Source organism: Megascapheus bottae, chromosome 17 (assembly GCF_031878675.1).
Source record: "Megascapheus bottae isolate mThoBot1 chromosome 17, mThoBot2.hap1, whole genome shotgun sequence".
In the NCBI taxonomy this organism is placed as follows: domain Eukaryota; kingdom Metazoa; phylum Chordata; class Mammalia; order Rodentia; family Geomyidae; genus Megascapheus; species Megascapheus bottae.
The window spans coordinates 24,744,029-24,883,641 of NC_143525.1; the positions used below are offsets into that span (position 1 = coordinate 24,744,029).

The window sequence follows — 139,613 nt, forward strand, 5'->3', positions numbered from 1 at the left end:
GGGCTCAGCTACAGCACTTAGGCTTCGAGTTCAAGCCCCAGGACCAACATACTCTGTCTCAGGAAGTGAGGCTGAATTCACACCCCATTAACTGTAAAGAAAGGTAGTGCATTTTAAGACAAATAAATGGAGTCATGCTCCCAACAGGCCACTATAAATCAATTCTGAATACAAGAAACAGCCATCTGGAAACAATCTCAACTCTAAGTTTTGCTAATATCTAAGTGACAAGCTACATTTCTGGACTTGGCCTCATCTGCAATATGAAAGCAAAAATGAGATAACCTGTGAATACAAAGCTATTATCCCCAAGCCAGAAGTGGTGGTACATGCACATATTACCTACTTGGGAGGCTAGCACAAAGCCTCAAGTTCTGAGGAGTGCTGGCTCATACTGTTAAGAAAAAAAAAAAAAAAGCAGCTCTGGGACAACACCCAGGTCCCAAGTTCAATCCCCTTGCCTAAAAGAACGCCAGAACTGAAGGTTTGGCTTAAGTGGTACAGTACTAGCTGTGAGTGAAAAGTGATGAGTTTAAAGCTCCAACTCCAGTACCAAACAGTAATTAAATAGAACTGTTACTTTTCTCCATGTATCTACATAAAACTGTAGTGCCATACATAACCAATGTTTTGACTGCATATACATAGGTATTTTCTGTTTCTGTCTCCCCAAAACTGCCAATTATGAACAAAACCTTTACTAGGTTAGGGTGTACTTCAGATAAAATGAAGCTCAAATAGTGATTTATCAGCAGAGAAAATAACATCACAACCTACCACATCGTGTGCCTGTATTACCCGATTAGGGAAATGGTTCTAGAAAAGTAGCTGGGAGTACATTCCCATCATGATTCATTTTTTGTTTATAAAGTTGCAGAGTTTGAACAGGCCCCTCCCTACAGCCTTGAAGCTAGACATTTGACTTTTCTGTTCTTTACTTCATTACTTCCATGGAATAGTACTTCAGCAGGCACATTCATTTGTTTCATCTTATTCTTTGGAATAAAGAAAACAGCTCATTTTAAACAAGAAGTTTATTTAAACAACAAGACGCTTGACTTGAAGGGAAAACTATCTAGGATTTTTTTTTTTTTAAGAGTAATTTACCCCTACTTAAAGACAGATTTGCCCTACATGTAACAGCTACGTACAAAAAAGTTATAAAATTGTCCTTGGTTTTACAATGATAAATGAAAACATTAAAATTCTCCAATCAAACAAGGTATGCAAGGATTTTTGTTGTTTTTTTTTCTTTTTTTGTTAAAACAGTGAGAGCAAAATAACTTACTGAAATATAAAGATAAAAGCTGAATGAGCATGCCACTAATGGAGAAGGGGGATATTTTCACAGAACCAGTATTTTTCCCCATCCCATCTCCATTTGATGTCAATCAAATATACCATTGGCCATTTAGTTAAAAAAAAAAAAAGGAAAAAAGAAAAGCAATATGCTTGTGCACATACACCAGTTACTTTATGTACAATAAAGGAATGGGGAAGGGGAAAATGAAAGAATAGAGAAAACTATACTGTAGTAGTCAGGATGTGGTGGAACCAAATTGCAGTTTTCTAATTAAGAATGTATTCTTGGTCTATAAGAACAAAGTTCTGGAGCAAAGTAGCAGGTTCCCTTTTTTAGTAGACACCTCCTGTCTGCTGCTGGAACACATCAATTGTATCTTCATCCTCCATTTCCAACTAGCATAAAAAAGAAAGAACAAAAGATTTAGAATTAAGATCACTGAGTTCTTTTTTTATGTGTACACGTGGGGCATGGGGCTTGAGCTCTAGGCCTGGGTGTTATCCCTGAGCTCTTCAGCTCAAGGCTACCACCTTACCCCTGAGCCACAGTCCCACTTCCTGTTTCCTAGTGATTAACTGGAGATTAGGAGTCTCACAGTCTTTAGTGCTGGGGCTGGCTTTGAATTGTGATTCTCAGATCTCAGCCTCCCGAGTAGCTAGAATTACAGATGTGAGCCACTACTACACCTGGTGATCACTGAGTTCTTTAAATCTATACAAAAATTCGACTCTATTCGAGTTCATTAATGATGTCACAGTTTACCCAGGATAGTCACCTGTAATCACAGCACCAGGGAGAAAGATAGGAAGATATGATTATAAAGTCCAGTTTCTCGCTAAGAAAAGGGGATGGGGAGGAAGGAAAGCTATACCAGTGGGTCTGTAATATTTTCTAAGGAGGCTGAGATCTTGAGGATCTAGCCAGTGACAACAAAATCTGAAGACTCTATACCCAATTAACAAGTAGTAATGCCTGACTAAAAATGTGGCTCAAGTGGTAAAATACTAGTCATGAATAAAAAAGCTGAAGGAGCTCACAAGGCCTTGAGTTCAACTCTAGTATAAATATAGAGACAAAAACTAATGTACTACTCAGGAGGCTGAGATCTGAGGATTGGGGTTCCAAGCCAGCCAGGGTACTAAAGTTCGAGATTCTTGTCTCCCATTAACCACTAGAAAACTGAAAAGTGGTGCTGTGGTTCAAGGGGTAAGGCAGGTCCTACCCCTTGAGCTGAAGAGCTCAGGGACAGTGCCTAGGCCAAGACCCAGAATCACTACTACCACCAGAACAAAAACTAATGTAGAAGCTACAAAATAGGCTGAAATCTGAGGACCATGATTCAACAGCAACCAAGGTAAGGAAAGTTCGTGGGATTCTGTTGTTTTTCTTTCTCTTTTTGCCGGGGCCATGATCCTAGGATGATGACTGACTTGAGTAAAGAGAGCTGTATCAAGTGGTAGAGTGCTGTATAACCTTGGGCAAAAAAACTCAGGGACAGCACCCAGGTTCCAAGTTCAAGCCCTAGGACCAAACAACTCCCTCCCTCCTTTCCTCCAAGATGCATATGAACCCGCTATTCAGGAAATCAGGAGAATCCAAGTTGCACCAGGCCCTGAATTTGAACCCTAATAATTGCAGGGGAAAAAAAAAATCCACCAATATCCTTACAAAGGTGATTGTTCAAGCCCCAGGACTGGCAAACATGAAAATAAATACTTTTGCCCGGCACTGGTGGCTCACACCTTTAATTCAAGCTACTCACGAGTCTCGAGATCTAAGGACTGTAGTTCAAAGCCAGCCTAAGCATGTAAGTCCATGGGACTCTTATCTCTAATTAATCACTGGAAAACTAGAAATAGCACTATGGCTGAAGTGGTAGAGTGCTAGCCTTGAGGTGAAGAGTTCAGGGACATCACCCAGGCCCAAGCCCAGAGTTCAAGACCCAAGAGGCAAAAAAAAAAAAAACACCACAGTGGTTCAGGCCCATAATCCTACCTACTCAGAAGGCTGAGATGTGGAGATAAGTTTGAAACTAGCATAAGCAGTAGTAAAGTCCATAAGACTAAGAAAAAAAAAAAAAAAGATAGGCTGAGAGCATAGCCTATGGTAGTGTGCTTGCCTAGCACGCAAGAAATACTAGGTTTGACTCCTCAGAAAACACTGGAAGTGGCACTGTGACTCATATGGCAGAGCACTAGCCTTGAGCAAAAGTGTCCAAGGACAGTGCCCAGGCCCTGAGTTCAAGTTCTAGGACTGGCACAAAAACAAAAAAACTCTATTAACTCTTTATTTAATACATATTAAGAGGATAGTCTTTTGTTGTCGTCAGTCAAGTCAGTTGTAGGACTCTGAACCTGGATGTTGTCAGAGCTCTTCAGCTCAAAGCTAGGACCCTACCCCTTGAGCCACAGTGCCACTTCCTGCTTTCTGGTAATTAATTGGAGACAAGACTCTCAGACTTTTTAGTGCCTGGACAGACTTTGAACCATGATCCTCCAATCTCAGCACCAGCCCCGAGTAGCTAGGATTACAGTAGCAATTACAGTTGTGAGCCACAGTGAGTGCTCGGTGAGAGGATATTCTAAAAATCAATCATCAGAGTGGGGAGAGGGAAATGAGGACAAAAACATGAGAAAAGGTAGCAATGTTTGTGAAAAAATGCACCTTCTATCTGGCGAATATATTTAACCCTTCTATTAGTTACAATAAAAAATATATTAAAAAAAATCAATCTCAGTAGCCTAAAATAAAATTAATTTTAACATTAACTTCAGTTTGAATATTTTACAGTCTCAAGGCCAATTCTGAACAAATACTGTAGGACTTAACCTTTGCATACTGAAACAGTTTTACAGTGAAATGTTTATGTCTTATTTAAACAGACAAATTTCCCCCCAGTTATCAGGAGAATTTAGCACCTCCTGGTGGCTACAAAATAAACCTGCTGCATGGAGACTGTCATCAATGGAAATTCCTTCAAAGTATAGTGCCCAGGCAGGAAATTCAAGTCCCACAACTGACCCCATCCCTCCAAAAAAAAAAAAAAAAAAATTCCAGACACAAAAAACTCAGGACCCTTAAGACTGCTAGGCTACATAGTTCTGTCACATGAGTTTGAGCCAAGATGCCAAACCTGAACATCACCTATCCACGCCCCTTTTTTGGTAGGTAGTAGGGCTTACACTCAGGGCCTAGGTGCTATCCCTAAGCTCCTTTTGGTCAAGGCTAGCACTCTACCACTTTAGTCACAGTACCATGTCTCACCTTTTCAGTTTATGTGGTACTGAGGCTTAAGGCATACTTGGCAAGCACGCCAATCTCAACCATGTTTTTTTTTTTTTTTTTTTGCCAGTCCTGGGCTTGAGCTCAGGGCCTGAGCACTGTCCTTGGATTTTTCTCAAGGCTAGAACTCTACCACTTGAGCCTCAGCACCACTTCTGGCTTTTTCTAAGTATGTGGTACCAAGGAATCGAACCTGGGTCTTCGTGTGTGCTAGGCAAGCACTCTACGACTAGGCCAAACTCCCAGCCCTCAACCATGCATTTTTTTATAGTAAGGTTTTGAAATTTTGCCTATTGTCAAAATTTTTATCAATCTCAAACTATAAGCTCTAAGATGGCTAACAGTTGATGTAAGCAAACTCACTCCAGCATGACAAACTGAAATAAGACCCATCAGCCAGTTACCCTTGGAGAACACTAGCACAATCAAGGGCTGTATAGCATGAGAAACAAGAAGAAACTATAAGGTTTTATTTTTTTTTAATCAAATACTACTCATGATATCAAAGGGGGGAAATTATTAAGTAGACTATTCTATTTACTGATTAAACTATTTGGCATTTCCTATATTTACTGACTCCTTCCATTTTGTTCTCCTCTGACCATGCTTCACACAACTTCATTTCTGTAAGAACTATATGCCAACATCTAAAATTTCACAAACAAACTCAGTTGAAAAAAAGACAAAAACACAATTTCCTAATTAGTATAGTTTTTACCTGTGCAGGTGTATCTGTTTCATTGATTGGCTGCCCATCAAATCGGAATCTGATCTGCCTCATTGACAAACCCTAAAATAGTTTAAAAACAAAAAGCATTATCAAGAAATAAGAATTCCATTTAAATAAAGTGTGTACTTTTTACCCAATGAATATACTGAGATAATAAAAAACAGTCATCAATATGTTAACACTGCAATGTGTATAATCTGAGGACTTCTCTGAAATACAAAGTTTGAGCATTAAATTGGCTGGAATAATGATAGCTTTACCTAACATTCAGGGCCTTAGTTTGGTTCCCCAGGATTATACCAATGAAATAGGGCTGGGAGTCTGGGCTAGTGGTAGGGTGCTTGCCAAGCATCCAGGTTCCATTCCTTGGTACCACATAAGCCCAAGGACAATGTTTAGGCCCCGAGTTCAACCCCGGGACTGGCAAAGAAAAATGTGAAATAAATTTTTCCAGTCCTCATCACTATGCTATTTCATCTCCTACAATGTCAAACTTTTTTTTTTCCCCCACCCTGGAGCTGTCAAGACATTTTGACAAAAACACAGGCAATTAAGCTGTCAGTCCTTAAAACCCCAATAGCAGCTGCAGGCTGGGTTTAATCCACAACATGGAAGGAGCAAGACATAGTTATCTGTCTCAACAGGTACTGATGGAATAGGAAGACAGCAATATACATGAAATAATAGATTTTTGTTTTTTTGGCCAGTCCTGGGGCTTGAATTCAGGGCCTGGGCACTGTCCTTGGACACTTTCTGCTTATGGCTAGCATTTAAGCCACAGCCCCACTTCCAGCTTTTTCTGTGCACATGGTATAGAGAAATCAAACCCAAGGCTTTGTGCATGCTAGGCAAGCAATCTACCACTAAGCTATGCCTCCAATCCATACTTCTTTTTTTGGGGCAGTCATGGGACTTAAATTATGGGCCTGGCCGCTGCCCCTGAGCTCCTTCCTTCAGCTCAAGGCCCAACTCCTTGAGCCACAGCACCACTTCAGGTTTTCTGGTGTTTAATTGCAGATAAGTGCTTCACAGTCTTTTTAGTGCCCAGATTGACTTTGAACCACGATCCTCAGATCTCAGCCTCCTGAGTAACTAAGATTATAGGCATGAGCCATCTCACCTGGCTTTTATCTCCATTTTTAACATTTTGCTAGTTAAATGGATAACAGTATCCACTTCTCAGAGAATGCCATTATTTTATCTTGTCTGGTGGCCATGTATACCATTGTATACATGTATCATATTTTCTTGCATCTGTTCATCTATAATGGGGCATCCAGATTGTTTCCATTACTTGCCTATTGTAAACAGTATATACTTCATATTCTAATGGTATGAAGCTAGGAAAAAAATACTATGTCAAAAGAAAATATTAAAACTGTATTGAAGCTGGGCACTGGTAACACACATCTGTAATCCTGGCTACTCAGGAGGCTGAGATCTAAGGATGGTGGTTTGACACTGGTCTAGGCAGAAAGTACCCATGAGACTCTTATCTCCAAATAACCACAAGAAAACTGAAGTGGCATTGTGGCTGAAGTGGTAGTTCTTGAGCTCAAGGAAAATGCCCAGGCCCGGAGTTCAAGCCCCACGACTGACAAAGAAAGAAAAGGGCCAGGAGTTTGATGTAGTGGTAGAGTGCTTGCCTAGCATGCACAAAGACCTGGGTCGATTCCTGGGTACCACATACATAGAAAAAAGCCAGAAGTGGTGCTGAGGCTCAAATGGTAGAGCTCTAGCCTTGAGAAAAATCCAAGGACAGTGCTCAGGCCCTGAGCTCAAGCCCAGGATTGGCCAAAGAGAGGGGGGGGGGAGGAGAAAGGGAGGAAGATAAATTATACTGAGCTTAGTTCTTAATTATTTATCAATATAAGGACATTAAAGAAATAATCAAGCCGGGAATATGGCTTAGTGGTAGAGTGCTTGCGTAGGATACATGAAGCCCTGGGTTGGATTCCTCGGTACCACATAAACAGAAAAAGCCAGAAGTAGTGCTGTGGGTACAATGGCTCACACCTGTAATCCTAGCTACTCAGGAGGCTGAGATCTGAGGATCAAGGTTCAAAGCCAGCTGGGGCACAAAAGGACCTGAGACTCTTCTACAATGAACCCCTAGAAAACGGGAACTGGGGCTTGGCTTAAGGGTAGGCTGTAGCCTTGAGATGAAGAGCTTATAGACAGTGCCCAAGCTGAGTTCAAGGCCCATGACCCACCAAAAAAAAAAAAAAAAAAAAGAAACGGTTATTAATAGGCAGTGGGCCTGCTAGCTCACCACTGTAATCCTAGCTACTCAAGAGGATAAGATCTGAGGATCCAGGTTCAAAGCCAGCCCTGCCACAAAAGGAACTGGGATTTATCTCCAATTAACCTCTAGAAAATGGGAAGTGAGGCTGGGCTCCAGTGTAGGACTGACAGCCTAGAGCTGAAGAGCTCAGGGACAGTGCCCAGGCTGAGTTCAAGCTCTATGACCTCACCTCCCTCAAAAATGGTAATCAAGTGGAAAGGCTAAAGACCAGAGTAAATGAAAATGAATAGTAAGTTTATTTGCATGTAGGAAAAAAAAGAACAATGAAACTTATTGAAATTGTTTGACTAAGGGGACAGATGGGTAAGGGAGAATGAGAGGATCTGATATGGATACAATGTGTAGAAGAGTCACAATGTGGCTCATACCAACAATCCTAGCTACTCAGGAGGCTGAGATTTGAGGATGGAAGATCAAAACAGGAAAATCTGGAGCAGGGAAGACAGAGAGGGGGGAGGGGGAGAGATAGAAAGGGAGAGAGGGAGGGGAGGAGAGGAGGGGGGGTGCTAGAGAGTGTGCTGGTCCTGGATACTCTCTAAGTTTCTTTTGATAAAGGCTAGCACACTTACTACAGGAGCCACAGCTCCCTTTTGAGTTTTGGAACTTTAGTGGAGATTAACAGTCTCTCAGAGCCACAATGTGACATACAAGGTGGCTCATTCCAACAATCCTAGCCATTTAGGAGGTGAGATCTGAGCATCAAGGCTCAAAGCCAGACAGGACACAGAAGGACCTGAGACACATCTCCAATTAACCTCTAGAAAACCACAAGCGGGACTTGGCTCAAGTGTAGGGCAGTGGCCTTGAGTTGAAGAGCTCAGGGACACCTCCCAGGCCAAGTTCAAGCTCCATGACCCCCACGCCACACACATATAATAGGGTGGTAGCCTTGAGCTGAAGGGAACTTGACCAAGACTTGACAAAAAAAAAAAAAAGTCTCAAACTTTCCTGCCTAGGCTGGCTTCAGATCCTCAGATCTTCCTGATTAGTTAGGATTACAGATATGAGCGAGCAACTCAGCTAAATTTGTAGATTTATCACCAGTAAGCAGCAATAAGCCAGAAGTAGAGGTGCTGTTCAAGTGGTAGAGCCCCAGCTGTAAGCAATAAATACTTGCAAGAAAGTTTGAGCCCTACCAACCATGCAGATGTGTACATCACAGAAGGGAAAAGGAGTGCTGGAGAACAGGCACAAGTGGTAGTGACAGCAGAGTAAACAGCAAATGTGAGAACTCAGGCTCAAACTCTAGTATTGTCACCAACCAGAAACAAAACACACCTCTACAGTTTTATCCTATTACAACTTACACAGGAATATTATATCGGTGCACACCTGCAATGCCAGCACTGGAAAGGCTATGTAGTGAGACCTTGTCCTAAAATCTAAAAAGGGCTGGGTGCTAGTGGCTCCTGCCATAATACAAAGCCTGCCCAGGCCTTGGAAGTCCATGAGATTATCTCCAATTAACCACCAAAAAACTGTGGTGCTGTGGCTCAAAGTGGTAGAACACTAGTCTTGAGTAGTGCCCAGGCCCAGAGTTCAAGCCACACAATCGAGAGATAGAGAGGGAAAGGGAGAGAGAGCAAGAGAAAGAATTGTCTATTTTTATAGATATCCTTTTGTTTTCTCACTAAACGTCCTTAGAAAACACCGTTTACAGGCTGGGAGCATAACCTAACGCTCACCTGACATGCACAAAGCCCTGGGCACAACATATACAGAAAAAGCCTGAAGTGGTGCTATGGCTCAAGTGGCAGAGCGCTAGCTTTGAGCAAGACGTGTTCAAGGACAGTGCCCAGGCCCTGCTTTCAAGCCCCAGGACTGGCAAAAAAAGAAAAAAAAACCACCACCACCAACACAATGTTTATGGTTTGGCTCTGTATGATTACACTTTTCTGACCCCTTGAAGTAGGAATATAGCTCAGTGGTAGAGCCAAGTACATAATATCCAAGAGACTCTGGGGTTCAATCTCTAACACCGTACATAAAATAATTAAATTATTTGACCTGGGCTTACATCTATAATCCTACTCAAGGGAGCTATATTCTAAAACTAATATTAAATTTCAGAACTGGTTAAAATACTCAAAGTGTTCTGCCAATTTTAAAATACGTGTAAGTGTATGATTAAACTCATATATAGGTGTATTTCATCCTATCACAATCATTGTAATGTTATGCTAATCTAAGTCCCAAGAAAAGTTTTTTTAAACAATTACATTAAGTGGAAGTGCACATATCAATTCCTCACCTGTCGTTCACAATAGGCTTTCATTAGTTTACTAAGTGGTGTATGCCTCTTAATCTTAAATTGCACCACAGAACCATCCTGCCCCGCCACCTTCAAATTAATATGATCGTTGTTCTCAGTCTTGACTCCTTCCTGTTGAAAGAAAAATAAGAGTATAATTCGGAAAATGTAAAATACAAACACCCTTTAAAGCAGCCGCCGCCCAATTTGCCTCAGAAATCAACAGGTTTCTCAAGCTACATGATAAAACAGCACACAGCTGTTTTCAGCCGCTGAAATGAATCTGAGAAATCCAGCAGCAACACCATTAGAGCTGTCTCAAGAATAGGAAAACCTTCATGAGATACTATCAACGTCAACAGTAACATTTGAACAAGTGGTTTTTATCCAATTTACTGCAATATTATTCTAAGCCTGAAAATTTCGTTAAATGGAAGATCTTTTGTTACTCCCAAAGTGTTAAGTATCCTTTCTCTTTTCAAAGTGATTTTAAGAAGAGACTGAAACTGATGAGGAAGGGAACACAAGACCTCCACAACTTGCAATTCAAAACTCATGGCTCACTATTCTCTTGTTAAAAACTTAGCAAGCTCCCGCTTTAAAAAAAATAAATAAATACGTAATCTATACATTAAAGAGAGCTACGGAATACCAAGATTCTTTCTGGAGCATCACTACCTAGTAGTACTCACTCTTAGCAGCTCCATTTTGCATATTTTTGGTTGAAAGATCTGATTTTTTTTCCCCTTTCCCTGGCTCTTGTGAATCAAATATAGTTTTCTCCAGGCTCTTGTGAGTCAAATACGGTTTTCTCCTAAGTCTTTGTAGACTTCAACCCAATCTCAAGTTCACCAAGAATTCCGCAGCCCCTAAATCCGCCCAAGAAAGTGATGGCGAGTGGGGGAGGGTGCCAAAGCAACCTCAAGTAGTGGGGTTCCCGCGTGCCCCTGGCTGCGTGTTCCCCCGGATCTGCCGAGGAGCAGTTGGGTGCCCAAGAACGCGTGTTCAGAAGTTCTGCCCCGCAGAGTCTCCGCTCCAGCCTCAACCTCCAACTTCTCCAAACCACCTGGCGCCCGTGGATTCGGGGATCGTTGGCACCCCGGGGCGGGCCGCCGCCCCTCCCCCTCGCGCCCCCGGACTGGCGGCCGCAGCCCCTCGGTTCCCCGCCCGGCAGCGGCTCATTGATTCGCCCCCTGGCCCTCGACTGGCCGCCGCGGCCCGAGCCAGAGGTCTCCAGCGACCGGTGCAGCTAGTGGGGAGCCCCGCGCCGTCTCGACGGGACTCCCGCCAACGCCGAGGAAGGGCTCCGCGCTCCCAACGCCCTCCTCACGCGCGCCGGCGGGAGCAGGGAGCCCGCGCGGGGCCTACGGGCCCGCGAGCGCCCGCGACCGGCGGCCCGCCTCGCGGCGCGCGCGCTCAGAGGCCCGGGGGCGGGGGAGGGCGGCGGGCCTCCTTCCGCGCGGGCGGGAGGAAGGGAGGGAGGGAAAATGGCGCGGAGCGACGGGCCTGAGCCGCGGCCCCGTGGGGGGCCCGGGAAGGCGCGAGGAGACCGCGGCGGGCTCGGGCCGGCCCCTGGCCCGTGCCTTCCCATCCCCGCGCGGCGACGCGAAGAGCGGACGCCAAACTCACCTTGGGCTTTTCGTCGGCCATCGCGAGCGCCCGAGTCTCCTCAGATGTCGCTTCACAAAAGAGGTCCCCGGTCCGCACCGAACGAGCACACAGGCAGCACCACAGCGGCTGGAGGAGGTGGCAGCGGTGGACGAGGCGGAGGGCGCGCGCACGTCATGCGCTCCCTCCCCCAACCCTGCGTGCGCGAGCACGAGTCGCCGAGGATTCCTATTGGCTAGCGTCTCGCGGGAGCGCGCAACGCTTACATAACCACCCCCGCCCCCCGCCCCGCGCCGCCGCCGCCTGGGCCAGGCGCCCGCCAGGTCGGCGGGAAGAGCCGCGGACACGCGCACCCGGCCCGCCTCGGGGGCGCGCCTTGGCTCTGGGCGGGGCTGTATTGTCCTCCTTCTGTAGTGGAGCATAATCAAAATGGCTTCCAGCTGGTCCTTGGCGAAGACGACGGGGCTCGAGGCTTCCCTCGTGAGCCACAGGCCGGGAGAGGTAGACCAGCTAGACGTGGGGTAAAAAGGACCTAAATCAAAGCCCACAAAAGAGATTCTGGAGGGAAAGCAGCCTCTCGTCCAGTGGGCCACACGCAGCCCTCTCCATTTTCAGAGCACCCTCAGACTTGCTCCTCCTCAGCCCCATCTTTTGGATGTGAAAGCTCCACCCTCACGTGCCTTCCCTGGGGGCTGAGGCTCCCCGTGGGTAAACCCTAAACCTCGTCTGCCTGAGGGAAAACGTGCATGTGTCCATCCAGAACACTCCTGCTCTCTGCTGGGCGCTGGGGCCGCAGCTACTCTGGAGGCTGAGATGCGAGGATCCCGGGTCGAAGCCAGTCTGGGCAGGAAAAAACCTCCCCGAGGCGCCACTGGAAGAGCCGGGAGTGAAGCAGCGGCCCACGTGGCCTTCAGTGACCCAGGCTCGGGGTTCAAGCCTCAGTACCCGGGCACAAAAACACGACTCCTTAACTCACGGCCTGTTTTCCACCTTAAAGACAGACAGCTGCCTGTGGCCTACGCTTGTAATCCCAGCACCGGCAGCTGAGGTCTGGAGCATTCAGGTATGAAACCAGCCCAGGAAGGAGTGCTGGGGACTCTTAGCTCGATTAATCTCTCTCTCTCACACACACACACACAATGGTGGAAATGAAGATGTGGTTCAAGCAGTTAGAGCACCAGTGGTGAAAGAAAACAAACAAACAAAACTCAGGGCCAGTGCCCAGGCCCACAGTTCAAGGCTCGGGACCCCTCCCCCACACGTACACACAGAGCCATCAGGGATAAACTACCAAACTAGTCCTTCTTTTCCTCCTGCACCCAGTCACAGAACTGAAGTAGGCTCCTCCATATTGAAAAAACACTGTGCAGTGGATTCCATCCTGTGGCCTTGGTTCTTTCACATTGGTAGTGTGTTCTTTCACATTTATGTTACCGTGGAGGGAAAAAAATAAGTCTCACTTATTGTGTTACCACCAGAACTCAGTCCATTCTTGGTCCCAAACAGCTTGAAAAACATGTCCACGGCAGCTGTCTCCGACGGTTCACCTCCCACTTCCTGCATCTACTGCAATCTGGTCTTCAAAACTCCACAAAGCTGCTGTTTCCGAGGACACTTAGGCTGAATCCCTGTGCATCACATTAGTCACTCTCCATGAACTCTAGCGATTTCACAAGTAGGTTTTCCTGCGATCTTTGACCTTAGCACTCCAGGAATTTTTTTTTTTCTTCCTTAGCCCTTCCCTTAACTGTTTCTTAAGGGTTTTGTTCTAGATCTTTTTCAATTACCATTGCATATATTCTCTGGATGATTTCAGTCACTACCATTACCTTATTTTGGTTGGTTGGTTTTTTGTTTTTTTCCTAGCACTAGGGCTTGGATTCTGAGGCTAGGCACTGTACTTAGCTTTTTCTGCTGGAAGCTGGAGCTTTTACTGTTTGACAGCTCCACCTCTGGCTTTTTGGTAGTTAATTGGAGATGGGGGGGGGAGGGAAGGTCGTGGTGGGGGAACAGGATGAACCGGAGGTAGTGGGGTGAGGGAAAGGGGGACAAAAACAAGAGAAGGCATATCAATGTTCTAGAAGTAAGGATCCACTACCTGATGAATGTAACTGTAACCCCTCTATACATTACCCTGACAATTAAATACAATTTAAAAAAAATGTCTTAAGGACTTTCCTGAGTTATTCAGGAGACTGTGATCTGAGAATCTAGGTTTAAATCTAGCTGGGGCAGGACAGTCCTTGAGAATTAACCACCAAAAAGCTGAAAGTGGAGCTCAGGCTCAAGTGTTAACAAAGTATCCCAAAATATAATGAAGTCGTCAGCACTCAGTTAATCGGGCTAGGAATCTTTTATTAGCTGTGCATCCTTTGTCCCCCAAATGAAATCTTCATTTTACTTTTCTTGGTTTGTTGTCTCCCTAATTCCCTAATCCATGACTTTTATTCTTTTTTTTTTGTCGATCCTGGGACTTGGATTCTGGGCCTGGGTGCTGTCCCTGAGCTCTTCAGCTCAAGGCTGAAGACTACCCCTTGAGCAACAGCACCACTTTTCTAGAGATTAATTGGAGATAAGAGTCACAGCCTTTAGTGCCTTGACTAGCTTTGAACTGAGATCCTCAGATCTCATCCTCCCGACTGAGCCACCACACCCAGCTTTCCATGACCTTTCTTTATAGCTGCCATTAAAATCCTGACCCCTAGCCAGAAAGCCTAGGGATATTCTTGTCTCCTCCTGACATACAACACTTAGCACATTTAATCAATTTTCATATCTTATCCATTCTGTCATCTAAATACTAGTTAAAACTGTTTAAGCCAAGCTTCAGTGGCTCATGTCCTAATCCTAGATACTCAGGAGGCTGAGATCTGAGGATTGCAGTTCAAAACTAGCCCTGGCATAAAAGTCTGAAAGTCGGGCCGGGAGTTTGGCCTAGTGGTTAAAGTGCTTGCCTAGCATGCATGAAGACCCAGGTTCGATTCCTCGGTACCACATACATAGAAAAAAGCCGGAAGTGGTGCTGAGGCTCAAGTGGTAGAGCTCTAGCCTTGAGAAAGTCCAAGGACAGTGCTCAGGCCCTGAGCTCAAGCCCAAGACTGGCAAAAAAAAAAAAAAAAAAAGTCTGAAAGTCTGAGAGATTCTTATCTCCAGTTCACCACCAGAAAATTACAAGTGGAGCTGTGGCTCAAGTGGTAGAGCACTAGCCTCGAGCTAAAAAGCTCTGGGACAGCATCCTGGCCCAGAGTTCAAACCCCAAGACTGACCAAAAACAAAAAAACTATCTACTCCAGTTCAGATCTAGCTTCTGCCTTTGAGTGGAGGTTCTCCTAACCTTCCTTGATGAGAAGAGGTTAAAGAAGGCCAAGCACCCAATTTCTAATGCCTGTAATGCTAGCTACCCAGAATGCTGAAATTTGAGGATTGAGATTCAAAGCCAGCCCAAGTAGAAAGGTCCATGAGACTCATATTCAATTAAACAGAAAAAAAGAAGGAAAAGGTGTGGCCCAAGTAGTAGAGCACTAGCCTTAATCAAAAAAGCTAAGCAATAGTATGTATGAGGCTCTTGAGTTCAGATCCTAGTACTTGCAATATATATATATACATATATATATGTATATATATATTGTATATATATTGTATATATATATATATGTATATATATATGTGTGTATAAATGTATAAAGTTTGGCATAGTAATAGAGTGCTTGCCCAGAATGCACGAACACCCAAGTTTGATTCCACCGTACCACATACATAGAAAAAAGCTGTAAGTGCTGCTGTGGCTCAAGTGGTAGAGTTCTAGCCCAAGAACAGTGTTCAGGCCCTGAGTTCAAGCCCCAGGACTGGCAAACATTAAAATATAGACAGAGAAAGATAGATAAGAGAACCAATAATTGTCAGACAACTGTCATGTACTAGGCACTGAGTGGAGATTTATTAATATTAGCTCATTTTCTCCGATTCAAATCCTTAGTTGGCCACCAGTGGCTCATGTCTATAATCCTAGCTACTCAGGATACTGAACTTGGGTCATTTTTGTTGCCACAGCATTCTTCCTCAACTTCATAGTATTTCAAAAATCTGTCAATGAGGGGCCGGGAGTTTGACCTAGTGGTTAAAGTGCTTGTCTAGCATGCATGAAGATCCGGGTTCAATTCCTCGTGTACCACATACATAGAAAAAAGCCGGAAGTGGTGCTGAGGCTCAAATGGTAGAGCTCTAGCCTTGAGAAAGTCCAAGGACAGTGCTCAGGCCCTGAGCTCAAGCCCAGGACTGGCCAAAAAAAAAAAAAAAGAAAAAAAAATCTGTCAATGATGATGGAAGTGAAGGTAAGGCTCAAGCCTTGAGGGGAAAAGCAATGGGATAGTGCAAAGACCTGAGTTCAAGCCCAGTATAGTCAGGCACACACAAAAATACATAATATTAAACTTCCCTTCATTAACAACTGAACTAAGTCTACAGATCTAACACAATATTCATCAAAAGACCTATGTTAGTCTTTACAGAAAAAGAAAAGTCAGGGTTGGGAATGTGGCTTAGTGATGAAGTTTGTCCAACATGCATAAAGCCCTGGGTTCAATTCTAAAGTACTACATAAACAGAAAAAGCTGGAAATGGCGCCGTAGTGCAAGTGCTAGAGTGCTAGCCTTGGGCAAAATGAGCTCAGACACAAAGTCCAGGCCCTGAGTTCCAAGTCTTAGGACTGGCAAAAAAAAAAAAAAAAAAAAAAAAAAAAATTGGCAGGTTCGGCACTGGTGGTTCATGCCCATAATTCTAGCTTCTTAGAAGTCTGAGATCTGAAGATCAGAGTTCAAAGGCTTGACTACATATTAAGTTCCAAGTAGCCAGGGCTATATATGTTAATCTTGTATCTTGACTACCCTCCCCCCACCGCCCTGGCCCCAGTCACAGAGTCCATTGAGAAATTTTAATCCTTACCAAAACCCCTGAAAAACACATAAGTAAGCAGGTTTCCAGGTTGCTCCTTTCTATAATTCTAGGCACTGAGAAGCTGAGATCTGATAATACAGGTACAGCCAACCTAGGCAGGAAAATCTGTGCAAAAAAAAAAAAAAGCTAAAGGCCCTGAATTCAACTTTTGGAACCAGAAAAAACAAAAGAGGGAAGCAGTCTCGGAGGCTCACGCCTGTAATCCCAGCTACTCAGGAGAATGAGAGCTGAGGATCAAGGTTCAAAGCCAGCTCCTTCACAAAAAGACCTGAGATTCTTATCTCCAACTAACCTCTAGAAAACAGGAAGTGGGCTTGGCTCAAGGGTAGGCCTGTAGCCTTGAGCTGAAGAGCTCAAGGACATCGCCCAGGCCAAGTTGGAGCCTCAAGATCCACCAAAAAAAAAAAAAAATTAAAAGAGGGAGGGGCTGGGAATTTAGCCTAGTGGTAGAGTGCTTGCCTAGCATGCACGAAGACCTGGGTTAAATTCTTTAGTACCATATACGTAGGAAAAAAGCCGCAATTGTTGCTGAGGCTCAAGTGGTAGAGCTCTAGCCTTGAGAAAGTCCAAGGACAGTGCTCAGGCCCTGAGCTCAAACCCAGAACTGGCAAAAAAAGAAAGAAAGAGGAAAAGAAGGAGGGAGGAAATCAAGAAGGAAAGGAGGGAGGGAGAAAGGGAAGAAGAAAGGGAGAAAGGGAGGGAGGGAAGAAGGAAAAAAAATGTAAAAAGTAAAATGTAAATCACTAAATTGCAATCAAGGACAGCATACACCCTCCTCAAGCTTCAAGTTTCTCTAACTGACTTCACATGAGTTCTCAAGCTATCATCAAATATTGCTGGAATATTGAATACTGAATTCTTTTTTTTTTTTTTTTTTTTGTGGTTCTCTGTCCCTGAGCTCTTCAGCTCAAGGCTACTGCCCTACCCCTGGGCCTGGGCATTATCCCTGAACTCTTCTGCTCAAGTCTACTGCCTTACCCTAGAGCCAAGGCCCAGTTCCCCTTTTTCTAGAGATAAGAGTTTGATTAGAGATAAGAGTTTCAGGTCCTTTTGTGCCCAAGCAGCCTTTGAACTTCAATCCTCCTATCTCAGCCTCCTGAGTAACTAGGATTACAGTGTAAGTCAGCACACCTGGCTTGAATTCCTCATTTTTACCGCAAATCTGGAAGTAGAATGGTTCTGACAGCCGGTAATCAATAAAGATGTTATTATTTATTTATTTATTTTTGCAGTCCTGGGCCTTGAACTCAGGGCCTGAGCACTGCCCTTGGGCTTTCTCAAGGATAGAGCTCTACCACTTGACCCACAGCAACATTTTTGGCTTTTTTTCTTCTATGTATGTGGTACCCAGGAATTGAAACCGGGTCCTGGTACATGCCAGGCAAGCACTCTACCACTAGGCTAAACTCCCGGCCCTAAAGGTTTTTATTTTATTTTATTTTTTGCCCGTCCTGGGCCTGAGCTCTGTTCCTGATCCTCTCTATGCTCAAGGCTAGTGCTCTACCGTTTGAGTCACAGCACCACTTTCAGCTTTTTCTGATTAGTTTGTTGGAGATAGGAGTCTCACGCTTTCCTGTCCTGCTGGCTTCAAACCATGATCCTCAGAGTAGCTTGGATTACAGGTGAGAGCCACTGGCACCCAAAAAGGTTTGTTGGCTTATTGATATTGATACTAATTCTCCTCCTCCTCCTCCTCCTCTTCCATGTACTTGTATATGTACTTATACTGAGGGGCTGAGGGGGTTGAACTCAGGGGCACTCTCCCTTAGCACTTTTTTTTTTTCTTGCCAGTCCTGGGCTTGAGCTCAGGGGCTGAGCACTGTCCTTGGACTTTCTCAAGGCTAGAGCTCTACCACTTGAGCCTCAGCACCACTTCTGGCTTTTTTTTTTTTCTATATATGTGGTACCAAGGAATGGAACCCTGGTCTTCATGCATGCTAGGCAAGCACTTTTAACCACTAGGCCAAACTCCTGGCCCCTCCCTTAGCACTTTTGCTCAAGGGTAGAACTACCACTTGAACCATAGCTCCACTTCCAGCTTTTTGTTGGTTAATTGGAGATAAAGAGTCGTACAGACTTTCTTCCCTGGCTAGTTTTGAACCATGATGTTCCTCAGCCTCCAGAATAACTAGGATTATAGTGTGAGCCACCTGGTACCTAATAATGATAATTCTAGAAATCACGTGTGTGGGGGGGCCTTAAATCCAGATTCTAGGGACTGTCCCCTTTATTGATGCTAATTACTTTGCATAGAACTTTTCCAGAATACTATAATGCCTAAATAATCTTTTCCAAATACCTATTAGTTATGAAGCCTCCAATAACTTTTTTTTTTTTTTTGCCAGTCTTGATGCTTGAACTCAGGGCCTGAGCACTGTCCTTGGACTTTCTCAAGGCTAGAGCTCTACCACTTGAGCCTCAGCACCAGTTCTGGCTTCTTTCTATGTATGTGGTACCGAAGAATCGAACCTGGGTCTTCATGCATGCTAGGCAGGCACTCTATCACTAGGCCAAACTCTCAGCCCCTTCACTAATTTCTTTAACCCTACCAATGTCCCAATCTAACTCCTCTATCTATAGCTAGCTTCAAGCTGGAACTGGGAAGAAGAGAAGCTCCATGACTTATGAAGGCTAAACTTTACTCAGCAGGTTGAGTTAGAGGTTCAAGGTCAGCCTGGGCAGGAAAGTCAGAGACACTTACCTCCAATTAGCCATCAAAAAGCTACAAGTGGAGCTGTGGCTCAAAACAGTTTAGGGATAGTGCCCAAGCCCTGATTTCAGACCCAGGACAAGTGTGCATGCATGTAATCCTAACTACTCAGCAGGCTGAGATCTGAAGATTGCAGTTCAAAGCTAGCCCAGGCACTAAAGTTCTTGAGATTCTTATCTCCAATTAACTATCAGAAAACCTGAAGTGGCACTGTGGCTCAAGAGGTAGGGCAGTAGCCTTAAGCTAAAGAATCTCAGGAATAGCACTCAGGCCCAGAGTTCAAGTCCCACAACCAACCAACAAAAAAAAAGTTTTTAAAAATAGGTCATTTAGAATAATTTTAGGTAATGTTTTCCCACAGGTAAAATATTCATGTTTGCCCTATTTTCAGACCAAATTCTTTTTTTTTTTTTGCCCGTCCTGGGCTTGAGCTCAGGGCCTGAGCACTGTCCTTGGACTTTCTCAAGGCTAGAGCTCTACCACTTGAGCCTCAGCACCATTTCTGGCCTTTTTCTATGTATGTGGTGCCGAGGAATTGAACCCGGGTCTCCATGCATGCTAGGCAAGCACTTTAACCACTAGGCCAAACTCCTGGCCCCCAGACCAAATTCTTTTCCTCAGTAAAATGTAAAATCCATTACACTTTCAGGCATTATTTCCTAATACTTACCTTAATAAAACAAAACAAACTGGTATAAGAGTTTGAGTAGAGTGCCTCATGCATGCCCATGCAAGGCAAAGCTGCTGATTCTGTCCCACTTGAACCATAGCTCCAGCTGTTGTTTTTGATACCATTCTGGAGCTTGAACTCAGAGCCTGGGTGTTGTCTGAGCTTTTTTCACTTAAGGCTAGGACTCCATCACTTGATTTTTTTTTTTTTTTTGGCCAGTCAGTCCTGGGCTTGAGCTCAGGGCCTAAGCACTGTCCTTGGACTTTCTCAGGGCTAGAGCTCTACCACTTGAGCAGAGCACCACTTCCAGCTTTTTTCTATGTATGTGGGACCAGGGAATCTTCATGCTTGCTGGACAAGCACTCTACCACTAAGCCAAACTCCCAGCCTGGACTCCATCACTTGAGCCACACAGCTCCACTTCTAGATTGTTAGAAACTTTTTTTTTTTCTTGGTTGGTCATGCAGCTTGAACTCTACCTGGGCACTCTTCAGCTCAAGGCTACCGCCTTACCCTTGAGCCAAGCCCCACTTTCCATTTCCTAGAAATTAATTGGAGATAAGAGTTTCTAGTCTGGGGCTGGAAATTTGGCCTAGTGGTTAAAGTGCTTGCCTAGCATGCACGAAGAGTGGGGTTCGATTCCTTGGTACCACATACATACAAAAAAGCTGGAAGTGGTGCTGAGGCTCAAGTGGTAGAGCTCTAGCCTTGAGAAAGTCCAAGGACAGTGCTCAGGCCCTGAGCTCAAGCCCAGGACTGGCAAAAAAAAAAAAAAAAAGAGTTTCTGGTCATTTTGTGCCAGGGTTGGCTTTGAACCTTGATCCTCAGATCTTATCCTCCCTAGTAGCTAGGATTACAGATGTGAGCCACCAGCACCTGGTGATTATTGGAAATTTTATAAGAGATAAGAGACTCACAGACTTTCTAGTCCAAGCTAAATTCAATCCTCAGTTCTCAGCCTTCTGAGTATGATTACCGGATTGAGCAATGCCTGACACCTGGGCTTAGTCTTTTTTTCCCCTCCCCAGTCCTGGGGCTTGAAGTCATGGCCTGAGCACTTCCTTGAGCTTTCTAAAACCTAGTGGTCTGCCATTTGAGCCACAGCACCAGTTCCAGCTTTTCCTATATATGTGGTACCAAGGAATTGAACCTGGGTCTTCGTGCACTTTACCACTAGGCCAAACTGCCGGCCCCTGTGTTTGTTTGTTTGCCAGACCTGGGTTTGAGCTCAGGGCCTGAGCACTGACTGTCCTTGGATTTTCTCAAGACCAGAGCTTTACCACTTGAACCTCATCACCACTTCCAGCTTTTTTTCTATGAATGTGGTACCTAGGAATCTAACCTGGGTCTTAGTGCATGCTAGGCAAGCACTCTACTACTAGGCCAAACTCCTGGCCCCACTGTTTGTTTTTGAGATAGACCTAGTAAATTTTTCTGTCAGGGATACATTGCACAGAAACCCATTTTCTGGATTTCAGCCTCCAAGGTAGTATTACAGCGTTGAGTCCCACATCTGACTAGATTTATTTTTATTTTTCCAATAATAGGAAAACACCATGGTAGGGCTTCAAAATGCAATAGCTGGCTTTTAACTATAGAGAGGGGGGGAAGAGGAGGGCGGAGGGGGAGAGGAGAGTGGGAGAGAAGGGGAGGGGGAAAGGGAGAGACTGGTAAGGGGCTTGAACTCAGGGCCTGAGAATCATCCCCTTAGCTTTTGTTCAATGTTGCATATGCATTTGGGCAACACTTCCACTCCCAGCTTTTTGGGTGTGGTTATTATCCTCAGTGGCTCTGTGGCTTAAAGGGGTAGGGCAGTAGCCTTCAGTTGAAGAGCTCAGGGACAACATCCCAGGCCCAGAGTTCAAGCCCGGCGACCGAAAAAAACTTATAAACTTAATACTCATTTTCAGCTTTGTGAATATAATAGTGCATACCTATAATCAATCTTAACACTTTGGAATTTCAGAACTGGTCTAATAATGTGTTGTTTTTTTTTTAAAAAAAACATTGTTTGAAGTTCTCTGAATAACTCTTATTTTTCCAGGAAGCCAGCCAGGGATTCCTTCATTTGCGTGCTTTGTTCTGTTTTTCCCCGGAGAGATAAGATTATTTATGTTTAGTTCAACAAGCCCAGCTGTCTCTATTTCACAACCACATCATCCCTTGTGCTTCTCCTGTTTCGGGGCGGGAGTGATGCAAATACAAACCCGTAGTACAATCGGGGTGCAACCACAGCAGGCCAAACACCAGGAGAAGAGACAGGAGACATACGGATAGGTCTAAGGATAAGAGTTACGAAGGCCAAGAGTCGGCCGACCACCATGTTAGAGGTGGCGCCTCCAACTGCGCAGGCGCAGTCGTGCTGCCCGGTCCGGCCCGCCTCATTCCCTCCTAGGGTGTCTGGGGCCTTCTCCCTGAGTGGCGCGGGGCGGTCCTCGGCACTGCCTGATCGGATGAAAAAGGTCTTAAGCACAGATGTTTTTCCCGGGCCTGCTGTCTAGGCTAGTAAGAAGGCAGGAGGCTAGTAGGGTTTTCAAGGTCGCAGAGGATCGTTTCGGGGTGGAGAGGAGACATCTTAGCAGTGTGGTGTAGGGTTGGGATTGCAGGCTCTGCAGGAGGCGCCCTGGCGGGGTCCTCTCTCGCAGCTGGCACTGAGCGGGAACCCCGAGTCGGGAGCCTCTGTAGCCCTCACGAGGTGTAGATTTTTGAGGGGTGCGGCGCTATGGAAGAGCTTGACAGCGAGCCAACCATCACCGTAAGTGGGCCTGGAGCAGGCGGGATAGCTTGCCTCTGAGCTTAAGGACCGAGCCTGCTTCCAGCCGGGCGCGTGCTCCCTCCGTCATCGCCGCCGCCGCCGCCGCAGCCCGAAGCGGGATTGGTGCCGGAACTGGAGGGGCGGTGGTCGCCTGGCTCCTGCTCGAGTCTGCACGCTAAGGCCCCGGCCCCGGGAGCCCCAGGCCATCCCGCCCTGCCGTGTCGTTCTGCATCCCCCGTTTTCTCTCCAGAACACTAGAATGGCCTTGGACTAAGAAAAATGCCTCTCCTTCCCTCACAGCTCCGAGCTGCTGCCCCGTCAGCTTGGCACCAGTCTTTCGTGCTGTTTGGAGGTGTATCCTACCCACCTGCTCTTTCAGAGAGTACCTATTCTGTTGCTTTGTATTTAATCTAGTGCCGCTGTCTGGCCGACAAGGGGAAGCCTTGCCTAACACAGGCCGATTCCCCGGGATCTAGTTGGGCATTAATGCCTTCCCATCACTGGACATCTCTGGAATGTCTCTTCTTCGCTTTTATATCCTCGTTTTTCAAATGCCTTTTCTGATCTCCAACAAGTCAAATAACTGCCCATAAGTTATCCCCCCCCCGTGTCTCTGTCCGTCCGTCCGTCTCTCTCTCTCTCTCTCTCTCTCTCTCTCTCTCTCTCTCTCTCTCTCTCTCTCTCTCTCTCTCTCCCTCTCTCCCTCTCTCCCTCTCCCTCTCTCCCTCTCTCCCTCTCTCCTCTCTCTCTCTCTCTCTCTCTCTCTCTCTCTCTCTCTCTCTCTCTCGTTGAGGGGGGGAGGAATTTTAGAAAGTTGAAATGCCTCCATTTTAAAACTAGAGCTATCAGACTATAAAGCAGAGATAAAACCAAAAAGTGAAAACGAAGTTACTTCAAAGCCTACCACACAGAAATGACACTTGAGACCTTTCTTTTTTTAATTTGATTTTTTTTTATTGTTGGGGTAATGTATAGAGGTTACAGTTAATATATACGAGTTACAGTCACATTCTGCAGTTAGTGGGTGCACTACTTCTCGAACATAGATACCACTTCTAGTGTTTTTGTCCCCTTTTCCCTCCCTTCCATCCCACACCTTTTATAAACACAGCTAGTGGGGAATGTGGCTTAAGGGTAGAGTGCTTGCCTAGCATGCATAAAGCTTTGGATTCAATTCCTCAATGCCACATAAACAGAAGAAGCTGGAAATGGTCCTGTGGCTTAAGAGTGGTAGCTTTGAACAAAAGAAGCTCATGGATAGTGCTAGGCCTGGCTAAAGAGGGAGGTGGGGAAGCAGTGTGAGTTAGATAATAAAAGTTAGTTGTGCCAGGTGTGGTGGTTCACGCCTGTAATCCTAGCTACTCATGAGGCTGAAATCTGAGGATCGAAGTTCAAAGCCAGCCTGGGCTCTAAAGTTCCAGGGCCTCCAATTAACTGACAGGTCTCCAGTTAACCACTAGAAACCCGGAAGTGGCACCATGGCTCCGTGGGTAGAGTGGTAGCCTTGAGCTGAAGAGCTCAGGGACAGCTCCCAGAGTTCAAGCCCTATGACTAACTAAAAAAAAAAAAGTGAGTTTTTCCTCTAATCTTGTTATACTAAAATGAATTTTAAAAAGTATTTTAACAAAAAAGACAAACTATTGAATAAACTGTTAACTATTAATGTTTAATAGTTTAAATAGAGCCTAGGCTCTGGCCTATAGCTTTATCACAGAGGCTAGCAATATCTCACTTGAGTCACGGCTTTTCTCTCTGCTTTATTTTGATGGAGGTAAGAGTCTCACAAGACTCTTTTGCTTGGGCTGGCCTCAAATCACCATCATTGGAACCCAGCCTCCTTGAGTAACTAGGATTACAGGTGTGAGACATCATGAAGTTAGGTTTGTTTTTTGGGAAGTTACAATGTTAGGATCACTACTACTAGAACCTGTCTCACCTTTCTTTTTCTACATAGAACTTTTCAGTACTCTGTCCATTCGTGAATACCCTTACTTTGATACCTAGCTATATGATACAAAGAGGAAGATGTTGCTCTAAACAGATGTAATTCCAGCCTCCTGGGATTACAGGAGTGTGCCATATGCCCATCTTTATTTCTTCATTTTATTTTATTTTGTGTGTCATGGGGCTTGAACTCTGGGCCTGGGCGCTGTCCTTGAGCTTTCCAGCTCAAGGCTACCACCCTACTCCTGGAGCCATAGCCCCACTCCCAGTTTTCTAGTGATTAATTGGAAATAAGAGCCTCAAGGTCTTTTAGGCTGGGCTGGTTTTGAACCTTGATCCGCAGATCTCAGACTCCCAAGTAGCTAGGATTATAGCTACTGTACCTGGCCTTTTTTTTTTTTTTTCTTAAACCACAGGTCCATTAAATTATAATGTAATAATTGTTTTGTTTTGTTTTGCCAGTCCTTGAACTCAGGGCCTGGACAATGTCCCTGAGCTTCTTTTGCTCAAGGCTAGCACTCTACCACTTGAGTCTCAGCACCACTTCTGCCTTTTTCTGTTTATGTGGTACTGAGGAATCAGTCCAGATCTTCATGCATGCTAGGCAAGTACTCTGCCACTATGCGACATTCCTAGCCTATAATGTAATGACTTTTTAGGGCACAGTTTTCCTTTTCATCAGCATGGGAGGTGGCAGGCTGAGTTTTAAGTGCCCACTGAAGCTTGTTTGATTATCTAGGGTCTTTGCTCCAACAGGCTGAGCAGTCTCAACTACATGAATGCATGCATGCACACAATCACATACCTGTATATTACGCTCTTTTGGCAGTGTGTATTGGAGTTTGAACTCTGGCTCACTCTTGCTAGGCAGGTGTTCTGGCATTTAAGAGAAATCCTTAGTCCTAGACTAGCACCTCTTTCATCACTGTTGCTTTCCAGAATTTAATTGCAAATTGATGGAAATGGAAAGCCTTTAGTTGTTAGAATACTTTCTTTTTTTTTCTTCCACTGTTGAGCCTGGTGTTTTTTTTTTTTTTTTTTTTTTTTTTTTTTTTTTTTTGCCAGTCCTGGGCTTGAGCTCAGGGCCTGAGTACTACTGTCCTTGGACTTTCTCAAGGCTAGAGCTCTACCACTTGAGCCTCAGCACCACTTCTGGCTTTTTTCTATGTATGTGGTACCAAGGAATCGAACCCGGGTCTTCATGCATGCTAGGCAAGCACTTTAACCACTAGGCCAAACTTCCGGCCGAGCCTGGTGTTTGAACTTAGGTTTTGGATGCTATCCCTGAGATTTTCATGTGCGTAGTTAAAGTTCTACCATTTGAGGCACTTTGCTTTTTTTGTTATTTTTGTTTTTGCAGAGCCTTGTACATATTAGGCAAGTGGTCTTCTGAGAGCTACACCCCCAACCCATACTCCTGCTTTTTGGTGGCTAATTGGACATGAGATTCTCTTGGACTTTACTGCCCAAATCTCAGCCTCCTGAGTAGTTAGAATTACTGGGAGAAGTTGTCAGAACCCTGTTAGTAATAACAAGTTCTGTGTCTTATTTTTTACCAGTTGATTCCAGGTATGCATTCCAAAAAGAAGCAAATGTGTTTTGACTGGGGTCCTGGGGAGATGCTCGTGTGTGAAACCACCTTCGACAAAAAAGGTAGTTATTTTCTCCCAAGATTATCTATTTGGCATATATGGTTGTTTGCTTCAATATTCTCTTAATTTCATTTGGTTTGGCATAAACAATTGGATTTCCTTTTAACATTTTTATTTTGAAAACTTTAGCTGTTTTAGAATTACACAGATTTATGTAATTATGACTTGGAAGATGTTGAGTCCTGGAAAAAAGAAATAAGTCTTCTTTGTAAGAGATCTCACTATCCATCCATCCATCCATCCATCTATCTATGTTTTTTGCCAGTCCTGGGGCTTGAATGTAGGGTCTGGGCACTATCCTTGAGTTACTTTTGTTCAAAGATAAAACTACCAATTGAACCACAGAGCCACATGAGGTTTTAGGTTACATTCTTAGTGCTGAAAAATGAACAGCAATAAAACAAAAACAAGGCCAAGCATGGTGGCTCATCTCTGTAATCCTCACCCAAAAAAAATGCAAATGAAAAGAAAACGGGAAGTGGGGCTGTTGCTCAAGGGGTAGAGGATAGAGTGCTACCCTTGAGCTAAAGAGCTCAGGGACAACACCCAGGCCCAGAGTTCAACACCCATGACCGATCCAAAAAAAAACCCAGACTAGCCTGGGTTACTTACCAAAACTGTGTCTCGAACAAGGACTGGAGCTGCAGCTCACTGGTAGAGTAGAGTATGTTCCCAGTAGTCACGAGGCTCTGGGTTTGATCTGTGTTACAAGATCTGGCTTGCTAATGACTTTGTCTTTTTTTTTTTTTTTGTCAGTCTGGGGACTTGAACTCAAGGCCTGGACAATGTCCTTGAGCTTTCTTAAGGCTAGTGCTCTACCACTTGAGCCACAGTACCACTTCCAGCCTTTTCTGTGTATGTGGTATCAAGGAATCGAACCCAGGGCTTTATGCATGCTAGGCTACTCTACCACTAGGCCAAATTCCCTGCCCCTTGATAATGCTTTTGCAATGTTTAAAATTGAGAATGGATTCTCTTTGGGGGTAATTTTATTTTTCTTCTTTCAGAAAAATCAGAAATAGTGCCAAACTGCCCTTTTATCCATATTGTTCGGAAAGATGTAGATGTCTATTCTCAAATTTTGAGAAAACTCTTTAATGAATCACATGGAATCTTTGTGGGCCTCCAGAGAATTGAAGAAGAATTAACTGGAAAATCAAGAAAAGCTCAGTAAGTAAGCTATTGAAAGATGCTGATGTCCAAAACTGAATTGTGAAAAGTTCGATGAAATACTTGGTTTTTATTTATTTTTTGGTGGGTCCTGAGGCTTGAACTCTAGGCCTGTGCACTGTCCCTGAGCTCCTCAGCTCAAGGCTCTACCACTTGAGCCACAGCACCACTTCCAGTTTTCTGGTGGTTAATTGGAAATTAGAGTCTCAGGGACATTCCTGCCTGGGCTGCTTTGAATCACAATCCTCAGATCTCAGCCTCCTGAATAGCTAGGATTACAGGTGTGAGCCACTGCCCCCAGCTTAGCTGTGTAATTGGAGTTAAGCATCTTACAGACTTTCTGTCTGAGTTGATTTCAGACCAGGATCCTCAGATCTCAGCGTCATGTGTAGTTAGGATTACAGGTGTGAACTACCTGCCAACCTTCATTTTCTAAATTTAGTGGTTACTAAAGGATCTCATCAACAAGTAACATCAGCATAAACTCAGGACTACTTTATCCCACTAGGTTGTATCTTATTTTATTCATTCTGTTGTTGGAGTGATTTCAGCTTTGAAATGGGCTACTTCTTCAAGTTGACTCCCATCTTTTCAACATATTTCCATTTGTTTTGAGTGCTTTCTTTCTGGAAGCATAGAGTGTCCTGAATTCATGTTATCTGTTATTTCCTTTTTATAGGTTGGTTCGTGTGAGTAAAAATTACCGCTCTGTCATAAGAGCATGCATGGAGGAAATGCACCAGGTGGCAAGTAAGGATTTTGTGTGTGTACTTGACGCTATTTGAAGTAAAAATCTGACATTCCAGTCCAAAATCATAACATAATCCTTGATTTTGGATGATTGGGGAGAGTGGATCAATCTTGGTCTTGAACTCTGTGTTCCAAATTTGAATCTATTCAATTGCTTGACTCATTGATATGTTGAAGCTAAAGGCCCAAATTAAGACTGTTAAAATTGTATTTCCAGTTCTTTAACATTGGCCATTTAAGATCATTATAACCATGAGCCACATGCCACATGGGTCCTAATGTTTGGTTGTGACTTGTGTTACATGACTTATTTACTAGAGCCATTAATTTTTTGTGCCAGTACTCCAGGCCTATGTCTTTTAGGTTCTTCAAGGCCAGTGTTCTCACCATGTAAGCCATAGTTCTACTTGTGGCTTTTTGGCATTTGATTAGAGTCTCATCACTTTCTTGTTTGTGTTGGCTTTGAACAGGATTTCCAAATCTCAGTGTCTTGAGTAACTAGGATTTCCAGTGTTAGCCACCAGTACCTGGCAGTTGAGGACCTTGGTTTGTCCTTGATTTACAACTAATGAATATGATCCATTAAAAATAAATCTAGGGGGCCAGGAGTTTAGCCTAGTCGTACAGTGCTTGCCTAGCATATATCAAGACCCAGGTTCAATTCCTCGGTACCACATGTATAGAAAAAATCTGGAAGTGGTTCTGTGGCTCAAGTGGTAGGGTACTAGCCCTGAGAAAAGTCCAAGGATAGTGTTCAGACCCTGAGTTCAAGCCCCACAACTGGCAAAAAATAAATAAATAAAAATAAATCTAGGGGCCCGAGAATTTGGCCTAGCAGTAGAGTGCTTGCCTATTATGCATGAAAACCCAGTTTCATTCCTCCCTACCTCATACATAGGGGAAAAAAAAGCCAGAAGTGGTGGTGAGGCTCAAGTGGTAGAGCTCTATCTAGCCTTGAGAAAGTCCAAGAACAGTGCTCAGGCCCTGACCTCAAGCCCAGGACTGGCAATAAATAAATAAAATAAAATAAAATAAATCTAGAGATGCAGAGAATATAGCTTAGTGGCAAAGTGCTTGTCGAGCATGCATGAAGCCCTGGGTTCGATTCCTCAATACCACATAAGCAGAAAAAGCCAGGAGTTGTGCTATGGCTCAAGTGGTAGAGTGCTAGCAGGGAGGGGCTCAGAGTCAGTGCCAGGCCCTGAGTTAAAGCCCCAGGACTGGCGAAAAATCAGTTCATCATTCTAGCTCTGCATAGTGCTCAGATTGTAATCCTAGCTACTAAGGAGGCTGAGATTAGACTTGCAGGTTGAAGCTGTCCTTGGCAAAACTTTGGAAAGATCTCATCTAATACAAAGCTGTGTGTGGTGGCACAAGTATCTGACACCCCAGATACTCTGGAAGTCTAGATAGGAGAATTGTGTTCCATGTTGTCTTGAGCCAACAAAGAACCCCTGTTTGGGAAAAATAAAATCTTCGGACACATAGCTTAAGTGGTAAGAGCACCTATTTCCAAGCACTAAGCCCTGAGTTCAAATCCCTGTATGACAAAAGGAAAAAAGAAACCTGGCTGGGGGTTTGGCCTGGTGGTAAAGTGCTTGCCTAGCATGCACGAAGACCTGGGTTCAATTCCTTGGTACCACATACACAGAAAAAAGCCAGAGTGGTGCTGTAGCTCGAGTGATAGAGCTCTAGCCTTGTGAAAGCCCAAGGATAGTGCTCATGCCTTGAGTTCAAGCCCCTGGTCTGTCAAAAAAGAAAAGAAAAAAAGAGACACTGAAAAGAAAAGGAAGACAAACAGCAGACTTGTGTATATGAAGCTGTAATGAGACTAAACATTTCATTTCATTGTACACTTACATGTTCTGTCTTTTTATAGTTGCTGCTAAAGATCCAGCCAGTGGCCACCGGTACAGTAGTCAGGTAAAGGGAACTGCCGTTGAAATGAAACAACCCTGTTCGACAAGGGTTGGTTTTCCCTTATAAGTCAGAATGATGCTGTCTGCATGTAGGTTGACGAAGGAAGAGCTGCATATTCTTCATAGCCAAGTCCAGGCCTAATTTATTTTATTTTTTTGTTGGTCCTAGGGTTTGATCTCTGGGCTTGGGCATTGTCCCTAAGTTCTTCAACTCAACTCTAGCACTCTACCACTTCCAGTTTTCTGTTGTTTAATTGGAGATAAGAGTCTCACAGGGGGGCCTGCAGCGTGGTGGCTCTCTTCTCTAGCTGAGGAGGCTGAGATCTGAGGATGGAAGCCAGTTCAGACAATACAAAGCCAAAGCTGCGAGACTTTTATCTCTAATTACTAGAAAATGGGAAGTGGGGCTGTGGCTCAAGGGTAGGGTAGTGGCCTTGAGCTGAAGAGCTCAGGGACACCACCCAGGCCAGAGTTCAAGCCCCATGCCCCCCCTCCCCCGCCAATGTGTGTGTGTGTGTGTGTGTGTGTGTGTGTGTATGTATGTATGTATGTATGTATGTATGTATGTATATATATGTATGTATGTATATGTCTCATGGGGCCAGGAGTTTGGCTTAGAAGTAGAGTGCTTGCCTAGCATGTATGAAGACCGGGGTTGGTACTACATACATAGAAAAAAACAGAAAAAAAGCTGGGCAGGGTGGCACACACCTGTAATCATAGCTACTGACTGAGGAATATGAGATCTGAGGAGAAAGGTTCATAGCCAGCCTGGGTACAAAAAGGACCTGAGACTCTTATCTCCAATTAACCTCTAGAAAACCAGAACTGGGGCTTGGCTTAAGGGTAGGGCTGTAGCCTAGAACTAAAGAGCCCAGGGACAACGCCTAGGCCCAGGGGTAGGGTGGTAGTTGAGCTGAAGAGCTCAGGGAGAGTACCCAGGCCCAGTTCAAGCCCCATGACCAAGGAAAATAAAATATGTCTCACCATAAATAAAATATGTTGTACCATAACATATGTCTCCCTAGGGGAAATTCTACCAAAGGAGCACCAGTTCCTCAAAGGTTACTGTATTGGGGTTCAAGCTCTGCCTTATTCCTTTGCTCTAAGAACTGATCTAAGCAGCCTTTGTAATGAAACCTGTCTCCATTTCTTCCTAGGTCTCTATTTTGTCAGCAATGGAACTCATTTGGAATCTGTGTGAAATTCTTTTTATTGAAGTAGCCCCAGGTGAGTCTAGTCCATTGGTATAGCCCTAGGTAACCTCCAAATAATCTGACACAATATCAAAGAGGACATTGTTATCTTTTTCCTTTTTATCTTTGGTACATTTTTAGGATGATTTTTCTGCTGTGATGCAGTGTTGTTGTTGTTTTTAGTTTTTATTATTTTTTTTTTTTGCTAGTCCTCGCTTGGGCTTAGGGCCTGAGCACTGTCCTTGGACTTTCTCTGAGGAATCGAACCCAGGTCATCCTGCATGCTAGGCAAGCACTCTACTACCAGGCCACTGTTCTTAGACATTAAAAAAAATGTTTTTTATTGTAATTAATAGAAGGGTTACATTATATTCACCAGATAGAAGATATATTACTTCACAAACATTAATACCCTTTCTCATGTCTTGGTCCCCATTTCCCTCCCCCTACCCCTGCCCTTCTTGGACATTTTTTGCTCATGGCTAGTGCTCTGCTGCTCGAACCATGGAGCCCCTCTGGTACTAAGGAATCAAACCCAGGGCTTTGTGTAGACTAGCACTCTACCACTAGGCTACTTTCCTGGACCCCCCCTTTTTTTTTTTTTTTTTTTTGCCAGTCCTGGGACTTGAACTCAGGGCCTGAGTGCTTTCCTTGGGCTTTCCTTAAGGCTAGCACTCTACCACTGGAGCCATATCACTTTTCTATATATATAGTACCTGGATTTTCCTGTATGCTAGGCCAGCAGTCTACCACTAGGCCAAATTCCCTACCCCAATTCAGTGCCTTTTGTGGATATAACCATCAGAAATAATTACAAACCGCCCTGGGAAACATAACATTCTAATAGAGAATCATACAAAGTCCCTTCCAGGAACCTGAAACATTAGGCATACATCCCTGAAATATTTGAGAATTAGAACTGGATACTGGTAGCTCACGCTTATAATCCTAGCCCCTTAGGAGGCTGACATCTGAGCACTGAGGTTCAAAGCCACCCCGAGCACTAAAGAACTAGAGGGTCTTATCTCCAAATAATCACTAGAAAACAGGAAGTGGGGCTGTGGCTCCAAGGGTAGGGCGGTAGCCTTGAGCTGAAGAGCTCAGGGACAAAGCCTAGGTCCAGAGTTCAAGCCCACAAAAAAAAAAGTAAAGAAAAGAAAAGTTAGTTTGTGTGAGTCTTTTTTTTTTTTTTTTAATTTTTTTTAATTGTAATTAGTAAAAGGGTTACATGATATTTGCCAGATAGAAGGTGCATTAATTCACATACATTGATACCCTTTTACATGTCTTGGTACCCATTTCCTTCCCCCCCCCACCCCCCCCACCCGTGTTTGTGTGAGTCTTATCTCTAACTGTCAGAAGTCCAGAAGTGGCACTGTGGCTCAAAATGATAGAGTTCTAGCCTTGAGCTGAGGAGCTCAGGAACAGCCTCCAGGCCCTGAGCTCAGGCCCCACAAACCACCAAAAATAACAAGAGAAAAATGGAGTTGCCTGATACAGAAAAAGGGAGGATCCAGTAAGTGTCCTCTCTGCTTTACCCAGGACCACATGTTCTACTTGAAAGATACAAAGCCCTCCTACCTACACAGCCATCTTGTCTGCCATAGCACACTCTGTAATTTGGTAAAATAGAAACTGCTGCTCATGAAGCCAAGTTATTTGTGTGTGACAACTTTCTCTGCAGCTGGGCCTCTCCTCCTCCATCTCCTTGACTGGGTTAGACTCCACGTGTGCGAGGTGGACACGTTGTCCGCAGATGTTTTGGGCAGCGAGAATCCAAGCAAACATGAGAGCTTCTGGAACTTGGTAATAGTCCTCTGCAGACTACACCTCCTCTCTTCCATCTACTTTGGAGTGTGTTGACCCAGTGCTGTGGGAACATGGGGGAAAGGTATGGAACTTGACAGTAGGCCTCCATGTCCTGGCCTGACTGGTGAGGTGGTCCAGCTTTTCTTCTCTTTTAGAATAGTTGAAAACTATCACAGAAGAATACTGCTTTGTAGACGTTTCAATTAAAACAAAACAAAAAAAAAAATTGGAAATTGAAGGTGGCAGTGGTCTGTAATTGAAGCTACTCAGAAAGAAGCCTGACATCTGAGGATTGAGGATCAAGGACAACCTGTACAGAAAAGCTGTGAGAGTCTTATCTCCAATTAGCCACTAGCAAGCCAAAAGTGGAATTGTAGCTCAAGTGGTAGAGAGATAGGCATAAGCAAAAAAAACCTCAGGGACAGCATCCAGGCCCTGAGTTCAAGCTCTAGGACCAGCACACACAGAAAGATAGGAACTGATTTGTTTGTAGCTAGAAGTAAGAGACATGAGTATAAAACTAAAGGCTGGTGGCCACACATACTGAAACTCCAGTTAGATAACAGTTTGTGAGGGTCCTTCTGGAGAGAGAAGCAAGATGTTGCTGTCCCCAAGACTGACTACAACTTAGCCTCCCACCAGTCCTCACGGTCCTTCATCTCCTTGCAGGTGACTATCTTGGTGCTGCAGGGCCGGCTGGATGAGGCTCGACAGATGCTGTCCAAAGAGGCTGATGCTCACCCCCCATCTGCAGGCATGTGCCGCATCCTGGGGGAACTGATGAGGACAATGCCCGTTCTCAGTGTATGTGCGAGCTCCTGGCTGGCTGGGTTGAGTCCTGGGAGATAGGCAGCATGCTGGGTAAATATGCAGGTTCGGTGATATTTCATGGTCTTTCAACCTTTAGCCTGGCAATACCCAGACACTGACCGAGCTAGAGCTGAAGTGGCAGCACTGGTGTGAGGAGTGTGAGCGGCACCTGCAAGATGGCACGTTTGCTGCCAATCCCCATCTGGAGTGTCTCTGCAAGGTCTGGGGAGAGCTGGGTGGACCTTGTTGGGCTATCCCAGGGTCTGTGGCATCCTGGATAGCCAGGAGCTGGCTCAGTTGATTTTCTGGGAGGGACAAGAGAGTTTTCACCTGTAGGTGACACCTCCAATCCCAGCCAAGATGTGAGTCCTAGGGGAGTGGCTCTCGGCAGTCTCTAGCTCAGAGAACGGCTCTCCCTAGATCATGCTGGGGGATGAGGCTGCCTTGCTGGAGCAGAAGGAGCTTCTGAGTAACTGGTACCACTTCCTGGTGACCCGCCTGCTCTACTCCCACCCCACGGTGAAACCCATCGACCTGCACTTCTATGCCCAGGTGGGTGAGCTCCATTGGGGGATGGGGCAGACTTCTCAGTGAGCAGCCTACTGGGATTGAATTTCCCTGGGAACATGCAGGCTCTGTCCTTCAACCCTTTGTGAAAGAACCCCCTCACTGCCCTCCAGGGTTCCCTATAAAGCAGCCCTGCTGCACCCCTTGTGTCCTGGGGATTGAGTGGGGCCATCATCTTTCCACAGTCCAGCCTGGACATGTTTCTGGGAGGGGAGAGCAGCTCGGAGCCCTTGGACAACATTTTGATGGCAGCCTTCGAGTTTGATATCCACCAAGTGATCAAGGAATGCAGGTAGGACCCCTTACTCACCCCTCTAACCACTAGCCACTCACAGGCTCAGGGTGTGACACAACAATGTGCAGTGAGCAACACCATCCTTTCCTGCATTCTTCCTCGTAAAGATTTCCTTAGTCCATTTTGTGATGTTATAACTGAATAGTTGTGACTGGATAAGGATGACAAAGGGAATTATTTTTTTTCATAGTATAAGATCAATGGCTATAGCCCAGCATTGTTGTGTATCCTATAATCCTGACTACTTAGATAGGATCAGGGTTCAAAGTCCGACTAAGCAGAAAGTCTGTGAGACTTTTTTTTTTTGTGGGTCATGGGCTTGAACTTGGCTTGGGCACTGTCCCTGAGTTCTTCAGCTCAAGGCTACCATCCTAACCTTGAGCCAAGCCCCACTTCCTGTTTTCTAGAGGTTAATTGGAGATAAGAGTATCAGGTCCGGGGGCGGGGAGCTTGGCCTAGTGGTAGAGTGCTTGCCTAACGTGCACCAATACCTGGGTTCGATTCCTCGATACCCCACACATGTACCAAAAAACCAGAAGTGGTGCTGATGCTCAAATGGTAGAGTGCTAGCCTTGAGAAAGTCCAAGGACAGTACTCAGGCCCTGAGCTCAAGCCCAGGACTGGGGGGGAAAAAAAAAGTCTCAGGTCCTTTTGTGCTGGCTGGCTTTGAACCTAGATCCTCAGTCTCATCCTCCTGAGTAGTTAATGAGAGCCACCACATCCAGCTTTTTTTTTTTTTTTTTGGCTTGAACCTCAGGGTCTGGAAATTGTTCCTGAGCCCATTTTGCTTAAGGTTAGCACTCCAGCACTTGAGCCACAGTGACACTTCTGGCTTTTTAGGTTTATATGGGTACTAAGGAATGGAACCAGGGCCTCATGCATGCTAGGCATGCACTCTACCACCAAAAAAAACAACAACAACAAAAAAAAAAAACCAAAAAAAATCTCAGGGGACTTTCTTACTTAGGCCTCCTGAGTAGCTAGGATTACTGGCATGAGCTTTGGCACCCAAATTTTAGGTTTTTTTCTTTTTTTTTTGCCAGTCCTGGGCTTGAGCTCAGGGCCTGAGCACTGTCCTTGGACTTTCTCAAGGCTAGAGCTCTACCACTTGAGCCTCAGCACCACTTCCGGCTTTTTTCTATGTATGTGGTACCGAGGAATTGAACCCGGGTCTTCATGCATGCTAGGCAAGCACTTTAACCACTAGGCCAAACTCCTGGCCCCAAGGTTTTTTTTCTTTTTGTGGGGGGCTTGAAACTCTGGAACTGGTTACTGTTCCAGAGTTCTTCAGCTCAAGTTTAGTACTCTACCATTTGAGCCAGAGCACCACTTTTGGTTTTCTGGTGGTTAATTTGAGATGATAGTCTCACAGACTTTAGTGCCCCAGCTGGCTTTGAGCCGTGATCCTTAAATCTCAGCCTCATGAGTAGCTAGAATTACAGGTGTGAGCCACCAGTGCCTGGCATTTAGATTTTGGGGGGGGGGGTGGTCATGGGGCTTGAACTCTGGGCCTAGGCGCTGCCCTTGAGCTCTTCAGCTCAAGGCTACTGCCCTACCCCTTGAGCCACAGCCCCACTTCCCATTTTTAGTGATAAATTTGAGATGAGAGCCTCATGTTCTTTAGGGCCTGGACTGGCTTTGAACCAAGATCCTTAAACCTCAGGCTCCTGAGTAGTTAGAATTACAGGCATGAGCCACCACGCCCAGCTTGGCATTTAGATTTTTTGACAATAGCTCTCCTAACATCCAAGAAATGTAATCACTAATGTCTTCTAGGCTTCCCATTCAAGTCCAGCTCACATGGGATGTGCCTTTTCCCGATTTCCTTCTTATCTTTGTGTCTGAATTTGCAGCATTGCTCTGAGCAACTGGTGGTTTGTGGCTCACCTGACTGACCTGCTGGATCACTGCAAGCTCCTCCAGTCACACAACCTCTAGTAAGTGGGCTAGGCTCCCCGACATCGAACCTCCTCTTACTACCAACAGGGGGTAGGCTGGGCCCAATGCATGGAAGGGGACTTGGTCTTGGAAAGGCCTGAATGGAACACATTGAAGTCTTGGTCTTATGTTTATTGCAGCTTCGGTTCTAACATGAGAGAGTTTCTCCTGCTAGAATATGCCTCGGGACTGTTTGCCCATCACAGGTAGGGGCTCCATTACAACTTGAGGGTTCTCTATTGTTTGCTTTCCTGAGGCCATAGAGACACCAGTAGGGAGGAGCCCAGGGCTTGCCAACCCTTCAAATCTTACCTCCATCCTCTCTGTAGCCTGTGGCAGCTGGCAGTGGATTACTTTGACTATTGTCCTGAGCTGGGGCGAGTTTCCTTAGAGCTCCACATTGAGAGGATCCCCCTCAACACAGAGCAGAAAGCCCTCAAGGTGCTTCGGATTTGTGAGCAAAGGCAGATGACTGAACAAGGTAAGGTGATCCTGCCCGTTGAGCCTTAGGCTGTGCCACTACTATACCAACCTCCCCATTAGCCATATTCAAAGAGGCAGGGCAGTAGATGCCATGATAAAAGATCTTTAGTGGGGAGGGATAGATGATTGAGAGATCTTTGGGGTCCTTCAGAAAATGGAGCATTTTGCCTTTTTATTAAGACTGTTGCCTAGCATTTGTGGCTTACATTCTTAATTCTAGCTACTCAGTAAGGTGAGACCTGAGGAACTTTGTTCAAAACCAGGCCAGGCAGGAAGGTCCATGAAGATTCTTATCTCCAATTAACCACCAGAAAATAGTGGCTGTGTAGCTCAAAGTGGTAGAGCATTAGTTTGAGCCAACGTACTCAGGGATGGCGCCTTGGCCCTTTACTCAAGATCCAAGATAAAACAAAAATCTGACCTAGTCCTCTCATTTATTCCCTGACCTCAAGCCTGGGATCAGCGGGAAGCTTCTTGTCCAGCTGTGTTGCTGTTGCCTGCTAAGCCTGGCCAAGTGGGGAAGCAGAATACAAGGCACAACTCTTGTGCCTCTGAGCCCTAATTGTACTCACAAAGAACCTGAGGGTGATTTATCCATTGTACTGTTAGCAGGGTACTGACATTAATAAACCCAGAAGTTTCCCTTTCTGCCAATTTGCCCACATTTTGGGTCTATGCCGAGGTGTTAGGTTGTAGTTGAGACTACAATATGGCCAGGCCTATGCTATCAGGCTCCACAATGGAGTGATTCGAGGGTGAAGGCTTTTGTCTTTTTCCCCTGCTAGTGCGTAGCATCTGCAAGATCTTAGCCATGAAGGCTGTTCGCAATAATCGCTTGGGCTCTGCACTCTCCTGGAGTATCCGTGCCAAAGATGCTGCCTTCGCCACACTTGTTTCAGACAGGTAGGTGCAGCTGGTGCTGGTTCTTAGGAAATGATTGGGAGGTTGGAAGTGAGGTCTGATTTTTGGGATGGGCCTTGCAGGTTCCTCAAGGATTACTGTGAGCGAGGCTGCTTTTCCGACTTGGACCTCATTGACAATCTAGGGCCAGCCATGATGCTTAGCGATCGATTGACATTTCTGGGTGAGTCTCTTGTTCTTTCCCTGGGCATGGGGAGATGTCATTCTAAACATAAGGGGAAAATTTCACATATGTAAGAAATAAGGACTTCCCATTTATATTTCCTAGATTAACCAGTTACCTTTGCTTACATTTATCATATCATTATCTTGATTTTTTTTTTTTTGCCATTCCTGGATTGGCTTGAACTCAAAGCCCTGAGCAGTGTCCCTGAGCTTCATGCATGCTAGGCAAGCACTCTACCAGATGAACTTGGTGTCTACTAATACCTTTGTCCCACATTCCTGTTAGTCTTTTTCTTTTTGCCAGTTTTGGGCTTGGACTCAGGGCCTGAGCATTGCCCTTGGGCTTTCTCAAGGCTAGAGCTCTACCCCTTGAGCCACAGCACCATTTGTGGCTTTTTTTCTATGTATGTGGTACTGAGGAATTGAACTCAGGTCTTCGTGCATGCTAAGCAAGCACTCTACCACTAGGCCAAACTCCCAGCGCAAGTGTGCGCGCACCCCCCCTCATTAGTTTTCCTTTCTTTTCTTTTCCCTTCCTTCCTTCCTTTTTTTTTTCTCACTCTCTCTCTCTTTCTTTCTTTCCCTTCCTCTGGGCCTGGCAGTGTTCTTGAGTTTTCAGCTCGAGGCTACTGCCCTTAAGCCATAATCCAACTTCCTGTTTTCTGGTGGTTAATTGGAGATAAGAGACTGGGGACTTTTAGTGTCTAGGCTGACTTTGAACCAGGATTCACAGATCTCAGCCTCCAGAGTAGCTAGGTGTTGAGTTACCACACCCAGCCTGTTTGTCTTTTTCTTAGGGAAGGCTTGAACTCAGTGTCTCATACTCTCTAGGCCGAACTCTGCCACTGAGCCATACCTCCACTTCCAGCTTATTGCTCTTCAGAGATAAGTCTAAAATTTTTCTGTGTAGGCTGGTTTTGAATCTTAACTCTCTCGTCTTAGCTTCCTGAGCAGCTAGGGTTATAGGGATAATGGGTGTTTGGTGGATGTTACTTATCTTGCTTTAAGGGAGCTTCCTCAAAGGCTGTTTTGAGAATTTGGGGTCCATGAGCTTGGAAACATGTGGAAATAATTTTGCTGCTCTGTGGAGTGGCTGGTGCAAGGCTCTCTGTGGTTAGGGATAGGATAGCCTTTGTTGGTGTCACCTGGAGGCCATTGGGAGTATGCTGGTGACCTCATGCTCCCTCCTGCCACAGGAAAGTACCGGGAGTTCCACCGGCTATATGGTGAGAAGCGGTTTGGTGATGCTGCTTCTCTTCTGCTATCTCTCATGACTTCTCAAATTGCACCTCGCTCTTTCTGGATGACTCTGCTTACAGATGCCCTGCCCCTTTTGGAACAGAAACAGGTAAGGATTGAATAATCCCACTTTTTTTTCTTCTCCTCCTTTGTAGTTCCGACAGCTTAGCTCTGTAGGTGATGTACATTTTTTCAAAGGTAGCTGTGTGTGTGCATGAGTTTTCCTAGTTCCACATAGCAAATCCAGTGTTAACATCAGCAACGTGAGCCAAGGCTCTGTCCACCCATAGTAGCAGCCTAGGGCTTGACTAGAAGGCTGGATGGGAGATTAGGAAACCATAGTGTACTGTGCTAGCTCCCTTTACAACCCAAGGGCAAGACAACCTTGGATTAGCATAGACCTTCGGCAGCAGCCAATCAAAGAAATCTCTGTCCCCTAGGTGATTTTTTCAGCAGAACAGACTTATGAGTTGATGAGATGTCTGGAGGATTTGACTTCAGGGAAACTGGAGTGTGCAGAACTTCATGCTCATCGACTCCAGGTAATTTTAACTTCTGGGTAGATGGTGCCATGGTAAAGATGGGAAAATGAGCCATTTTGGGCTTTCACTCTCCACTCCCTCCACCTTTGGAACACTAGCTCCTTACAAACACACCTGCAATTTAGTGGATGACCATCCAGTCCAACACCAGTGCCCTGGGCATACTATTCCTGTACTTCGACTTGGCCAAGAGCATTTCAGGAATGCTGCCTGCTTGCTCTCATGCTGGCCCTCTACCTTGCAGGACGATGACATAGAGACCACCAAGGTGGAAATGATGAGACTGGCTCTTGCACGGAACCTTGCCCGGGCAATTGTGAGAGAAGGCTCATTAGAAGGTTCCTAATGAGCTACCAGCTGCTGCCATGTGGCAATGTATATAGATTTTTTAAATAAATGTGCTTTTGTAAATTAAAGGTGTCTTAAAATGATCTGCTCTGAAGGTGAGGTGGGAAAAAATTAATTTCTTGGTATGTTTTGCCTTGAGACTGGTCTTGCTCAAGCCATCTTCCTGCCTCCGGTAGCTGGGCACACTATGCACCTGGCTTAAGGATTAGCCACAAAGCATGTGGTAATATATACTCAAGCTTCTAGAACCCTGTACTTATTGTGTATGGGTAATTCCAGCCTATTTACCCATGTTTGGGATTCATAGATAACTTCCTGCCAGGGTGAATGGCGTCTTGTCTATATTAGGATTCCATGTAGGGCAAAAATGGTTTTATTTAACATGCAGCAGAACAAGGGCAGAGGAGTTGGTACATCCAATATAGCTGTTTCCATGAAGTAGTGACCTCTACAGTAATGAGTAACACTCATAATTGTGACATCTAATGCTTATCATAAAGGTACACTTCCACAGACATCCAGGGCTGAAGCAGCTGGTCTGGAAAGTTCTTGGATATTTTTCCTTAATTATTGAACATGATTCGGTTTTGACTTGTCCAGATGAAGCAGTGAAACCTGCTTGCTAAAGACAGGAGAAGGGGAGAAGAGGCAGTAGCCTTCCAGAGCCAGCTGACATTTGTGTTGGCGCCTTGGCCAGGAGTGCTGTGTGAGCCCTTCTCCAGAGGTAGCAGACCCCGAGCTGTCTGCACCTCTCAGAGCAGCTGCAGTTTGTGTAGGTGCTGTGGGGTCAGTAGCATGGTTGGCCTTGTGCACAGCTGGGTCATGCTAGCTAGGGCCGAGTGCTGTGAAGCAATAGGGTCTGGTGACTTGGTTCAAGCATGGCTCCTCATCACCTCCAGACCCAACATCTCGCTGACAGCACCCTTTCATATGTAGCTGGGGCACAGTGAGGACTCGGGGGCAGAACACAAAGACATTCATGTAGTGCAACGTGCTTGACCCTGAGGCTTCCTCAGCCCAACCAGAGGTGCCACACCACACTGTGGGTGGGGGTGGGGACAATGCAGGACACTGGGTTTGGGAATTGTCCTCCCCTTCAGACTGAGGACAGCTGTTTACTTCATGCCAAGCAAGAGGTAGTGAATAGGGTGGCTATCCCATGGCAGGAAATACACTCCAGTACCTGCTTCTGAAGGGGAAACATTAGCTTCAGCTTCTTTTCTATCCCTAGCTGAGATTGTCATGAGGCCAGATTCTGCTTCTGCTGGGCTAAGTTCCATGTCCCTCTGCGATGTCCATAGGACACAGCCTGTCACTTGCTAAGGACAAGCAGGCCACTCATGCTGCAGCATGACAGGATGCTGCTGCCCACAGGAGGCAGGATGGGGAGCAGTGAACCAGCTTTTCTCAGAGCTGCTGGTTTGCCCGCCTCTCTGGAAGAGGACAGCAGGGAAGCACAAGCTAGCAACTGAGGCTGCAGCGTGGTCTCAAGCCACCTGTCTTTGGGGGGTGAGGACCTGGTTGGTTCTTGAGGGGGTCTAAGAACCTTTCTGTAGAACCTTCCCTTGGGCATCCAGGAATGCCTGTACCGAGCAGGGAAACCTGTCCCAGACCAGCCAGGAAAACTTGGGGCTACTCCCCACCCCTTACAGTAAGTATATGGCTACTTCAAGTCACACAGGTAGATAGAAAACAGGTCCTTCAGGGGGCCAAGAAGGAGAGAGGATCACAGCAGTGAGCCTCTGGTCCACATCAAAGCTACAAATACTGCCGTTAGGATAGTGATCAGACCGACTAGAGCCCTCTCTGGCTCAGGGCAGCCTGCCTGCCTTCTCAGTGGAGGTCACAGCATCCTTTGGGGTCATAGGTTCCCCCACTGCTCCACAGGAGGAAACTGGTCCACCTCTCCCAGCTCTGTGCTCAGCTGCTCCCCCAAGGCAAAGGTCAGCCTATACCGAAGCCGCACCTTCTCCTGTGACAGAGGGCAGCAGGTGAGATAGAACCCAGTGCCCCACTTGCAAAATTGCCCTCTTCCCTGCCACCCACCTCCTGGTTTCCTGTGCTGGAGGTAGGATTCCTGTTCCCACCACATCCACCCATGCTCGGTCACTGGACCTGGGAAAAGGAAAGGATCCCTGCATTCTCTCCTGCTCACCTTCAGTGGATTTGCCAGCAGCATGACCTGGGTGATGGCTGCAGGTGGTTGGATGGGACTAAATGGAGACAGCTCTGTTCCAGAGGGCGGCTGCAACTTCACTTTCATGGACTAGAGAGAAAGAAGCTCCTTTAAAGAGAACTGCCTAGTAGACGCGAACAGGACAGACATGGTCTGGGGTCTGGTTAGGGTGAATTCAATGCCATTTGCCAGTCATTGCAGACCCACAGCATTCATGGTTCAAGATAAAAGGCAGTTTTGCCGGGTACAGTGGCTCATGCCTGTAATCTTAGCTACCCAGGAGGCTGAGATCTGAGGATTCCAATTCAAAGCCAGCCTGGCACTAAAGTGTCAGATTCTTTTCTCCAATTAACCATTAGAAAACCGGAAGTGGCACTGTAGCTCAAGGGGTAGGGTAGTAGCCTTGAGCTGAAGAGCTCAGGGACAGTGCCCAAACCCAGAATCCAAGCCCCACAACTGACCAAAAAAAAAAAAAAGATAAAGGCAATTCTGACTTCCTGGTACCTTAGGCACTGCAGCCTGCAGCACAATGCTTTTGATTGGCAAGGGGGCTGTATTCAGCATGGACACTACAACCACCAGAACATCAGGCCGGCCTGGTGGACACTCCTTGGCAAAGTGGAAGAGGATGCGGAATCCATTTTTATCATAGGCTGTCACAGGAAGGGCACTGCCTGCAAGAAGATAGTATATGCGTGGTAGGAGAATGTGCCAGAGAAGGAGCCCAGGTAGTGCCCGCTGTAGTCAAGTGGGAAAGAGGAAGGGTATAGGGTGGCTCTAAGTACAGTATTCCTTTATGTAGTCCAGGATTGGTGGGGGCTAAGGCCACACAGCCACAAGCAGAAGCTGAGACAGCAGGCAAGTGGACACTTAGCTACAAGGGATATCTGCACAGAGGGCTTGTGTCAACCCCCTGCACACTCTATAGTGCTCTGACTATGACTCCCTCCCCACTCCAACACCTACTAGGTTTGATTGATTCCAGGGGCACATGGACACTGGCCAGGGAGAGCTCGGGCCCCTTCACAGGGCTGCCTTGGGGCTGGAAGGCTGGTGGCTGGAAGAGAGGGCTGCTGGGCCCAGCAGAGAAGGGCAGGAGAGGCCTGGCTGGGACAGAGGTAGGGAGCCGGGGGGATGCGGTGGCACCAGGGGGAAAGCAAGAGGAGACAGGTTTCACCAAGCCTGAAGTCCTAGGAAGCAGGAAGGACAGAAGGCAAGTTGGACAGCAGGCCAGCAATAGCTCTTTGCCACCCCACACCCTCAAGCTTCTGACCTGACTGACCAGAATGCATCTTCATCCCCTTGAGACTCACTCTATGACCTGCACACCCAGCCCCACCCTCAGCCAACCAATCTATTGTCCCATCCTTTACACTTTGGCCTCTTCCAGAAGCTGATCGAGGCCATCCAAGTGATGCAGGGTGGTGTCCCCCAGCCCTGAGCCGTGGTGCTCAGGAGCTGTGGGCTCAGCCTTTGGGGCCATAGCTGGGGTGAGTCCAGAAGAGAACATGAAGGAGCCAGTGCTGGGGGCAGGCATGCTAGCTGAGACTACAGGCACAGAGAAGGCAGGTGGCGGTGAAGTGTGGGAGGTGCTGGAGGCAGGGGCTGAGGGGGTAAGCAGGGGCCCATCTGAGGGGCAGCAGGCAGCAGGCTCTGGCCTGGATTGGAAGAAGTCCAGGTCTGACTGTTCACCCTATAACAGAAACAGTATGTTAGCAAAGAGTTGGGAAAGTCAGCTTGTCACTCACCCAGTCCTGCAGAATTCTCCTGCCAGCCACTGGGGCTGCACCCTGAGCTGTCTGCAGCTGCTCATGAGGAAAGAAAAGACACTCTTTTTTTTTTTTTTTTTTTGGTCAATCATGGGACTTGAATTCTGGGCCTGGGCGTTGTCCCTGAGCTCTTCAGCTCAAGGCTACCACCCTACCCCTTGAGCCACAGCACCACTTCCGGTTTTCTGGTGGTAAATTGGAGTTTCACAGCCAGACTGCCAGGCTGGCTTTGAACCATGATCATCAGATCTCAGCCTCCTGAGTAGCTAGGATTACAGGCAGGAGCCATCGTGCCCAGCAGGACACTTTTCTTGCACTTGAGTGATGTCACCATGATTGTGCCCCTACCTGGAACAGGTGCCACTGGCTGTTTCCAACTGAGTCTTTAGGAGGAGCAGGGGGAGCTGGGTCAGTGAGGCCTGAGAACACAAAATTTTACATCTGTCCCCCTGAAGGTCATGTGACCAGAGGGCTCACATGTGGGGGTGGCCTTCAGGCAGCTATGGGGTGGGTTCATGGGAGCCCCCTTTTTATAAGCAGAGGTAATGGGCCTCCTAGGGAAGGAGGAACAGAGCAAGATCCCTGGAGTCCATCAGGAAGGCAGTCCTGGTAGCCTGGGGGAGCCCCTCAGCCTTCTGACTCCACAGTGTCTTTCTTACCCTCCCCCCACCGTGCAGAAGCCCGATGTAGCCACCCTGCAGGACACACCCAAGCAGAGGAGCTCCTCGTCCAGCAAGGACAGGCCATTGCTTGTGCTGTTGGACCCTGGGGGGGCATCAGCCTGGCTGGAAGAATGATTTCGTGGCGGTCCTGCAGTCTGGGGGGGTGGAGGGAGGATAGGGATGCCTGAGGAGGGTGGGACAGGTGCTGGGGCCAACACTGGGGATGAACTGTTTGGTGTGTCCAACTCAGCAAGGTCGATGAGAGTGCCATGGCTGGACGGGTTGTTTCCTAGATGAGGCAACAGAAGGGGAACGAGAATCATCAGTAGCACTCTTGCCTCCATGGCATTTTTTCCAGGGACATCTTGAAAAGCAAGCTAGGGAAGGCAGGAAAGGAAAAGTTCCCATCCATACCTCCTGGCCTCTGGGACCTGTAGGTCCACTTGTGGTCGGGTGATGGGAAGTTGGGGCTGGTCTGGAGGGTCCCAGAATGGGGAACCAGAACATTTTACCTTCAGAATCAGGCATGGTTGAGGTGGTCACATCACCATTGATGATCTGCCCTTCAACAATTGTTTTGTAAGAGTTGATGACGCGGGAGAGGTTGTCGCTGGCCTGCAGGATGTCCCCTAAAGCAGAAGAAAGACTGCATTCCTGGCCATGGCAGCTCACATGTATTTATCCAAATTCCTGGCTCATCTTTGCCAATGGCCCTTTCCTTTTCACTTACCTAAACTATTATCATTGTCCTCTGTCTCGCTGGCTAATTTAAATAATGTCCTTCTCTTGTTTTCACACCGATCATACAGCTCCTGGGAGAGACCCAGACAAAAGTCACAACGAAAGAGGCCTTCAGAAATCATCTGATTCAGGGATGCTGTCCAGAAAATGGCAGGGCTCCCTAAGTGCCACAGACAGACAGCTGCTGTTCTTCCACCAGCTTTCACCAGACCTGTCACCCAAGCCATGAACATGAACTGTCAGTCTAGTGGGACAGCAGAAAGAAGGAAGCCCCTTCCTGCCCCTTGGCTGACATGTTCCTTCAGAACTAGAGTATTTATGCAGCCACAAGGGCAGGATGCCAGGGAAAGCCCTTCTGTCCAGATTTCCCCAATGCAGAAAGGAAAGGCCAAAAGCAGACTGAGCTCAGACTCTACTACTCACCCAGGGTGTACTGGCTAATCTTGTACACACACACACACTTCCATCTCCCCAATGCCACCCAGATGAACAGCCTCACAGACAGCAGGCATGGTCCCCTTAGGTTGGTGTCTACAGAGCAGCTGGCGAGGCAGCTATGACTACCTTCATAAGCTCCTTATCGGCAGGCGAGGAGTACTCATGGCTGTAGTGCAGCAGCATCTCATGGAGCAGCTTCACGTTGTTGCTCACCTCCTCCAGTGTGTGCATGCGCTTGGTCACCTTCTGGATCCGAGCCTCGTCCTGCCTCAGCCAAGAGGGGCAGGAGAAAGCGAGCTCACCTGGCCTATCTTCCCGCCTCACCAAGTGGGGATGGTAGCTCAAGAGCCCTGGAGCTCTGCTCAATGTTTCTTGGGACCATGGGTCTTTTACAGTGACACCCTCCCCTCAATAACACGCCCAGTTCCCTGAGCCTCTCCCCCTGTCCTTCCCTCCCCCACTCCAGCATTCTTCCTCCTCCTCCTCACTCCAGTGGGAGCTGTGGGCAGGGGACTTCTGTACTCTGGCCCCTGCTCCTTTCCCCCATACCCACAAGGCCCACTCACTTCCTTCACCATGGACTTGATAAGCTTATTGGCCTCTTGCAGATCATCTGGGTTTTTGCTTTTTAGCAGCTTGGCTAAAAGCTGGAAGAGAAAGGTATGAAGAGTGATGGGAAGGGGTCCCCTGACTGAAGGACTATGGAAATACTGGAGTTCCCGGAGAACCAAGCAAAGCCGTTTCCCCTGCCACCACTTCTCATCCCATAGAATCCCAGGCCCGGGATGTATTTCACCTTGGATTTCTCCTCATCATCAAACACAGGGTTTTTAGGACGAGGGGGTGGAGAGGGGATCAATGTTCTGTCCATAGGGATTGGAGGGTCAGATTGTACTATGCCTAGGAGGAGACACAAAAGGGAGAGCGCATGCTCAGGACATGGTCACCTTGCCCCCTCTGCCCTGTGATGAAGACCCATAGAAAAGGCAAGAGACATGCCAGAATACTCATATTTCTACCACTAAGCGCCCATTGAACTTGGCCCTGATGCCCTTCAGGAGGAGAAAAGCCTGGGGACCTCTACCCCCCCCCCCTTTGCTTCCTTGCCTTGGCTGCTTTCAGAGCTACCTGGAGGGTGGAGGAAGGTTGACACATACCCTGTCTCTTCAACATATGGTAGGCATCTTTGATCTTGGCTTCTTCTGGCAGGGCTACTGTCCAGCTATAAAGCAACTCAATGACTTTGGTCTTCACTTTCTCAGACACTCTGTCTCCCAAGTACTAGGAGACAAATGGAAACAGGAAAATCTAGTAACTGCAGTTTGGAGGCAGAGTGTCAGGCTCTTATCATGGCAATGAAATGTTCTTGCACTAGTTAGTCCCCACGACTGCTACAAGACAGCAGATGTCAAAGTATGAGAGCCAGGGAGAGGGGGGCCCCGGTGGCATGGCTCTGTCTCCTTGGACACAGCTCACCGTGAGGCAGGGATTGGGAGGTCCTTATTGCACTTCCACATATAAGTTGCCTAAAGCCTAACTGCATTCTTGCATGAAAAAACATTTGCTAAGCCAGGCAAGGTGGCTCACACCTGACTTCTCAGGAGGCTAAGATCCGAGGATCAAAGCCAGCCCAGACACTAAAATCTGTGAGACTCTTATCTCCAACTAATGATGAGAAAACAAGAAGTGATATTGTGGCTCAAGGGGTAGGGCAGTAACCTTGAGCTAAAGAGCTCAGGGACAGTGCCCAGGTCCAGAGTTCAAGTTCCACAATCAAGAAAGAACAGTAACAAAACACTTCCTACAGTCCTATCAGGACTAGAGCTCCAGCCTATAGGGCACCTGGGCACTGGTGACTTCCACCTGTAATCCTAGATGCTCACGAGGCTGAGATCTGAAGATCGCTATTTGAGGCCAGCCTGGGTAGGAAATTTCATAAGATTCTTACTGTCAAAAAAAGCCAGACATGGAGGTGTGGTTCAAGTGGTAGAGCGCCAGCATTGACTGAAAAAGCACCAAGGCTCTGACTTCAATCCCCAATACTGGCACACACGCGCGTCCACAGAAGCAAGAAAATTGTCATTGACTGACCTTTGGAGAGACAACTTTGATTAACTCATTCAAAAACCGGAACTTTCCCACTTCGTTATGAAACCTCCTCCCACAGTTCTTCATACACGCCTCCAGCACCTGTTGGCAAAAGGAGGAGGTTCTCTCTCAGTGATGGCAGCTCTGGTTCTAGAATCCAGTGCCAAGCAAATATTCCCAGGGGAAGCAGCTCATTCCAAGTGGGGTGCTTGCTGTGTTCCAGGAAATAGAGGTTAAGCCACAATCACTCACCATCTACCCCTCAAATGGTACCTCTGCAGGAGATATTCTGCAGGAGCCAGAGTAAGAAATGCTGAGACCCCACCCCCTGACAACTAAGTGTCTCTAAACATTACCAAAGTCCCCTGAGGAGCAGAACCATCTTCCTTGAGAATCACTATTTCAAGATCTTGGCTCTACAGTCACCATGACAGAAGTGTGTATCACTGCTTCTCCAGAAACCCTTTTAAGTCCGGGTCAAAGAGGGCCACAGACTGCTGTCCGCCCAGCTGTTCTCTAGCTTAGGGAATGCCAGGAGGTACTCAGTATCCTGTGGTACTTTTTTTGGTAGGTCTTGGGGCTTGAACTGGGCTTGGGCGCTGTCCCTGAGCTCTTCAGCTCCAGGCTACTATCCTGCCCTTGAGCCAAGCCCTACTTCATGTTTTCTAGAGATTAACTGGAGATAAGAGTCTTAGGTCCTTTTGTGCCTCGGCTGGCTTTGAACCTTGATCCTCAGATCTCAGCCTCCTGAGTAGCTAGGATTACAGGTGTGAGCCACCTCGCCCAGCTGATTTTTTGTGACTAGTCCTGGGGACTGAACTCAGGGCCTGAGCACTGTCCTTGGGCTTTCTCAAGGTTAATGCTCTACCACTTGAAGCCATAGCACTACTTCCAGCTTTTCTATGTATATGGTACCAAGGAATCGAACCTGGGTCTTTGTGCACTCGGCAAGCACTCTACCACTAGGCCAAACATCCAGCTCCTCCTTTGTACTTCTCATTTTGAACTCTCTTAGTTTGAATCAAGGCTAAGATCTCTGTCCTGTAAACACACCCATGTGGGAAACTTCACTGGTATCCAAATTATTTTTAGCTATAGAATAAACTGCTCATCTCACTCTTCTTTAGAGTCAGCTGCTGCCTAACTCTAAAGGGGTAAGATTTCTAGAAAACTCTGAGTCCAAGGTCCTGCTTCTAAGGCATCTTCCCATGGCAGCTCTGCCTCTTCCAGTGACCACACACCATGCTGGAGAGGTGGATGCTTCTGGTCCAGATGTCTCTAAACCTTAGGCCTTGGCTCAGAGGCACAGCCCATACACCTATAGACTGGTTGACTGAATATATATATCAAAGACTTGGCTGGCTTTTGGGCACAAACTCCCAGAATTACCAAGGGTCAAATGGGTGCATGAGGAAAGGCCTGGGTGGGTGAGGACTTACTGCTTTCATCTCTGGGAGCAAAGACCTACCGTCAGGGCCTGCAAGGCTTCCCATTCCTGTGGAGACTGGATCTTGTGGGCCAACAATCGGACAGCGATCTGGGGCCTGGTGGGTAAGTAAACCAGTCAGTACATCACCTTGGACCATGTGGCCAGGCCTCCTGGACACTTTCTGGCTATCTCCTATTCCATTCACCGCCCCTTCCCCAGCAAGACTTACCCTTCAAGCTCCTTGTTGATTTGATCACAGAAGCCGATTATGTATTCCCAGTCCTCCTGGCGGTTGGAAGGATTCGTGGCTTTATCTTAGGACAAAACAAAGAGGATACAATACTGTTATCAACAGCAATGAGAACACAAAGGAAATTTTTCTTCACTTTTTATTTTTTAACTTGGGACTGGAGCTTGAATTTAGGGCCTGGATGCTATTCCTGAACTTTTTTCCACTCAAGGCCTATCACCCTGAGCCACAGTACCACTTCCAGTTTTCTAGGGATTAATTAGAGATAAGTCTCACAGACTTTTCTGCTTGGGCTGATTTTGAACCATGATCCTCAGATCTCAGCCTCCTGAGCAGCTAGGACTACAGGAGTGAACCACCAGCACCCAGCTTTCTTCACTTTTCTTGGCAGCATTGGGGCTTGAACTCAGGGCCTGGGCACTGTCCAAGCCTCTCTATGATCAAGGCTAATGCTCTACCGAACCACAGCACCACTTCTAGTCTTCTGTACTGAGGAATAGAGCCCAGGATATGCTAGGCAAGCACTCTAACATTAGGCCACACTCCCAGCCCTTCTTCACAGTTTTCAGGCACCAAATTTTGCTTCCAAATTTCTTGTCTCAGCCAGGAGTTTGCCCTAGTGGTAGAGTGCTTGTCTAGCATGCATAAAGAACTGGGTTTGATTCCTCAGTACCACATACAAATCCTTAGCTTTACGGAGCTCAGAGCATGGAACAGGATCCAAAGAATAAACACAAATATAGATTAACATACTCATAAATACCCTTACAAAAACTTGCAGATCTAACAAATTCAGATAAGTCCAGTTATATAAAAATGAAGCAGGGGGCTGGGAATGTGGCTTAGTGGTAGAGTGCTTGCCTAACATGCACGAAGACCTGGGTGCGATTTCTCGGTACCACATACATAGAAAAAGCCAGAAGTGGTGCTGTGGCTCCAGTGGTAGAGCTCTAGCCTTGAGAAAGTCCAAGGACAGTGTTCAGGCCCTGAGTTCAAGCCCCATGACTGGCACAAAAAAAAAAGAAAGAAAGAAAGAAAAAAAAAAAAGAAACAACCAAGGCCGGGAGTTTGGTCTAGTGGTAGAATGCTTGCCTAGCATGCACGAAGACCCAGGTTCAATTCCTCAGCACCACATACATAGAAAAAAGCCGGAAGTGGTGCAGAGGCTCAAGTGGTAGAGCTCTAGCCTTGAGAAAATCCAAGGACAGTGCTCAGGCCCTGAGCTCAGGCCCAGGACTGGCCAAAAAAGAAAGAAAGAAAGAAACAAACAGAAAAGGCTGGAAATGCTACTGTGGCTCAAATGGTACAGTGCAAAAAGAAGCTCAGGGACAGTGCCCAGGCCCCAGGGTTCAGGCCCCAGGATTGGCAGGAAAAACAAACAAACAAACCAAAGCCAGCTGCGGTAGCTCATTCCTATAATTCTAGCTACTCAGGAGGCTGAGATCTGAGGATCATGGTTCAAAGCCAGCCTGGGCACTAAAGACCATTGAAATTCTGATCTCTAATAAACCACTAGAAAACTGGAAGGGGCCCTGTGGCTCAAGGGTAGGGTGGTAGCCTTGAGCCTGAAGAGCTCAGGGACAGCTCCCAAGCCCAGAGTTCAAGCCCCACCACCAAAAAAAAAAAAAAAAAAGACACTGAAGCTGGTATTCAGTAAGTAGAAATGACTAAGAAATGTTTCTAGTCTAGTGTCTTATTTTTTATTTATTTATTTTTTGTCAGTCCTGGGCCTTGAACTCAGGGCCTGAGCACGGTTCTTGGGGTTTCTCAAGGCCAGAGCTCTACCACTTGAGCCACAGCACCACTTCTGGCTTTTTTCTCTATGTGTATGGTACTGAAGAATCAAACATAGGTCTGTGTGCATGCTAAGCAAGCACTCTACCACTAAGCCAAACTCCAGGCCCCAAAAGTCACATTTTTTTTTTTTGTTGGACGTGGGATTTGAACTCTGGTTAGTCTAGTATTTTATGTAATCAGATTGGACTAGATTGAAAATACAGACACTGAGAAAATACAAATACTTTTTTTTTTTTTTTTAGTGCGTCATGGGGCTTGAATTTTGAGCCTGACACTGTCTCTGAGCTCTTCAGTTCAAGGCTACCACCCTACCACATGAGCCACAGCCCCACTTCCCGTTTTCTAGTGGTTAACTGGAGATAAGAGTCTCACAGTCTTTATTGCCTGGGCTGGCTTTGAACTGTGATCCTCAGATCTCAGCCTCCTGAGTAGCTAGGATTATAGGTGTGAGCTGCCGTGGCCAGCTGTTCCCCAGTTTTGAAGCTCATCAGTGACCAGTGGACCTTTACCAAGCCCCTACTAAGTAAGCACCAGCCACTGTGCTCTACCCCTTGAACACATCAATGGGATGGAGTGTTCAGCGCCCTCCATTTAAACAGCCATCCATCATCATGTACAGACACAATGCTGGAAAGTTCTGAAGGCTGTTGAGGCTTTAAGTCACTACTGAATGACAATTTGGTAACACTTGGTTTTGGCAGCCTTTTCTGTTCCCTAGCACAAGTATTTAGAGGATGGTCCACCTGCAGAGGCTCAAGGTTTTCTTCTTCTTCCAAATTTGCTTAATTTAGAGCTTCAGGCTCAGAAGATGTATATCCTCTCAACACACTCACATTACCCATGAGACTGACAGCTCTCTGACAAGGGATCCGGTTAGAAGTTCCTAAATTCTGATATCTTACGACTATGGGTGTTTTCTTAGCTTTAAAAGTCACCAGTTAGACTTGGAAAAAAATATTAAGTGAAAGGAACATAGGCTCAATGGTTTCCTTCATGTGTAATAATTAGTACAAACCTAGGATTCTCCTAGCAGAGGATTACAAGATGCATAAGGCCATCTAGGATGTGGCTAAATGAAAGGATATCCAGGATATGGAAATAAGAGCTTTATCTTGAATGATTGTTGTTCTTAATGTACTATGTAATTTCTCTTCTCCTTTGTTGCCCTTCGGTTAATCTCATATTGTTATAGTATCTGACTTTGTTACCTGGTATATTGTATATATGTTTTTATTTGTTTATTTGAAATAGGAAATGGAAGGCAGGAAAACAAGATGCTTGGGAGGGGAGTGGGGGACAAAAATGGGGATAAAAAAAAACATGAGAAGGGGTATCAATTTGTGAGAAGTAATGCACCTTCTCTCTGGTGAATATAACTGTAACCCCTCTATACATTACAATAAAAAATTTAAAAAAATTCAAGGCAATTAAAAAAATCACTAGTTAGAAGCCAGGTGCTAGTGGCTCATGTTTATAATCCTAGCTACTCAGGAGGTGGAGACCTGTGGATTGAAGCTTGAAGCTAGCCTGCGCAGGAAAGTGCATAAGGCTCTTGTCTCCAATTAACCACTAGAAAAGTAGAAATGGGCTGGGCAGTGGCTCACACCTGTAATCCTAGCCACTCAGGAGGCTGAGATCTGATGATCCCTGCTCAAAGCCAGCCCCAGCACTAAAAAGTCCCTGAGACTCACATCTCCAATTAATCACCAGAAAACCTGAAGTGGTGCTGTGACTCACAGAGGTAGTGTTAGCTTTGAGCAAAAAAACCCCTAAGAGATAGTGCCCTGAGTTGAAGCCCCACAATCATCATCAACAACAACACAACAAAAATCGCCAGTTAGGCGACCAGGAGTTTGGCCCAGTGGTAGAGTGCTTGCCTACCATGCACGAAGACCCAGGTTCGATTTCTCAGTACCACATACATAGAAAAAAGCCAGAAGTGGTGCTGAGGCTCAAGTGGTAGAGCTCTAGCCTTGAGAAAGTCCAAGGTCAGTGCTCAGGCCCTGAGCTCAAGCCCAGGACTGGAAAAAAAAAAAAATCACCAGTTAGAATGAAGCCTTGGAACTAATTTCTATCACTTGAGATTACTTCAGGTTTTCACATGACACCAAGAAGCTGTGGAACTCAAAATTTTGATGCTCTCAGGAAGTACACCCCCTCCTAACACTTTTATCTTTTGGGACGAGTGACATACCTCACAATTCATAGTATTTGAAATGGAAAAGTGTTTTCCATATACAGTAAAATGTGAATCACGGCCGGGAGTTTGGCCTAGTGGTTAAAGTGCTTGCCTAGCATGCATGAAGACCCGGGTTCGATTCCTCGGTACCACATACATAGAAAAAAAAAAGCCGGAAGTGATGCTGAGGCTCAAGTGGTAGAGCTCTACAGCCTTGAGAAAGTCCAAGGACAGTGCTCAGGCCCTGTGCTCAAGCCCAGGACTGGCAAAAAAAAAAAAAAAATGTGAATCCCGCACCCCATACACAGTGGACAGTCAAGAATCATCTCATTCTTCTCATTGTTCCTCTATCTGTAGCACTGACACCTTCAAGAACTTTTCACTGTGTTCCTGCATTCATGCCTAGAATCTCACGTCTCCATAGTCTCCTCTATGAATCTGCAGGAAGCACTATCATGCACAGGGCACAAAAAGCCTGACCAGAGGCGTGATCAGTGCCATTTCCTAGGGACTTCAGCTGGCCCTATGGCCACTGATATCCCAGCAGGGCACATGTTCCCCAAGCCACTCAACATTCTCTTTCTCCAAGCACCAAGGCAACACTAGAGTCTCCCTTGTAGACCCCGACTTCTGGAACCACCCCATTGGGCCCTGCTCTGACTCATGGTTTCTATTTTTGGGTCTCTGGTAAAAGCCTCATTCTCTGCTTCGTGCTTCTAGATGTCTTGCTCTTATTCTCAGCCTAATTCTATGTCTAGCTTTGACTTTTGGGGGACCGAAAAATATCACAGGGTGATGAAAACAGCACCACTGAGTACCCCATCTTAGCATGGCTCAGATACCCCCAGGGGAAAGAAATTCCACAGGCAGTGATTGGAAATGGGCAGGTGCAAAAGCATGGGCTAGAAAGAGATCACGATCACTATGTATGCTCAGTCTTGAACCAGGATGTGGTTAGTTAGCATGTCTCTCTTAGCACTCCCCTACCCCAAAAATTAATGAACAGAGTGCTAGACCTAAAAGACCATACATAAAGAACAAGAAAGAGACCTTGAGGAAGTTGTGCATAATCAGTGCATAAAGCCTGACAGTATCTAATTACAAAGGTTAATTTGGTAAAGAAATGAGCCTGAAAACAGTCATCATTTCTCCTGAGTTAAAAAAAAAAGGCTCTATAAATGGTGTTACTATTCAAAAACCCATTTTTCTCCCACTCCCAGGCACTGCAGCTTGAAACCTCACTGTTGATTCCTCTTCCTACCCATTCCTGTCAGTCCTGGAGTCTCTTTCTTCTGTGTCTTTTCTAATCTCTTCATTTCTTGTCCACAGTACCTCCTTGCTTCAGAACTGTCCCAATTCTATGTAAAATCCCTTTATCAATCATCTGAATATTTCTGATTGCATCAGTTACCCAAGAGCTAGGGACTTGAACTAGATAACACCTAATAATACCTAGATAATACCTGTAATCCTCACTACTCAGGAGGCTGAGATGTGAGGATTATAGTTCAAAGCAGTCCAGGCAGGAAAGTCTATGTATGAGCCTATTAGCTCCAACTAACCACCAAAACACCAGAAGTAAAGCTGTGACTCAAACAGAAAAGCACTAGCCTTGAGCTCAGTGCCCAAGCCATGAGCTCACATCCCAGGATGGGGAAGGAAGGAGGGAAAGAGGGAGAAGGGGAAAGGGGGAGAGAGGGAGAGGGAGGGAGGTAGAGAGGGAGGAGAGAAAGAGGGAGAGAGGGTGAGACAGAAAGAGAGAGAGAGAGAGAGAGAGAGAGAGAGAGAGAGAGAGAGAGAGAGAGAGAGAGAGAGAGAAAGGGGTATAGCCTAATGGTAGAGTGCTTGCCTACCCTGGGTTCAATTTCTTAGGACCACATAAATAGAAAAAGCTGGAAGTGGTGCTGTGGCTCAAGTGGTAAAATGTTAGCCTTGATCAAAAAAAGCTCAAGAACAATGCCCAGGCCCTGAGTTCAAGTTCCAGGACTGCCAAAAAAATTAAAAAAATAAAAGAGGGAAGGTGGGTAGGTAGGCGGGAGGGAGGGGAGAGATGAAGGAACAAAGGAAGAGAGGGAGGGAGGGAGGAAGAAAGAAAGCAAAGGAAAGGAAAGGAAGGAGTAGGGACTTGATAAGAGTAGAAATTTTTCTTGGGTTAGAATTTCCTATTTTACAGAATTTGATCCTAACAACCCAGGCTTTATTTCATACACCCTTCTAGGAGCACAGTGCTTGCTTAAGCCAGCTAAACTTCCTTCCTTATTGTGTACCCCACACAGGCTGGCTCCCCTCCAAATCATCATCCAGCGTTTCCTTAACTTATTTTTCCCAATTTTCTAAGGCCTTGTCTGACTTCCATCTCCTTATTAGATCATCTTCCAGTCTCCTTTACTCCAGTTTCCTAAAGAAGCTGCGCTATCTTATCTTTCCATCCCCCCCCCCCCTGTGTCAGTAGTGGGACTGAAACTGTGGGCTTAGGCGCTGTCCATGAGCTCTTCAACTCAAGGCTACCTCCCTACCCCTTGAGCCACAGGGCCACTTCCATTTTTCTGGTGATTAATTGGAGATAAGGGTCTCTCCCAGGGCCAGGAGTTTGGCCTAGTGGTAGAGTGCCTGCCTACCATGCAGGAAGACCAGGTTCGATTCCTTGGTACCACATACATAGAAAAAGCCAGAAGTGGTGTGGTGGCTCAGGGTAGAACACTAGCCTTGAGGAAAGTCCAAGGACAGTGCTCAGGCCCTGAACTCAAGCCCAGGACTGACCAAAAAAAAAAAAGTCTTTCTGACTTTTTAGTGGCCAGGCTAACTTTGAACTGCAATCTTCAGATCTCAGCCTCCTAAGTAGCTAGGATTGTAAGTGTGAGTCATGGTGTGCAGCTATCTTTCCATTTCTTTTTTTTTTTTTTTTTTGCCAGTCCTGGGCTTGAGCTCAGGGCCTGAGCACTGTCCTTGGACTTTTTCAAGGCTAGAGCTCTACCACTTGAGCCTCAGCACCACTTCTGGCTTTTTTTCTATGTATGTGGTACCGAGGAATCGAACCCAGGTCTTCATGCATGCTAGGCAAGCACTTTAACCACTAGGCCAAACTCCCGGCCCTCTTTCCATTTCTTTATCCATTCCTGCATCACACCCATCAAACTGAGGGCAAAGACTGCTTAACCTTTCAATGACATTTTTTCTGGATGCTGGGGATCCAACCTAAGATTTGTACATGCTATGCAGCTAATTGTTCTGCTTCTAGGCCATATTTCCAGTCCTTGCCTGAACTTCCTGATTTTTCCTAACTCGTCTCACAGCAGGGCACTGCTATTTCGTGTTAAGATTCCTGAAGTCATCAGGAAATGGTTTATAGGCAAAGAGACTCTGAAGTGGATTCTGAAGGATTTCATTGATCATAAAGGAGTGGGGTGGGGTGGGGCTGGGAATGTGGTTTAGTGATAGAGTGCTTGCCTAGCATGCATGAAGCCCTGGGTTTGATTCCTCAGTACCACACAAACAGAAAAATCCAGAAGTGGCACTGTGGCTCAAATGGTAGAGTACTAGCCTTGACCAAAGAAGCTCAAGGACTGTACCCAGGCCCTGAGTTGAAGTTCCAGGACTGCCCCCCCCAATCAAAACAAAACAAACAAACAACAACAAAAACAGCAGGGCTTTCAGGTTAAAGGAGAACAACATGTGTTTGTGCTCTGAGAACAACAGAATGACCAAGTCAGGGAGAAACATCAGATAGCCATATTGAAAATGGCAGGAAATAATGATGGTCAGATTACAGGGGTAGCAGTACATTTGGCAATAGTAGAATGACTTGATTCAGAACTGCTCTCCAGGGAACAGAATAGATCAAGGAAAAAAGAGAAAAGGAGAGGCATGAGGCATTACCAAAAGGAAGCTGTGGCAGTAATTGAAGCAAACCATGGGGCCAAAAGGAACTTGACTTAGATGTTGCTGACCCTAAGCACTACTTTTTGTAATGCTTATGTTTCCAGGGGGAAACATAAGAACCATAAAGATGAAGAGAAGAGTGGAAGAATTTCCTTACATACACACACCACACCACACACACACTGTCGAGATTTGAATTCAGGGCCTCCAATTTGCTACACAAGATTTCTACCAGAGGAGCCACACCACTAGCCAAGAAAGGAAGAAAACAAGCCGGATGTAGTGGGTCACATCAGTAATCCTAGCTACTCAGGAAGGTGAGATATGAGGATCGAGATTTAAAGCCATCCCAGGCACTAAAGACTGTGAGACTTATCGACAATTAATCATCAAAAAACTGGAAGTGGCTCAAGGGGTAGGGCGACACAGCTGAAGAGCTGAGGGACAATGCCTGGGTCCAGAGTTCCACTCCCACCACTGACAAAAAAAAAGAAGAAATCTAAATAAAATGTAAACATTGCTACAAAGTCAAAACTAACAGGAATAGTAAAGGTCAACTGGAGTCTACAAATGTTCTCTTCTTCCTGTCACCTTCTCTCCTGTTTCAATGTATCAATGTATCTTTAAATAAAATCTATTAACTTTAGGTCACTAAATTATTCCAACATTCCCATTAACATTTATAAACCAAACCACAGTGGTACAGGTATGGTTCGATTAGAATCAGAGTGTTTGCTTTTCAGAGATATTGTGGCAGCAGAACCCGCTTTGCTAGGATACTTGGCATACAATGTATGTATGTGTACATCAGAATTGGGGCTGGACATCAAAGCCTAGATGCTGTCCCTAATCTCTTCCACTGTGAGCGGGCACCCTACCACTTTGAGTCTCAGCTTCACTTCCAATTCTTTGGAAGTTAATTGGAGGTAAGAGTTTTGTAGATTTTCTTGCCCTAGCTGGCTTCCAACCTCTGTCTGAGATCTCAGCCTCCTTAGTAGCTAGGATTATTGGTGTGAGCCATCAGCCCCAGGCCCTATAAGCGTAATGTTAAGTTCCTCTCTTTGAGGGGATTTATTAAGATTAGGCAATTATGGTTAACAGCTGTCACCTGAAGATTCCACTCAGTGAGATCCCAGTACAAATCAGTACCTAGGCAATTTATGCAATCTATCTGGCCCAATTTCCATCACTGCTTAATGAGGCTTCCAGGGGGACGGGGAAAATTCACTTATTAACCCCTCACTTAAGCGTTAATAAATTCACTAATCAATTTTATTCACCCCATCAATTGCCTTATAACAAGCTAGCTCTTATTCCCTCAGAGCAATGCGTATTAGCGATTATATTAATATACCACAACAGCTATACCTTCATGCTTCTCTTCCTTATGATGTCTTAAGAGTGTGTCTGTGAGGAGGTGGGGAGGGGGCTATCAAGCCATATAAAGCTTCGCCCAAAAAAACAGCTCCCTTCTCTACCATCGCTCTCTTTGGAAAATTACTTCAAACGTTCTTCCTGTGGCTTAGTGGTAGTGGCTTGTCTGGCATGCACGATGCCCCGGGTTCAATTCCTCAGTACCACATACACACAAAAAAGCCAGAGGCGGATCTGTGGCTCAAGTTGGTAGAGGGCCAACCTTGAGCAAAAGCAGCTCAGGGACAGTGCGAGGCCCCGAGTTCAAACCCCGGGACTGGGGAGCAGCGGCAACAACAAGCACTGGGGCCGGGCGAAGCCGTCCCTGGAGGACATCGGACACGGTCCAGCTGACTCTGGAGCCGCCAGGCTTGTGCGCTGCGGCGCAAGCCAGCACCCCGTCACTCACCCTTGGCTCGGGGGACGCGGCTGCAGGAGTCCCGCAGGCCCCGCCGGGAGCGGCCCTGCACCCCGGCCCCCCGGCCTCCCCAGGCACCGAAGCCCGTCACCCCGTCGAATCGGGCTGTCACGTTCTCCCGGCCCGGGAGCCCTCGAGCTGTCACCGCCACGCGCGGGAACGAGAGGATGTGCCGAGGCAGGCCACGTATCGCGAGATGCTCGCCATGGGGGAGCCCGCGGAGCCCGGGCAGGGGGCGTCGGGGGAGGGGGCGCGCAGACCGGGCAGTTCGGGGGCAGGCAGAAACGGCGCCGCTACTCACTCAGCCAGGACTCCAAGCTCTCCCCTTCCGCCTCAGCCATATTGCTGCTGCCCGGGCCAGCCCCGCGGCTTCAAACCTCGCGAGATTCTGCACGAGACCGTCCGAGGTGCGGCGTACATGGGGGCCTGAGAGGAGAGAGCGCTGCCACCGGAGGTCGCGCCAGACTGCGGCCGCTCCCGGGAATATTAATGTTCTTTGGGATCTTCTGTTTTGGGGGGGGACAGCGGGGTGAAAGACTTCAACACCCGAACCGGTGGCGTGAGATTCCGATTTCGGACCCTGCGGCGTCTTTAACCCGGGTGTTTCGCCATTCGCTCAGGCGCGCGGAGGGCAGTCCTGGTGGGGTCCTCGGAGCCGAGCAATATGGCTGCCCCCGCGCTGAGAGCGGCGCCCGGGGGGTCCGCCGTGTCTCTTGGGGTGCTACGTGCTGTGTGGCGGCGGCTTCCGGGGTGAGAGGGCCGCGGGCAGCTGGGCGCGCCTCTGGAGTCCTTACGGAAGGCCCTGCAAGCAAAGAGGGGAGCCCGGGAGGAAGAAGGCTGCCCCCAGGAGTCCAGATGTGACTGGACTCCAGCCTCTAGCTGCGGTCCCTTGGGCCCGGGCCCGATCTGGGGTTCTGTTCGGGCCTGAAAGTGCGGCCCCGCCGAACCCAAAGCCAGGCCCGCGTGGGGGCTGGGAGGGCGGGAAAGGAGGGGCAGTGGGGATTCGCTGAACCTTACTGTCAGCAATGGACGGGGAGGGCGTCCCCGCTACCTCTTAGGACAAGAGCCAGAATTCCTGCGGTGCACGTCTAGCTTGCGGTTCTCGGCGCTGCTCGCCCTCGTCAGTGGGTCTGGCAAACATGCCTATTGTTAAGTCAAGCTTATGCACTTGTGGAGTCAGCTTTTGTGTCAGCCTCCTCTTTCCACTCCCAGGTTAACCCAGGTGAGATGGAGCCGCTATGGTCCTGAATTCAGAGATCCCCTCATTGACAAAGAACATTACCGCAAACCTGTGGCCGAACTCACGGAGGAAGAGAAATATGATCAGGAACTCAAGAAAACTCAGCCCATCAAAGCTGCCCCATCAACGAAAACAAGCTCTGTGTTTGCAGACCCAGTGATCAGGTTAGATGGAGACTCTTGTTCCGTGGACTGGAACAATTCTATCCCAGGGAGGGTCTGTGGTAAAGAATTTCTAAATACTGCAGGACAGCTCATGCCTGTAATCCATCTCCAACAGAGAAGTCCAGGAGACTTATCTCCAAGTAACTAGCAAAAAGCCAGAAGTGGGACTCTGGCTTCAATGGTAGAGTATCAGCCTTGAGTGGAAAGGCTAAGGACAGCACCCAGGTTCTGAGTTCAAGCCCCAGTACAGGCAGGCACACAAGCTTTAAAACAAAAACAAAAAATAATTCCATGATATCGTTTTGGAAAAGCTAACCATGTACCTTTTTTTTTTTAAGTAAGTTCACCAACATGATGATGAAAGGAGGAAACAAGATACTGGCTAGATCCCTCATGAATCAGGTAAACAATTCTTCCTGTTTTTGCTTTTTCTTCTAGCCTTGGTCCCTGCCTGATTCATCTCAGCTTTAGAATGGGTCAAGTATTGGTGGCTTATTCATGTGACCCTAGCCACTCAGTAGGCTGAGATCTGAGAATCTGGTTCAAAGCAAGGCGGGCAGGAAAACTCCAAACATTGAAAGTAATGACTCAAGGGGTAAAGCACCAGTCTTGAGCAAATAAAACTATGGGACAGTGTCTAACCCTGAGTTTAAGACTCATTACCGGCACCCTCCTCCCCCCACAAAACAAGAGTAGAGAATGGAGTGGGGTACAGGCTTGTAACACTAGCTACTTGGGAAGCAAAAGCAGGATTGTGAATTTGAGACCAGCCTCAGTTCAGTCACTAGTGTGAAAAACTAAATAAAGCCAGGCACTAGTGGATCATGCCTGTAATCCTAGCTACTCAGGGGCTGAGATCTGAGGTGACTCTTTGTTGTTGTTGTTGTTTTTTCCCAGTCTTGCGACTTGAACTCAGGGCCTGGGCACTGTCCTTGGACATTATTTGCTCAAGGCTAGCACCCTGCCACTTGAGCCACAGCACTACTTCCGGCTTTTTCTCTGTATGTGGTACTAAGGAATCAAACTCAGGGTTTAGTGCATGCTAGGCAAGCACTCTACCACTCGGCTACGCTTCTGGCCCTTGAGGTGAAACTCTTATCTCCAGTGAACCGCCAGAATACTGAAAGTGAAGCTGTAGTTAAAACATCTAGAACACTAGCCTTGAGCAAAAGCACTCAGGCACAGTGCCCAGGCCCTTAATTCAAGCCCTTCCACTGACCAAAATAAAAATAAAAACACCAAATAACTCCTTTTTTTAGAGGTTAGATCGTGGTGCAGGTGGTAGACAGTCAGGGAGCAAAAGCAGCAGATACTGAGATCAAGTGATGGTAAGAAAAATTAAATAGGATAATAGATTCATACACACCATCATTAAAATTAATTTCCCAGCTGGGCAGTGGTATCTTATGCCTATAATCTAGCTGCCCAGGAGTCTGAGATCTGAGGATCACAGTTCAAAGCCAGCCTGGGCAGGAAAGCCTGTGAGACTCTTTATTCCCAATTAACTATCCCCCTCTAAAAAATGCTGCAAGATGGGCTGGGAGTTTGGCCTAGGGGTAGAATGCTTGCCTAGCATGCACGAAGACCCGGGTTCGATTCCTCGGTACCACATACATAGAAAAAAGCCAAAAGTGGTGCTGAGGCTCAAGTGCAGAGTGCTAGCCTTGAGGAAAGCCCAAGTCCAGTACTGGCAAAATAAAATAAAAAATGCTGGAATTGGGGGCTGGGAGTTTGGCCTAGTGGTAGAGTGCTTGCCTAGCATGCACAAAGACCCGGGTTTGATTCCTTGGTACCACATGCATAGAAAAAAAAAAAGCTGGAAGTGGTGCTGAGGCTCAAGTGGTAGAACTCTAACCTTGAGAAAGTCCAAGGACAGTGCTCAGGCCCTGAGCTTAATCCCAGCACTGGTAAAAAAATTAAGTAAGTAAGTAAAATAAAAATGGTGGAATTGGAGCTGTGGCAAATAAGCTCAGGGACAATACCCAGACCCTGAGTTCAATTATCCCTGAGTTCAAGCCCCAAGACTGGCACAAAAAAAACAAACAAAAAAACCTTGTGTGTGTGGAAATGAAAGCTTTAATGCAGTCCTGCAGGAGTCTGTCGTTTTTTTTTTTTTGCCAGTCCTGGGCTTAAGCTCAGGGCCTGAGCACTGTCCTTGAACTTTTCTCAAGGCTAGAGCTCTACCACTTGAGCCTCATCACCACTTCCGGCTTTTTTCTATGTATGTGCACCGAGGAATCGAACCCGGGTCTTAATGCATGCTAGGCAAGCACTTTAACCACTAGGCCAAACTCCCGGCCCCGAGTCTGTCGTTTCTCTAGTGTACTCTATCCTATACTAGCAAAGTAAAGCAGGAAAAGCTTAGAAACTGTGCTAGAGTTGCTGAGGGAGGCCATCACTGATATAAGTAAAAGGCATGGTGCTAAGGTAGTAAATTTTGTAAGGAGCCTGAGCAGCCCTTTCTAATGTCTCCCTTTGCAGACTCTGGAAGCGCTGAAAAGGAAGCAGTTTGCAAAGTACCATGCTGCTTCTGCAGAGGAACGGGAAACTATTGAATGCAACCCCTATGTCATCTTCCACCAGGCACTGAAAAACTGTGAGCCTGTGATTGGGCTGGTATCCATCCTCAGAGGTGGCCATTTCTACCAGGTGATGGGGGCAAGAAAGCAGGGCTGCTATGAAACAAGGCAGGGGTGGGAGGGCACGAGTTGGGCCCAGAGTCATGGTCCTCCAGATTTAGGACTTGTCAGGATTCATTCCTCTGAATCCTGTAGTACAGATGGAGATCACAGGTAGAGATAGAAAAGAGCCTAGTGCTGTAGCTCACACCTATAATCCTAGCTACTCAGGAGGGTGAGATCTAAGGAGCATGGTTCAAAGCGAACCCCGGGCAGGAAAGTCTGAGACTCTTAACCTCCAATTAACTACCAAAAACCAAAAGTGGAGCTGTGGCCCAAAGTGGTAAAGCATTAACCTTAAGGGAAAGATTTCAGTCACAGCGCCTAGGCCTTAAGTTCAAGCCCCATGACTGACAAAACAACAAAAAAAAAGAGCAAAGAAGTGACTAAATGACATCTTCTGGGAGTCTCTTCTCTCCCCTCTGTCTAGCATCCTGTATCCCTAAACTATAAATTTCTCATGTTAAAAGTCCATGTTTATGTGCCTGTATTTAGCATAGTGCTTAACCTGTAACAATTGTTTGTTGGATGTGATGAGATTTTTTTATTTTTATTTTTTTTGCCAGTCCTGGGCTTGAGCTCAGGGCCTGAGCACTGTCCTTGGACTTTCTCAAGGCTGGAGCTCTACCACTTGAGCCTCAGCACCACTTCCAGCTTTTTTCTATGTATGTGGTGCCGAGGAATTGAACCCCGGTCTTCGTGCATGCTAGGCAAGCACTTTACCACTGGGCCAAACTCCCGGCCCTGTAATGAGATATTTTTGTAATGAGATATTTAATCATTTTTTTTTGTTGTCATGAAAAGGTTTTCTTGGCTTGTTTTTTTTGTTTTTTTTATCCAAATGCTAAGGGCAGACACCTTTAGTGTCTGGTACGGACCCTGACACATAGTAAAAACTGGGAAATGATTCTTGTACAAGGGACTGTTTTTCGTTACCCTTGGTCTGAAGGATCACTCCAGCTAACAGAACTGTTCCCAGTTCATGCTTGTATGTTCGGTGACTTTTCCTTTTAGGACAAAGGGCTTGTGCTTAATATGTGTCTGTCTGCTAAGTAGGTGGCCTTATGTCTATTAAACTGAAGTAATTCAGGGGTGAGAGAAAGCCAAAGAAACACAATTAGAGAGGCTCGTGAAGAGCCTTACTGGGGCTATCCAGGAGAAACAGGGCCCCTTAGAGCTCAGGGAAGCAGGAGGCCCAGACCTGGCAGGCCCTCTCACCTGTGCCACTTACTTACCCAGGTTCCTTCACCCCTTGCCGACCGTCGTCGCCGCTTCCTGGCTATGAAATGGATGATCACTGAGTGCAGAGAGAAGAAGCACCGGCGGACACTGATGCCCGAGAAGCTCTCACATGAGCTGCTGGAGGCTTTTCACAACCAGGGTCCAGTGATCAAGAGGAAACATGACATGCACAAGATGGCCGAGGCCAACCGTGCCCTGGCCCACTACCGCTGGTGGTAGAGGGAAAAGACAGGGCCAGGGAGGAGTCCGAGCTCTTGTGTAGGAATCCACTGCCCTACTGGAAAGGACCTGTAACACTTGTGTGCTAAGGACGTCTTCCTTTCTGTTGCCCATTTTTTTCTCCCCACCCCTGATCAACCCCCTAAAAACTCAATCCACTCTTCTCTTCCCTCAGCTGGGGCTAGACATTTAGACACTGAATGAAAGATGTTTTAATAGGAGAAATGATTTATTAGAAAATTCTTGGCCTGACCTGGTGAGTGGCCATTCCATTACAGCTAACTGGAGCTTGTCTCTGTAGCAGTCATTGTACAAAGTGTATCAAATGCAGTTTCTGTTATGACTTGTGTTTGGTCTCTGCTCCTCAGCGTTCAAGAGCATCACAATGGCTGTGGTAACCCGTTTTACAGATGGAGAGACTGAGGCACCATTGTATTGGTGTGTCAGTGGCTACATGGTACTGTGGCTAGGCGTTGCCCTTGTTGCCTGGCCTAGGTGGAAAGCAGAAGGAGGCACTCTTGGGAAGAATCAGCTGTTTGGTGTCTTCTAGGTCCTCATTGGAGAAGGAAGCCAGGCAGGACCAGAGTTCAGTGGGAGGTGGGACAGGTTAGAAGGGACCTTGGAGAGGCAGGAACTGTCACCAACTCTGGAGGAGAGTTACAGAATGGGCAGTGTTGTGGCCAAGCCTAGTCAGACACCTCACTGTAATAATACTTGTGGGCAGCAGGCGTGGTCTTCCAGCCAGCTGCCCGGAACTCAATGATCTCCAACAGCAGTAGGTGGGACAGAGAGCTGAGAGAGGTTTGAAGGAGGAAGCCATCCCGGATCAAGAAAAATAGGTCATCCATGCGCTGCGCATTCATCTTCTCCAGCTGCTCCCCCACCCGATGCAGCTGCAGCACCAAGCAGTCTACCTGCAAGGGCAACGGGAAGCCTGGTAAACCTCGGGCAGAGCAACCCAGCACATAAGAGTAATGGCACTTGCCAGTGCCAGCTTCTGGTCTGCCCTGGTTCCATGTTCATTCACCATCCTTATACCATCATGGGTACTCAGGAACTAGCTTCCAACGGCAAACCTGTCTCCAGTCTAACCTCACTCTTCTGCCTGTTCTTCCCTTGCTGAACCAAGTTTAGCTTCTAAGCCAGCTATCTCTGTAGCTGGCCATGGCCCTCTCACCATTCCTGTTGAAGCTGTTGAACTAGTCAAGTTTGCTGCTCTTGTTCTGGGTAAATTCCAGACCCGGCAGCCTGTCGTGTAACTGCAACAGGCCTTAAATGCCCGCACCAGACTCCTGCCTGGCAACGATGCCTTCTAAGGCCCCTGCAGATGCAGGCTGGTATTGAGCCAACTCAGGCAGCTCATCTTTAGCACCAGCTCCCCGGCTGCTCACTCACCTCCTCCTCGTGGCTCAGACTGTCAGGCTGGGCTAGCCGGAAGAGGCAGTCATACACAGGGTTCACGAGAGCCATCATAGGCATGTTGCTCACCTGTGTGGAGGAGAAGGACCAGGGCAGCAATATTAGTGGCTCTGCGGAAGCTGTCCAACATGGCCTTGGAAACAGGCCTCTGACTCCCAGGGTGGCTGCCCAGGCCTCACCCTCAGGTAGTCAAAGATGTTGCAGATAAAGGTGACATAGCAGACCCAGCCCTGCAGGGAGCGCGCTCGCAGCTGCTCCCGGGCCTGGTACTCCTGCTGCAGCCGGTTGAGGAGTCCACGCCGGAAGACACTCTGGCCTGCTTGTTTACTCTCTGCCTGTGAGCCAGGGAGAGGGTGATGAGAGCCAGAGGGACAGTGCTGTTGCTACCCCACCCATCCTGGCCTCTCCCTGTACATCTCTATTCTGCTATCTAGCCTGTGCCCTCTCCTGAGGCATCTTAACGCAGCTCCCTCTCCTCTGCCAACTCCCCAACCTGAATGATGGCGTAGCACATGCGTCCTGCTTCCTTGCTGAACACACAGTCCTGCAGGGAGTGATCCACAATCACATTGGCCACTTTGTCCAAGTCCACCGCACCTGGATCTAGGGTAGAGACAGGAGGGAACCTAAAGCTGCCCGTTGGCACACTTGCCTGCACCTACTTCTGTGGCTATTAGATGTCTCCAGAGCACTGACTGTTGACACTTAAGGACATTACATGGGGTGTAGCTCAATGGGTGAGCTTTTGCCTACTGAGTGTGAGACCCAGGGCTCCATCCCTAACACTGCAAAGGAAACAGGAGCAGAACTTCAAAGGAGACAGGCCTAGGAACCCCTGGTGTCAGCCCCTTGGTTCTCTAAGAGGCAGTGGGTTAGATAGCTGGAAAAGACCAAAGTATGAACAAATCATTTCCTGGCACTAAGTTGAGAAACGACTACTGAACACTAAATTCCACAGCAGTTTCACAGATGTGTCTCAGTAACACACAGCCCCTATCCTGGACAGCAGGGCCTCCTCCACAGGCTCAGAAGGACATAGCTAATTGTTAACCAAGTCAAACTCCAAATAGAAAACCAGGTCCTCCATCCTTTGCCCAAATCCCGCAGCTCTGTCAGAAGGCTAGTCAGCCTCAAAGGCTTAGAGAGCAGGAGCCTTGTTCTTTTTCATGGGTACTTAAAGGCTTTACAGGCAGGAGGATGACTGATTCAGCCTCCCCGAACAGGCCTGAATGTAGGTTACTTTCGGTCAGAGTTGGGTTGTGATTCCTATTTCTCAGACAAGGCTAGTGCCTGCCCAAGGAAAGGGCCGAAGGGGCAGAACTCCCCTGCTCACCTTTCAGTGCTGTCTTCAGCAGCTGCTGGGTCTCTGCGTCAAAAGACTGGATTTTGTACTCTTCTCTACCCGCCTCCCCCATGACAAGCCGTCAGTCCCTGCAGCTCCTCACTGAGCTGGGGCTGTGACAGCACCTGAGAAGAAGCCAAAAGGGACAGGGCCTCAGGTGCGTGGAGAGGTGGGGCTTCCCTGCTCCTGGGCGGGGCCAAAACCTACCGGGAATAAGTGCAAGTGAGCTGGTGAGGGCATTTGGTGGATGACTTAGGAGCCCACTAAACTTTGCTTCTGGCGGGGCGGCGCGGGGGGGGGGGGGTGCCAGCCAGGCACCAGTTCAGCCTAGGGAAATCTCGGGCTTCAGAGATTAGGAGAGACGAAGAGCACCCTCCCTGTCCACAGAGGCAGGTTCTTTTTAGCCAGTACTGAAGAAGACGAGTCAGGGTGTCTAAGCTGGGGGAGGGGGTAAGTGTCAGGCTCACACGGAACGGACCTCCACTCCGGCGGAGGGACAAAGCTCTGGACTCCACGTGGCGGACCTTTATGCCAGCAGGGGTCCAGCCATCTCTAGATTTCTCTAGTTTCTTCCACAAAGCCCACTCTGCAGCTAGTAGTCCCGGCTCCCCGTGTCCCGGCCCGCTTCTGCCCGGACTGGGACCGGGACTGGCCTGTGAAACTGGCTTCAGAGTGGCAGCCACCCAGCCCTACCCCTCCAAGCTCATAATTACTGGGCTGTATGCTGCTGGATCCTTCCTCTTAGAGTAGGGAGCAGATGACGCGACCCGAGAGGTGGCTCCCGCGAGAGGCCCTGGGGCTCTGGTGCCTCCCCGGCCCCCTCTGCACGAGGACGGCCCCTCCAGTGGAAGGAGGCCATCTTGTGGCCCTCTAGGCCTCGGGGGCCTCCGCAAGCCCGGGACGCCGCGAGGTCCCGCTGGCCGGAGCGCAGGGACCCACCTGCCAAGCCGGTGCCGCGCCCGTGTGCCGGGTCTGAGTTCATCTCCGGCGCGGGGCGGGCGGGCTCACCGGCGCCCTCTGCCGGCTCCCGGCCCGGCCTGCACGGCTCCGCCTCCGGGTCTGCCGCCACGCGCGCCGGGGCGGGGCGCGCGGTCCCGACGCCCTGCCGGGAGAGGAGGCTGCCCCTCCGGCGCACCCTACCCCGCCGGGCCCCAGGGCTTGCGCATGGGCCGTCCTGCTTCTCTGTCTACAGGAAGCTCCGAGACCCTCGTGCGGTGGTGAGAGCCGGCCGCGGGTCCCTCCCAAGCCCTTCCGAAGCTCAGGTGACCGGATCAGGGCAGACTTGGCCCCGCCATGTGGGAGGAGTCGGAGGAGGGCGTGGCCAGGCCGACTGCGGGACGGGGCTGGCGTCCTGGCTTCCACCAGGGGAGGACAGGGACACGGACGGATGCACCACTGAAATGACAGAAACGAGCTTGTCATCTAAGGGGCAGTGAGTGCCTCGGGACCCGGGACCGCGCTGCCCCAGTGTCCGTGGTGAGCTGAGCCCTGCCGCCCGGGGCCCTGTCGTTTGGGGCTTGGGGAGCAGAGCAGAACCACCATGGCTATCACGAGTCGTGGAGGCGCAGATTTCTCAGCCGACAGCAAAGAAAACCAGGAATAAAATAAAAATACACACGCACCCTCACAAGCTCAGGCGGCTGCCTCCCCGCAGCCCGGTCTCGCATCTCCAGCCTCAGCCTGGACCTTTGCATGAAACCTGCAGCCCGAATCCGGAGATTTCTCCAGTGAACTGTAGGGTGGAGGATGGACACCATGGCGGTGGGAAGAGCCGGGGATTCACGGGAGGCAGCGCACAGGCCCCACGCGTGAGGGGACCCGTCCCACAGGAGTTGAATCCAAGCTGCAGCTCCTGAGACACAAGCCCGGAGCAAAATGAAGGCACTGCCTACCCCAAGTTTCTCTGTGGCATATAGATACACGCGAGTGGCTTCCCTGGGCTCTGATAACTTTTCTGGTGCCAGCTGTGCCCTCTAGTAACTGCGATTCAGGGTTAAGAGGACCCACACTGCTCCATGCCGAGCAGAGGAGACACAATCTGAGATGGCCTAGATGCCAAACCTAGCTGCAAAATCTTCACGCCTAGCCAGGCAAGGTGGCTCGTGTCTGTAATCCCAGCTACTCAGGAGGCTGAGATCTGAGGAAAAGCCATCCTGGGCACAAAATTAGAGACATCTCCAATTAACATCTAGAAAATGGGAAATGGGGCTTGGCTCAAGGATAGGGCAGTAGCCTTGAGCTGAAGAGGTCAGGGACAGGGACAGCACAGCACCCAGGCCGAGTTCAAGCCCCATGACCCACACAAAAAAAAATTCACACCCACTAGCCCACTAGGGCTATGCACCTTCCCACAGGGGTCATCTGAGAAGCCTGGGGGGATGACCCTCCTATATATTCAGGCCAGTCAGCACCAACACCATGTCCTGCCTGTAAGTTGCTGGGCTCTTTACCTCTGCCCATAAGGTCCTAAGCAAGTAGGAAGCTGAGTGGATGCAGCCCTTCAGTGCTAGCTTACTCAAGAGGCTGAGATGGGAGGATCACAATTGGAAACCAGCCCAGATAGGAAAATCAGAGACTGTCATGGCCAACTAACCACCAAAAAGCCAAGTGGAGCTGTGGTTCAAGTGGTAAAGTGGCAACTTTGAACAAAAGAGAGAGAGAGAGACAGAGACAGAGACAGAGAGAGAGATGCTTTGGGAAACCAAACATTGGGGACTCCCTCTAAGGAACAGGGCTACAAAAGCTGAGTGAAGGGTGGGCCCTTCCTTCACGCTCTGTGCTCAGGGAGGCTTGCAAAGAAAGGTATAGGAGGAAGGTAAGGAATGTGCTTGTTGCTTTAATGTCTGTTAATATGAAGTTGATGGAGAAAATAGCCCAGGTGGGGGCCACGCTCCTTCTGAGAGTGCTCAGTCACAGTGACTTCTCCACCCGCAAGCTGCAGCTTCTGAACCAGGCGCGTTTCCCCAGAAGAGGAAGGAGTCTCGGAGGAGAAAGCAGCACCGCAGCTCCTTCCATCCCTGCGGTGTCCTTCCCCAGACTGTGTGCTTCATTCTCCCAGCATCTCTCATGGAGAAAGCCTTTGCCCTTCTGCTGGGGTCCCAGCTGGGTGGGACCAGGTGGCCACCCACTCGGTGACTCCTGAAAGCTGGCCTGGAAGGCACAGCAGGCGGAGTCCCTCAATGTCACAGGTGCTCAGCAGGCAAGTCGGGCTTCTTTGAGGAGAGGGCCTCCACTGGGGGCCCCTCCTGTCCTCCCAGCTAACTGTCGTCCCTTCTGATGCAGTAGAAGAGGTTACAGAAGAACTCATACCAGAAGAACATAAAGCCTGTGGAAAAGGCAGCCTTCAGCAAGCTGGGGGACAGGCCCTTGAAGAAGCCCCGCGTGCCTTCATGTTGCATCACCTGCTTGGTACAGTCCAGGAGGCCTGTATAGTTCCGCACCTGTGGAGAGGAAGAAGGTTTAGGAAGGAGGCACTGGTGACTCAAGCTTGTAATCACCTCGCTATTCAGGAGGCTGAGATCAGAGAATCATGGTTCAAAGCCAGCCAGGACAGAAAAGGCCATGAGACTCTTACCTCCAATAAACTACCAAAAATGCCAGAATGGCCTGAGCCCTCATCCTTACATCTCAGCTAGGATTACAGGGATAAGCCACTGATGCCCAGTCTAGTCTAGTCTAAGTAGACTAAATTGGGCTAAACGGAAGAGCCTGGCAGTCGGCAGCAGGGCAGAGGACCTTCCTATTGAGGCATGGGTTGACCTTGGCTCTGAAGGATCTGGTGACGATTCTATTGGGGTCCCCTCGAATAGCAGATCTGAACATGATCACTGCTAGCCAGTAGTCCCACCAGTGCCGACCTCTCCCTGACCTCTGCCTCTAGGTGATATCACACACCGGTGTGTTGCTAAGGCACAGACCTCCCTGTACCTTTCTCTCCTCCCCTGACTCCAGGATCTCCTGATGACAGTGATGACAGAATCAAGTCCAAGCTCCAAGGCCTGGTGTGCTGAGACATTCCATCATTTGGTCTCCACTTCCTCCCTGACATAGCTCCCACTAGTCTTCCTAGAAGCACTGTACCATACCCCCTGCTTTCCCCCAGCCAAACACAGCACAGTAGGCCGGGAGTTTGGCCTAGTGGTTAAAGTGCTTGCCTAGCATGCATGAAGACCCGGGTTTGATTCCTCGGTACCACATACATAGAAAAAAAGCTGGAAGTGGGGCTGAGGCTCAAGTGGTAGAGCTCTAGCCTTGAGAAGATCCAAGGACAGTGCTCAGGCCCTGAGCTCAAGCCCAGGACTGGCAAAAAAAAAAAAACAAAAAAAACCCCCCAAAAACCCTTGCATTCAGTGAACCCTCTTTGTTAAAATTTAAATCACTAACATATTACTGTTCTTGTTTATGCAGTAGCAAGGAATTGAACTCAGGCCTCATGCATTCTAATTAAGCACTCTACTACTAAGCCACATTTCCAGTTTGAACTCTCATTTTTGTTAAACCGCACACACCTGCATGGAGTTATACAAGGAAGTAAAGCTATAGTGGGACAAGGCAAGGGTGCTAGGCCCAAATGATAGGAGCTGAATGCCAGTCCCTCCATGAGCCCAATGAGGGAAGAAGTCAGAGCTGTCTGAATGCTGATGGCTCACCTGGCCAAAGGCAGACCGGGCATGCTCAAACCCTCCAACCTGTAGCCGCTTCTTGAAGAGGTCTAGGGGATACGTACAAGTCTTGCTAATGACTCCAGCTCCACAGCCACAAAGTAGGCTTTTGATGGTCCCTGAGCCAGAGAAGTAAAAGTGAGAGGAATACAAGGTCTTCAGGGCTAATCTTTCACTACAAACTCAAGATCTGCAGCATCTTACAATCACAACAGGGAGCCAGAGCCAGAGAGGACCACTGTGACAAGGATGATGGCAGGTTCTCATGGGCCATAACCAACGGCGAGATGGGAGCTTCACTGAACAAATCCTCCCTGGAGGCCTTAGTGTCTGGGGGCTCAACAACTGGACTGGGATCCAAGCTTGAGAGGGAACCTCAGGTCCCTCCCTACCCAAGCACAAAATTACAAACAGGCAGATACTGGTGGTTCATGCCTGTAATCCTAGCTACTTAGGAGGCTGAGATAAAGATCTTGGTTCAAAGCTAGCCTAGGTAGGAAAATCTGTGAGACTACTATCTCCAAATAACCAGGAGGAAGCTGGAAGTGGTGTTGTGACTCAAAGTGGTAGAGTGCTAGTCTTGAGCAAAAAGAGTTCAGGGATAGTGCCCTGGCTGAGTTCAAGTCCCATGATCAAAAAATAAAAACTAAAAAAAAAAAATCAGAAGTAGAAAAACCTGGGGTTTTTTGTTGTTGTTGTTTTTGTTTGTTTATTTTTTGTAGGTCCTGGGGCTTGAATTCATGGTCTAGGTGCTGTCCCTGAACCTCTTTATGCTTAAAGCTAGAGCTCTACCACTTGAGCCACAGCGTCACTTCCCATTTTTTGAGAGGTTAATTGGAGATAAGAGTCTCACAGGACTTTTCTGCCCCATCTGGCTTCAAATCAAGATCCTCAGATCTCAGCCTCCTGAGTAGCTAGGATTACAGGCCACCAGTAACTGGCTTAAGGTGCTGATCCTGGGGCTTGAACTCAGGACATAGGTACTCTACCATTTGAACCACAGCTCTACTTCTTTTGGTGCTTAGAGATAAGTCTCAAGGAAGCCATCAGACTCTTATGGCCAATAAATTATTCAGAAAAAGCCAGAAGTGGTGCTGTGGCTCAAGTAGTAGAGTGCTAGCCTTGAGCAAAAAGCCTGGGCACAGAGACAGTGCCCAGACCTTTAGTTCAAGCACCATGATGCTCCCTCCCAAGGGGAAAAAAAAAAGTCTCATAGATTTTCCTACCCAGGTTGGCTTTGAACCAAGATAGTCAGATCTCAGTCTCCTGATAGGATTACAGGCATAAGCCATTGGCTTTAGACTCCTGATAAAAACTAAAAACCAGGATCAATTACTGGGAATGAATTTTGGATACAGCACATGGCTGTGTGGCATAGTTAGGTCATCGATGGCCAGGTATGCGCGTATTCTCAGCCATACTACAGGGCCAGTTTAGAGAGCAGTGGGGCCTTAGCTCCTCCCAGGACCTGTCCAGCTCTATGATGCAGGAAGTGACCAGAGGCATGGGGTAGTCTGAGGATAGCTTACCAGTCTGGTTTGTGTCGGCAGGGAAGATCCAGTTGTAGGCATGTTTCAAGGAGCGGTAACAGGAGAACTGGAGCCCGGCGTAAGGGAAGATGGCAATCATGGTGGGGGTCAGACCTTTGTAGAAGACCAAGGGGCCCTCAGTCCTGTACATGGTCGACACGGCATCTCGCAGGGTCTTATAGACCTGGACACACACAGGTGCAACTTGAGCCAGCTCAGTCAAGTCATTTCGGCTGAGATCTGCCCATCACTGCTTCCCCTTATCTAAAACCCAGCTGCCAGGGGCATAAATCTCCTGCTAGACGGGTAAACAAAACAAAACACTGGGCAAAAAGAACTCAAAGGGTGAGGTTTTCTCACAACTTCCCTGTAGCTTGACTGTTATGTCCAAAAGTGTTCAAAAAAAAAAAAAAGCATGGTTTCAGGGAGTCATCGCAGCATCCCGAGGAACCACAAAAGATGGGGTGTCCATCTGTAGGATGATGGTTTCTTAAAGAATGGGACCTGGCTCCACAAGAACATAGCACAACTGTTAAACAGGACAAGGTCCCATGACTGGAGTAGAACAGTGTCCCTGGAGAGCAACTGACACAGCAGCACACACCAGAGCGGGTGCCCTGCCTGTCAAATTGTATGGGGTGCCTCTGCCCCACCCACAAGGACACACAGAACGGGAAAGTGATCCTCACCAAAGAGAAGAGGGGCAGGGACAGTTCTAGAGGGAAGGGGGAGGGGAAGGAGGGGATTGACTATATGCCATTCCTTTTGTGTTTTATTGGTTGCAGGGCTTGAACTTGGGGCCTTGGCTCTGTCCCTAAGCTCTTCTACTCAAGGCTAGTACTCTACCACTTTGAGCCACTTTCAACTTTCTGTTGTTAATTGGAGATAAGAGTCTCATAGGAGCTGGGTATAATGGCTCAAGCCTGTAATCCTAGCTACTCAGGAGGCAGGGCACTAAAAACTACCTAAGACTCTTATCTCCAATTAATCACCAGAAAACTGGAAGTGGTGCTATGGCTCCAGGGGTAGGGTGGTAGCCTTGAGGGAGCTGAAGATCTCAGGGACAGTGCCCAGGCCTAGAGTTCAAGTCCCACGACTAGGGTGGGGGCAGGGGGAAGAGTCTCATGGGGATTTTTCTGCCCTACCTGTCTGAACGATGAGCCTCAGAGCTCAGCTTTCTGACTAGTTAGGATTACAGAAGTGAGACATCAACACCAGGCTAGATCTACACTTCTTGCTGCCTGCCTTCTAGAACACTGACAGCTACACTGAAAGGATTCCCCTGCTTTGGGGCCTCTGTGAAGGTACCCAGCTCTAAGCGAAGGCCACCAGCAAGAACAATCTCAGCTTCCTAACTAGGATTACAGATGTGAGCTACCTAGCTTCTTTCATCACTTTTTTTCTTTTTTGTCGGTTGAAGGACTTGAATTCTGGGCCTGGGCACTATTCCTGCACTCTTCAGCCTAAAGATATCCCTCTACCACTTTTTTTGTCGGTTGTAGGACTTGAACTCTGGGCCTGGATGTTGTCTTTGAGCTCTTCAGCTCAAGGCTACTGCCCTACCCCTTGAGCCACAGAGCTACTTCTGGTATTCTGGTGATTAATTGGAGATAAGAATCTCACTGGACTTGTTAGTGCCTGGGAGGGATGGCTTTGAACATGATCCTCAGATCTCAGCCTCCTGAGTAGCTAGGATTACCTCTACCACTTTGAGTCACAATGCCACTTTTGTTTTTTTTGGTGGTTAACTAGAGAGAAGAGTCTTACGGACTTTTTGTGCCTGGGCTGGTTTTGAATCATGGTCCTCAGATCTCACCCTCCTGAGTAGCTAAGATTATAGGCATGAGCCACTGGCACCCAGCTCTTTCATCATTTTTATGGTAAGCCATTTTTTTGTGGGGGGGGGGAGGCGGAGTGCCAGTCCTGGGGCTTGAACTCAGGGCACAGGTGCTATACCTTGGCGTTAATGCTTAGGGCTAGTACTCTACCACTTGGAGCCACAGTTTCACTTCTGGCCTTTGGTGGTTAACTGAGAATTAGAATCTGGGGCTATGCTAGGTGAGTGCTCACCTAGCATGCACGAAGACCTAAGTTCGATTCCTTGGTACCACATATATAGAAAAGGCTGGAAATGGAGCTGTAGCTCAAGTAGCAGAGCCCTACCTTTGAGCAAAGTGTTCAAGGACAGTGCCTAGGCCAATAGAGTCTGATTGCCTTTCCTGCTTAGATTGGCTTTGAATTGCAATCCTCAAATCTCAGCCCTGAGGTTAGCTAGAATAATAGGCATGAGCCATGGGTACTCAGGTTTTTTTTTTTTTTGAGATGGTCTTGCAACTGAGACCAGGTTGGTCTAGAACTTACTATCCTCTTGCTTCTACTTCTACTTCATATGTGCTAGGATTAAGTGTATACCACTGTGTCTGGCTGATGCTAGTTTTAAATGTCTACTGGAAATCATGCTGGAAGGTCATTATCCCTGGTTCTCTCAGAAAATCTTCTTTCAGTCTGTCTCTAACCCCTTCTCTGTGGAAATTGAGCCAGAGTGACCTAGCTTCCCCAGATTCCACTTTCCCAGGGTTCCCCTGCAGAGTGCTTGCTCCATGTCGCACCCACAGGCCTTGGCTCCCCAGAGAGGATGTGAACTCCTTGAAGGCAGAGCACAGGGTGCCTTGCAGGGTGCAGGCCCCAGTGGCTGCGTTGATGACCACGGACTGCCGTGCTTCTTCCCGGGAGGATGGGAGCCTCAGCATGCACTCCACGTTCCCGACTCCGGGGCAGCGCTCACCTTGGGCTCGCCTTGGGCAGCGAAGCGCGTGCGCAGCACGTCCACCGGGTGCACGGTGAGGGTGGCCGCGCAGGCCGACAGCCCGCCGCACAAGAAGTGGATGGAGTATTCGTGTGCGTTCAGCCTGTGGGCCTTGTGCACCACCTCTGTCAGCTGCTCAAACGCCAGAAACTGCAAAGACACCAAAGAGACAGCAATGGGCCCAAGGAGGAAAACTGGGGCAGATTCCTCTGTAAATGCCACCCTCCACCGGAGGAGCCAGGCTGGTAAGGCCCAGGAGACGCTGAGCTCAGGCGGGAAAGGGAACAAGACCCACAGAGATCTTCCCAAGTGCAAGGCAAACGCTTCGCCCGGTGGTAGCGCCCTGGCCTAGCAAGCACCAGGCCCTCAGTTCAAACCCCAGTACTGCCACGAGAAAAGAACTGTCTTACACAGAAAGAGTGAGGGGGAAAAGAAAGTAAAAATTAGTGTGTGTGAATTACACCCAAACCCTAGCTACTTGAGAAGCTAAAATCAGGACCACCTCTGAGGCACGATCTGCTACATTACACAAGATCCCCTATCTCAACCCATACCTGGAGGTGGTGGCATGAGCCTGCCATCCCAGCTACAGTGGAAGTATAGAATAGACAGACTGTGGTCCAGAAGTGGGCCTTGGCAAAAAAATAGCTAGTGAAGATGAATGGAGAGAGGTAGCGTGGTCCCTGTGTTCATTCTTCAATCTCTTGTTGACTTTTTCATCTCTCTTACAGTCATTATATTTAATGTACATCATATATGTAACTACATATAAGGGGGGTGGGGTTGGAAGAATGACAGGAAGGGTGGCACTGATCAAGGGGCTGGAGGCATGGCTCAGTTGGTAGAATGCTAGCCAATGGGCAAAAGTGTCAGGTAATTGACTTATAAATTGATTTGTTGAATGAAACCTCTTTGTACAGCTACTTGAGATCAGAGGAGTATACTTTGAAATATCTGGGTCAGATATCTGTGCAGTGCTGAGCGAGATGGCTCACGCCTGTAATCCTAGCTACTCAGGAGGCTAAGATCTGAGGATCAAGTTTCAAAGCCAGCCTGAGCACTAAAAAAACCTGAGACTCTTACCTCCAATTAACCACTAGAAAACCACTAGTGGGGTTGAGGTTCAAGGGGTAGGGTGTTGGCCTTGAGCTGAAGAGCTCAGGGACAACGTCCAGGCCCAAGAGTAAGGCGATAGACTTGAGCTGAGGAGCTTTGGGACAGCACCCGGGCCCAGAGTTCAATCCCATGACCTGCGTCCTCCTCAAAAAAAAAAAAAAGAAAGAAAGAAATGTCTGTGTAACTCTTATTTTTTTTTTTTTTTTTTTTTTGCCAGTCCTGGGCTTGAGCTCAGGGCCTGAGCACTGTCCTTGGACTTTCTCAGGGCTAGCACTCTACCACTTGAGCCTCAGCACCATTTCCGGCTTTTGTCTATGTATGTGGTACCAAGGAATCGAACCCGGGTCTTCGTGCATGCTAGGCAAGCACTTTACCCACTAGGCCAAACTCCCGGCCCCGTGTGTAACTCTTATTATCCCCAGCTTTTTCTGCTGAAATGGAGGTCTCATAACTTTTTTACCCAGGCTGGACTCAAACTTCCAACCATCTTCCCCATCTAAATCTCCCAAGCTAGGATTCACAGGCAGGAGTCACTACACCCAGATGTTTGTTCTGGAACAAACATGTTAGTGCTGGAATTCCTGGGCCTGGACACTGTCCCTGAGCTCTTCATTTCAAGGATAACGCCCTACCCCTTGAGCCACAAGGCCATTTCTGGTTTTCTTGTGGTTAATTGAAGAATCAAGTCTCACTGTCTTTAGTATCTGGGCTGGCTTTGAATACTGATCTTCAGATCTTAGATTCCTGAGTAGCTAAGATTATAGGTGTGAGCCACCACGCCCCGCTTGAAGAGAAAATTTTCTATCAAAAAGCTGCACTCATTTCCTTACCTTTCTGAGAACTGGGAAAAGACAACCACTGGTAGCCCAGTGGGCCACACAGTGAGAACTGCCCTCCTCTGGCTCCTCCTCAAGGACCATGTGACACTGGAAAGCCCCTCACTCAGAGCTTTCCTAGCCATCTCAATGGGCGGGTCTCCTGAACTTCGCCACCATGCTGGGGTATCTACTTGTGTACAGGGGAGGATGTGGGTAGCAAAGGCACATCCTCCAGGCCCACACCAGGCTTGAACAATGGCTGTGTTGTTCTCAAAGCAGCAGGCAGGGGTAACTCTAGAACTAGCTGCCAGAGGATCCTGCCTCTGCCTTAAAAAAAAAAAGAAGAAGCTGCGGTTTTGGTTTTGGTGCCAGTCCTAGAGCTTGAACACAGGGCCTAGGTGCTGTCCCTGAGCTGCTATTGCTCAAGGCTAGTACATAGCCACTTGGGCCATGCTTCTACTTTTAACTTCAAGGTTAGCAGCGTTCTATCACTTCTGAGCTAAAGCGTCATTTCTACTTTTTTGTGTATGTGTGTGTGTGTGGGAGTCATGGGGCTTGAACTCAGCCTAGGCAATGTCCCTGAGCTTTTCAGCTCAAGGCTCCCACTCTACCCTCTAGGCCTGGGGGTTGTCCTACAGCTCTTCAGCTCAAGGCTACTGCCCTACCCTTGAGCCATGCCCCACTTCCCATTTTCTATAGGTTAATTGAAGATAAGAGTCTCAAGTCCTTTTGTTCCCAGGCTGGTTTTGAACCTTGATCCTCAGATCTCAGCCTCCTGAGTAGCTAGGATTGCAGGCGTTAGCCACTGCGTCCAGCTTCCTTTTGTTTTAATATAAAATTTTCTTTTGGAGGGGATCAAATCCAGCATCTCACCTACACCGGCATGCTAAGTTCGTGCTCTACCATTGAGCTAGCTGCTTTGTATCTTCACTAGTTTTTCATTTATGACTGGCTGGGTCTCTTCTGTAAAGTGGATCAATAGTAGAATTTACCTCAAAGGACTGCTGGGAGATCGGGCAGGTAAAGGGCTTAAAATAGGGGTGAGGGCCAAAGAGGCTGCACTGTGTGAGGGCTGCATTTACAACAGCCTCATATGCCAGGAAACAAGGCAGAAAGGCCATGAAATACATAAGCAATCAGCAAAAAGAAATAAGAGGGCTTGGTTGTAATCCCAGCCTCATCATGCACAGGCCTAATGCCTCAGCACCAAAGGAACATCTTGGTAATTCATATCAGACCTGGCCCACTTTCTCAATGTGGCCATGAATTCAAATGATGCACATGGTTGAGGGTACTGTTTCAAATAAAATAAGGCAGGCCTCAATATTGCCCTTTGCTAAGCCAATGAGGACATAATGTCAAGCTGGTCTCCTGGTGCAATACCTGAGTCGCCAGCATGGACAATGCGGACATGGAAGGGGTATTTCTACGTTAAGGCTCAGTCTGATGACATCTTCTAGTCGGCAAGCGGGCAGTGTGGGCACTGGCACTCTCTGGCACCAAAGGCAGTATTCTTACTTGCCTTGCCCTCCCCTGGGCCCCTCCACTGCCCAGTATGACCCCAAGGGGCCTGGCCTGGCACCCTGTCACCTACTTGGACTGCTCCATAGCCGATGGAGAGAAACTGGGCTGGAATGTGTCCTTTCCAGAAGGCTGCTAGGCCCTCCTCCTGGAAGATCTGCTTGCAGGCCTGGAGGATGCCATAATATTTTGCGTTGGGGTCAGTTCGACATAGGCGCTCCACCTGAAGCTAGGGATCAAAGTTGGAAAGGTCAGGATGGGGGTAAACAGGGAGAGGGGGTGAGGAAAAGCAGAGAAAGCATCTAAACATTTCCCTCTGACAGGATTGCAAGTTTTAAACTGTATTTTCTTTTCTTTTTCACCCCTCCCCCGCACCCTGCCTGGTTGTGGGGCTTGAACTCTGGGCCTGGGCACTGTCCCTGAGCGCTTCAGCTCAAGGCTACCACCCTACCCCTTGAGCCATAGCTCTACTTCCAGTTTTCTAATGGGTAATTGGAGATAAGAGTTTCATGGACTTTAGTGCTCGGGCTGGCTTTGAACCGCAATCCTCAGATCTCAGCCTTCTGAGCAGGTAGGATTACAGGTGTGAGCCACTGCACCTGGCTGTCTTTTCTTTTCTTTTTTTTTTTTTTGCCAGTCCTGGGCTTGAGCTCAGGGCCTGAGCACTGTCCTTGGACTTTCTCAAGGCTAGAGCTCTACCATTTGAGCCTCAGCACCACTTCCAGCTTTTTTTTTTTTTTTTCTATATGTGGTACCGAGGAATAGAACCCGGGTCTTCATGCATGCTAGGCAAGCACTTTAACCACTAGGCCAAACTCCCGGCCCCTGTCTTTTCTTTTTTGGTACGTTGTACTTGCTGGGCAATTACTTTGCCACTGAGATACACCCCAGTCCAAGATCACAAGTTTAAGACCTGCTTTTGCAAGAAAGACTCAGCCTATTACATGAAAACTGGGGGGGGAAGGGTACCTGGAAACGGATCTTGATGACATCCAAGGGGCTGATCAGTGCCCGAGTGACAAATCCAGACACAGACCCTGCCACCGCCACCTCCAACTTGGAGTTACTTCTGACATCTGCTTTGGGGTCATAGCCAACCATCCCTGCCTCTGGCCCATCCAATGTCCATCAGTATGGAGCTAAAGGTAAGAGACATGGAGTAAACACACACCAGGGCCCTAGGGCCTTAGCTCAAACATCACTTCCCAGCACCCTTTCCTGCCCCACAGTCTAAATCAGCACTGACCTTAATCATCTTTTATTTTATTTTTGTGTCAGTACTGTGGCTTGAACTCATGGCCTGGGTGTTATCCTTTAGTTTTGAGGTTTAAGGCGGGTACTCTACAGCTTCAGGCACAGATCTACTTATGGCTTCTTGGTTGTTAACTGGAGATGAGTCTCATGGACTTAGTTGAGTGCTGATGGCTCACACCTGTAATCTTAGGAAGGAGGCCAAGATCTGACGTTCTGATTGAGGTTCTAAGGCAGTCCAGGTAGACAAATCCACCAGACCCTCACCTCCAATTGACTAGCAAAAAGCCAGAAATAGAAGCCTGGCTCAGTGGTTCACGCCTGTAATCCTAGCTACTCAGGAGGCTGATATCTGAGGAACGAGGTTCAAAACCCTGAGACTGATCTTTAATTAATCACCAGAAACAAATAGAAGAATAAATACACAAAATGATCTGACATCCAGGCAGTAGAATACTATGCAGCCATTACAGAAATGACCTCATGATATTAATATATGAAAAGAGCCTCAGGACAAGCAAACATGAAAAAGCAGATTTCAGCACCAGGCATGGTGGTTGGTGCATGTCAGTAATCCCACAGCCCATGAGGCGGAAGCAAGAAGATTGAAAATTTCAGGCCAAGTCTTCCAGCCTGGGCTACGTAGCAAGATCACATATTAAAACAAACACCATAACAGTATGCCTATACTAGGAGTATAGTAGAATCCCCTTTTTGTAAAAGCCAACCTACATAATGCTTCACAAAGTTGCATGGAGTCAGCCCACACCAATAACACAGGAAAATGGAAAATTACTACTAAGGAAAGGAGAGGGCAGGCAGATCTCCCTTTATATATTTTAAATTGTTTTAATATGCTAGAATTAAAACATATACACACTACACTAAGAGAAATATAGGTCAAGTGGTATGACCTTTGTTCAATCCCAAGAATTTCAAAAAGAAACAAAGCAAAACAACTAAAATAAAACTACATATAAAATGATTTTAGAAGGATCCACAGATTTCCCCTACTACTGGAATACTTAGTGCCACAGGGAGGTTACTACCCAGTGACATCTTTTACTTCATACCTCATTCTCCCTCCTCCTCCTCCCATTCACCCTGAAACCCCTTCCCCCGTGAGAAGTAACTGAAACAGGCAGTGAGGGGCTAACCCTCTCCCAGGGTTACCCGGGGACTGGCCACACGGAGGAGTATCAGGTTTCTTGCAAGTCGGGAAGGAAAGGAGCCTGCTGAGCTTCTCGTGTCCCAGCTTAGCTTAGCTTTGGGAGCAGCAGAGAGGGTCTCAGTCTCTCAGTCTCTTTCTTCCCAGTGGAAGTCGAACCCATGACCGCACCATTCACCCCGAGGGAGGGCGGTAGAGAGGCTGTGCGTGATTTCTGTGGCTGCTACAAGCCTGCAAAACCAGCATTTTAGGAGGCTGAGGCAGGAGGAACGTGAGTTGACGGTCAGCTCAGTCTCCACAGTGAGACCCTGTCACAAGGTACAACGCCAGATAGCATTCTCTGCTGACCGGGAGCTGGTGTGAGTGGCGGGGTGCACGTGACAGTTTGCCCCAGAGCTGGGAAGACAGGTGCCATCGGAGGGTGCCCGAGCGCCCAGGTGGGCGTCTGAGGGGCGCCGCGGCTGTCCCGGCGTGGACACACGGGTGCCCAGCGCCTGGGAGTGCGCTGTCTCCCCGCGAGCCGCAGACAGGCGCCCGTGGCAGGTGAGAGGAGGGGTGCCGGGCGGTGCGGAGTTACACCTCCGAGGATGCCTCTCAGGACAGGTGTGCCACGTGAACGTGTCTCGGGCCCCGCGTGCGTACCTGCCCGTGGTGGACCCCAGCCGTTCGCGCCGGGGAGTCGGCGGAGGCCTCGGCCCGAGGGGACCCGGAGGGCGCAAAAGCAGAGGTCACTCACCGGACTGGACCGGCTCCCGACGCTCAGCTCTCTCTCGCCCTTCACGCCCGCTAACAGCAAAACTTAACTGCGCTTGCCAGTAACTGACGGGTTTCTAAACCAATCACCACGCAGCTTCCGACAGACGCTGGGCCAATGGCTGTACGTTCGAAGGCCTGCCAATGTTTCCCGCGGGATGTCACTGGGTCATGTAGTCTTCCGGTGTTAAGCCCCCGCCCCGGTTGCAATGCGAACAGCTTCCTGGGAAATGTAGTTCCGTCACACAGGAGCATGCGTTTAATTGACTCGTCGAAAGGCGGAATCTCGAGGCCAGACTAGATCTTAGAGGGTCCCGCCTTAAATGGCGCGTAGCGCGCAGCTCCACCTGCAGGATGTGTAGGGTAGTGCATGCTCAACTTGCCTGCCTTTTTCCCTGGGAAGGGTGCCCATGACCTATACTTAGAAAAAGTGACAGTGGGCCGGGAGTTTGGCCTAGTGGTGGAGTGCTTGCCTAGCATGCATGAAGACCCGGGTTCGATTCCTTGATACCACATACAGAAAAAAGCCAGAAGTGGTGCTGAGGCTCAAGTGGTAGAGCTCTAGCCTTGAGAAAGTCCAAGGACAGTGCTCAGGCCCTGAGCTCAAGCCCAGGACTGGCAAAAAAAAAAAAAAAAAAAAAAAAGAAGGAAAGAAAAAGTGACAGTAAAGCCAGCACAGACCATAGGCACACATATATACACATACATGCACATACATCTATACGTATATATGTATATATGTATAACATACGCATAGTTTATCTTATGTTTTGGTGATTCTAAGATTGAAAGTTAAATCCTTGTCCTGACTAGACACAGCACGTGGTAGGGCATCTACCCCTTATGCACGCCCTCAGACCTACAGATGAGGTTTGGGTTTTTTTTTTTTTTTTTGCCAGTCTCAGGACTTGAACCCAGGGCTTAAGCACTGTCCTTAGGCTTTCTCAACGCTAGAGCCCTACCACTTGAGCCACAGCACCACTTCTGGCTTTTTTTTTTTTTTCCTATGTATGTGGTACGGAGGAATTGAACCCATGTCTTCCTGCACGCTAGGTAAGCTCTCTACCACTAGGCTAAACTCCCAGCCCAGATGAGGGTTTTTTTTGATATTTATTTTTTTAAGGAGATACAAATGTAAATCTAGTCTAATTCGCCCCAAGTGGTCTCTACTACAAAGCTTTGTTTGCTTATATTTTTTAAAATGTTTATTCTTTGTCAGTGGTCGGGCTTGAACTCTGGGCCTGGGCGTTGTTCCTGAGCTCTTCAGATCAAAGCTCCCACCCTACCCCTTGATCTACTGTGTCATTTCCAGTTTTCTAGTGGTAATTGGAGATAAGAGTCTCAAGGTCTTGTTTAGTGCCTGGCCTGGCTTTGAAATACGATACTCAGATCCCAGCCTCTTGAGTAGCTAGGACTACAGGCTTGAGCCACCATGCCTGGCTAAGCTTTGTTTATTTTTAAGCATGGCATTTATTTATCTATGTATTATACTAGCTTTAGTTGTACAAAGGGGTTATAATTCAACCTGTCAGTTTATAAGTACAATGCATCTCAGTCAATGTCACCCCTTTTATCATTCTCCTGGGTCTTCCCCCACCCTACTGCCAGTATTTTTTCAAGTTTGCTGCACCTTACCATACTAGTCCCCAATGTGTGTGGGTGGTGTGTGGGTGTGTTTTCCAGATTCCTTTTGTGGGCTGATAAACTTTTTTTCCCCTAGAGAATCTCTCTGGCCTAGGTGATTTTTGTCTCTACAGAAATTCATTCTCTCTCTCTCTCTCTCTCTCTCTCTCTCTCTCTCTCTCTCTCTCTCTCTCTCTCTCTCTCTCTCTCTCTCTCTCTCTCTTTCTCCCCCCCACCCCCAGTCCTGGGGCTTGCACTCAGGGCCTGAACACTGTTCTTGGGCTTTCCTCAAGGCTAGAGCTCTACCACTTGAGCCACAGCGCCACTTTCAGCTTTTTCTATGTATGTGGTACCAAGGAATAGAACCTGAGTCATTGTACATGCTAGGCTAGCACTCTACCACTATGCCAAACTCCCAGCCCAGTAATAATCTCTTATATGAAATTCAGTTGCTCCAGAAATAGACAATTCATTAATTATATTTTTGTTTCTGGTGTCAGTCCTGGGGCTTGAACTTATCATCTAGGTGCTGTCTCAGTTCTTCAGCTAAAGGCTAGTAGTCTGCCATGCAAGCCACAAAGCCATTTCTGGTTTTCTGGTGGTTTACTGGAGATAAAAGTCTCATGGACTTTCGCGCATGGGTTGGCTTTGAACCACAATCCTCAGATCCCAGCCTCCTGAGTAGTTAGGATTACAGGCATGAGCCACTGGCACCCAGCTTTTTCTTTTCTTTTTAAAATTTATTTATTTTTCTGCTATTCTGGGGATGGAAGCCAAGGTCTCATACATACTAGGCAAGTGCTCTGTCACTGAACTCTACTCTTTCCCCCTTCTTTTCTTGGTGGTATTGGAGTTTGAACTCAGGTTGCCATGTTTAGTAAGCCAGTACTAAATCACTTGAGCAATGCTCCTAGTCTTTTTTAGCCTTATTTGTCATTAGTGTTTTGTGAGTTTTTGGTCAGGACTAACGTCAAACTGCAATCCTTCTGACTTCATCTCCCTCGGAGCTAGAATTACAAGCATGAGTCACTACACTCAGACTCCCCTCCCTGATTCCTTGTTTTTGAATCAGGGTCTTGATGTCCTCAAATTCTTGAGCTGGAACAATCCTGCCTCAGTCTCCCAAGTGGCTGAGACTATATGGCTGAGCTACTATGCCTTGCTAGTAATATATTACAGTGTATATTTATAAATAATAATTGTTCTTTTGGGTCTTTTTCCTGGCTTTTTGTTGGTTAATTGGAGATCAGATTTTTTCTGCCTGGGCTGGCTTTGAACAGGGATTTTTCAGATCTCAATCTTCTGATTAGCTAGGACTACAGTAATAAGCCACCACTGTTATATTAATGTATTGTTAATCCCTCTGTGTCTTTTTCTCTTGGTGTTATTTTTGCCAGTGCTGGGTCTTGAACTCAGGGCACTGTCCTTGGACACATTTTTTTTTTTTTTTTTTTTTTGCCAGTCCTGGGCTTGAGCTCAGGGCCTGAGCACTGTCCTTGGACTTTCTCAAGGCTAGAGCTCTACCACTTGAGCCTCAGCACCACTTCCGGCTTTTTTCTATGTATGTGGTACCGAGGAATTGAACCCGGGTCTTCGTGCATGCTAGGCAAGCACTTTAACCACTAGGCCAAACTCCCGGCCCCCCTTGGACACATTTTGCTCAAGGCTAGCACTCTGCCATTTGAGCCACAATGCCACTTCTGGCTTTTTCTGAGTATGTGATACCAAGGAATTGAGGGCTTCACACATGCTATGCGAGCACTCTACCAATAGGATATGATCCCAGCCCTCTCTTTTTCTCAGTTGTACACTTTTCTGACTGGGCTGGTTTCAAACCTCGATTCTCAGATCTTAGACTCCTGAGTAGCTAAGATTACAGGTATGAGCCACTGGTGGCTGGCTTGTCAATATTTTCTTTTCTTTTCTTTTTTTTTCTGTCAGTCGTGGGGCTTGAATTCTGGGCCTTAGCATTGTCCCTGAGCTCTTCAGCTCAAGTGCTCTATCACTTGAGCCACAACGCTACTTCCGGTTTTCTGGTGGTTAATTGGAGATGAAAGTCTCACGGACTTTAATGCTCAGTCTGTCTTTGAACCTCGATCCTCAGATCTCAGCCTCTAAGTAGCTAGGATTCCAGGTGTGAGCCACTGATGCCCAGGCCTGGATTGATAATCTTTTAAGAAATCATGGCTCGGGCCGGGAGTTTGGCCTAGTGGTTAAAGTGCTTGCCTAGCATGCATGAAGACCAGGGTTCGATTCCTTGGTACCACATATATAGAAAAAGCCGGAAGTGGTACTGAAGCTCAAGTGGTAGAGTTCTAGCCTTGAGAAAGTCCAAGGACAGTGCTCAGGCCCTGAGTTCAAGCCCAGGACTGGCAAAAAAAAAAAAAAAATCATGGCTCAAAGCCAGTCTGGACAGGAAAGTCTGTGAGACTCTTATCTCCAAATAACCCCCAGAAAAAGCTAAAAGTAGAGCTATGTGTTAGGCTCAGGGAATCCCTGAACCCCTGAACTGTGAAGATTCATGATCCACAGAAATCATTAAAGAGGGACCAGAGGATTTAGGGGATATGCATGAGGTGCCAACCATGTCAGAGGGCAAACTGGCTGAGCAGGGATGAGATCAGTAGTGCCCATTTTTTTGGGCTTAAACTTTAGTTCTAATTTTGGCAATATTCGAACTTTGATCCAATTCATTATAAGTTAATATACTTAGTATATCATGTCATGGGAAAAGAGAAACCAGAAAGTGGCAGTTCTGTCAGCTCTGGGAAGTGAATCCTTCTGTGATGATCTCATGAAAATTTGCCTAAAAAGATCTATTAATAACTTCTTTGTACTGGTGGCTCCTGTCTATAATCCTAGCTCTTCAGGAGGCTAAGACTTGAGGATCACAACTTTACCTATAATCAACCTGCAAAACGATGGAGGTAGAGAGGTGGCACAGTGAATCTCAAGGACAGTGCCCAGTACCCAGTGCCTGAGTTTAAGCCTCAGGGCCTTCCTCTCCCCGACTCCCACCCCTGGCCTCCAAACACAACCCCTTCGGGATTCTTCCTCCTCTTCCTTCTCCAGTCTTGACCATATAGTTTTAACCTTTCCCTGCACTGCTGCTGAGGTAAATGACTCCTAAGGCTGACAGATTGTCAGCCATGTTACCTTGATCGGGCAACTTTCTCTGTGTCTTTAGAAAGTGACTTTTCTTGTTGGGGCTGCAGTTTTTCATCTATAAATCAAACGGAAGAGCCTGGAGTGTGGCTTAGTGGTACAGTGTTTGCCTAGCATACATGAAGCCCTGGGTTCAATTTCTTGGTACCACATACATAGAAAAAGTCTGAAGTAGCTTGCCTTGCATGCTCAAAGACCCGGGTTGGATTCCTCGGTACCACATGTTGTGCCCTGAGACAGGGTCCCCAAAGAAAACCACCGATATTGAGGCATCCAAAATGCAAAAGCAAGGTTTATTGCAGGTTACATGCCAGGCAAGGAACTCCGAAGGAGTTGTCAATCAGAGTCTACATGGTCTTTTTAAAGGCAAAAACCACAGATTTATAGCCATGGGAGGGTGGGGGTCAGGTTGGGTGAGATAAGGCAGGGATTAGGGAACTCCCTGGGCTAATGGCCCATTCAACTGTCAAAGAGTAGTTTTATGGCTTAGAAAACAAATGCCATCCCTTGAATTTACCTGAGTTTTGGTTAATTTTAACAGGTCACTTCCTGGGACTTAATGGGACAAAAAGCTGGAAGTGGTGCTGAGGCTCAAGTGGTAGAGCTCTAGCCTTGAGAAAACCCAAGTACACTGATCAGACCCTGAGTTCAAGCCCCAGGACTGGCAAAAAAAAAAAAAGAAAAGGTAGAAAAAGTCTGAAGTGGTGCTGTGGCTCAAGTGGTAGAGAGCTAGCACTGAGAAAGCTCAGGGACAGTGTCAGGTCCTGAGTTCAAGCCCCAAGTTTGACCAAAAAAATAAATAAGTAAAATAAACCGAAGACTGAGAATGTGGTTTAGTGGTAGAGTGCTTGCCTAGCATGCATGAAGCCCTGAGTTGGGTTCTTCAGTACCACAGAAACAGAAAAAGCCAGAAATGGCGCTGTGACTCAAATGATAGAATGTTACTAAGCTTGAGCAAGAGACAGTGCCTAGGCCCTGAGTTCAGGTTTGCAAAAAAAGAAAAAAAAAGTAATAAACCGAAGCTCAGTGGGTGTCAGTGAGTCACCAGTATGAGTCACCAGCACCTGGCCATTTTTTTCATTTTTGAGATAAGATTGCACCATGTAACCCAGGCTGGCCTGCAACTAGCAATCCTCCTGCCTCAGCCTGCTGTGTGCTAGGGTTGTGATATGCTCCTGCAGGCTCTGCTTTCTTACATCTCAGGATGAGAGGAAGGACCTTTAGTCCCCTCCTTCTTTTTTTTTTTTATTACTAAATATTTATTGAAGCTCTGTTTTGCCCTCAGAGATTCAGATGATGTTTTACATGTGGAGGGCACAATGGTGAATAAATGTAAATTCCTGTCCTGTTGGAGATGACTTTCATTTTTTTTTTCATTTAGTAATATGGCACCAATATAGATCACAGTTTAAAATCAGCTTGGGCAGGAAAGACCATGAGAATCTTATACACATAGTCTCATGTGATTGCACTGCACAGTAGCTTTAAATAGGCACCTACTAAAGGATATATTGGCTAATTTCACTTTTTAGCATTTATAACAAAATTAACAAAATGGTAGGGTTTTGTATGCATATGGTTTCTATCATTTTAATTTAGTTTAGCAGTGTCTTAAACTTTAGGGCTATAATTCTAAGAAAATATTATCAAATTAAAATAAAAAACCCTCAAATGTCTTGAAGATTCTAGCGGAAGTTCTGACAGGCTGTAAAAGCCAAAGATAGAGACCCTTCTGAGAGTTCCTCTTTTTTTTTTGTTCTTTCAGATTCACTCAGCAACGCACTGAAAAATCAGCAAAATAAGTGAGAAAGAAGAGGAGGGGATTCACTATTCAGTAACTTTCAAGAGCTGATTTTCTATGCATTTCAACTTCCTTCTGTAGCATTTCTCAGCAAGCATCTCTAGGCCTTCCGGACCATGAGCAACAGCGCAAAGAGAAAGGGTTTCCTGGTACTCTCAAGACTGACAATGGCCCTGGCAACTCCTGGATCCCCCAAGAAGTCACTTCAACCAGGTGCCTATGGTTCACGGCTGAGATCTGAAGTTCCCAATTTGAAGCCAGTTTGGGCTGGAAAGTCCATGAGCCCTTTGAGCCCCCCCCCCTTTTTTTTTGCTAGTCCTAGGGCTTGAACTCTGGATGTGGACACTGTCTCTGAGTTTCTTTTGCTCAAGACGGATGCTCTACCACTTGAGTCACAGCTCTACTTCTGGCTTTTTGGTGGTTAGCTGGAGATGAGTCTTAAAGACTTTCCTGCCTGGGCTGGCCCCTCAATCCTTAGACCTCAGCTTCCTGAGCAGCTAGGGTTACAGACATGAGCAACTAGATCCCTGTCCATTGTTTTTTTTTTTTTCTATACATCTAAATGATGTGTGTTTGTTTTTAGTACAATTATATTTATACTGCATATACTACCAGTGATTTAGTCTTTTTTGTTTTTTGGAGATGGGCTCTCTCCATTGCTCAGACTGGTCTCCAACTCATGATTCTCCTGCCTCTGCCTCTTGAGAACTGGAATTACAGGCTTGCATCACTATGCCCGGCTTAGAGTACATTTTCATCTCCACTATACTCACCGCACGCCTTCCTCCTGACTCTCCGACTTCCCTCTGAGAAGGACCGAGCCCTTACACAAGGTCCACTACGTAATCTTCCCATTTCCAGATCCTTATCAAATCTGCACGTCCCTTTGCCATTTAAAATTATACAAACTGACTCCAGGGCTTACCATGAGTCATAGCTGGTGACCATTAGCAGCCTACAGGACTAGACAATCCAGATACTCTGAGTATCTGATTAAATGTAAGAAACGTGTAGAAAATTGACAAGAAAAGGATGAACAGATACTTAGGTGTGTGGAGTACCCCTGTAATACCAGTTACTTGGAGGTGGAGATAAGAGGATCTTGAGTTAGTGCCAGGCCAGCCTGGGCTATATAGACTGAACCACAAAAAAACTAAATATATAACATATTTTAATGAGTACAACATATAAAATATGTGCATACCATTTTATGTCTATACATAACTAAGCCAGGAGTTTGGCTTAGTGGTAGAGTACTCACCTAGCATGCAGGAAGCCCTGGGTTCAATTCCTTGGTACCACATACACAGAAAAAGCCAGAAGTGGTGCTGTGGCTCCAGTGGCAGGGTGCTAGCCTTGAGAAAAAAATAAAGTGTCCAAGGACAGTGCCCAGGCCCTGAATTCAAGCCTCAGGACTGGAAAAAAAAAGTATATAACATTTAAATATAATACATATATATGTCATCCACATATCCTACAATTTCCCATTTTTACTATTTGCGTGTGTGTGTGTTTGTATATTAATTCTTTTTTTTTTTTTTTTTTTTGCCAGTCCTGGGCTTGAGCTCAGGGCCTGAGCACTGTCCTTGGACTTTCTCAAGGCTAGAGCTCTACCACTTGAGCCTCAGCACCACTTCTGACTTTTTTCTATGTATGTGGTACCGAGGAATCGAACCCGGGTCTTCATGCATGCTAGGCAAGCACTTTAACCACTAGGCCAAACTCCCGGCCCCTGTTTGTATATTAATTCTATGGCTTGAACTAAGCTTTGAGCTCTTGCTTAGCTTTTCCAATCTAGGCTAGTGCTCTATTATTTTGAGCCAGAACACCATCATTTCCAGCTTTTTGGTGGTTAGAGATAAATCTCAAGGATTTTCCTGCCTGGACTGGCTTTGAATTGTAGTCCTCAGATCTCAGTTTTCTGAGTAGCAAGGATTACACATGAGACTCCAATGCTCATCCATTTTGCCTTTAATTAATTAATTCATTTATTTTTGGGTCATTCATGGGGCTTAAACTTGGCCTGGGATCTGTCCCTGAGCTCTTCAGCTCAAGGCTACCACCCTACCCTTGAGCCAAGCCCCAGTTTCCATTTTTTAGACGTTAACTGGAGATCAGAGTCTCAGGTCCTTTTGTGCCCGGGCTGACTTTGAACCTTGATTCTCACATCTCAGTCTCCTGAGTAGCTAGCATTACAGGTGTGAACCACTGTGCCCAGCATGACTATTTTTTAGTTGTAAAAATTCTCTTCACAGTGATGCAAACCACCACTGTATAGAAAACTTTTCCTCACGCTACACTCATTAGGCAATAACTTCCTGTTCTCCCTCTCCTTTCTGGGGCCCCTGGTAACTTCTAATCTACTTTCTGTCTGCATAAATTTGCCTTTTCCAGTTATGTTGTATATAAGGGGGATCATGCACTATTTGTGCTTTTTTTTGTTGTTGTTTCCTTGTGGGTCATAAGCTTGAACTCTGGGCCTGGGTGCTGTCCCTGAGCTCTTCAGCTCAAGGCTATTGTCTTACCCCTTGAGCCACAGCCCCATTTCCTGGTTCCTACTGATTAATTAGAGATAAAGAGTCTCAGGTTCTTTATTGCCTGAGGTGGCTTTGAACTGAGATCCTCAGATCTCAGCCTCCTGAGTTAGCTAGGATTACAGGCATGAGCCACCATACCTGGATTATTTGTGCTGTTTTACTGGCTTATTTCATATAGCATAATGTTCTCTACGTTCAAGAATTTCATTCCTGGATGGGTTAGTGGCTCAAGCGGTATAGTAATTGCCTCACAAGTGTGAGGCCCTTGGTTCAATCCTCAGTACTCTGAACATAACTAACCACTACACACACACACACACACACACACACATTATATATGTCAACTCATACCCTAGGTGCCATCCCTGAGCTTTTCTGCTCAAGGCTAGCACTCTACCACTTTGATCCACAGCTCTACTTCTTTCTTTGGGGTGGTTAACTAGAGATAAGAGTGTCATGGACTTTTCCTGCCTGGAATAGCTTTGAACTGTGAACCTCAGATCTCAGCCTTCTGAGCAGCCAGGATTGTAAGGGTGGCCACCAGCATCAGCAATCATATATATGAGATATGTAGATTTTCCTAGGACTTGAACTCTGGGCCTGGGCATTGTCCCTGAGCTCTTCAGCTCAAGGTTACTACCCTACCCCTTAAGCCACACTGCCATTTCCCGTTTTCTGATGATTAATTGGAAATAAGAGTCTCAGACTTTAGTGTTCGGGCTGGCTTTGAACCATGATTCTCAGATCTCAGCCTTCTGAGTAGCTAGGATTTCAGGTGTGAGCCATCACACCTGGTATATTTTTAATACTTCATTTTACCCTACACCCAGATAACTAGTATGACCTCCTATCCATCTTCAAGCCCCCATTCAGATGTTGTGGTTTGCCCTTCCTTTGAAATCTGTACAGCCTTATGGCTGAAGGCAGTAACCAAAGTCAAGAGGGAAGAATATAACCACAGAAGGCTAAGTGGGGAAATTTCCAGTTTCCAGATGACTCCAAACAGCCATGGCCAAAGTGCAGGAGTACAAAGGGGAGATTTCTGGTGCATATGAATGTGCAGGGCTCCTCTCAGCATTTCCTTGGTGGAGTCCTCTGATTTCAGAGGCAGAATAGGCCCTGCACCCTGAGAATACAATTGCTTCCAAGAACCCTCAATGCACCAATAAGGAGGGAAGTGAGAGAGGGCCAACCCTGGCCTCTGCTCTCCTAGCTCCTAGGACTGACCTATGTATCCCCAAGGCCAGGACCCTTACACAGCCTGAAGCACAGAGCACTGAGTTGCAGGCTGATTGGAGGCAGGCCCATCTGAAGTGACCCAGACCCTAACTGTTGTTTCTAAACCCTGAGGTCAGAACTACTAAAAAAAAAAAAAACTTAGTTGGATGCTGGTCGCCCATACCTGTACTCCAAGAGTAAGGAGGCTGAGGTCTGAGGACTGTCACTCAAAGCTAGCCCAGCAGGAAAGTCTGTCAGACTCTTATCTCCACTTAACCCCCTAAAAACCAGAAGCAGAGCTGAGGCTCAAAATGGTAGAGCATTAGCTTTCAGCAAAAAGCTAAGGGACAATGAGAGACCAGGCCAAGTTTAAGCCCTAGGAATGACCCCCCCCCCAAAAAAAAGTTTGCCTATCCCTGAGTTCAAATGTCAATACATTTCCCCTTTTTTAGATTGCCATCTTCCTTCCACTCCTTTAGCATGGGGGAGAGGGGGACCCAAACAAGCCTGTCCTATCAAAGACCTCAGGAAAAGTCAAGGCCTGGCATAATGGTATGTGCCTGCAGGCTCCAAGCTTGAAAAGTGGAAGTGTTTAGTATGGGGGTGGGAGATCTGTTGGGGCAAAATAGAGTCTGTATTAATTCCACTAGGTACACTTGTATGTATTCTCCGTGGTGAGATGGCATTCTGAAGAACAACCAGAGGCAGGCCTCCATCCTCAGGTGGTTTGAAGACCCATTCTCTCCTCAAGGGGATATAAGTAGGTGAGTTAGAAATCACTGGTGTTGCCTCAGTTTAAAATTGCTTTTTAAAATTAGACAAGGGGGCGGGGGGTGAGTTTAGCCTAGTGGTATAGAGTGCTTGCCAAGCATGCACGAAGACCGTGGTTCAATTCCTCGGCACCACATACAAGCCAGAAATGGTGCTATGGCTCAAGTGGTAGAGCTCTAGTCTTCAGAAAGCCCAAGGACAGTGCCCAGGCCGAGTTCAAGGCCCAGGACTGGCAAAAATAAATGATAAAAAATAAAATTAGGCAAGGGGGAAAAAAGATAACAAAGTGAAGAATTCATTGTATGTTTATTCACAAGAATTCATTGTATGTTTATTATTCACAGTTAATCACTACCTACCAAATGCTATCTGCAATTAAAGGATTAAGTACATAGGTCTTTTTATTTAAACACTGATTTTTTTTAAATATATACACACAAAACTTAGTTCAGCAAGGCTTCATGATATACACCAATTCCAAAATAAAACAATCAAATGGTCCAGGTGTGAATGCCAGAGATTCCTTTTGTTGATGATCAGCAGTGAAAGGAGAAGCAGGAGAGGTGAGAATGCATGACTCCTCATGGAGCATTCAGGGCCTAGGGGCACTGCAGGGCGAGTCCACCTCTACAACCTGAATCTAGGGGAGCCCCACAGATCCTCAAGAACACAAAGGCCCACTCCAGAGGAAAGAATGGAAGGAGCCTTGCTCTGGTTTGAGGAGGACTGAGTGAGGAGTTGACAGGCACATCACTGTAAGGGACAGAAAGTTGGCAGATAGGCAGAGCTTTGTGTGGCCTTGACTTTCCTGTTGTCCCCACCTCACTTCCCATTACACTCCCTGCTTCTCACCGTGAGACTGGGGCAGCAGCTACAGATTCAGCCCCTTGAGTGTAGAGACCAACTGACCCTCCTGCCCTCCTGGCTGCTGCCTCACTGCTTACCTGAGAGGTCAGGTTACACACAGGTGAAATGCAGGACCTCATTTAAGAGTAAGGAAGTGAAAAGCTTATCCTCACAGTCTCCACCCAGCGCAGGAGTACAGTAGGACCAGTGACAGCTAAGTCAGGACAACTTGAGTATTCTTTCTCGCTTGTCTTCCCTGTAGCTCCACCGATTTATGCCTGGGGGATGGGGAGATATCTCTGGGGACAGAAGGGCAGGCCATACTTGAGACCGGGGAATCCAGGATTCTGTTGCCCTTGTCTGGCCAGATGCACCCAGTGAGTTAGAGCTAAAACCACCCCCACTGCAGCTGGCCAGCAACCCCCTTTCTTTTCCAAGGGGCTCCCAAATATTAAAGCTGAGCCTGCATCATTGACTTGGCTCAGGCAGATCACACACCCTCCGCCACTTCCACCTGTCTCCTTTCTCTACCCTGTTTCCCCATCCTCCAGGGGAATGTATCTACACAGAGTAGGAGACAAACTGGCTGAAAAGCTCTGGACTATCTTTATTTTTAAAACAAAACAAAACAAAACCACTCATAAGCAACCCTTGAAATAAGAAAAAAAAGGCACTATGCAAAACAACATCCTCAACAACATCTGGAGGAGAGTGGAAGGCAGCAGGCTTGCGGCCTGCCTCAAGGAAGTCTCAGGACAGGGTGGGGATGGACCTCCTTCCCCCTCTCTCATTCCTACTTTGAGAAAAGGCTCCGGGGGCAGACAGAGGCTCTTCAGCAAAGGCCCCCGGCTACCCTGCCTGCTCCTTTCTGTGTAGCTATGAAGAACACAGGCTGTTCTTTCAGTCATTTCCACTAAAACAGACATTTTTGCATAGAGAAAATACCAGCCCACTTGGTTTCTTTTCTTTTATTAATTGGCATCAGCTGGGGCTATATTCGGCCTTAAATGTCATGCACTGAGGGACAGGAGAAAAAGGATGAGAAAAAGACATAGGAGGCAAACAGGAGCAGCGGTGAGAATCTGTAATAAAAACTCTTCTTAATTCATAGGTAAGTTTTGGCATTTTGATATCCAACGCCCCTTCCCGCCCCTCCCCACCCAAAGTTCCAACCAAAGTGAGATGGTCACCAGTGCAACCCGGCCAGGTGTCTGGACTCCCCACAGGAGGCAGCTTGTGGGGAAAATTCATTTGTATGTTTTCAACTTTCCACTTTCTTTAAATAATCTGTCTGGCTTGTTAGACGTTCCGGTTCACTGGAGTGACGTAATTGCGAGGAAACATGCCCGTCTGCCCGTGGCAAGCCCCCTTCCACCAGTTGGGGTCAGAGTTATCCATTACGTGGATGAAGTCTCCCCGGCGGAAGCCCAGCTCACCATCTTCCTGGGGGTCAAAATCAAACAGGGCCTGCACGTACGTGGGCTGCTGCAAAAGAGGAGACACAGGCATCCTGATTCCAAATCCTGCCTCGGCCAGCCCATCAGGTGGAGATGTGCAGGGCCCCTGCTGTCACTACCCATTTGCCCCACTTCTTCTTATTTTTTATTTTATTTTTTTGGGGGGGGAGGGACAGTCCTGAGGCTTGAACTCAGGGCCTTGGCTCTGTTCCTGAGCCTCTTTCTGCTCAAGGATAGCGCTCTACTATTAGAGCCACAGTGCTACTTTGGGGCTTTTCTGAGAAGTTTATTGGAGATGAGAGTCTCACAGACTTTTCTACTTGGGCTGGCTTTGAACTGCAATTCTCAGACTTCAGCTTACTGAGTAGTTAGGATTATAGTTGTGAGTCACAGGCTGCCCTATTTATTCTTTTTTAATTCCCCCCCCCTCTCTCCCTCTCCTCTCCTCTCCCATCTCAGCTTACTGAGTAGTCAGGATTATAGTTGTGAGTCACGGGCTGCCCTATTTATTCTTTTTTAATTTTTCTTCTCTCCCTCCCCCCCCTCCCTCTCCCTCTCCCTCTCACCAGTCCTGGGCTTGAACTCAGGGCCTGAGCAATGTCTTTGGGCTTTCTCAAGGCTAGAGCTCTACCACTTGAGCCACAGCACCATTTCTGGCTTTTTTCTATGTATATGGTAGCGAGGAATCGAACCCAGGTCTTAGTGCATGCTAGGCAAGCACTCTACCACTAGGCTAAACTCCCGGCATCCTTTTTTCTTTTTGCTGGTCTAGGGATTGAACTGAGGGCCTGAGCACTGTCCCTGAGCTTCTTTTTGCTTAAGGCTAGCACTCTCCACTTGAGCCACAGCAACGCTTCCAGCTTTCTGTGTTTATGTGCTACCGAGGAAGCAAACCCTACGCTTCGTGCATGCTAGGCAAGCACTCTACCAACCACACCATACCACACTCCCCCGCCTTCCCATTTATTCTTACATTCTAAGTTTGTCCTTAACAAAGTTAGCAATATTTCATTCCCCAAATATGCTAAGATACATCTAATTGAGGAGGCCGTGGGGGCCATATTATCAAGTGGGGAGCCTACGAATGGAGTGGGGATTCTCTGAAAATGTTTATATTCCTATTACTCACTTAAGGTTCTACAGGATCAAAAGGTCTAGAGGTATAGTAAAACACAGTGCTCTCTACATGCCTCAGGCCTGGGGTATTAGGAGTAAGGGCTGACTTCACATCCCATAAGCATGGCTTGCCTTGCCATCTGCTTCCAGGGCAGAACAGGTGGGACCGAGTGTGTGGAGGCTGTTTCCCAGAGACAAGGATCACCTAGCAGCATGGCCTTTTGGATGTACTTGCCTCTGGAAAAGGCAAAGCCACTTACCTCACACTAGAGGTGGTCAATGTAAATGAGGGCAGCCATGGCCTGGAGAAGGGCAGGCAGGCCTGGCTCCCAGAGGGAAGAGGTCCTCCCTTGTGTGGGAAGAGGCCCCAGCTCTGTCTTACCTGTGGCACTTGTTCTATGTCCCGCAGGAATATCTGCTGGTTCCTGGACACGGATGTTGATCTGTGGTAATCTACCAGCTCATTCAATGAATTGAACTTCACCACCCAGAGGAAATACTTTCCTGCTCCATCTCGGAGCACTTTGAAGTGCTGAACGTCATTACCAAACCTGGGGAGGTGTAGAGAACATGTGAGCCAGACCAAGGCTTTATCTCAGCAGGCAGAGGCTCTCAGCCAATACAGCAGGTACCTAGAAAGGCACCTCTCACTGCCTGAGAGAACCACTCTCCCCTGGCTGGGGAGAGCTGGGACCACTGCCAGGCACCCCTGGGGTATCGCTGTGACTGACCATCAAGGTAATAACAAGAATCCCCAGACGGGGAAGCCACCCACCCACCAGATCCTGAAGAAGTTTGTCCTAATCCTGCTGAACACCAAATAATAGTGCTCCTCCCTCCCCCATTCCCCAGTCCTGGGGCTTGAATTCAGGGCCTGAGCACTGGCCTTGGGCTTTCTCAAGGCTAGTGCTCTACCACTTGAACCACAGCACCACTTGACTTTTTCTGCATATGTGGTATGGAGGAACTGAACTCGGAGCTTCATGCATGCTAGGCACACTCTATCATTGGGCCACGATCCAAGCCCCCCCCCCTTTTTTTTTTGCCAGTCCTGGGCTTGAGCTCAGGGCCTGAGCACTGTCCTTGGACTTTCTCAAGGCTAGAGCTCTACCACTTGAGCCTCAGCACCACTTCCGGCTTTTTTTTTTCTATGTATGTGGTACCGAGGAATCGAACCCGGGTAACCACTAGGCCAAACTCCCGGCCCTTTTTTTTTTTTTTTAAAGGAAGTTTTTGGCTTATCTTCCAGAAGAATAAGAAGAAGAGGAGAAGGAGGGGAAGGGGAAGGAAGAGGAGAGGAGGAGGAGGAAGAGGAGAGGAGGAGGAGGAAAGGAGGAGGAGCGGCGGTGGCAGTGGAGAGGTGGAAGTGGAGCTATGGTTTAAGTGGTAGAGTTCAAGACTTGAGTACAAAAGCTCATGGCCAGTGCCTAGGCATGAGTGCAAACCCCAGGATGGGCATTTAAAAAACAAAAAAGGAAAAAGAGAAAAACAAAAAAGTGACACTCAAACAGTATAAAATATATAAATATATGACAGGAAAAAAATGAGGAGGGACGAAGAAGTTTTGCCAGTAATTCTCCTGGGACAGGGAATGGTTAAAAGGTGTGCTTTTGCTGGTGGCTCGTGCCTGTAATCCTAGCTACTCAAGAGGCTTAGATCTAAGGATCTTGGTTTGAAGCCAGCCTGAGCAGGAAAGTCCATTAGACTCTTATCTCAGAGAAAGCAGGAAGTAGAGCTGTGGCTCAAGTGGTAAAGCACTAGCCTTGCGTAAAAGAAGCTCAGGGACAGCAGTCAAGCCCGGTGTTCAAGTCCCAGGACTTGAGGGGAGGTGCTTTCATTTAGAGTGTTATCCTATTTTCATACATGTATATAATTCCCAGCACTTAGGAAGCTGATTGCCAGTTTGAGGCCAGTCTGGGCTCAAAACAAAGAAGCATTGAAGTTCTTGATCAAATGTTCTGTAGGGACAATAAATAAACAAGGGCCAGGTATCAGAGAAATAACTGCTGCATCATGGGGTAACGTGTTCCTTTTTGCGCTGGCCAGTAAAAAATTTAGGAAGTGTGACTGACTGATGCTGACCCAAGGTGTCTGCCACAGTGATACCTGACCTGAACAGGAGCTCAAGGAGAGCTCTATGTCCTGTTGACTCACAAGCCCTCAAGAGGAACCGAACATTTGTAAAATGAATAGTTTCCTCTCTCCATTTATCTTTAACACAAGAAGAAAACCAAATGATTCCTACAGATAATCCAGCAGGTGGCAGCACTAAACACAAGATGTCAACTTCGCAAACTGCAATTGTTCTCCCCAATCCTTGGGATATTTGTCCCAAGACCCTCAGAGGATGTCTGTGAGTGCAGATAACACCAAGACTTACTATGTCTGCATCTGTGTATTACATAAATTATGCTTCTTCCCTCTACTACAATCCCAGGGCAAAGCTTAATTTTCAGTAAAAGATGAATAATAAGAAATAGAACATTTTTCCTATAGTAAGTTATTTTTGGGGAAAAACCTTCTGCACTCTCCCATTTAGTATTTTCCAATTGCAGTTGACCTTAGGAACCTCGGATTAGGGAGGCTACTGGCCTGTGTCTCCGTGTTAGACAGCAATATGGGCAGCAAGGACTTTGGGAGGAAGGGCACCCCCACAGTACACCATGGGCAGCCAAGGCCAGCTTGCCTTGTGTGAGGCAGCCAGTTTCTGACACAAAGGATCACTGACACAAAGCATTATGTCAGCCAGTGTCAGTGTGCAGCATTCTACCACTGAGCCACATCTCCAATCCATGTAATGTTGCAGATCCACACTGAAAATCTAGAAACTAGAGGCCTGATGGTGCTTCAGCTTGTGTTGTTAAAAGGCAGCAATGACATCTGCTTTCTTTTCACTTCTGAAACAATAAACACATTAATACATTAAAAAAAAATTCTTTTTTGGTGCCGATACTGGGGTATTCAGGACTTGCACTGTCCCTTAGCTTTTCTGTTTAAGGCTGATGTTCTATAACTCAAGTCAGCTTCACTTCTGGCTTTTTGATGATTAATTGGAGGCAAGAGTTTCATGGACTTTCAGCCTATACTGGAAACAGCAATCCTCAGATCTCAGTCTCTTGAGTAGCTAGGATTATAAGCGTGAACCACAGAAACCTACCTTTTAAAAGATTTTATCCTAGCTACTCAGGAGGCTGAGATCTGAGGATTAAGGGTCAAAGCCAGCATGGGCACAAAAGGACCTGAGACTTATCTGCAATTAACCTCTAGAAAATGGGAAATGGGGCTTGGTCAGGGACAGTATCCAGGCCATGTTCAAGTTCAAGCCCCATCACACACACAGAAAGAAAGAAAGAAAGAAAGAAAGAAAGAAAGAAAGAAAGAAAGAAAGAAAGAAAGAAAGAAAGAAAGAAAGAAAGAAAGAAAGAAAGGAAAGAAAGGAAAAAAGAAAGAAAAGAAAGAAAGAAAGAGAGAAAGAAAAGAAAGAAAGAAAAGAAAAGAAAAGAAAAAAAAAGAAAGACTTTATCCTAGAAGAGAACAGCTTGTGCTTCCTAGCATCCGAGGTGGAAGATTACAGGGACTGCTGGGCAGCTAGGCCATCCCCAGCTCATGTTGGTCAGTGCCCAGTGGCTCTGGCCCCACCTACTGCCTAACTGCTTGTAGTCTAATCAAAGAAAAGGAAGATGTAACAGAACAGGCGACACATAAGCTAAGGAGAAGCATACTGATAATTCCACAACCCATCTCTCCAGGGTCCTCATTAGACCCTCACTTCTGCATTCAATCAAACGCTTCAAAAAAAGCCCTTGTTACTGTATTGTGATTAGAATCAAAGTCAACTAACTACACTGTAGATATATTTTTGAGATGCTACAAATCTACCACAACCATAAACTTTAATCCGCATTTCAAAAGGACACGTAGTACATTTTTGAAATTGGAAGTCTTATGTTTTAATATCATTTGTTAATGGAAACTGGTTTATAGCTTTCCTTTAAAAAAAAAAAAAGTTTAGGGCCGGGAGTTTGGCCTAGTGGTAGAGTGCTAGCCTAGCATGCACGAAGACCTGGGTTTGATTCCTCGGTATCACATACGTAGCAAAAAGCCAGAAGTGGTGCTGTGGCTCAAGTGGTAGAGCCTTAGCCTTGAGAAAATCCAGGGACAGTGCTTAGGCCCTGAGCCCAAGCCTAGGACTGGCAAAAAAAAAAAAAAAAAAAAAAAAAAAGTTTAATAGAAGTAATCTATAACAAAACAATAATCTGAATATTTAACCTAATCACTTGTTTATAAATGATGAATTTTTATTCCTGAGGGTTTCCTATGAAAATATATTAACTAGAAAAAGGTTGAAAGCAAAAAACAAACTACATAGACATAAAATCTATATACTCTATATACATAATGCTTTATTACATATATTAATATATATATGACATACAAACCCTCAGCTTAATGTGAATTATGTTCTAAAATCTATGTGCTAGTAATTATATATAGATTCCCTTCTTGAACACTTAGTTGTTAAACATGACATTTGAGATATGATGTAAAAATCAATGTTAATAAAATCTTTAAAAAAAGAAAAAGTAGAAATCACAACTTATCTTGAAATCCTTATTCCAAGCTTATAAAATGTAAACTGGTTTAGACTCCTTAAAAAAGTTCTAGTTTGGTAAAGTTGGGCATGATGGCTCATACCTGTAATCCAAGCCTGTAATTCTAGCTACTCAGGAGGCTGAGATCTGAGGATCTGGGTTCAAAGCCTGCCCAGGCACTAAAGTTTGGGAGACTTATCTCCAATTAATCACCAGAAAACTCAAAGTGGCGCTGTGGCTCAAGGGGTGGGGTGGTACCCAGAGCTCAAGGCCCACAATCGAAAGAAATGAAAAAGTTCTAGTTTAGGGCTGGGAATGAGGCTTGTAGTAGAGTGCTTGCCTAGTATGCATGAAGCCTTGGATTCCATTCCTCAGTAGCATATCACATAAACAGAATAGGATGGAGATGGTACTATGGCTCAAGTGGTAGTTTGCTAGCCTTGAGCAAAAGCAGCTCAGGAATAGTGCCTAGGTCCTGAGGTCAAGCCCCATGACTGGCCAAACAAAAAAAAAGTTCCAGTTTATATTTGGTATGATTCCAAGGGAAAATAAGCCTGCACATCCCTAGTGGTGCCTTCGGGAGGTAAAGACTCAGGACGAACAAGAGTGGAGGCCAGGTCAAATTCCTTGGAACCTTGTCAAGTAATATGACAGGTGCAGGACAGGCTGGAGTTGTCTGGTAAAGGCAAGCAAAGGCAGCTGCACAGCCACCGTCACATAGAATGAAGGCAGGAGGAGGAGTGGTTGGGACTGGGGAACTGTAGCCAGTGCAGGCCTCTGAGAGGCTCTACTCAAGACACAGTAGTTCAAAACTTCTACAGAACCATGTCTTCATTCTAAACCCAGCACTGCTAGAACTAAGTTTTAGAAAAGCCATAAATTAGGAGGTTAGTGTAGAATTAAAATACCAGTCAGATTAAACCTCTTCCAGCTTGTGTTGCCAGTCACCTGACCAATGGCTGTCCAATTTAGTCAGCCCAAGCCAGGCTTGTGGCAGCTCCGACAGGAAGTACTTACTTGACAGAGAGGGAAAAATCCCCAGGAGCACTCTCACTCTCTCGGATTAGAAAGGCCCCGTCGTGCCGCTGTTTGCTAAGCATTTCTTCTGCCTTGGCTCTGGGGATTTTGCCAAAAAACCACCTAAGGAAGGAAGGCAAGCCAGTCAACATCTGCTTCCCCACAAAGAAACGGGATGTTCAGCCTTAAATGTCAGTAGCAGACACTCCTTCCAGAGGAAGAGGCTCACCCTTTACCCTCTGGGTCTTATGGTGCCCAACTTACACTGACATTAGCTCCCATCCTTCCTAAGAAATAGGCTCTGAACAGTTCCTCCCAATGCCTCTTCCCATGATGGCTCAAGACACTATTTAGGCTGTTCTTTCTAGAAGAAAAACACAAATGGGCTTCTGGAGTTAAAGCCCCCTAGTGTCTGAAAGGCCTTAGAAAAACCCAGGCCAGAGAAGGGAAGCACAAGGCAGACAGAGGGGGAGAACCAGGCCATTCTTCCAGGGGCTGGCTAAGGTGGAGCTCTGCCACTGCAGGAACAGGGCGTCGGGGAGGGAAGCCATGGGGCCCAGAGGGTGGAGGTAGAACTGAGAGCCGAAGGGAAAAAGAAGCCTCTATCTTCCCAGTGGAGAGGCTGACATTCCACTTGGGTCTAACATCACCAGGAAAGGAGGGCTTCTATTTACTGAAAGGTTACAGATCTGACTGGAAACACTGGCTATTTACGGTTATTGTAAATATTGTGCCCTCTCTCTTTCTCTCTCTCTCTCTCTATATATATATTTTTTTTGCCAGTCCCAGGGCTTGAACTCCAGGCCTGAGCACTATCCTTGGGCTTTCTTCAAGGCTAGAACTCTACCACTTGAGCAAGCACCATTTCCAGCTTTTTCTATGTATGTAGTACCGAGGAATCGAACCAAGGTCTTCATGCATGTTAGACAAGCACTCTACTACCAAGCCAAACTCCTCGCCTTACCTTCTATATTTTATATGTTGGCTTCTTTTTTTGGGGGGGGGGGTGTCAGTTGTGGGCTTGAAATCAGGGCCTGGGTGCTGTCCCTGAGTCCCTTTGTGTTCAAGGCTAGTGCTCTACCACTTGAAGCTTTTCTGAGTAGTTTATTGGAGATAAGAGTCTCATTGGGACTTTTCTGTCCAGTCTGGCTTGGAACCTCAATCCCCAGATCTCAGCCTCCTGAGTAACTAAGATTATGAGCCACAGGCACCTGGATTTGGCTTTTTTTTTTTTTAATGGTCGGTAGTAGGACTTGAACTCTGGGCTTGGACGTTGCCCCTGAGCTCTTCACCTCAAAGCTACTACTCTACCCCTTGAGCCATAGCACCACTTCTGGTTTCTGGTATGTAACTGGAGAAAAGAGTCTCATGGACTTAAGTGCTTGGGCTGGCTTTGAACTGTGATCCTCACATCTCAGCCTCCTGAGCAGCCAGGATTACAGGCGTGAGCCACCATGCCCAGCAGGATTTAGCTTCTTTAAAAAAGAAAAAAAGAAAAGAAAAAGTAGGGGCTAGGAGTTTGGTCTTGTGGTAGAGTGCTTGCCTAGTGTGCACAAAGACCTGGGTTTGATTCCTCTGTACCACATCCACAGGAAGGAGAAAAAAGAAAAAAGAAAAAAAAGAAAAGAAAAAAAGGTCAGGATTCCCCTCAGGGCCTTTCTTTGGGATCACAGCTCCATAGATGGATTTCAAGGCCATCAGAAAGAGGATAGGTGTATGGTTCAGTGGTGGTATGCTCATCAAAAATGTGTAAGACCTGGGCCTGGAGTTTGGCCTAATAGTAAGAGTGCTTGCCTAGCATGCACAAAGACCAGGGTTCGATTCCTCAGTACCACATATATAGAAAAAAGCTGGAAATGGTGCTGTGGCTCCAGTGGTAGAGTGCTAGCATTGAGAGGTCCAGGACTGGCAAAAAAGAAAAAGAAAAAATGTGTAAGAGCCATGAAAGACCCAATTCTCACCACCCCAATCCACACTACCATTATCATCTTCAAAGGATGGCCTACAAAATTAAGATTTATTCTTTCATTTGAAGGAGTTATAAACTCTTTTGTCAAAGCAAAACAGACTGAATCCAGAGAAAATTATGGGAGCAACTGACTCATGGTTCACAGGAGGAGGGGGGAACATTTCCATTTCAAAGAAACCCATCACTAATTAGTATGGAGAGAAAAATAATTAGGAAAGAACTTTTTTCATAATCATCTTAAATGTTTTACTATTTAAAAAATGTAAAGCCATTTATTCATAGCTAAGATTTATCTTTGTTTCACTTCTGTTGCTAGACCAGGACTCAAATTCAAAATGTGATACTTTGCTCAATGTTTGGTGCCATGCCTTCAACCCCTAAGATTTATCTTCCATGGTTACTGCCACTCATTTAACATGCAAATGATAAAACAAAGTTGGAAGCAAAGAGTTACAAGATGTTTCCAAGCAGACAGAAACGGGCTACACTGTGGGGAACACCTGGAAGCTGTCTCCCCAGAACCTGAACATCCCCAAACTTAGTTTAGGTGCCATTATCATTTTGTAGACTTTGATGCCAGGCTGCACGCTCTGTACAACACGTCCTGTTTCTACAAATACTCAGGGCAATGCTGTAGAGCCCAGGAATCAGGTCACACCAGAGAAATGCTGTCTTAACACAGAGTAGAATGCTCTCAGAAGATGAAAGGAGGGCATAGAAACATTTTCTGGTCACTGGTGCTTTTGAGGGCTAGGCAAACTTGTGTGCAGACTGCATGTGACTAGTCTAGAGAAAGGACTCACAGTAGCTATGCCCTCATCCCTAGACAGGGGGCAGGTAGGGGTGAAGGTTCTCAAAATGGGGTAGAGCACCAGTCATATAAGACAAGCAAGTTGAGCGTGCCAAGCCCTTAGTTCAAACCCTAGTACTGAAGCAAGCAAGCGAGCGATAGAGGGAGGGAGGGAGGGAAGAAGGAGGGAAAGAAGAGAAGTTTTCAAATTTATTTGTTACAATAAATGGAAGCTGGGTGCCAGTGGCTCACACCTGTAATTCTAACTACTCAGGGGAATAGATCTGAGGATCATGGTTCAAAGGTAGCCTGGGTAGGAAAGTCCATGAGACTCTTACTGCCAATTAACCACCAAAAAGCAGGAAGTAGAGCAGGGACTCAAGTAGGAGAGCATCAGCCTTCAGTGAAAAAAATCAGCGACAATGCCCGGACCTTGAGTTCAAGCTCTAGTACCATCACCAAAAACAAAACAAAACAAAAAACAAAGGAAGAAAACTAAAATATTAGTTTGGGGAATATTTCATTAAAAAAGATTGCTTGTGCGTGCATACACTCTCTGACTCTGAAAGAGAATGAGCACTGGTTATTTTTGATAGGGTTTTGCTTTCTGCCCAGAATCCACATCTAAACTTTGGTCTGCTTAAAAGTAATGCTTTTTTTTTTTTTTTCCTAAGTCTGAGAATTTGACATGAACTCAGTACTTGATGCTTTGGCTCACTAGCTAGCACTCTATCAACTGAGCTATGCCTCCAATCCCTTTTTTATGCTTTCTAATGTAGCCTGGGTAATAGGCTCACCACAATACCTTGCTTCTTCAGTTGAAATGGAGTCTCACTGACTGTTCTGCTTGGGTCAGCACCCTTTTTTTGGCCAGTCCTAGGGCTTGAACTCAAGGGTCTGAGCACTGTCCTTGGGCTTTCTCAAGGCTGGAGTGCTACCACTGGAGCCATTCCAGCTTTTTTCTATATATGTGGCACCAAGGAATCGAACCCCAGTCTTCGTGCATGCTAGGCAACCACTTCACCTTCCTCTTTTATTTCTCTCTTTCAAGACCTTTTTTGGTTGTTTTTTAAGTACTAGGGATTGAATAGAGGGAGAGCTTTATACAGTCTAGGTTAGCTTAGCACTCTACCATTTAAACCCTGCCCTTAGTCCTTAAGTATATTTTTTTCTAATACACACACACACACACACAAAGTATTAGTTTTTTTGTCTTCAAACTTGCACTTGTGATCCTATTGTCTCTACTGCGTAAGTGCTGGGATTATAGATAGCAACAATACATTATGCTAAGTGATGAATAGAAATGTTTCTTAGCCAGGAGTGGTGGCTCAAGCCCTGTAATCCTAGCTTCTCAGAAGAGAGAGATCTGAGAATTGAAGCACTAAGGACAGTGAGATTCTTATCTCCAATTAACCACTAGAAAACCAGAAGTGGTGCTATTGCTCAAGGGGTAGGGCGGTAGCCTTGAGCTGAATGACTGGGAACTTTATTCTACTGTAAATTAACTGTGGACTACAATGTCCTATACCTTGTAGGGTCCTACCACAAAACAAGCACTATGAAGAGTTTATAGACCAGGGCATGAACTCAACTCAACTGGTAGTTTTATGGGAGGCTTCTTCTTTTTTTCTGGCCAGTCCTGGGGCTGGAACTCAGGGCCTGGGCACTGTCCTTGGGCTTTCTCAAGGCTAGCACGCTGCCACTTAAGCCATAGCCCTTATAGCTTTTACTGTGTATATGGTACTGAGGAATAGAACCAAGGGCTTCATGCATACCAGGCAAGGACACTATTACTAGGCCACACTCCTGGTCCCTATTGGAGGATTCTTAATAATTTGTTTTACAGAAGATAAATTATGTTCTTAGAGGAGGTTTAGGATTTTTGTTTATAAGTGTCTTTGCATCTATGGATGACATGTATAGGGGAAGAGCAATATTCTTTTTGCTTTGTTTTGGATTGTCAGACTTTCATAATGAGAGTTATATTTATCACTAGCAATGAAAAAACTAGATAGTGTACTAATTTGGAGAAGAAAGAATGAATTAGATGACAGCCTGTGGCTCATACATGTAATCCTAGTTACTCAGGTGGCTGAGATCTGAGGATTATAGTTCAAAGCCATCCAGGCAGGAAATTAGTGAGACTCTTATCTCCAATAAGCTACTCAGAAAAAGCTAGAAGTGGCTACCTTGAGCTATAGCTCAAGTGGTAGAGTGTTAGTCTTGAGCACAAAGAGGATCAGAGACAATGTTCAGGCCCTTCGTTTAGGCCCCAGGCCAGGAAATAAACAACAACAATGAAGATATGAAAGAACTAGGTGCTGGTGGCTGATTCCTATAATCCTCACTACTCAGGAGGCTAAGATCTGGAGGACTGGGATTCAAGAACAATCCACCAGGAAAGTCCACAAGACTCCTTTCAATTAATTAGCTTAAAAAAAAAAAGTTGAGCTGGTGGTGTGGCTACACATGGTAATTCAAAAGAATTATTAAACACATCTGGCCTCAAGGGCTTTATTAAAAAAGAATTATGAGCAGGTGGCTCATGCCTGTAATCTTCAGAAGGCTGAGATCTAAGCCAGTCTAAACACTATAGACCGTGAGACTCTTATCTCTAACCACCAGAAAACTGGAAGTGGCGCTGTGGCTCAAGGGGTAGGATGGTAGCCTTGAGCTGAAATGCTCAGAGATAGTGCCCAGGCCCAGAGTCAAATTGAGCCCCACAACAGGTCCCTCTCTCCCCCACAACAACAAAAAAAAGAATTATGGACTTGCTAAAGTATTGGTTTTGTCTTTGAAGATCATTGACAGTTATTAATGTAAAATGCATACCACTGCTCTTTGGTCTTTTGGCTAAGACCAACTGTAAAATTTATCATTACTAGAGGTGTGATTCAAGTGATAAAGGGTTTGTTTAGCCTAGAAAGCATGAGGCCCCAAGTTCAATCCCTACTACCACTTATAAGAAAGGGAAGAAAGGGCATATCATTACTACTGTACTCAATATGTGCTACTATTAATATTAAAAGTCAATATGCTTGGGTTAATTTCTTTGGGAAGGCAGAACAAACACAATGACATTCATTCTACTGGTCTTGATTTTAAAAACTACACTTGGAGCAAGCAGATGGTTAGGTTAATTCCCTGGCAGACCAGTGCAGTGCAACTTACGGATGTGGTTTCATTTCTATGTAGTTCTTGGGGATGAAGCCATCTTTCCCATTGAGCTCTGCTTTGTACCAGTTCTGATCACATTCTTCATTCAAAACCTAAAATGAAATAAGAGGAGGGGGAAAAAAGAAATCAACCTTTTTCCATGCTATCTCATAGGTCTGTGAAAGATCTTATTTGAGGCATTATCAACTATATGGATACAAGACTATAACTGGTTCATTATGTTAGAAATCTGTGAAAATTGAAAAGAAATTGTCTCTGGAAATGGAAGATCAGACTGCAAACACCTAGAATTAAATACTCAGTAGGAAAGCAAAAGCATGACAGGGAAAAATTGATTAGTTTTTCTTTTTCTTTTTTGGTACTAAGGACTGAACTTAGGGCTTTCTTGCTTGAGTTCTACCCCTTGGACCCAGATTAGGTTTTTTTGTTTTGTTTTTTTTTGTGTGCCAATCCTGGGACTTGAACTCAGGGTACTGGCCTAAGCTTCTTTTTGCTCAAGGCTAGCACTCTACCACTTGAGTCACAGCACCACTTATGGCTTTTTCTGTTAATGTGGTACTGAGGTATTGAACCCAGACTTTCACGCATGCTAGGTAAGCACTCTACCACTAAGCCACATTCCCAGCCTCTCTCACATTACATGGAATTAAACTCTGGGCCTGGGCATTGCCCCTGGCCTTTTCACCTCAAGGCTACCACCCTACCACTTGAGCCATGGCACCACTTCTGGTTTTCTGGTGGTTAACTGGAGATAAGAGTTTCATGGTCTTTAGTGCCAGGGGTTGGCTTTGAACTATGATTCTCAGATCTCAGCCTCCTGAGTAGCTAGGATTACAGGCTTGAGCCTGTGTCTAGCTTACATCAGTATTTTTTAAGAGAAGAGATTTTGGAAAACAGCAGACACTGACGTAGAACAAAGGGAGCCTGACAGATGAAACAAGTCTGGGACTTGGGAGGTTTACTGTTTTGTAGCAATGAGCAGTATAGCTGTTAGCCCTCCTGGGAGATTGGGAATGCTCAGGCCAACCCTGGGATTCCCCAATACCTCCTCTAGGTTACTGCGAGTATGGGTTATAGCCAAGAGGTTCTTGTGAACAAAGCCATATGTCCTTGTATGGGAAAACTATTCTAATGACTAAGTATGGCAAGTTCTACTGACACTACTAACCCTCAAGAGCCACACTACATTTAGGTTACTTAACTGCATACCTGATTTCAGAGCATTAGTAGGGAAGATTTGGAGATCCTAAAACTTAATCACTGCATTCTATAGATGTGAAAATAGATCTAGAAAAATGAAACGGCTCTAACCAAATGATCTCATACAGCAAAGTCTCACACCCAAATTTCCATAGTCCAAAAGAATGCTCTGTCCAATGCTGTCTCCTATGAAGTGCATGGCCAAGCCAGGCTACCAGACTTGTCTGTGGAGTAATAGGCGAAGCAGAAGAGAGCTAGGTAACATATAAAAGTCATAATGTGAATTGTATACTTCAAACAGAAGCTAAAGGGAAGAAGTTATAAAGTTGTTATGTTAAAGGAAAAAATAGAGATGTAAGCACAATTCCAAATGGGGAGCAGAGGAAATGCTAAGTAGTATAGCTGTGGCTAATCTGTACTATATAATAAAGCTCTAAAAGAAAGATGGACCACAGGGGCCAGGAGTTTGGCCTAGTGGTTAAAGTGCTTGCCTAGCATGCATGAAGACCCGGGTTCGATTCCTTGGTACCACATACACAGAAAAAAGCCAGAAGTGGTGCTGAGTGAGACTCAAGGGGTAGAGCTCTAGCCTTGAGAAAGTCCAAGGACAGTGCTCAGACCCTGAGCTCAAGCCCAGGACTGGCAAAAAAAAAAAAGAAAAGAAAAGAAAGATGGACCGGGAGTTTGGCCTAGTGGTTAAAGTGCTTGCCTAGCATGCATGAAGACCCAGGTTCGATTCCTCGGTACCACATACATAGAAAAAAAAAAAAATAAAGTCAGTACCATTTGGCCGGGAGTTTGAGTGCTTGCCTAGCATGCACGAAGACCCGGGTTCAATTCCTCGGTACCGTATACATGGAAAAAAGCTGGAAGTGGTGCTGAGGCCCCGAGCCCAAGCCCAAGACTGGCAAAAAAAAAAAAAGAAAAAGAAAAAGAAAGATGGTAAAATTCTTTACAAAAAACATTTATTTGAGGGGCCGGGAGTTTGGCCTAGTGGTAGAGTGCTTGCCTACCATGCACGAAGACCTGGGTTCAATTCCCCGGTACTACATACATAGAAAAAAGTTGGAAGTGGTGTTGAGGCTCAAGTGGTAGAGCTCTAACCTTGACAAAGGACAGTGCTCAGGCCCTGAGCTCAAGCCCAGGACTGGCAAAAAACAACAACAACAAAAACCATTTATTTGAGATGCTGAAAAATGTGCTCATAGTCAGAGTTCCTTAAAAGTCTGATGACATTTCAAAGTTGATACATATTAAAAAGGGTAGATGAAGCCAGGCACAGTGGCTCACACCTGTAATCATAGTTACTTAGTGGGCTGAGATTTGAGTATTGTGGTTCAAAAAACCCTGAGGATGCCTTAAGCCATCACCATTTGGCTGGAATTAGTGCTTATTAAAATGTAATGCAGGGGCTGAGAGCATGGCCAAGTGGTAAGTGCTTGCCTAGCATGCATAAAGCCCTGGGTTCCAGTTCTTCTTTTTTTCTCTCTCCTTTTTTTTTTTTTTTTTGTTGTTGTTGGGAATTGAATTCTGGGCTGGGCCACTGGCCCTGTGCTCTTTAGCCCAAGGCTACAGCCCTACCCCTTGAGGCACAGTGCTACTTTGCCTGGGTTCCATTTCTCAGTATCATATATGTAGAAAAAGCTGGAAGTGGTACTGTGGCTCAAGTGGAAGAGTGCTAGCCTTAAGAAAGCTCAAGGAAAGGGCTGGGAATTTGGCCGGGAGTTTGGCCTAGTGGTAGAGTGCTTACCTAGCATGCACGAAGACCTGGGTTCGATTCCTCAGTACCACATACATAGCAAAAAAGCCGGAAGTGGTGCTGAGGCTCAAGTGGTAGAGTGCTAGCCTTGAGAAAGGCCAAGGACAGTGCTCAAGCCCTGAGCCCAAGCCCAGGACTGGCAAAAAAAAAAAAAAAAAAAAAAAAGAAAGCTCAAGGACAGTGTCCAGGCCCTGAGTTCAAGTCCAGGACTGCTCTCCCTCCTCCCCCCGCCAAAAAAAAATGTAATGCAGGGGCTGGGAGCAGGGTTGAGTGGTAGAGTGCTTACCTAGCATGCACAAAGCCTCAGGATCCATTCCTTGGTATCACATATACAAAGAAAAATTCGGAAATGGTGCTGTGGCTCAAGTAGTAGAGCACTAGCCTTGAGCTGAAGAGCTCAGGGACAGTGCCAAAGCTTAATGATAAAAGATGTAGGTTCAGGCCCAGACTGGTGTTCAAGTCCCAAGACTGGCAAACAATCAATCAATCTTAATGGACTTCTTTGCATGAGCTGGCTTCAATCATTGATCTTCAGGTCTCAGTCTCCCAAGCAGCTAGGATTACAGGTCTAAGGGCACTAAGGAAGACCTGGGTGACTGAGTTTTTTTGTGTGTGTTGGAACCAGGTATTGAACTCAGGAACTTAACTTTCTTTACTTATAGCTAGGGTTCTACTTCTTAAACCACATTTCCAGCTCAGCTTTTTCTGTTTAACTGGTGATAGACTATTGAGGACTATTCTACCTGAGCTGGCTTCAAGCCATGACCCCTAGCACCCTGAAGGGCTGAATTTACTTTCCTTAAATTAGATTTCTGCTGCAATGTGGTCCCCAGGCACCGACAGTACATATTAACAGAAACCTTGGATTCATTTTATTCTGAAAACACATACATAAAAGACTTCTATATTTACTTCAAAATTATTGTAAATGCAGAATTTAAAGCCTGCAATTGCCAATCCTCTTTAGAATATCAGGAAAAAGAGATAGAATGACATTTCTATACAATTACAAAAAAAGGCTAAGTATCTGGTTTGAAAAATGTTGTACTTTGATAAATGGGGATCATTTTCTTGTCTGAATATACTTAGTTCATGTATAAGTGAACAGAAAAAAGGAATGATTCTTAAAAAAAAAATTAGTTGAACGCTTAAGATACCATAAATCTGTCAACATAATCTAATGCTAATAAGCTTTCAACAGTCTACAAAGTTTTATTAATGTACAAAGGAATTTGTATGAGTATATACACATGAAAGATAAAGTTAAAAAGTTTTAACACAGGAAGTGGTGCTGTGGCTCAAGGGGTAGGGTGGTAGCCTTGAGCTGAAGAGCTCGGGGACAACAACCAGGCAGTTTCAAGTTCCAAGATCCACGAATGACCAAAAAAAAAAATTTATTTTTAAGCATATAAGCTGGGCGCAGTGGCTCACACTTGTAATCAGCCTTCTGAGTAGCTAGGATCAAGGTTCAAAGCCAGACCAGGCTTTGGAGACTCTTATCTCTAATTAACCTCCAGAAAACGGGAAGTGGGGCTTGGCTCAAAGGCAGGGTGGTAGCCTTGAGCTGAAGAGCTCAGGGACAGGGGACAGAGCCCAGGCTAAGCCCCATGACCCATCCCACCCCCATCTTTTTTTTTTTTTTTTTTTTTTGCCAGTCCTGGGGACTGAACTCAGGGCCTGAGCACCATCCTTGGGCTTTCCTCAAGGACTAGTTCTGGCTTTTCTATATATGTGGTATTGAGGAATCGAACCCATGTCTTCACACATGCCAGGCAAGCACTCTACCACTAGGCCAAACTCCTGGCCCTTTATTGTTTTGGTTTTTTTTTGGTCTTTTCTTTTTTGTTACTAGGGATCGAACTCAGGACGTTGCACTTTTGCCACTGAGCTACATCCTAGCGACGCTCCCTCCATTTTTTTTTTTAACATATACTTATAGCAATTCCCTGACTTACAGAAATTCAATATAAGCCAGTGAGTTTTGAAGAGTCCTTCAAGACTCAGGTAATAACCAGTCTGATTCCTGAGCACCAATGGATCAATCAATCAACCTCAAAGGGACAATAATAAAATACTGTCAAGAATTCTAGTGACATCTACCATATATTTCAAGAGAACACACACAAACTACACAGGGTCTTGGCAAGGGAAACAGTCCTGGGAGAGTTATTTAAAATCAGTTATTTAAAATCTCTTCAACGTTGTAATAGAAGCTATCAGAATGTTTGTCATCCTCTGAGTATGGGCACTGACTCAGTCTTGAGCCACACTGATTTATTACCAACATGTTGAATAAGCACTCTACAATCACCACCTCCATCTGTTACAGGTTTTGTTCAGCCTGAGAGACATCTTGGCTACGCTGCTTGCTATCTATGTGCCAAACCATGAAAAACACCCACAATGCAGATAAGTCATTATGAACTTTTGTGTTGATTTTAAGACTGGTTCTCACTATGTAGCTCAGATTAGTTTTGGGGTTTTTTTTTTTGGCCAGGCTTAGGGCTTGAACTCAGGGCCTGGGGCCCTGCTCAAGGCTAGTGCTCTGCCACTTGAGCCACAGTGCCACTTCTGGGTTTCCTAAGTATGTGGCACTGAGGAATCGAACCTACGGCTTTGTGCATACTGGGCAAGCACTCTACCACTAGGCTACGCTCCCAGCCTCAGATTAGTTTTGAACTCCTAATCCTGCATGCCTCTCCCTCCAAAGTGCTAGAAGTACAGGCCTGGCTCATTATGAATTTTCATGAGGAAATAACCAGTAAGTGAAGGTTCCTGGTCTAAGGAAGCCTCTAATTGCTTACCCAGCATACAAAGAAGGAAAGGTTTGACCTGCCGGCTGGTATCCATTCTGAACAGATACAGATAGCTACCATCAGGCTAAGCCTGGTAAAAATACATCCTGATATGGACAGTGCCACAGACTCATATCTAAATGAATCCTAGCTTCTTAGGAGGCTGAGATCTAAGGATTTTGGTTAAAACCCAGCCCCAAAGTCTGTGAGACTCTTATCTACAATTAAATCACAGAAAAAGCTGGACGTGGCACCATGGCTCAAGTAGTAGAGTGCTAGCTTTACGAAAAAGAGCTCAGGGACAATATCTAGGTTCAGAGTTCAAGCCTGCCTCCCTGCCCCTCCCCCCAAAAAAATCCCTTTGAAGTGAATATTTAGCCAGGAATGGTAGTTGTAATTTCAGGCTGAAGGCAGGGCAATAAGTTCAATGCGAGCTCCCAGGAAAACACAAGATTCTATTTGAAAAAATAATTCCAGGGGCCGGAGTTTGGCCTAGTGGTAGAGTGTTTGCCTAGCATGCACGAAGACCTGGGTTCAATTCCTCCGTAGGACATACATAGAAAAAAGCCGGAAGTGGTTCTGAGGCTCAAGTGGTACAGCTCTAGCCTTGAGAAAGTCCAAGGACAGTGCTCAAGCCCAGGGCTGGCACCAAAATAATAATAATAATAATAATAATAATAATAATAATAATAATAATAATAATTCAAGGCCAAAAAAAGGGTTAGGGGCCTAATAAGAGTGAGGCTCTGAGTTCAAACCCTAGTATGACAGAGAAGAGAGAAGGAAGGTGGGGGGAGGGAAAAGGGAAAGAGTATCAGAAATGGGTATTTCCAGAAGATCCTATTTCTTGGCAATCTGTAAATTGGCAATCTGGGCCTAGGAACTCTCTCTCTCTGAGCTTTTTTTTTTCTCATATATTTTTATTGTAATTAATAGAAGGGTTACTTGATATTTGCCAGATAGATGGTGCATTAATTCCCATACATTGATACCCTTTCACATGTCTTGGTCCCCATTTCCCTCCCCCCCATCCCACCCCTCATCTTGTTTCTCTTGAGATTTTTTGCTCTACTGTTCTACTGTTCTACCACTTGAGTCACAGCTCCATTTCTGGCTTTTTGGTAATTAACTGGAGATAAAGAGTCTCGTGTACTTTCCTGGGCTGGCTTCAATATTAATATGTTCTTTTTAAAATCTCATTTCTAAAATACACAAATATTCTTCACTGAATTTAATCTCTCATTTAGACTCTAGCGACTCTCCTTTTTGGCTGCTGCCTAAAACATCTCCATTTCAAAATAGCTACACACCCAATTATACTAGGAACCCAGAATCATGCATGCATCATTTGAAATGTAAGATGGACCAAATTCTAGGGTATTTTTGCTTTTCTAATGAATAGCTTAGTACTCAAAAAATTAACTCTTACTGTCCTCAATGGGTCCATTTCAGCTCCCATGGAGAAAAAAATTGTTTGTGAGGGGCCGGGAGTTTGGCCTAGTGATAAAGTGTTTGCCTAGCACGCACGAATACCTGGGTTCGATTCCTTGGTACCACATACATAGAAAAAAGTCAGAAGTGATGCTGAGGCTCAAGTGGTAGAGCATTAGCCTTGAGAAAGTCCAAGGACAGTGCTCAGGCCTGAGCCCAAGCCCAAGACTGGCAAAAAAAAAAAAAAAAAAAATGTTCATGATAATTTCAATGAAACAGGAAGGTAGTTCACACTTACATGAATAGGGGCAATGAAATGTATAGGCAATACTCAAAATAAACTTTCTACCAAAGGAGTACAGAGTTTCCATTCTGACTGTTCTCAGATTCTGTCAAATTCTCAACAACAGGAGTCTGGAGGGAAAAAATGGGGAGAGGACAAAAAGACACACAGTTATATAGACAGATCAGGACATTTTAGCTGAGGGAAACTCTTATACAACTGAAAAATTCAACAGTCACAGTGACTTGTATTGGATAAGCAATGGGTAGCCAAAATACCAGGCTAGAGGGCCGGGAGTTTGGCCTAGTGGTAGAGTGCTTGCCTAGCATGTACAAAGACCTGGGTTCGATTCCTCGGTACCACATACATAGAAAAAAGCCGGAAGTGTTGCTGAGGCTCAAGTGGTAGAGCTCTAGCTTGAGAAAGTCCAAGGACAGTGCTCAGGCCCTGAGCTCAAGCCCAGGACTGGCAATAAATAAATAAATGAACGAATGAATGAATGAATAAATACCAGGCTAGAGCTAGGTGAACAGAGGGTACAGGCCTCCCAGAAGTCTTGTCCAGCAAGTTGACCAGGGCAGTGCAGTGAGGTAGGTGCCAAGGGAGGGGCAGTCATAGGTGCCAAGGTGACCCTCAATTCAACAGAAAATATCTGAGTTCCAAACACCAAAGATCATCTAACTCCAGAAGAGAAGGAAGTCTGAATTTGGTAGATTACATTACCTGTTTGCATAGTTTTGCTCAGCTTGTGCAGAGTTGTGAGTGGAAGGAACATGTCAGAATCTTCAACTTGAGTTTGCTGTTATCCAATTGAAGAGATATATTGGTTTTACTTTTGGTCACTTGTGGGGCTTGAACTCGGGATCTGGATGCAGTCCCTGAGCTTTTATGCTTAAGGGAACAACAGCTCCACTTCTGGTTTTTGAGTGATTAGTTGGAAATATGAATGTCACACAAACTTTTCTTCTGGGCTGGTTCAAACTGTGATCCTCAGATCTCAGCCTCTTGAGTAGCTAGGATTACAGGCTTGAGCCTCCAGTGCCTACCTGGCCATATTGTTTTATGTCTGTAATCCTAGCTATTCAGAAGGCTGTGATCTGAAAATCAATTTGAAGTCAGCCTAGGGAAGAATCACCAATTAACTACCCAAAGCAAGAAACAGAGCTAAGGCTCAAGTAGGATGCCACCTTGCACAAAAAAGCTCAGGGAGGGGTTGGGAATGTGGCTTAGAGGTAGAGTGCTTGCCTAGCATGCATGAAAGTGTTAGGTTAAATTCCACAGTACCACATAAACAGAAAAAATCCAGAAGTAGCTCTGTGGTTCAAGTGGTAGAGTGTTAGCCTTGAACAAAAGAAGCTTAGTGACAGTGCCTATGCCCTGAGTTCTAGATCCAGAACTGGCAAAAAAAAAAAAAAAAAAAAAAAAAAAAAAGAAAGAAAGAAAGAAAAGAAGGAAGGCAGGCAGGCAGGCAGACAGACAGATAGGCAGACAGGCGGACAGGAGGACAGGCAGACAAACTAGCTAGGTACTCAGGGACAGCATTTAGGCCCTGAAGTGCAAGCTCCAGAACAGTGTGGGAGCATGTGCACATGAATGATTAGGAAGAGACTACCTCTTGGCAGTGCAGGGTCATTTTTTGGAAAGTACTTTAGGAAAACTGTTAGTTGCATGGCGAATGTTTTTCTTTTAAGTCCACAGGTAAAAAAACATAATGTAAGCAGGCAGTCAATTCCATCCTAGTACATTCCATCTGCCTCAGTGTGGACATCCTGCTCTGAGATCTGTACTGACCATACCAATGGGCTCCCTTGCTCACTTGGCTCCCAATATTCTCCCCACACACAGAAGGAGGTGGGAAGAGTACTGGTACAGCCACTATCCTGGCTTTCTCCATGGTGATGTCTCTGGACATCCCTGGTCACTCAATGAAGGTAAGGCATTTTCCCCCTCCAGATCTGGATACTCTTCTTCCTTTTACTACCCATTCTTCTTCCTTTTACTACCCCATGTTTTATCCCATGTTTCTAAAGAAACCCTGTCTACAACTGGCAGTCTCAGAAGTCTCAAGTGTTTCCTATCAGAACCAGGGCTGAAATTATCCTCAAATCAGGTCTATGTATCCTCTAGGGAATGTATTAAGGAGATATCTCATTATATTAAGTGACATCTATCAGGAACAAACAGAATAAAGGAAGCATTCAGCTTCTGCCAACTACTTAGAAGAAAAATAAACAAGGCTATCAAGGGCCTTTTAAAAAATGTGTCCTATATCTGGCAAATGTCATGTAACCCTTCTATTAATTACAATAAAAAATATATTTAAAAAAAATGTGTCCTCCTTCCCTCAGCCAGCATCTTGTTATGATGTCCAAGTGATTCTCCTGCCTCAGCATCCTGAGTAGCTGGGATTGCCAAGTAGCTACTATACCTAGCCATAAATATACAGTATTTAAGCTTGAACCCAAGGCCTCTCACTGTCCTTTTTTTTTTTAAATCTTTTTTGCCAGTTCTAGTGCTTGACTCAGGGGCTGGGCCCTGTTCCTGAACTTCCTTAGTTCAAGGCTAGAACTCTACCACTTGAGTCACAGTGCCACTTCTGGCATTTTCTGCTTATGTGGTAACTGAGAAATCGATCCTAGGATTCATGAATACCAGGCAAGCACTCTACCACTAAGCCACATTCCCAGACCTCTTTGACTTTTTCATTCAAGACATTTTAGTTCTCAGACTGGCTTTGAACCTCGATCCTCAGATCTCAGACTATTGAGTAGCTAAGGTTACAGGTGTGAGTCACCAGCATCCAGCTTTTTAAAAGCATTTGTAAGGAAGCTGCAATGGGAATAAAGAAGGAAAGGCAGTCCCCATTCACAGAAGTGTTTATGAACTATAGGAGTTATATATGTGAATAATAAGGGAGTAAGTAAAAAAATGATAAAGGAAAATTGCTGGTTGTGAGTTGAACTTGAATTCTATAGCATATGTTTCCAAATTTGCAGTCCACAGAAGGGTGCTAGTAGCTCATGCCGGTAATTGAGGTACCCAGTAAGCTGAGATCTGAAGATCCAGGTTCAAAACATGCCTGAACGAACAAACCAAGAGACTTCCATCTCCAATTAGCCAGTAAAAAAGGTGGAAACGAAGCTGTGGTTTGGGTAGGAGAGCATACCAGCCTTAAGTGAAAATGTTAAGTGAAAAACCAATAGAAGTGTAAGGCCCCAAGTTTGAGGTCTAGAACACACACACACACACACACACACACACACACACACACACACACACACACACACACACCCCCTACTGCAGGACTCATGCTCCACTATTTTGGGCCACAGTTCATTTCCAGTTTTCCAGAGGTCAATTGAATATAAAAGTCTCAAGCCAGTTGTGATGGCTCACGCCTGTAATCCAAGCTACTCAGGAGGCTAAGATTCGAGAATCGTGGCTCAAAGCCAGTCTGAGAACTAAAATGTCTGTGAGATTCTTATCTCCAATTAATTACTCGAAAACCAGAAGCTGGCACTGTGGCTTAAGGTGTAGGGCGGTACACTTGAGCTCAGGGACAACACCCAGGCCCAGAGTTCAAGTCCCATGAGGGACAAAAAAAAAAAAATTGCATGATTGACTTGCAAAGTCCAACTCCTATCTGGAGGAACTTGAAAAAAAAAGACCTCTTTTTTTTTTTTTTTTTTTAAATCCCCGGTCATGGGGCTTGAACTCTGGGCTGGCTGTTGTCCCTGGGCTCTTCAGCTCAAGGCTACTACCCTACCCTTGAGCCACACGGCCATTTGCAGTCTTCTAGGGGTTAATTGGAGATAGGAGTCTCATGGACTTTAGTAGTGCCCAGGCTGATGTGAGCCATCCTGCTGGCTAAGACAACTTTAAATAATCCAAAACCAGCAAGGACTAAAAGGTAGAGGCACTCAGACTATGTCAGAGTGTACAAGAGGCAAAGTAATTGTCATTTATGTTGTACTTAGGTTTAAATTAAAGGAACCTCTGTTGTTTAATCATATTTTGCTTGCTGTCTTCTGCCAAGCCATCCTCCTACAACGAAGCTGTCATGTTTAAGTAACAAGTGGAAATTACATGCCTTTTAAACAGTTGGCTATGACTCCATCAAGCAGTCATCTCTTACAGGTAACCAGCTGTCAGAATCACTCCAGTGCAGAAACGCTGCTGCCACACAGAACAAGCTCTCCACCCTGTTCTCTCTACCTCCACTGGGAAGGAAGAAGAGCCTTTGAGTCCTGAAATCTTCAAGGACACATTTTTATCAGGCTGGCCTGAAATAACTGGATCAAGGGGCTAATTTCAGACTTCTTTCTCAGACACCAACATCTGATAATTAATTTTCCTTTCTGTGTGATCATATCGACAAATATAAAAACAAATATTCTCAGTGATATTAAAAAGGTGCATGGCTTTTATGTATGTATATCTACATCAATATTTATACAGTTAAACAGAACATAAATAAAACCAAGAGACTATTCAGGAGGAGAAAGGAAGGGGACAAAAGAAAAAGAAAGAAGGCGAGTAACTTTGTAACACACTCCAAGTATACATGAGAGCAGCATAGAGAAATTTGATGAAGCTATACACCAGTGGTTCATGCCTGTAATGCTAATTATTCAGGAGGCTGAGATTTGAGGATCGAGGTTCAAAAGCTCAGGCACTAAATAAAGTTAATGAGACTCACCTCCAATTGACCACCAGAAAACCGCAATTGGTGCTGTGGATTGTAACCTTGAGCTAAAGGGCTCAGGAACAGCAGCACCCAGGCCCAGATTTCAAGCCCCATGACCAACCAAAAAAAAAAAAAGGGCGGGGGAGGACCAGAGAAACTCTATTAAAATTGTTTTATCAGTGAAGAGATGAGGGAAAGAAATAGATTGACAATGGATAGGAACAAGTTAGGGGTTCAGCTGGCAAGGAGGTTAAATACTGTCAAAATAGATTTTTCCCACTAGGAAAATGGGACAAGGAAACCTGTTGGAGATGCTATTTTTTGGGAGGAGGGAGGGGAGCAGGGAGTGCGATAGTAGAAGTGAGACTGAAACATATTATAAACATCTTAGAGATGTAACAATGAAATTTCTCTCCTACATACTAATATAAGCTAATAAAAAATCTAGGAAGGATATGTAGTTTTTATAAAAAGTAATCTGTGGGGGGGAGGGGGAGCCATGTGTTTGGCCTAGTAGTAGAGTGCCTGCCTAGCATGCACAAAGACCCAGGTTCGATTCCTCAGTACCACATATATAGAAAAAGCCAGAAGTGGCTCAAGTGGTAGAGCTCTAGCCTTGTGAAAACCCAAGGACGGTGCTCAGACCCTGAGCTCAACCCCCAGGACTGGAAAAAAAAAGTAACCAGGGGACTGCGAGTTTGGCCTAGTGGTAGAGTGCTTGCCTAGCATGCACAAAGACACAGGTTAGATTCCTCAGTACTACATATATAGAAAAAGCCAGAAGTGGCTCAAGTGGTAGAGCTTTAGCCTTGTGAAAGCCCAAGGACTAGCAAAACAAAAAAAAAGTAACTTGGCCATATGTATCAAAGATTTGAATTTTTATTCCTATTAACCTAGTAATGTCATTCTTGGGAAGTTGTTCTAATAAAGCCACCAAAGAGGGCCGGCAGTTTGGCCTAGTGGTAGAGTGCTTGCCTAGCATGCACGAAGACCCAGGTTCAATTCCTCCGTACCACATACATACAAAAAAAGCCAGAAGTGGTGCCGAGGCTCAAGTGGTAGAGCTCTAGCCTTGAGAAAGCCCAAGGACAGTGCTCAGGCCCTGAGTCCAAGCCCCAACTGGCAAAAAAATAAAAAATAAAAAAAAAAAATAAAGCCACCAAAGAAGCCAGGTATAGTGGCTGGTGCCTGCAATACTAGCTAATGAGGAGGTTGAGATCTAATGATCGTAGTTCAAAGCCAGCCTGGGCACTAAAGAACTAAAGAACATGAGAGCCTTAACAACAATTAACTGATAGAAAATGGGAAGTAGGGCTGTGGCTCAAGGGTAGGGCAGTAGAAGAGCTGAAGAGCTTAGAGACAATGCCCAGGCCCAGAGTTCAAGCTCCACAACCCACAAAATAAATAAATAAATAAATAAATAAATAAATAAATAAATAAATAAAGTCACCAAAGATGAATTTAACACCTAAAGGGAGATAATATGGCTCTCACAAACAAGAGGCTCTGAATTTAAACTCTAGTACTCCTCAAAACAAATAATAAGACTAAAGGAGGAACCTGTTACAGTGGTGAACATACCTGTAATTGCAACACTCAGGAGGTGAGGCAGGAAGATCATGAGTTCAAAGTCAGCCTAGACTGCATAGAGAGACTCAGCTCATCAACGAAATAGACAAGAAACAAATAAGGGTGGATATAGTTGAGGACCCTACTAGATTCTGAAGATACAATGAAGAGTTAACCAACCACTCATTCAAGTACTGGATAGTAGGAAGATAAGATCATTATAGCTTGAGGTATAATAAATTCTATGATGAAAAAGTTGAGGTGCTTGGCAAGGAAAGCACATTTTGAAAAGGCTTAATTGCATAAAGAAGGGAGTCAAGTTAATTTCAGAACCTCTACATATGAGTAGAATTTAGATAAGCTAGGCTTGGGGGGGCAGGGATTTGAGTGAAAGATAACAGAAGTAAGTAGTGGGCAGAGTCTAAGTAAAGGATCTTGATCAGGAAGGAACTTAGCACACTAGAGAAACTGAAGTTGTAAGTCCAAGTGAGTGAGGTTGCAATGGAGCCATGGAGTGAGTGTGGGAAGGCAGACAGCTGCTTCTAGCAAATAGTGGAGGATTTAGAGGACAGGATGCTGTGATTTTCTCTTTAAGATAATTATGGCTATGCTACAGTGGCTCATGCCTGTAATCCTAGCTACTCAGGAGGTAGAATTCTGAGGATTATGGTTCAAAGCCAGCTGGAGTAGGAAAGTCCATGAGACTCATCGCTAATAAACTTCTCAGAAAAAGCAGGAACTGGTGCTGTAACTCAAGTGGTAAAGTGCTAGCCGTGAGCAAAAGAAGCTCAGGGACAACACCTAGATCCAGCATTCAAACCCCAGAACTGGGAAAAAAATAAATACATTATTTATACACACACACACACACACACACACACACACACACACATTTGTGGTTTGAGTGTGACACACTCATCTGAGACAGGCAAGAAGGGCCGTAAGATGACTAGGTAGTTAAGAGGCTGCTCCAGCAAACTGCGGGGGAGGAGAAGAGGGATTTACAGTAGATAAGGGGAAGTCCAGCTTTTTGAAGTTTCTAAAATGAACATTTAAAATCCACATGCATTATTCTAAGAATTAAAATCTGCTCTTCTCTCCCCAAAATATACTTGGTACTTTTTTTTTTAGTTCTTTTTGAGGATTTTCTTTTTTTGTTTTTGATTAAGACCAGGGCCTTTGAGCACAAGTGCTTTACCACTGAGCTGAATCCTCAGTTCTCTTACTTATGCAAGAATAGAAAGCTACTACAGAATGCCTATTATCATAGACTTTTCAAAGTGGTGCAATTAAAACTCTAGCAAATGTATAATATATTCTCTACTATAAGCAATCAAATTAGGAAAGGTGAAAAAAATCTCGTTTGTAAAGGATGATCCCATTCTCCTTAGGTAACATTTTAACTGATATACAAATAAGAACAGCTATATAAATCTGGTATTGCTTTTTTAAATAACCTATTGAAATTGATACAAGTAATATCCCATTTTAACTACCATAGTTTTTCATATGCTTCTTCCTTCTCACTTAAACTTTTTTCACTTCCAGTCAGGCACTGGTGGCTTACACCTGTAATTCTAGCTACCCAGGAGGCTGAGATCTGAGGATCAAGGTTCAAAGCCAGCATGGACATAAAAGGACCTGAAACTCTTATTTCCAATTAACCACAAGAAAACAGGAAGTGGAGCTTGGCTCAAGGTAGGACGTTAGCCTTGAGCCTGGAGCTCAGGGACAGCGCTCTGACACCCCCCCCCACCAAGAAGAAGAAGAGGAGGAGGAGGAAGAAGAGGAGGAGGAGGAGGAGGAGGAGGAGCAGGAGCAGCAGCAGCAGCAGCAGCAGCAGCAGCAGCAGCAGCTGCAGCTCCAATCGTAGACTGCTAGCCTTGCGCACAAACTTCATGGGATTGTTCAGAGTTTAACCCCAAGCACTGACAAAAACAAGACAAAATACAATACAAAAACCTCTACAAAACCAAACAAAAAAAATCCTCTATTCTAGAAGTGACATAGGTAGCAAAATACTGTCTCCAAAAAGGAAGAAAACAGACAACCCAAGTGACAAAAAGGGGGCTTTCATGACATTTCCATATAGAAAATGGGGGTTAGAATTTAGGATGTAAGCCGAAGTGGCTCATGCCTGTAATCCTTGCTACTCAAGAGGCTGAGATCTGAGGATTGAGGTTCAAAGCCAGTCTGGGCACTGAAGAAGTTTTGACTCTTATCTCCAGTTAATCACTAGAAAATGGAAAATGGGGCTGTGGCTCCAGGGATAGTGTGGTAGCCTTGAGCTGAAAAGCTCCAGAACAGTGCCCAGGCCCAGAGTTCAAGCCCCATGATCAACAGGGGGTGTGGGGGGGATTTAGGATGTAATGAGCTGGGAGCATAGCCTAGTGGTAGAGTGCTCTCCTAGCATGCACAAAGCCCTGGGTTCTATTTCTCGGTACCACAGAAAGAAAAAGCCACAAGTAGTGCTGTGGCTCAAGTGGCAGAGCACTAGCTTTAAGAAAAAAAGCATCCAAGAACAGTGCCCAGGCCCTGAGTTCAAACCCCAGGACTTGCCAAAAAAAAAAAAAGAATTTAAGATGTACAACTTTTTTTTTTTTTTTTTTTGCCACTCATGGGCTTGAGCTCAGGGCCTGAGCACTGTCCTTGGACTTTCTCAAGGTTAGAGCTCTACCACTTGAGCCTCAGCACCATTTCTGGCTTTTTTCTATGTATGTGGTACCGAGGAATTGAACCCAGGTCTTTGTGCATGCTAGGCAGGCACTCTACCACTAGGCCAAACTCCCGGCCAAGATGTACAACTTTTTTCTGAGTGCTTTCAACAAGATGGGAAACAAATATAACTGTTGTTAACAGACAGGCTAAATTACCGCTCCTTCTGCTGTTGGGGCGGAGGCCTTGCTGGTAATTATGGCACTTCAGGCCTCCTTCAGGCAACTGCAGGCTCAAAGGCTCAAGAGCAGGTTCTGAGGGGCTAGGGGTGGGGCAGTGAGATTGAACACACTGCACTTGGCATGTCCCTTCAAAAGCTGACATGCCAAGCCTTTCTCTGTCTATAGTTTTTCTCTGTAAGCACCTACAAAAGGCTCAGTGTGGAAAATCAGCACTTTCATCCCACAGAAATATCATAACCTGGAGAGGGACTAGAAATGCCAAATAATGGGATGTGTTAATGCAAACAATGGGTGTGTCAGACCCTTGATTCCAGTCTAGAAAAACAACTTGCTGATTCCCCAAAACATTTAAAGAAAAGCTGGTGTGGTGGCTCAGGCCTGTAATCATAGCTACTCAGGAGGCTGAGATCTGAGGATCACAGTTCAAAGCTAACCCAGGCACTCCCTATTATCTCCAATTAACCACTAGAAAACCGGAAGTGGTGCTGTGGCTCAAGGGACAAGGCAATAGCCTTGACCTGAAGAACTTAGGGACAGCACCCAGGCGTAGAGTTCAAGCCCCGGACTGGGTGGGGAAAAAAAAATTAAAGGAGAAACATGATGAATTTGGATGGACTGCAGTACTGTCAGAATAATGTCCAGGTTAGTTGGAAACAGAAAGGAGAGCAGACATACAAAGGTTCGCTTTCAGCTGGGTGCCAGTGGCTTATATCTGTAATCTTAGCTACTCAGGAGGCTGAGATCTGAGGATGGCAGTTCAAAGTCAGCCTAGGCAAGAAAGTCTATGAGACTCTTACTAACCACCAGAAAGCTAGAAGTGGCACTGTGGTTCAAAGTGACAGAGGGCTACTAGGAAGTAAAGGAGCTCAGGGATAGCACCTGGGCTCTGACAAAAAAGTTCACTTTCCTTCCCCAAATGATTATGTACTCTCCTAAATCACGACAATGATCTGATATATTACGATCAACTAAGATATAACTGCCGTGTGCTACTACATGGTATAGTAACATTCCACACAGCAAGTGGTCACCCCCGCACAATGCAAAAAGATTGTCATGAGTTGTATAGCTGAGATCCAATTGACCTTTCACAATCTATGGGTTATAACCTATAGCTCTAGAAGAAAACTGTTAAGCTGGCTTTTAAAATGACTTCCTGCCTAGGAGAATGAAATCTGAGGAGAGGTTAAAAGCCAGACTGGGCAGGAAAAAGCTCATGAAGGTTCTTTATCTCCAATTAACCACCAGAAAATCAGAAGTGGAACTGTGACTCAAAGTGGTACAGTACCCATCTTTTTTTTTTGGCCAGTCCTGGGGCATGAACTCAGGGCCTGAACACTGACCTTGGGCTTCCTCAAGGCTAGAACTTTACCACTTGAGTCACAGCACCTTTTCCAACTTTTCTATGTATGTGATACCATGGAATCAAACCCCGGTCTTTGTGCATGCTAGATAAGCACTCTACAACTAGGCCAAACTCCTGGTCCCCAGTACTAATCTTGAGCAGAAAAGCTCAGGGATAGCACCCAGGAGCTGAGTTCAAACCCATGACCAACCCTTCCTTTACTGGGTGACCTTCTGTACTTTCTAGGTTTCTAATGAGCTTAAATCATTTTTTTCTGGTCTTTTGGGGTGGGAGGTTGGTTGTGGGGTTTGAATTCTGGGTCTAGGCCCTGTCCCTGAGCTTTTCAGCTCAATGCTATTGTTCTACCAGTTGAGCCACAGCACCACTTCTTGTTTTCTGGTGGTAAATTGGAGATAAGAGTGGCACAGACTTTTCAAGCCTGGGCTGACTTTGAACCTTGATTCTCATTTCTCAATCCCCTGAGTAGCTAGGATTATAGGCGTAAACTACTGGTGTGCAGCATATCTGCATGTTCTAAAGAATCTCTTGCCTCATCTTCTCCAGTACTGGGATTACAAGTACAGCTACCACACTAAGCTATTTCCTGCTATTTTTTGTAATCTCACAATCATTTATCTCAGTGTGAACTTGTTTTCATTTACTATACTGGGTACTGGAGCCTAAGTGGAAATTCACACATATCAGCTTTGAGAAAGTAGGTTTTTTGTTGTTGTTGTTTTTAGTTGTTTGTTTTTTCCTTTCCAGTCCTGGGACTTGAGCTCAGGGCCTGAGCACTGCCCCTGGGCTTTTTCAAGGATAGAGCTCTACCACTTGAGCCACAGCACCATTTCTGGCTTTTTCTTTGTACGTGGTGCTAAGGAATTGAACCCGGATATTCATGCTTGCTAGGCAGGCACTTTACCACTAGGCCAAATTCCTGGCCCTGTTTTTTGTTGTTGTTTTCATCAGTCCTGGGGTTTGAATCAGGGCCTGGACACTGTCCCCTGAGCTTCCTTTGCTTCCATCTTCCAGCTTTTCTGTTTATGTGGTACTGAGTAATCAAATCCAGGACTTCATGAATGCTAAGCACTCTACCACTAAGGCAAATTCCCAGCCAGAGAAATCAGTTTTCTTTTTTCTCACTTCACCTTCCATTTGTATAGTTCTCCTTTTGGAACCCTGCGAAGCAGTCATGAGACCTACAAGGTCTCTGGCTTCTCTAAGTCCATTCGCCCTCCACTTTCCTCAAGGTCTATTACTATCTCAAGTGTCAACGGCACCTCCTCTCCTTTCCTATTTCACTGGGAAAAAAATAGAAACAAGGGATCTTGAAAAATAAGTTCTTGCAACAACTACTTGTTACTGTATCCTTACTTCTGTTCATGCTCCTAGCAAAATAAAATTCCACCTCAGTGCAGAATCTGCTCTTGGCTGCTCAAGGACATTTGTCTAGTGATTTTCTTCCCTCTTTCCCTACACCATCAATAGTTTTTTTGTTTGTTTGTTTTTTGGGGGGGGACTTAAAACTCTGGGCCTGGGTATTGTCCCTGAGCTTTTCAGCTCAAGACTACTTCCCGACCCCCTGAGCAACAGCACCACTTTTGGTTTTATGGTGGTTAATTGGAGATAAGAGTATCTCTGACTTTAGTGCCTGGCTGGCTTTGAATCGAAATTCTCAGATCTCAGCCTTCTCAGTAGCTAGGATTACAGGCATGAGCCACTGTGCCCAGCTTCCATCAACAGCTTTTGTCTCTATTTATTCATCATGTTATACCATTAACAGTACGCACTGTCTCACAAGATTATCAGTCTATAGAACCCTATTCCTTCTAGGTGCATTTTTTGGTGCACTTCAAAATTGCAAATTTTCCCCTAAATATTTACACACACACACACAGACACACACACAGACACACTATTAACCATTGCTAGAGTATTTTCTTTTCACATGAAACTTACATAACCATCACAAAGACAAAGAATTTCCCTAGCAGTTTGCCCTAGCAGGTTTCCCAAGTCTCTTTCCCTGTATCCATTCCTCTCTTTGAACTAGCTCCTGTCATCCTTGTGCTCTCACTCACACTCATCAAGGTCACTTATGAAGGGAACTGATTAATTCTGGCAGCTGAAGTACAAGATTTCCTATCTTTCTCTGATTTGGCCTATAGGCAGCATGTAATAAGAGTAACCATTTCATTCACCTAAAACACTTTCTTGGCTTCTAGTACACTTCCTGGGTTTTCTTCCCACCTAACTAGCCACTGATTATTCCCTTAACAATTTAGGTACAATGCAATGTGGCATCCATTTACACAGGCCTTGTGGCCTTTAATTCAAATATGTACTACTTACAAAAGCTGTTTTTCTACTTTCTTGCTTACTGGTATAGACAGTGCCTCTTAAAACTAAAATTATTAAAGGATGGAGATGATCAGGTACAGAGAACTCATCTTTGACTAATGCAGCAAATACCATCAGGTGGGAGAAATCAACAGTCATTTGATTGGTGTAAAGGAGTGCTGTACTGAACTCTCACACTGGACTCATTCCCAGACTCTCCAAATTCACCTTACTGTTTATTTTCCCCTTGAACTACAAGTTCTAACCACACTAAAGCTACTTGACTGGCGTGGGCAGACAAATCTAAAAGACTGTCATCTCTAGCTAACCAGCAAAATACAGAAGTGCAGCTGTGGCTCAAATGGTAAAGCGCCAGCCTTGAGCAAAAGGAGAGTTCAAGCTCCATGATCGACAAAAAATTTTTAAATGTCAGTAAGAATGCAAATACAGGGGCTGGGAGTTTGGCCTAATGGTAGAGTGCTTGCCTAGCATGCATCAAACTCTGGGTTCGATTTCTTGGTTATCACATTCCCAGAAAAAGCCAGAAGTGGTAGAGTACTAGCCTTGAGAAAGCTCAAGGATAGTGCTCATGCCCTGAGTTCAAGCCCCAAGACCAGCAGAAAAAAAAAAAAAAGAAAAAAGAATGTAAATATAAATGTCATTATTGTTGGATGAATGTTTTTACCTGACAGATTGTTACTTGCCCCTCTATCTTTCAATATGCCTAGGAAGGATAATTCTGGACAAAAGGCAGCACTTTTTCACATGTTTAAAATGATTCTTGGTAATTTTAAAACCTTGACATACCCTATCTTACGCCAACCCCCCTCCCCCCCGCCCCCCCCCAAGAACCCATACAAACATAATCCCCTTACCCATGCAATTAATTTAGGTCAAACAGCACGAATTCGGCTAATGGCAACACACCACCACCATTACCACATATGTCTGTGCAGTGAGGGGTCACCGACACAAAAGGAAGGTGTGGTAGAAATACAACAGGGCAACTTGGAGCATGGACTCCAATGCTCCTTTTTCCCTAGCTCTGATCATGTAGCACCTCTGGGCCTTAGATAAATTCCTTATGAAGGGGATGAAGGCATGGCTCAGTTGGTAGAATGCTCGCCAATGAGCCAAAGTGTCAGGTACTGAGTTTGGTCTTTGTCACCCTGCCACAAAGGATATTCCTTATAAAGTCAGAGTCCTATGTGCTACATTTTTCATCTGCTTTCAAGTTATAACTTTACAAAAATCCAACACCTTGTGTCCTTGTTATTCAGCATTTGTATTTATATTAAAGATGACTATTTCTGGGCAGAATACTTTCATTTTTTTTTTTTTTTTTTTTGCCAGTCCTGGGCTTGAGCTCAGGGCTTGAGCACTGTCCTTGGACTTTCTCAAGGCTAGAGCTCTACCACTTGAGCCTCAGCACCACTTCTGGCTTTTTGCTATGTATGTGGTACAGAGGAATCGAACCCGGGTCTTCGTGCATACTAGGCAAGCACTCTACCACTAGGCCAAACTCCCGGCCCCGGAATACTTTCATTTTATATGGAACCAACTACAGCTCAAAAGAACTCAAGGACCGCTGGGCGTGGTGGCTCATGCCTGTAATCCTAGCTACTCAGGAGGCTGAGATCTAAGGATGTGGCTCAAAGCCAGCCTAGGCACTAAAGACTGTGAGACTCTTATCACCAATTAATCACTAGAAATTGTGAAATGGGGCTGTGGCTCAAGAGTAGGGAGGTAGTCTTGAGCTGAAGAGCTCAGAGACAGTGCCCAAGCCCAGAGTTCGAACCCTATAACCCCCCCCCCAAAAAAAAAAGCCAAGGGCCTAGACCATAAGCCAAGTTAAGAAGGGAAGTTGCAATTCCACTTCAAGTTCAGCTATTTGGTTTCCAGAAAACATTTTGCTAACTTGCTTTTATTGAAAGAGCAACAAACTAAATTACAGGTGGCAACATCTTAAGATAGATACCCTGCTATGGAAATGGTAAAGGAAATGTTTTTTTGGTTTTGGTTTTGTAAGTGCCCAAACACTTGACTTATATGTCATTATAAAACCTTATCAAGGACTGGGAATGTGGCTTAGTGGTAGAGTGCTTGCCTAGTATGCATGGAGCCTTGGGTTTGATTCCTAACTACCACATAAAGAGAAAAAGCTAGAAGTGGCACTGTGACTCAAGCAGTCAAGTACTAGTCCTGAGCTTCTAAATAAAAGAAGCTCAAGAACAGTGCCCAGGCCCTGAGGTCAAGTCCCACAATCAGCCAAAACAAGAAGGAGGAGAAGAAGGAGAAGGAGGAGGAGGAGGAGGAGGAGGAGGAGGAGGAGGAGGAGGAGGAGGAGAAGGAGGAGAAGGAGGAGAAGGAGAAGGGAGGAGAAGGAAGAAGGAAGAAGAGAAGGAGGAGGAGGAGAAGAAGAAGGAGGAGGAGGAGGAGGAGGGGGAGGAGAAGGAGGAGAAGGAACAGGAGGAGGAACAGGAGGAGGAGGAGGAGGAGGAGGAGGAGGAGGAGGAGGAGGAGAAGGAGGAGAAGGAGGAGAAGGAGGAGAAGAAGAAAACTGTCAAATTCCTCCCAATTGCCTAACTTTATCGGGAAATACTGTTTCGTGTGTGTGTGTGTGTGTGTGTGTGTGTGTGTGTGTGTGTGTGTGTGCGCGTGTGCGTGTGCATGTGTGTGTTCATTATATCCTATAGCTGTTTTACTAAATTTTCTGCTTGTAAAGTACTAATGCCAATCATCTTGAATTGTAAAATACTCTGTATTTTGAAGAAATATTCTAAAAATTATGCGAGAATGGGTATAAACAATGAATTACCAATCAAGCAAGGCAGGGTGGTAGGGAATAGTGAGAGGGTCGGACTGAGGGAACTTCTCCAGTTGATCTTAGCTCACAAGGATTATTAAAAGCAACATGTCACCAGGAGTACTGGCATACACATAAATCCCAGCATTTGAGGTGGGAGTTTGGCCTAGCAGTAGGGTATGCTTGCCTAGCATGCATGTGAAGATCCGGGTTTGATTCCTCTGTACCACATACATAGAAAAAAGCTAGAAGTGGTGTTGTGGCTCAAGTGGTAGAGCTCTAGCTTTGAGAAAACCCAAGGACAGTACTCAGTCCCTGAGCTCAAGCCCAAGACTGGCAAAAAAAAAACAAAAAAATGCCAGCACTTAGGAGACTGAGACAGAAGCAGGAGTTCTGTACTATACAGCAAACTTCCTATCTATACTTCACTCATCAAAAAGCTATATGTGGGGGGCCAGGAGTACTTTCCTAGAATGTACAAGACCTGGGTTCAATTCCTTGGTACCACACACACAGAAAAGGCTGGAAGTGGTGATGTGGCTTAAGTGGTAGAGATCTAGCCTTGAGAAAGCCCAAGGACAGTGCTCAGGCCAAGTTCAAGGACCAGGACTTGGTAGGGGTGGAGGGAAGAAGTGGTGCTGTCGCTAAGGTGTAGGGTGAGTAGTCTTGAACTGAAGAGTTCAGAGACAGAGCCCAGGCCCCACAATGGACGACCAAAAGGGGGGGGGGAGGCATATGTATATTTATGTGTTTTAACCTTCTAAGAACCATATTACATCTTTGAGGAGAAAATCACCCTTGTTGAAAATAAGAGCCAAGATATTTTAAAATGTTGATTTGAACAAGATGTGATGCAAGTATGGAATGATTCCACAGGGGGAAGGAAAGTGGAAGAAAAACATGGAAAAGGGTAACAATGTTCAAGAAGCAATGTACCCATTACCTTACAAATGGAACTGTAACCCCTCTTATACATCACTATCACAATAAAAAAAAAATAACATTTTTTTAAAAAAGCATTCCAAATTGCTGGGTGTTAGGACAAGAAAAACAAACAAAAGTTCTAAGTGTTTATAAATTCTGTTCTACTGGCTCCATCAGGTGCAGGGGCTTTGTCTTGATGTTTAAAATTCTAAAACTATACATGTTTCCACCCACAGTATCATGCTTTTGCATTCAAAATCCAGCCAGCTTGCCTCTACTCCTGTGTGGGTATCTAAGTACAATGGTGTGTGGGCCAATCTTCAAAAGGGCAGGACAGCCCCCCACCCCCAGCCAAGCTCACCCAGTTACTAATGTGACAAATACTGACAACCAAATAAAGTAGTACAGCTAAATATTAAAGGCTTTCCCATTCTGGAGACAGAACGAAGAATATGGGTCTAAAATGAGAAACTATGTGAGAAAATTAGAATTGTAAGAGATGGACAGAAACAGGGGAAAGGAAGGGAAATGAGTGCTCCAGGTACCCAGTAGGAAGTATAAAACCTTTTAAAAACCCAATAGGAAGTCTGCTCTGGACCGCATGCTTCCATAAAAGTACCTGTACCTGTCACGGGCAGTAAGAAGATTCCTTTCCATCACATAGACTTCCTGGTTTCTAGCTTTAAGATCAAGACATCTATTCTCCAAGGTTATAAGCACACTGTGTAACCTAAATTATCTTTTCTGGCCACCATGTGCCCTAATATCTACCCACACAACTGGATTAGGTCATTTCTAAAATCAGTTAAAGAGCAGATTATTCAACTTCCATTCATAGAAGCGTTTGCTTTCTAAATTTCTTTTTTTTTGTAGTCTGTTATGGGCTTGAATTCAAAGCTTGGGCACTGTCCTTAAGCTCTTACTGCTCAAGATTACTGCTCTATCACTTTGAGCCAGTTTTGGGGTGGTTAACTGGAGATAAAAGTCTCACAGGGCTGAGAGTTTGGCCTAGTTGTAGAGTGCTTAACCTAGCATGCACAAATACCCCAGTTCTATTCCTAGGTACCATATACATAGAAAAGGCTGGAAGTGGTGCTGTGGCTCAAATGGTAGAGCTCTGGCATTGAGAAAGCCCAAGGAATATGCTCATACCCTAATTTCAAGCTCCAAGACTGGCCAAAAAAAAAAAAAGTCTCATAGACTTTCCTTCCCAGGCTGGCTTTGAACTGTGATAGTTAGATCTCAGTCCCTTGAGTAGCTAGGATAACCGACATGAGTCACCAGCACCTACCTCTGAGTATCTTTTCTACTTCTCTCTCTCTCTCTCTCTCTCTCTCTCTCTCTCTCTCTCTTTCCTTCTTCCTTCCTTTCTTTCTTTCTTTTGTTGGTAAGTTGGTGGGCTTTGAACTCTGGGCCTGGGGCGCTGTCCCTGAGCTCTCCAGCTCAAGCTACTGCCCTACCCGTGGAGCCACAACGCCACTTCTGGTTTTCTAGTGGTTAATTGGAGATAGAAGTCTCACAGCTTTGGACTTTAGTGCCTGTTCTGGCTTTGAACTGTAATCCACAGATCTCAGCCTTCTGAGTGGCTAGGATTACAGGCGTGGGCCACTGTGCTCAGGTTAGTTTCATTTTTGAAAAACAGAATAATACAGAAACCCAACCCAGGTCTTCATGCATGCTAGGCAAACACTCTATCACTAGGCCAAACTCCCCCTTAATTTTTTTTTTGGTGGGGGTTAGTCGTGGGACTTGAACTCCGGGCCTGGGTGATGTACCTGAGCTCTTCAGCTCAAGGCTACCACCCTACCCCTTGAGCCCCAGCACTACTTTCCAGGAGTTTCTTATCTCCAATTAACCAATTCAAGCTAAGAAGGGAAAGAAAAACTAAAATTGGGTTTACTTGTCAGTTTAGAACCTATGCTCAAATTTCTTATCCATGAGAAGAAAAAGATCACTCTATCTTGTCAGATACTGCCCACCTTTATATTTAGGACAACCCCTGGCAATTCCTATCAAGGGATGCTATGATAAGACACCTGCAAGCAGTTCCATCTGCAACTCACCCAGATGGTTCATGTATAAAGTGGGAAAAAAAGCCCATCAAGAGGAAGAAATTAGCAGGGTACAAGGTGGCTCTCTTGATTGTAATCCTAGCTCCTCTGGAGGCTGAGATCTGAGGATCAAGGTTCAAAGTCAGCTCGGGCACAAAAGGACTTAAGACTCTTTATCTCCAATTAATTTCTAGAAAACAGGAAGTGGGATCTGGCTCAAGGGTAGGGCAGTAGCCTGGAGCTGAAGAGCTCAGGGACAATGCCCAGGCCCAAGGACACCGCCCAGGCTGAGTTCAAGGCCCATGACCCAGGAGGGGAAAAAAAAAAAGCAGAAACTAATGCCTCATCTGACACCAGATCTATCTTTAACTGCCTCAAAACCAAACTCTGAAATCAATAAGCAAGAATCACTTCAATCTTTTTTTTTTTTTTTTTTGCCAGTCCTGGGCTTGAGCTCAGGGCCTGAGCACTGTCTTTGGACTTTCTCAAGGCTAGAGCTCTACCACTTGAGCCTCAGCACCACTTCCAGCTTTTTTCTATGCATGTGGTACCGAGGAATCGAACCCGGGTCTTCATGCATGCTAGGTAAGCACTCTGGCGCTAGGCCAAACCCTCGGCATCTCACTTCAATCTTCTAGGACAAAACCTTTGTATACAAGAAATTCTGAAACCTACTTTAATGAATTCTATTTTACTATAAAGAATGAAACTGAGGCTGGGAGTTTGACCTAATGGTAGAGTGCTTGCCTAGCATGCATGAAGACCTAGGTTTGATTCCTTGGTACCATATACATAGTAAAAGCTGGAAGTGGTGCTGTGGCTCAAGTAGTAGAGCTCTAGCCTTGAGAAAGCCCAATGCTCAGTCCCTGAGTTCAAGGCTCAGGATGCACACCCCCCCCCCAAAAAAAGTTACTTTTTGTTTTTGTTTTGTGAGTCCTGGAGCATCTGAGCACTGTCCTTGGTCTTTCTCAAACAAGGCTAGTAAGTACTCTCCCACTTGAGTTCTAACACCACTTCTGGCCTTTTCTGTCTATGTGGAACTGAGGAATTGAACCCAAGTCTTTGTGCATGCTAAGCAAGCACTCTACCATAAAACCAAACTCTCATCCCCAGAAAAATTTACTTTGTTAGAAGGGCGTTAAGCTGGATGCTGGAGGATCTCGGTTCAAAGCGAGCCTGGGTAGGAAAGCCTATGAGACTCTTATTGTTGGGAGCCAGAGTGGAATCAAATTGTACCTTGATTTGCATCAGACAATGGCTTTATTGTCTTATTGTTTTATGGCCTTATTCTGTTTAAATGACCTGAGATTTACCATATGAATGTAACAGCTGGAAGTTCCCTGATTTCAAGAAGGGATATAAGCCTGGAGTTGACAATAAACAAGGCTGCAGTTTTTACCTGGGCGGCAGACCTCCCGGAACCTCAATTTGCTGCCGGTAGGCCCGGCATCTTATTTCCAATTAGCCACCAGTAAACCAGAAGTGGCTCGAAGTGGTAGAGTTCTAGCCTTTAGCTGAAGAACTTAGTGACAGTGCCCAAGCCACAACTGACCAAAAGGAAAAAGGGTGGGGAGGGAGATTTCTATTCATGTTTACATGGTACAGTGTGGGCCAAAGATTCTGTTAGACTGTTCTATGCCTTAACACTTTACTGTTCCTAGCACAAATTAGTTATTTCTTAACTTTCTTATTTTTGTTAATAAAATCAATATTTCTCTAACCTCAAAGTACGGGAATCCTCTGTCCAATGGGAATCACTCAATGGTGTTTGAACTTGGCTTCTACCACTTCAATCAACATCACTTTCTGCCTTAGTTATTTTTCAGACAGGGACTTACTTTTTGCCTTGGCTGGCCTCGTCTGCAATTCTCCCATTTACATTACCTCAAGAGCTTGAATGGTAGGTGTACACTGCCACACTCAAGTAGTATGTACACTTCAAAAATTGGCTTCTATAAGATATGTTAGTGTCTTGTAAAATGCTAGCTTAAGAAAAAGTCAAAAGCATCTCAGATATGCCCGTATGATGACAACTGTGAAGATGTCCTAACTCTGGTAAAGAAAAGTGTGCACCATCATGTGTTCTTTCTGACCCTAACATTATCTTCAGTTTGGACATACTCCAGATTGGCTACAGCTATTTTAACAACACATAGCATGCATGCAATCAGTGTTGCTAATAAAGGACAGAAAGCATCACTAGAACACAATTAGAGTTCAGACAGCTGTTTGTTATGTGATCTGGCAAAGCTAGAAAAACATGAAGTGTTTCCTTCAAACCTTTCTTGCCTGGGCTGGCTTCAAACCACAATCCCTAGATCTCAGCCTCCTGAGTAGCTAGGATTACAGACATAAGCCACTGGGCTCTGATTGTGGCTTTTTATACTGAGGACTATACAGACAGTAGGTGAAAGAGAAACAAGCTCTGTTAAGGGGGTATCAAAAAGGAGTTTAGGCTAAAAGAGGGTGAAAGAGGATGGATGTTACTGAAAAAATAATTGTTGGCAAGTATGAAAATAGAACAATGAGACCTCTTAAAATTGTATTGGGGTTGGGGGATAAGAGAACTTGATGGAGGACTGACTGAACACACTGTGTGCATGAGTAGAATGAAATCTCCCTTGTTTAGCTAATGTATGCTAATGGTAAGACTGTACCAGACAAAAGGACCCATGTGACTGAAGACCAGAAATATGAGACAGCTCAAAGTACAGGCAAAATTAGCAACTGATGGAAAAATGACCAGTTTGTTTAAATATAGGCATTAAGACTGCTTGACACAGTATTTCTAACATTACTGGCAAAAAATGTTGGTCAATGAAACATTGCAGAGTTCTTTTGGTGAGGCTATGAAATTGTACCCAAAAAATTCTGCTGCAAGTTAACCCAGACTCTAAATGACTACTTACAAGAGGGTAAGGCTTGCTTTGCCTAAGAGTCCTTGCATAGAACAGAGTTCTGAAGAGGAAAGACAGTAATTATGGTTTTGCTGGATTCAAAGAAATGCAGCCTCTGCTCTCTGGAGGTGCCTCAGATGCTGCTGTCTGCACATTTAGCCCAAGACCACATTACACATCCCATGACATAGTCACCCGCATTACAGGAGTCAGTGCTAGACCAGAGAGCATCTCACAGGCCACCCCAGAGGGCTCTCATGCTCCTTCCATTTTATTTTCATGAGTAAAGATGCAGTACTTAATCATTATAGATGGAAGTGTGGCAGCACTATGAAGAGGTCTAAGAGGTGTTGAAAAATCAAAATTCCACAGGAAAAAGGAAAATTACAGGAAATAGGAAAATCTCACCTCAAGTCTATTATTCCCACTCTGAGTCCTCAGCTGTACTATGCTTCTCACTTCCATCTCAATTCTGCTCCAGGACCTCACTTCCAAAGACAGAGGATCTACCAACAGTGTGTTAGGACTTTTTTTCTTTTGTCAGTTGTGGGGCTTAAACTCAGGCTTAGGCGATGTTTCTGAGCTTTTTTGTTCCATTTTTGTGCTCTACTACTTTGATCCACAGTGCCACTTCTGGTTTTCTAGCAGTTAATTGGAGATAAGAGTCTCATGGACTTTACTGAGTAGCTAGAATTATAGGTATGAGCCACTGGTGCCCTACTAGTCAGAACTTTTTTTGGGGGGGTTGGTCATGGGTGACTCTGGGCCTGGGCGTTGTCCCTGAGCTCTTCAGCTCAAGGTTACCACCCTACCCCTTGAGCCACATCACCACTTCCGGTTTTCTCATGGTTAATTAGAGGTAAGAGTCTCATGGACTTTAGTGGTTTTGAACCTAGTTCCTCAGGTATCAGCCTCCTGAGTGGCTAGGATTACAGGCGTGAGCCACCTTGCCTTGCTAGTCAGGACATTTTTTTTTTTTGGTGCCAGTCCTGGGCTTGGGCTCAGAGCCTGAGCACTGTCCTTGGACTTTCTCAAAGCTAGAGCTCTATCACTTGAGCCTCAGCAC

The 139,613-nt window shown here is 46.0% G+C and overlaps 7 protein-coding genes across 14 annotated transcripts in view; 2 read left to right on the plus strand and 5 right to left on the minus strand.

Annotated features, from left to right (window-relative positions):
• Positions 1-858: 858 nt before the first annotated feature.
• On the minus strand, positions 859-11,683 carry Sumo2 (small ubiquitin like modifier 2). 2 transcript variants are annotated; one of them, XM_090350266.1, is made up of 4 exons: positions 10,564-10,785; positions 9,872-10,003; positions 5,304-5,375; positions 859-1,698 (listed from the first exon to the last, which is right to left on the minus strand). In XM_090350266.1, exons 1-4 carry the CDS (start codon positions 10,576-10,578, stop codon positions 1,636-1,638), a joined length of 282 nt encoding a protein of 93 aa, XP_090206392.1. In that variant the 5' UTR covers positions 10,579-10,785; the 3' UTR covers positions 859-1,635. The 2 variants fall into 2 exon arrangements, with proteins under 2 accessions (XP_090206392.1, XP_090206391.1); XM_090350265.1 differs by lacking the exon at positions 10,564-10,785 and adding an exon at positions 11,501-11,683 and having other exon boundaries at positions 862-1,698.
• Positions 11,684-22,332: 10,649 nt separating this feature from the next.
• On the plus strand, positions 22,333-40,383 carry Nup85 (nucleoporin 85). Its single transcript, XM_090350269.1, has 19 exons — positions 22,333-22,567; positions 26,071-26,164; positions 27,171-27,333; positions 28,013-28,083; positions 29,963-30,006; positions 31,163-31,232; positions 32,883-33,004; positions 33,677-33,811; positions 33,915-34,037; positions 34,238-34,369; positions 34,570-34,676; positions 36,533-36,616; positions 36,758-36,823; positions 36,947-37,098; positions 37,886-38,003; positions 38,084-38,184; positions 39,383-39,534; positions 39,866-39,967; positions 40,212-40,383. The coding sequence occupies exons 1-19, from the start codon at positions 22,535-22,537 to the stop codon at positions 40,311-40,313; spliced, it is 1,971 nt and encodes a 656-aa protein (XP_090206395.1). The 5' UTR covers positions 22,333-22,534; the 3' UTR covers positions 40,314-40,383.
• Gga3 (golgi associated, gamma adaptin ear containing, ARF binding protein 3) lies at positions 33,749-59,987 on the minus strand. 2 transcript variants are annotated; one of them, XM_090350268.1, is made up of 17 exons: positions 59,856-59,987; positions 49,848-49,932; positions 49,658-49,733; positions 48,193-48,291; positions 47,259-47,382; positions 46,898-47,001; positions 46,668-46,748; positions 46,228-46,365; positions 45,653-45,734; positions 45,435-45,551; positions 44,969-45,211; positions 44,609-44,679; positions 43,865-44,184; positions 43,458-43,681; positions 42,996-43,165; positions 42,471-42,581; positions 33,749-33,845 (listed from the first exon to the last, which is right to left on the minus strand). In XM_090350268.1, the coding sequence occupies exons 1-17, from the start codon at positions 59,893-59,895 to the stop codon at positions 33,807-33,809; spliced, it is 2,124 nt and encodes a 707-aa protein (XP_090206394.1). In that variant the 5' UTR covers positions 59,896-59,987; the 3' UTR covers positions 33,749-33,806. The 2 variants fall into 2 exon arrangements, with proteins under 2 accessions (XP_090206394.1, XP_090206393.1); XM_090350267.1 differs by lacking the exon at positions 33,749-33,845 and adding an exon at positions 40,673-42,287.
• Positions 59,988-60,218: 231 nt separating this feature from the next.
• Mrps7 (mitochondrial ribosomal protein S7) lies at positions 60,219-65,445 on the plus strand. The gene is made up of 5 exons (XM_090350270.1): positions 60,219-60,304; positions 60,767-60,958; positions 61,297-61,360; positions 63,440-63,607; positions 64,876-65,445. Exons 1-5 carry the CDS (start codon positions 60,219-60,221, stop codon positions 65,095-65,097), a joined length of 732 nt encoding a protein of 243 aa, XP_090206396.1. The 3' UTR covers positions 65,098-65,445.
• A 44-nt stretch (positions 65,446-65,489) lies between these two features.
• On the minus strand, positions 65,490-68,954 carry Mif4gd (MIF4G domain containing). 3 transcript variants are annotated; one of them, XM_090350271.1, is made up of 6 exons: positions 68,798-68,954; positions 67,850-67,983; positions 67,010-67,119; positions 66,696-66,851; positions 66,493-66,585; positions 65,490-66,011 (listed from the first exon to the last, which is right to left on the minus strand). In XM_090350271.1, the coding sequence occupies exons 2-6, from the start codon at positions 67,929-67,931 to the stop codon at positions 65,784-65,786; spliced, it is 669 nt and encodes a 222-aa protein (XP_090206397.1). In that variant the 5' UTR covers positions 67,932-67,983; positions 68,798-68,954; the 3' UTR covers positions 65,490-65,783. The 3 variants fall into 3 exon arrangements, with proteins under 3 accessions (XP_090206397.1, XP_090206398.1, XP_090206400.1); XM_090350272.1 differs by lacking the exon at positions 68,798-68,954 and adding an exon at positions 68,572-68,592; XM_090350274.1 differs by lacking the exon at positions 66,696-66,851.
• Positions 68,955-70,674: 1,720 nt separating this feature from the next.
• Positions 70,675-83,552, minus strand: Slc25a19 (solute carrier family 25 member 19). Of its 4 annotated transcripts, none has more exons than XM_090350275.1 (7): positions 83,465-83,552; positions 81,279-81,448; positions 80,383-80,538; positions 76,834-77,004; positions 74,049-74,232; positions 72,508-72,638; positions 70,675-71,298 (listed from the first exon to the last, which is right to left on the minus strand). In XM_090350275.1, exons 2-7 carry the CDS (start codon positions 81,408-81,410, stop codon positions 71,116-71,118), a joined length of 957 nt encoding a protein of 318 aa, XP_090206401.1. In that variant the 5' UTR covers positions 81,411-81,448; positions 83,465-83,552; the 3' UTR covers positions 70,675-71,115. The 4 variants fall into 4 exon arrangements, with proteins under 4 accessions (XP_090206401.1, XP_090206402.1, XP_090206403.1 ...); XM_090350276.1 differs by lacking the exon at positions 83,465-83,552 and adding an exon at positions 83,371-83,456; XM_090350277.1 differs by lacking the exon at positions 83,465-83,552 and adding an exon at positions 82,734-82,805.
• Positions 83,553-95,220: 11,668 nt separating this feature from the next.
• Grb2 (growth factor receptor bound protein 2) overlaps positions 95,221-139,613 on the minus strand; it is a 56,228-nt gene continuing 11,835 nt past the window's right edge. Inside the window, exons 2-5 of the mRNA XM_090350279.1 lie at positions 109,558-109,655; positions 103,625-103,747; positions 98,398-98,566; positions 95,221-96,927 (exon numbers count right to left, since the gene is read on the minus strand). Of these exons, the coding sequence (XP_090206405.1) occupies positions 96,742-96,927; positions 98,398-98,566; positions 103,625-103,747; positions 109,558-109,655 (576 nt within the window). The 3' untranslated portion in view covers positions 95,221-96,741. The remainder of the gene's footprint in view (positions 96,928-98,397; positions 98,567-103,624; positions 103,748-109,557; positions 109,656-139,613) is intronic.

Bases quoted from the DNA above. Each gene is read 5' to 3' on its own strand.
- Sumo2 (XM_090350265.1), bottom strand. From the start codon at position 11,521: ATGGCCGACGAAAAGCCCAAG. The intron at 10,004-11,500 runs GTGAGTTTGGCG...TTCTTTCAACAG, and splicing joins TGGCCGACGAAAAGCCCAAG to GAAGGAGTCAAGACTGAGAA. The intron at 5,376-9,871 runs GTGAGGAATTGA...AAACTATTTTAG, and splicing joins AAGCCTATTGTGAACGACAG to GGTTTGTCAATGAGGCAGAT.
- Slc25a19 (XM_090350275.1), bottom strand. From the start codon at position 81,410: ATGGTTGGCTATGACCCCAAAGCAGATGTCAGAAGTAACTCCAAGTTG. The intron at 80,539-81,278 runs GTACCCTTCCCC...TTTGATCCCTAG, and splicing joins TCATCAAGATCCGTTTCCAG to CTTCAGGTGGAGCGCCTATG. The intron at 77,005-80,382 runs GTAGGTGACAGG...GTGTCTTTGCAG, and splicing joins TCGGCTATGGAGCAGTCCAA to TTTCTGGCGTTTGAGCAGCT.
- Mif4gd (XM_090350271.1), bottom strand. From the start codon at position 67,931: ATGGGGGAGGCGGGTAGAGAAGAGTACAAAATCCAGTCTTTTGACGCA. The intron at 67,120-67,849 runs GTGAGCAGGGGA...TCTCTACCCTAG, and splicing joins GCTGAAGACAGCACTGAAAG to ATCCAGGTGCGGTGGACTTG. The intron at 66,586-66,695 runs GTGAGGCCTGGG...TCCTCCACACAG, and splicing joins ACATCTTTGACTACCTGAGG to GTGAGCAACATGCCTATGAT.
- Mrps7 (XM_090350270.1), top strand. From the start codon at position 60,219: ATGGCTGCCCCCGCGCTGAGAGCGGCGCCCGGGGGGTCCGCCGTGTCT. The intron at 60,959-61,296 runs GTTAGATGGAGA...TTTTTTTTTAAG, and splicing joins TTTGCAGACCCAGTGATCAG to TAAGTTCACCAACATGATGA. The intron at 63,608-64,875 runs GTGATGGGGGCA...TTACTTACCCAG, and splicing joins GAGGTGGCCATTTCTACCAG to GTTCCTTCACCCCTTGCCGA.
- Gga3 (XM_090350267.1), bottom strand. From the start codon at position 59,895: ATGGCTGAGGCGGAAGGGGAGAGCTTGGAGTCCTGGCTGA. The intron at 48,292-49,657 runs GTAGGTCTTTGC...TTTTGCCAACAG, and splicing joins AAGCCTTGCAGGCCCTGACG to GTGCTGGAGGCGTGTATGAA. The intron at 46,749-46,897 runs GTGAAATACATC...TTTCTCTTCCAG, and splicing joins ATGATGAGGAGAAATCCAAG to CTTTTAGCCAAGCTGCTAAA.
- Nup85 (XM_090350269.1), top strand. From the start codon at position 22,535: ATGGAAGAGCTTGACAGCGAGCCAACCATCACC. The intron at 30,007-31,162 runs GTAAAGGGAACT...ATTTCTTCCTAG, and splicing joins GCCACCGGTACAGTAGTCAG to GTCTCTATTTTGTCAGCAAT. The intron at 34,677-36,532 runs GTAGGACCCCTT...CTGAATTTGCAG, and splicing joins CAAGTGATCAAGGAATGCAG to CATTGCTCTGAGCAACTGGT.